The 143317-nt window shown below is 44.7% G+C and overlaps 5 protein-coding genes across 10 annotated transcripts in view; 1 reads left to right on the forward strand and 4 right to left on the reverse strand.

The window, feature by feature from the left end:
* Nucleotides 1-7016: 7016 nt before the first annotated feature.
* On the reverse strand, nucleotides 7017-56803 carry LRRC37A (leucine rich repeat containing 37A). The gene is made up of 13 exons (XM_027518487.1): nucleotides 51881-56803; nucleotides 49448-49519; nucleotides 42235-42306; nucleotides 37213-37284; nucleotides 36528-36608; nucleotides 27312-27383; nucleotides 23959-24033; nucleotides 17423-17541; nucleotides 13126-14933; nucleotides 12628-12732; nucleotides 7631-9083; nucleotides 7407-7549; nucleotides 7017-7296 (listed from the first exon to the last, which is right to left on the reverse strand). The coding sequence occupies exons 1-11, from the start codon at nucleotides 56722-56724 to the stop codon at nucleotides 9036-9038; spliced, it is 7368 nt and encodes a 2455-aa protein (XP_027374288.1). The 5' UTR covers nucleotides 56725-56803; the 3' UTR covers nucleotides 7017-7296; nucleotides 7407-7549; nucleotides 7631-9035.
* An 81-nt stretch (nucleotides 56804-56884) lies between these two features.
* LOC113877872 (RAD52 motif-containing protein 1-like) lies at nucleotides 56885-67875 on the reverse strand. Of its 2 annotated transcripts, XM_027518485.1 has the most exons (7): nucleotides 67749-67875; nucleotides 67185-67364; nucleotides 64376-64498; nucleotides 63834-64005; nucleotides 62866-62964; nucleotides 60021-60106; nucleotides 56885-57285 (listed from the first exon to the last, which is right to left on the reverse strand). In XM_027518485.1, exons 1-7 carry the CDS (start codon nucleotides 67842-67844, stop codon nucleotides 57184-57186), a joined length of 858 nt encoding a protein of 285 aa, XP_027374286.1. In that variant the 5' UTR covers nucleotides 67845-67875; the 3' UTR covers nucleotides 56885-57183. The 2 variants fall into 2 exon arrangements, with proteins under 2 accessions (XP_027374286.1, XP_027374287.1); XM_027518486.1 differs by lacking the exon at nucleotides 60021-60106.
* A 1383-nt stretch (nucleotides 67876-69258) lies between these two features.
* LYZL6 (lysozyme like 6) lies at nucleotides 69259-98899 on the reverse strand. 4 transcript variants are annotated; one of them, XM_027518454.1, is made up of 6 exons: nucleotides 98688-98899; nucleotides 97340-97496; nucleotides 73312-73545; nucleotides 72211-72369; nucleotides 71218-71296; nucleotides 69259-69621 (listed from the first exon to the last, which is right to left on the reverse strand). In XM_027518454.1, the coding sequence occupies exons 2-6, from the start codon at nucleotides 97419-97421 to the stop codon at nucleotides 69552-69554; spliced, it is 624 nt and encodes a 207-aa protein (XP_027374255.1). In that variant the 5' UTR covers nucleotides 97422-97496; nucleotides 98688-98899; the 3' UTR covers nucleotides 69259-69551. The 4 variants fall into 4 exon arrangements, with proteins under 4 accessions (XP_027374255.1, XP_027374254.1, XP_027374257.1 ...); XM_027518453.1 differs by having other exon boundaries at nucleotides 98631-98899; XM_027518456.1 differs by lacking the exon at nucleotides 97340-97496.
* Nucleotides 98900-98973: 74 nt separating this feature from the next.
* Nucleotides 98974-100124, forward strand: RPRML (reprimo like). Its single transcript, XM_027518457.1, has one exon. It carries the CDS (start codon nucleotides 99233-99235, stop codon nucleotides 99596-99598), a length of 366 nt encoding a protein of 121 aa, XP_027374258.1. The 5' UTR covers nucleotides 98974-99232; the 3' UTR covers nucleotides 99599-100124.
* A 24408-nt stretch (nucleotides 100125-124532) lies between these two features.
* The window catches only part of GOSR2 (golgi SNAP receptor complex member 2), a 20601-nt gene continuing 1816 nt past the window's right edge, over nucleotides 124533-143317 (reverse strand). Inside the window, exons 2-6 of one of the 2 annotated variants that reach the window (XM_027517341.1) lie at nucleotides 136925-136989; nucleotides 135180-135288; nucleotides 134064-134196; nucleotides 130964-131104; nucleotides 124533-127322 (exon numbers count right to left, since the gene is read on the reverse strand). In XM_027517341.1, coding sequence (XP_027373142.1) covers nucleotides 127161-127322; nucleotides 130964-131104; nucleotides 134064-134196; nucleotides 135180-135288; nucleotides 136925-136989 — 610 coding nt within the window. In that variant the 3' untranslated portion in view covers nucleotides 124533-127160. The remainder of the gene's footprint in view (nucleotides 127323-130963; nucleotides 131105-134063; nucleotides 134197-135179; nucleotides 135289-136924; nucleotides 136990-143317) is intronic. The other variant, XM_027517342.1, reaches the window with a different exon arrangement.

Below are 143317 nucleotides of genomic sequence, written 5' to 3' on the forward strand. Positions count from 1 at the left end.
ACAATTCTTTCTGTTATAGAACTAGGAATGACCTTATCAACAGGTCCTATGGCTGCTGTTTATTGCGGAATAAAATCATGATCATCCAAATTTATTTCTCAGGAAAAATAATGCTGCCAACCAGTGCTTGACAGTAGGCTGTTTTTCCTTTAACATCCCCTGGCTACTTCACGTTGTTGTCTATGAGTTCACAAGAGCAGAGAGATGGTGGCAGGAGCTAAATATTTACACCATGAAAAAAAATTAAATGTGAAATCACAACATCTATTAGCTTACTTTGTTTTATGCTGATTGCAAAGTACTATCCTGAGAATCACTGTCCTGGTATGGTGACTCTATGTGGAGATTTCTAATCCCCAGTTGATGTTGTTGTTTTTAATAATACAAGTACTTCATACAAATACATGACAAAAAATTCAAAAGGTACCAGAGGGAATATGGTGCTGCAGCCTCCTGGTTTCCTTCTCTGAAAGCAACTACCATTACCAGTTTCCTCTGTGTGCTGGACATACTCTGTCCCAGCATCATCCAATAGACCCATGATGATGAAAACAGCCTACCTGTGATGTCCAGTATGGTAGCCGTTAGCCACATGTGACATCGAAGCCACAGGGGCTCTGATGAACCATCTCATTGTTCTTAAAATTGTCCTTAAGTCCATGTGGATCCCTTTTGTATTATTTTGTATTATTGCGCTTTTGTATTATTTATTTGGCCATGTCTCGTGGCTTGCAAGATCTTAGCTCCCCACTCGGGGACTGAACTCTGGGCTCATGGTGGTGAAAGCACTGAGTCCTAACCACTAGACAGCCAGGGAATTCCCTAGGGTTGTGCTATTTTTATTTTTTTCAATCTGCGTCATAATTTAACCAAGGCTCAAGCATAACTAGAAATGTACTGTTTTATTTCTTTTTAAAGATTTTTTGATATGGACCATTTTCTTTCAAGTCTGTATTGAATTTGTTATGGTATTGCTTCTGTTTTATGTTTTGGCCCTGAGGCATGTGAGATCTTAGCTCCCCGACCAGGGATTGAACCTGCACCTCCTGCATTGGAAGGTGATTTCCTACATTACTTCCTGCACTGGACCACCAGGGAAATCCCCAGGATTGTGCTTTTAGACAGTCTTCCTCTTAGGATATTTCAGGCAATGAGAATCTACCCAGTTTCCAATGGCATCTAGAGAAAGACATTTCACTACCCTGTTTTGATGTTTACTCTGTACAAATGCTTTCTTCTGTGAGGTCTCTTCGGGCAGCAGTGGATACAGAATTCAGTCTCAGCCAGATCTGGGTACAAAACCCACCTCCAAATGGCATAGTCCCTTTGCAGCTTGTGGAACAAATACATAGCGTCATGTGCTGCCCTTCAGGAGCTCAGTCTGTGTTTCACAAGGAATCATATGGGGAGAATGAAGAAATGACCTAAAAGTCACTCAAGAATATCCCTGAGTCATTGCCGGGGGCAGGGCCTGCTCCTATACACTGGGGATGGGAAGAGGATGTGATTCTTGCCTTGTCAGGGTTCCTGACATAATAGAGAAAGTGTATGGGTCTGGACAGTGACTTTCACAACGCTCCATTTATAGGTGACACCTTCAAGAGTGGAAGGTGTGCATTCTGCAAAACCCTTCCTTCTGCTACAGAACCAGGACTACCCTTACCAACAGGTCCTATGGCAGCTGTTTATTGATGCAGAACAAAATTGCAATCATCTGCACACATCCCAAACCAAGACTCACCATATCCCGGGATGGATAGAATCATTAACCCTGATCCCTTATCCCTCACTACATCTATACTCATCTCACTGTGGGCGGAGTGGACTGTCCAGTCCTTGGGCTTGGTCATGTGACTTACTTTGGCCCATGGAATGGGCAAAAATGAGAGTGTGGCAGTTCTGTGCCAGGTTGGAGAAGGCCAGGTGATGCTTCCTCTCATATACGTCACTTGGGCTGCTGCTGCCTCTTCAGCCTGGGCCCCAGGATAAACACACTTGGAAAAAAGCTACCTCATCTGGTCTGCAGATCAGCAGTGAGGAGCAGAGTGGACCCAGCCAGCAGAGGGTTAAACCACAGCTGCACCAGCCAAACTGCAGACTCATGAGAATTGCTATCTTAACCCACTGAGGTTGGGACCAGTTTATTACATAGCATTATCATGGCAATAACTAACCAATACATGTGCACACTCCTTTATTAGATTACAAGTTAAGCCACTGCAGTAGACACCCTACACCATAGTGAGTTAAATAAGAAAGACATTTATTGATCTTTTGTGTAAGAATCTGGGTAAGCAGCCAGAGTTAGTTTGGCGGCTCATGTGCTGGAGAGCCAGGCTCCACCATTCTCGCTGTAGCCCTCTTCCACCTACAGCCTTCATTCACAGATCAGTTCCTGCAAGTCCAATCACGCCACAGCGCAGTGCCAAACCCTCTTTCCTACTTCACCCTCCAACACCTGAAGCCTCACCCTGAACCATGTTTCCACTTCTGCTCCAGGCCTCAGGGCCTGTCTTTTTCTTGGATGGGTGTGCTCCCACCATGTCTGCAAGCTGCTGCTCCACTGCCCTCCCCTAGGGGGTCTCAACAGCATCTCACTCTCACCAGAAGCCAGGCCTGGTGCTCCCCAGGAGTGAGAGGTCCTTACCTTCCTGGGGAGTGGGAGGGGTGAGCAGAGATGTCCATTCTGCCTCCCAGTCATCCTTGCAGCCGACGTCTCCTACCCTCAAATTCCTGCTGACCTCTGGCCCTGAAGAAGCCAGAGAACCTCTGCATCCCACACCTCCCTGGCCCCCTTGCTTCCATATCTCAGCACTTCAGTGAACACAAGAAGAAGGGGTCCCCCTGCTTCAGAGTGTGACAGAGGCTGCAGGGGTGGGCATGTGGGTTTGGACAGTGACAGACTTTCTCCTGGACTAAATTCTAGCCAGGCTCCTCTGAACCTCCCTCTAGATTCAACCTTGGCCCATAAAGACTTGAACAAACCCCAATGTAGTTTCTACCAGTTCAAGGCTGCAGCTCTAGGAAGACTCTGCTGCTGCTGCTGCTAAGTTGCTTCAGTTGTGTCCGACTCTGTGCGACCCCATAGACGGCAGCCCACTAGGCTCTCCCGCCCCTGGGATTCTCCAGACAAGAACACTGGAGTGGGTTGCCATTTCCTTCTCCAATGCGTGAAAGTGAAAAGTGAAAGCGAAGTTGCTCAGTTGTGTCAGACTCTTCGCGACCCCATGGACCACAGCCTACCAGGTTCCTCCATCCATGGGATTCTCCAGGCAAGAGTACTGGAGTGGGGTGCCATTGCCTCTAGCCCCCCTTAAAGTGCCTGCCTGGAAAAACTCCAGGCTGCCTAAAGAATTTGCTGTTTGTTCCAGCCAACACCTGAAGCTAGGGACTTTGTCTCCCGGCTGCTGGGACAGGGTCGGAGCCCACCTCTGATAAGTGTCAGTTAGCCAGCACATGTGGGTTTCACATACAAGACCAATCTTTCATCCTTAAAACATAAGCTCCTTATATTAAAAAAAAAAAAAAAAAAAGCTCTTGTCCTTTCAGTTCTTACTCATCTGCACCCACTGCACAAGCCCTTCAGCTGCATCAAAACCTCTGGTCTGGTGCCCCATTTTCTTCCGGTTCCTACTTGGTCTACATCCCCACGTTGATCTCTTGGCCTGACTACTTTTAGGCCACCATCAAAGTACTCTTTATAGAACTCAAGCTTGGTCGTGTCTCTCTTCTCTGCTTAAAACATTATAGTCTGTGCTCTGTTTGGTCAGGTCCACGTGCCTTTGCCAGGCCCTTCAGGACTGGTTCCCTGCTCACCTGCACAGCCTCATCTGCTGCCCTTTCCCCGCTGAGCTCCACGCTTGGGAACACCAGACGGCACATGCTTCAAGCCCACCGGCGATTTCATGCTTCTGACCTCTGTACTGTCCTCCGTCGAGAATGCCCTTCCTTCGTCTCGTCCTCCTAAGAAGCTTCTATGTGGCTTTCTTCCTCCTCCTCTCCTCCAAGCCGCCCTTCGCATTCACTCCTTCCCAGTCAACCAGGAACTGAACCACTTCTTGGTCCACTGCCACTGTCTCGCCAACACACTGTCTTCTGTGTGCGTCCTCAGGTGTCTGGGCCTCCTGTTGGGTTTAGGGTCCCTCATGGCAGTGACTTTGTCCCAATCAACTCTTTCCCCAGCACCAGGAGCAGTGTCTGGCTTATAGTCCAGGCCCAGCTTAAGTTCTCCCTTTTTCATGGACTCTCCCTAGCTTCCTAATCTTCCCTCCTCTGAGTCTTACAACTTTTCTGTATCATTTTTGCCCTAATCATACACTGTCTCATTTCATTATCTTTTAAAAGATGGCTAATTTCTCTGACAGATTTAATCAGAATCAGTGAGATTTTTCATTCATTTGGTAGCTATTGGCCTTGTGTCTCCCTCTCTCCTTCTGTCACTCAGCTCTCAATAAGGAGCTGGGCTCTGCGCTGGCTTGTCCATCATGTGATGGGGACAGGGGCAGCCCTAGGCAGACAAGCTTTGTGCCACCTGACCCTGGGCACTCTTCTCACTTTCAAGTTCTCTCCAGGGATGTGTCCCTGATCCAAGGAGAGACATCTCACTCGTAGGCTGGCCAGGTGATGTCTCTGGGCTCTGGCAAAAACACTGCCCAGTCTAGGTCAGAGGACGAGATGGTTGGATGGCATCATCGACTCAATGGACATGAGTTTGAGCAAGCTCTGGGAGAGCGTGAAGGACAGGGAAGCCTGGCGTGCTGCAGTCCATGGGGTCACAAAGAGTCAGACATGACTGAGTGTCTGAACAACAACAGCAACCTTTAGGTCAAGTTGGGCAAAACAGACTAACTTTTGGGAATTTTAATCAAGAAAACTGGTAGGGTAGCATGTGAGACCAATATAAAATTGTGCAAATTTGAGGTAGTATAATACAAAAAAATATGGTATCTAAACCTCACTTTATGTACCAATTTTTAAATAATGAAAATGTTCCCAGATAGGAACCCGGAGCTCCTGGGAATCCTGGTCCATGCTTTGGGAAGCCCAGCAGTGCAAGGATCGCTGCCCCTGGTCTTGTCAACTCCCTGACTTTGTGTCTACCTCTCTTACTGAAATCAACCTCCCTTTCATTACAGAGTTTTGAGCAGACATGGGGACTTTCTGCTCTTATGAACTAATAGTGAAACCAAAGCCCCTAGTATATGGTACCTGGCGCATAGCAGGTGCTCAATAAACAGCAGCCACCTCTTCCCCCTAATTATTATTATCATCACTGTTATTGACTCTTTGGTGGCAACCAAAGGTTCTGTACTTCTCTCACCCCTATTGGAATCTAGCAGTTCTGCGCTACAACCCTAACACACTCTGAATGTGTGGCCTGGGGCACTTGAGCAGGTAACCTATGTTCTTCTTTGTTGAATTTTCTTTGTTTTTGGCTGCATTGGGTTTTCGTTGCTGCACATGAGCCCTGTCTAGTTGAGGTGCATGGCTTCTCCTGTTGCAGAACACGGGCTCTAGCATGTGGGCTTCAGTAATTGAGTGGCGCACAGGCTTAGTTGCCCCACAGCATGTGGAATCTTTCCGAACCAGGGATTAAACCCGTGCCCCCTGCCCTGAGGGATGGATTCTTAACCACTGGACCCTCAGGGAAGTCCAGGTTACCTACATCCTTTAAACCCTGTCTCCTATCTGTCAAACAAGGATAACAAGATATGTTTCCATGGATTGTTGGGCTAGATAAGACTATAAAATGCCCAACCCAGGGCTGGGGACCACACAAGCAAATCGAACATGCTAGCTGCTGCTGCTTCCTATTATTAATATTACTGGGCATGCACTTTAAACAAAGCAAATACTCGCTGGCTGAAGTTACCGCCCGGAGAAAACATTTGCTTTTCATTCTTGGTGAGAAACTTTGGGAGATGACCTGGGCAGGCACTGAGAGAACAGATGTCTTCATGAAGCCCCAGGGAACTCATAAACTGGAAGAAACGGGTGGGCTGACCACTTTGCTTGAAACCCCACCCAGCTAGCAGAACCTGCTGGGCTGTCTCTCCGGCCCACTGCTCCTCTGGGGGACTGTGCGCTCTCATCCCACGCTTTGCACCGTTCTTCACCTCGTATTATTAAAGCTCCGGTGCTATCTGTGGTCATTCTGGTAGATTATCAAATCTTGTTCATTCGGAATTTCTTTTGCTTATTAATATATTTCTGTCTCCCTGACTTACTAAATGCGATTGATTAATGATTTTCTTTGCAGAAGGACTGGAAGAGCCTTTGCACCTTCCCCGGACAGCACTGTCATTACCTCATCACCTGGAGTCAAGGCAGCCCTGGGCACGTGCTGGGTGAGGCAGGAGTGGGTTGGGTTTGGTGCTGGAGGGAGCCGAGCAGCACAGGACTGACCCTCAAAGGGGTCAAGAGAGGCTGGGGCCTGAGGAGGACCATCTTGGGTGCTCTCACATGTTTTTCTTTATCCTGTCCCTCGGGCCCCTCCCTGCTAGCTATTCAAAGGCTCAGATTTTTGTTTTTTAAAGAAAAAATACAACCCAATGTGCATTTTCCACCAGCTTGAAGGGGTGGAGAACCCCCTACCAAGACAGGGAGCACATCTGTACATGAGTTCGAGAGCTTGGGAGAAAGTCAGGCCTTGGTCCTGTGGTGGACGGAGACCCAGTGATCCAAATATTCTGTCAGCCCCAGTGACTTACAAGAGGGGTCGGAAGGGGATGATCCTCCATGAGCAGGAGGTCAAGTGTGTTGTAAATACTTGTACTTGATGAACCAGGAGAGCGAGCACCAGAGAAATCATTATTTGATTTAATGATCTATGCCCCCTGAGGATGACCTGTTTTCCAGTTCCCAGGGGCTGGTTATACTGGGGAAACAAGGGATGGAAGGCCCCCTCCATCCCTGTATTTATCCTCTTCTGCCCGCGTTTCCTCTGGTGGAAGTTCTGGCTGCCCTGAGGGAGTCTAGTTTCAAAAAAAAGCTCTGCTCTTTTCTTGCAGGCCCTTGATAGTGATACATAAATACTCAACTATTGACATTTTAATTCCTTACCACATGGTTAGAATTGGTTATGGATTTATACATTTTAATATGAGAAAAATAAGTATTTTACAAGTGATGTTGAGAAGCCAGTATTAGAAAATAAAACCTGCAGGTGGCTTGTGGCAGGACAGGGCTCACTCTGTGGCGGTGTCGGCAGCTGCCTCGCTCTCCTCACCCGTCGGCTCTTCAGCAGCTGAATCTGTAGCCGGAGGAGCCTCCTCTGTCGGCGCTTCAGGGGCCCCCCTGGGATAAGAAGAAAGAGCGCCAAAGCGTTTAGTCTCGAAAGGGGCAATTAAACTTTTCATTATTTCCTCATCTGAGGTAAGAAGTAGAAATTGTCCCCTATCGTTTACCCTGCATTCTTATTGAAAATCTCATCCTCTTCTGAAGACTCCTTGTCATGTAGCTTCTGTGCCATGTTTTTCTTGCGTGTGGCGTTGAGAGGCCTGTACATGTCCTGAAGCCAAAGTGGCCGCCGCCTCCAGAAAAAGCCCTCCTGGGACACAGAGAGCGACATGTTAGTTCTGCTTCTCCCCTGCTTCCTCTGGCCACAGGGCTTTATCTCTCCCAAACCTACCTGACTCTCACTTGTCCCTGAGCTTCTCTTATGCAGCAGAAATCCAAAAAAGCCCCTTGGAGGAAAGCACACACAGTCAGTGTCACGTGCCGCTTTCCGTCTCTCACAGTGTGTTTGCTCTGGTCTCACCAGGGCTAAATGGGACTTCAGTCAGCAACCACAATGAGCAAAGTCACCACAGACCTGCGGTGTTGAGAATCACTCCATGCATGCTGGCCTTCCAGAAGCTCTCCGGGTCTGTCCAAAATGGCCCCCCACCCGCATCTCTGGGGAGACCTGTGCATGTGGCTTAGCATGGCCTACAGGCATGACTGCAACCCCACTCACATTTCTCGGCCCTCAGCCAACTGCCCTCGTGCAGTGAACACGCTGCACAACCGTGCCGGGCAGAGGCACGTTTCTTCCAGGAGCATTCCACACTAGCCCCCTGGGACTTAGTCTCACGTGCAGCATTTGCTGGGGTGGGGGTGGGGGAGGGGAGGAGGTGCTTCTGTTTTCTTAGCTGCTCTATCTGACAAACTGCATCTCAGCAGGTAAACCCCTAAGTCCAACTAGCAAAGTTATGTAGCACTCTGACTTGCATATGGCAGGTTGTCACTGAGGTGTGAGTGAGTTGTGAAATCAGTTTAAAGGTTATGACCAGCAGGAAAACACAAAAGTATTCTTTTTGAAAACAAAGAGAATTGAAAAAAACAAAACAAAACGGAGTACACAATGAGTTTGTATCAGAAACCACTTCTGTCCATAAGTATGTGTGTCCTGAGCTGTGACATAAAATGCAGCTCACAGCCCACGCGTAGTGTGATCATGAGGGGCCCTTGTTGGAAAGGCACCACCTTCTTTCTGATAATCACTATCAGCGTGACCACGGGGCCAGATGTTTTCTCTTTCTCCATTTTTTTTTTTTTTATTATAAAAGGAAAAGACAAACTACTGTCTAAAGTTTCTTCCAGTTAAAACTTTATGAGGTTTGGATAAAGGGAATACGGATTGGGGGCTGAAAACCAGGAGGATGAGAAGGGAAGCTTTCCTCCCCTTTACAGAAAGAACACATAATTTGTTCTACTTTTCATCAGCTTTGAGTAAGGCTAGCCCCCAAATCTCTAACTTCCCTACCCCAGAACCTCCAAGAACACCTCTGACCTCGCCTGATGCCTACCACCGGCAGGACAACCGAAACCTCTCTCCATCTACCCTCTTTCCTTCGAGAACAAGTGAAACCAGATGAATCCGTCCCAGTCCTGTGCTAGGCCAGATTTGGTTGGGGAGCTAGTTCTGCTGATAAATAAATTAGCGTAAAGCATTAGGGTAAATAAAGCTTCTTCCTGCCTTTGGTGAGGAGACTAAAACAGATGAGTTCTCAGCTCTCCTCTAGTTCTAAAATTCTACTTTAAAAGACCAATATTTACCTTCTGCTTCCTTCTTCCTCTGATGTTGTTCTATGAGAATAAATCTGTTTTAAAAGAAAACATGATCACTATCATGACAGCCACTTCCAAATCTTTATTCATTACTTTTTATTTTCAGTCTTATGTACCCAGTGAGTTGATAACATTTTTAAGGACAGGAATTCTATCCTGTTTAAGAATTCTTTGACTCTCCCACAGTACCTAACCTTGGGTGCTGCATGCAGCTGGTGATACATTTTATGGACCATTTTAGATCATGTTCAACAGATAATTCCTAACAAAAAACTTTCAGAAGTAGGGAAAGAAAATAGAAGTATTGACCAGAAACCTAAGCACTGTTTAAAAATCAAGAACAGGGGGAAGATGCCTATCATTACTGTTACTATTGATCACTGTGGAGAAGGGGGGTCCTAATCAGTACAGTAAGAAAACGGTAGAATTGGAAAGGAAGAGATAAACATATCTGCATATGAATGATGGACTTTAGAAGATCAAAGGAATCAACCGAAATTTTAAGTACTGTAAGTAATACGAGAATTCAGTAAGATGGCTTATGTATAAAATCAAGAAATCAACATATAAGCTTTAATAGCTTTCCTATATAGCACAAGTAACTAGCTAAAAAAATAGAAAAAAGATCCCATTTATAATATTAATAAGATGCATAAAGTAACTAGGAATAAATTCAACCAAAAATGCATAAGACTTATGTAATGAGAATATTAAAACCTTCCTGAAGGACATTGAGAAGCAATACATACATGGCATGGGATTCTATCTTCCGAGAATACTGTAAGGATGTCAATTCTCCTCAAATTAACCTACAAATTCAATGCAACCTTATTTATATCCAAGGAAATTTTTAAACAAAACCAGGTGAGCTGACATTTGGTAGAGAATATATGCAAGAACACTTATGAAATGTATGAAAAAGAAGATCAAAGAGCAGGGCCTTACCCCAACAGATATAAAATTACATGTTATAGAGTAACTGGAGTTAAGCAGTGTGATATTGAAAAGATAATAGGAAAAGATAACTGGATCAACAGAATAGAATCCAAGTAAAGATAGTATTTTAGACAGGGGAGAAAGAATGAATCATTTCGTACTGGGGAAAAAGTTAGATTCCCTACCTCAACCACACTAAAAATCAAATACAGCAAGTTCTAGGCAGATTATAAAAGTACTTGAAAATGATGATTAGAGATGATTTTTACATCATGAGGTGACAAAGGCTTGGTGAACAAAACCTGCTGCACACGAGCCTGGAGGCGAGGACGGCCCAGTGTGGTGGCAGGCTGTCAGTGCCTCTCCTACTCTTCTCAGCCTTCACCCCCTTCTCTCCTGGATTGTCTACCTTCTTCCTGGTGATTTATAAAACCCCTTGGAGTTCCCTAGTGGTCCAGTGGTTAGGACTCTGTGATTTTACTGTGGTGGTCTGGATTTGATCCCTGGTCAGGAACGAAGACCCTGCAAGCACAGCACGGCCAAACAGACAAAAACAACCCCCCACCACAAACCTCTTTATAATAAACAAACATTGGCTTTCATTGAATTTCAGCATTGTCTCTGGCTCTAAGGAGACAAGACAAAAGAGCAGAGTAGGGAGCACAGGCTTTGCAGTCGGGTGATACTGGCTCCTGCTTTTGGTTTGACCACTGGGGCCTCATGCTGATTTCCTTCCTTCCCCACGAAGAGAGAACTCACATCTTCCTCTTGCGGCAGTTTCACTTTATCAATAATATCACAGGACTGATCAAAAATAAGAATGCCAAATTCTTACTTGACAATGAGAAATACATCTGTTCTACAGACAGGACACCTTTGTCTACACAACCAGAGAATTAAACTTCTGTAGAGACAGGCCTCCAAGGCACACCAAAGCACAACCACACACTCAAAAGGCTACTTGGTGAGAACAGAATTAGAACCAAAGCAATCAGCTGAATCCCACATTAAATGGAAAGGCCTGCGGTAGCCAGATGCTCTCAACAGGTGCTGCCTGGTGATGGGCCTGACTCTTCAGTTACGCTGCCTCAGGTGCCATCTCTACTCTTGGACAAGGTGAGGCTAGGCACTGCCGGTCCCTCTTCACCTTTTCTGTACTTTCACTACTGACCATCCCTCCTGCAGACGGACACATTTCTCTTTAGCAGGTAACACATCATGTCAGGTTTTATTCAAGTCTGACAGACCAGGAAGCCATTGGTCCCTACACCGCTCTGCTCCCCTCCATGAGGCTCTTATGGAGCCACCTTCTAAAGAACTGTTTACCACTTTTGTAAGTTCTGAGGTGAGGGGACTGCTTTGCTGGGGCCTCTAAGAACTGGTGACAGGCCTCACGGGACTAGGGTCAGGAGGTCTGGATTATTCCGGGAAGTCTATTTGAAGAAAGATGAACTTGAGTTGGCTTTTGAGAGTCAGGACTCCCACAGGCAGAGTAAAATAAAGGAATTCGTCTGCGCAAAGCCACATGTAAAAGCAGCAATGGGTACGGTGTAATGAGCACGTGGTGAGGGGCTGCTTTGGCTGGAATAGAGGGCTGCCGGGACAGAAGAAAAGATAAAGTGGATTGACTTGGTAGAGTAGAATCAAGATGGTCAGCTCGTCAAAATTGCACTTTTGGACTTCCCTGCTGGTGCTGTGGATAGGAGTCCGCCTGCCAATGCAGGAGACGTGGGTTTGATCCCTGGACCAGGAAGACCCCACATGCCATGGAGCAACTAAGCCCGTTATGCTGCAACTACTCAGCTCCCACACGTAGAGCCCGTGCTCTGCAGCAAGAGAAGCCACCACAATGAGAAGCCTGTGCACAGCAAGGAAGAGTAGCCCTACCACTTGTCTTGACCAGAGAAAGCCCACACAAAGCAACAAAGACCCAGGGCCACAAAAATAAATCAATAATTAAGGTTATAAAAAAAAAAAATCTTCCTCTGAATGTTAGCAACTGCCTGTTGGGGAAAGTAATAAGCCATTATGTAACTGAAGGAAAGGTAAGGAGGCTAGCTCCAGGAAGATGCTACTCTAAACAGGACATACTTCAAGGTGGCCTAATGCAGGATTCTTACTTGTAGTGCTCTCATGGAACCTGTTTACACAATGCCTAACACACTGGAGAAGACAGCTGCCAAGGAGATCTAAGGGACTGATAAGATCGCACTTCTATCTATCAGCTGGATCCTTTTAGCCCTCCTAGGGTGACCGACAGCTACGTGAGGGTGGAAACGATGTATCTCTCATCACTGCAGCCACCAAGGAGAGAAATCAAGGTAGCGTGAGAGTGACTGTGAGTACATCAAATCCACATGGTGTTCTGAGTCAAAGAAATGTTACTATCGTGTCAACTCTGGCTTCTTATAAACTTAACTGGTCAGAATAGTCTAATGGCTTGTTATCTTGGATTCAGTTCCACAGATATCTCCTGGGAGTGGAGCTCCTATGAAAACCCTGGGAACACACCCTTCAGTAAAACAACAAAGTACATCTCAGTCTTGTGACTGAAGAGGAGTATCAAATACTAGCAGGCGGAAAGGTGGCTTTGAATTTTCGGGTTGGGGGTTCTGAATCTGAATTAATAATCATCCTTACCTCAATGAGACAGAACATTATAATCAAAAACATCACTACTACAGTCACAGATATTGCCAAGATGAGTTTGTTGTTATAGCCGTAACCTGGAACTTCTTTTGCGAGCTAAAAATAAATAATAACAAGTTTTTAAAAACAGGGAGCTGGAAAGGATGAAAGCTGAGTATTCTTAAACCTATTCTAAATAATAGCTAACTATTCTTAAACTACTAGAAGACTCCATCCTTTTCAGATGGATAGCTTTTATCAGAAAAAACCATATTTAAAGTTATTGATCTCATCGTTAGCATTTTCTTCTACAATGTATTTATCTTGTGTGTTATGTCCTCTTCTCATCTACCCCAGGAATAGTGCCACCTTCTCTGAATGAGCAGAGTGGGAGGTCATTGTCTTAGCCAGCTTGGCCGAGACAAGATACAGACCAGGAGCCCCAGGTTTTCCTGCTTGGGCACTTCAATGGCATGTCCTAAGGTCCCATGTTTCAGGCGTGATCCTCACCTCACTGGGCTCCTGTTCTTTCTGTTCACTCTGGGCTTCTGTGCTCTCATTGATGTAGTTGTCAGTTTTCCACTGGTCCGTATCCCATTCTGCCTTGGACACCTTTATTTCTTGCTGCTCACTGAGAAGCTTCATCAAGAGGCCTGTTCTGGAGATGAGTTTGGCGCACGCCAGCTGCACGTGGGTCTCAGAGCAGTCCATTTTCAGAGTCCGGATGACGTGAGCAATGAGCTTTCTCACGTCATTGTTGGGGATGAGGGACCGTAGCTGCTGGTTAAGCTGACTTTCAAACTGATCGCCTGGGGATGAGAGCACTGGGAAGCTGACGCTTGGGGGCTTAGAGGCGAACTCAATGCCCACGTTGTGGTACTCCCATTGTGTTTCATTGGTGTGCTTAACAGGTGGCATGAAGTCCGCAGCAACAGTAGAATGTGCACTGGAGACATTAATTTGAGCAGTGATTCCAGGTCTGGTTTCTTTTGGCCGAGTAATGTTTCCCGAAGAGATAACTGCTTCAGAAACATGTGGAGTATTGTTCACTGAACTAGAGTTTTCTTTAGGAGGGTTTGAAAGAGAATATAATTCTGAAAAACGGTTTTCCTGAGGATCCAGTAATCCTGAAGATGAAAATGCCTCTCGTGGAGGGGAATTGATGAGACTCCTCACTGCAGAGAACAGAGGCCTTCTGGCCAGCATCATTCTATTGAGTGAACCTTTCTTTCTCAGCTTTCGACTTACTTTGGCCTTTAGTGTTCTGTGGGGCATCCGAGAGCGAGTTTTATGGAAGATGTATTTCTTTCCGGAATGCGAGACTGGTTTGGAAGACTTCATGTTTCTCACTCTAGCATCAGCATCTTCTAAAACGAAAATGGTGTAGGACAAGTCTTTTGATTTGTTTTTAGCCTCAGGTTGGGGTTTTGGAGGGAGGGGGTCAGAAGGCCTGCCCCGAGAGTACTGTTTCAGGAAAGAAGAGACGGCTGCCTTGTGTTCCTTCATGAACGAAGGCTCTGTGTTGAAGGAGTTCCCCACTAACTTCCTGGGCCTCTGCACCATGTCCAGCTCATCCAGCTCCCTTGGGGATGGCCTCCTGAGCCTTCTTTCTTTGGCAGTGTTCTCCACAAGTGGCTGGGCATTCTGTTTCTTCTCGCTGCTCTCATCTCCTGCATCTTTGAAGTGCCTTTTCTGTAGGCCCCTTGGGTGCTTGAGGACCCTGTTCACTCTCAGCAGCCTTTGCCCTGGGCTGTCAATCTCAGCTGGGCTGTTTTCCTGTGGTTGGGCTTTTTCCAGTTTCTTCGGAAACATCTGGCGTTTAAATTTGGGACCCAAAAGGTTGGCATGGATAAGCATAGCCGTTTTTTCTTTCTTTTTAACTTCATCAATTTTTTCTTGAATTTCTGCATCTAACAAGTTTTCCAGAAAATAGAGTTTCCTCAATTTATTTTTATAAGTCGAATTGTTGTCTATAGGCTTAACAGAAGGTTTTTTTGTATTGTTTTTGAAATGGCCCACTGGCATATCTCCTTCATGGGCATTTGTAAAAAGAAGTTGAATGAAGGGCAATAATGTTGATTCAACATCTTCTAGATTTCCCTCTGAGAAATAAGGCAGTATGTAATTCAGTGCGCTGATCACATCACTTTCATCATTAAAGTCCAGCTGCTCATTCATAAAGGCTGACAGACTGACAGCACTTTTGTCTGAGGACGCCCTCTCGGGTTCAATAGTCAGCTCCGTGCTGGTGTTCTTCTTCCGGGCTTGTAACACCTTCATGAACGATCCTTCTGCATTCCCTATAGATGTATTTTCATCTGTCAAAAGAGAAGAAACTGCTTTTGATAACTGAAGACTGATGGGAGAGCTTTTTGTCAGTCCACAATCATGTATCCCAGACAAATAAATTAGGCATCAGCAAATGTTTGACTGCCACTTGGAAGAGAGAGAAAGAAACCCAAACATAAGTCAATGATTGACAACAATAAAAGGTGAAAAAAGATATCTTTTGAAAAAATGACCATCCACTCAGAAGATTCTGTGGCATGAAATATAGTAATTAGGATCACTCGCCTGGCTCCCAAGGGACTGGCAGGAAGACAAAGATTCCTCTACTCAGATCTACTGTGACTCCTCACAGTCACATACCCCACCCGGTCCTGCCTCAGATGCAGAGGAGTGTAAGGTCTCCTCCCTTCGCCTCTCCAGCGCACTTGCGTTCTTACCACTATCACAAATGATGAAGACCACAACTGCTGCCGACAGGTCATCATCCGAACGTGTCCTCCACCCACCCACTGAGTCCTTTGCTCAGTCCCTGCCTCCATATATTCAGCCTCCAGAAGAGAGGGCTCTATGTCCAAAACTCTTACGTCCCCTTGGCTCTTTGCTGACATTCAGGCAGGGATCAATGAGCTAACAGATTTGCCAGCCTATATGCCAGTGTGGAATGTTCAACAGATCAATAGAATAATACTTGAAGTACTATAATGCAGAAGGGAAAAGCAACTTCCGTCAGTTGCCTACTTTGCTTTCATTTCATTTCACTTCTAATATTTCCAGTGTTTTGGGAAACCATCCAAAGCTTCTGACTGTATATGTATCGTTGTGTAGCTAGGCTTCTCTTCCAAAAGGATTAAAAATTTTAATGGTGGTGGCAAGGGTCAAAGGAGGACATAAGGGTCATGAGAGAGGAGGGGCATGGGTGTGCAGAGAGCCTAAAATCGGAGACAGGAGATCTGGGTACTAGGCCATTGCACTGAATACCTCGGACCTTGCTTTTCCTCATCTGCAAAAGGAGATTAAAAATGCCTTTTCTGGCCCACTTCTCGGGGAGAAGGGAATAATATAATTGGTAAAAAAAATTGTTTTGAGGAGTTCCCTGGTGGTATAATGGTTGCTGCTAAGTTGCTTCAGTTGTGTCCGACTCTGTGCGACCCCATAGATGGCAGCCCACCAGGCTCCCGTCCCTGGGATTTTCCAGGCAAGAGTACTGGAGTGGGTTGCCATTGCCTTCTCCAGGTATAATGGTTAGGATTCGGTATTTTCACTGCCATGGCTCAGGTTCTATCCCTGGTCAGGGAACTTAGTGGCCAAAATAAAATTAAAAAAAAAAATCAAAAATTGTCTTTATATAAGTAACAAAGTGTTATTATTTATGATGTGTTCTAGGACACGACTGATCGACTTCACTTTCACTTTTCACTTTCATGCATTGGAGAAGGAAATGGCAACCCACTCCAGTGTTCATGCCTGGAGAATCCCAGGGACAGGGGGGCCTGGTGGGCTGCCATCTACGGGGCCGCACAGAGTCAGACCCGACTGAAGTGACTTAGCAGCAGCAGCAGCAGCAGACCATTGATAGACACCTGTATTCAAGCTATCTGGGTATCAAAGCACATTTTGGAGGTTATCAAGTTAGTGCCAACAAATCTAATATATAGAAAAATAGTCAGAAGCACCTGAGTGTTTTGTGGATAGAAAAGTTTGAGATTCAGAACAAGTTCAGAGCTGGACAGTCTAAGAATAAAATTGCTCTTCCCCAGTGGCGCTAGTGGTAAAGAACCTACTTGCCAATGCAAGAGATATAAGAGATGCAGGTTTGATCCCTGGGTTGGGAAGAACCCCTGAAGGAGGGTATGGTAACATACTTCAGTAGTCTTGCCTGGAGAATCTCATGGACAGAGGAGTCTGGTGGGCAACAGTCCATAGCATCTCAAAGAGTCAGACACGACTGAAGCAACTTAGCACACACACAGTGCACCCCCCTTTAGAAGAGCTAGCTGGCAGCTTCTGGTGGTGGAACCAGAAACTCTCAGGCTCCGCCATAAGACAGCATCACTTGTACTCTTTTATAATATTATAAAAATAGACAAAATATAAAAAATATGTTTACATCTATCCTATAAGACAAAGGATACTTGAGACCTAAGGTATATAGAATCAGTTTACAAACTGATGCACTGTATGAGTAAGTTCTCATTTGCAGACAGCACAGAATACATTATGTGGCCATTCGTGTTAATGCCCTTCCCCCTTTCATTCCTTTTTCTTGTTCTTTTATGTATGTATATCAGTTACCTTATTAAGTTAACAATGTAACTAAGCTATTATTAGCTTAATAATGTAACCAAGAATCTGATTTTTAGTAAAAGTAGTTCTTAGAAATTTAGGGATGTGGAACTCTGAATGAATAAAAATAATGCAATTACATTATTAATTTTAAAATTTATCATCACTGGTTAAAAATAAAAATTAAAGAATTAGAAGAAAATTTAAAAATTACCATCAGGAAATTCAGACTCACCACAAAATGTGACGTTTGTCAGGCAATCACTGTCACAATGCAGTTTGACTGTCTTGCAGACAACCTCGATAGTGTTTTTGAATTGGCAGAGGCAGCAGGCCATACGAATAGGTAAGATCCTATAAATGGAAATGCAGAGAATCAAATTTGTGGTAAAGGAATTACTTGAGTAGGCGGAAGAGGCAGGCCAAGGCCACCACAGGCCAGTGCATAAAGGAGTTAGTTCTTGGGGCATATGGACTGGAGAACTGGATACAGATCAGTTGGCCAGTTGCTGCTCTTGACTGTTGAAAATAAATATAGAGGCCAGAGGTGCCCAACAGAAGGATTAGGGTGGCAGTGGGGATGGTATGCCTAGAAAAAAGGGAATAGGGACTAGAATTGGGTGACATTGATCTGTAGTTTAATTCAGAAATATCTGCTTCCAACCCAAAAACTTCATTTTGGGTTGACAGTACACAGAAGTAGGCAGACTTCTAAGAAGAATCTGAATAAGTCCCCTTATTTAGTCTCTTTTTCAATTCCTATTTATGAGTAATAAATACATTAGAAATTACTTTAGGAATAAAAAAACACTGTGTGGTTAAAACAATAATAGAAATCTCATTGACCAAATCTGGACAATGTGAACATTCAAAAGAATGACATTATCATTATAATAAGTTATAATTAGAGTACATGAGTTTATAATGATATTCAAAAAGAAAAGTGAGGGAGCTCTGCTTTAGAGAATAATAACAGGTAATAAATGAGAAAGGAATGATAAAATTAGGAAAGTGTCATTTTACAACTATCAATGTAATAGTTGATTCAGACAAGGATTATCATTGATGCACAGCTGGGTAAAGAGTTGTCTGGAAGTAGGATCTTCACTGATCCTAAAGTTCAGCCCACATATTATTTATCAATTACCAAGGGGGAAAATAACTTTACAATGGAGACATATGTAAGATATCACCTTAATCAAGTGATCAGACTTAGCATTGGGCCACTTGAAGTGATGAAGTAGGAAGGATACATCACTTATATAGTATTCTTCTCCAAAATGTTTACTTTGAATCTAATGAGGAAACAGACAAATCCAGATTGTGGGGCAAATTACAAAACGATTGGCTAAGATTCTTTAGAAATGCCAACGTCATAAAAGAACAAAAAAGAACAAAAATAGCAAGGAAACATTCTACATTAAGGGAAACAAAGACATGACATGCAATGCCTAGTCTCCGATTGGACTCCATATCAAAACAAAACAGACTTAAAGAATATTATTGGCTTCAGGTCAAGATGAAGTAGCAAGGACCAATTTAACCTTTTACCTGAAACAATGAAAAAATCAAACAAAACATACGAAAAACAGTTTTCAAGAAACTGGACCTCAGGCAATCAAATTCAGTGATCCCCAAGAGATGGGAGATAAATGAAGTGACCCCTTTGATTGCCGTAGCTTACTTCTTTAAGAGAATTTCCAGGTCATGGTACAGGGAAGAGAAACCCTTCCCTGGGTAAGGAAGACTGGTAGACTCCCCAGATGAAGAAATAGAGCTGAGAATCTGGGAAAACCAAGGTGATCAGAGTTCACAAAGCAGAGTAATGGAGGGCAAAGAAGTACACAGACAAAGAACTCTGGAGATAGGCAGAGGGAGCTCTTAAGTATTCAACAAAGTATTGGTCACACAACATTTGTGTGAGGAATTAACTGATGCCAGGAAAAGAACCACATGAAAGGATTAATAATAAGAATAACTGCAAAATTCTGGAAAGCAATTATCCTTCAATAAAAAATAAATTTTAAAAAATGAATAAATTTTTTTAAAAGTAAAGAAAAAAAGATTAACTGGATATCACACAGGGTTGGGTGTTCCTACAAGTCAGAAGAGAAAACCTCATGGTACACAGAAAGGACTTGTCTCAGTAGTTGCAAATAATGAATTCTAGACTAAAGGTTACTTGAAGTGCTACCTAATGAATCTTAAAAGCTAGACCTAAAAGAATAGAATTGTTTTGAGTAACTTAACTTTACCCAAAACAAAGCCCAAGCATTTTATAAAAATATATAGCATACAATGAGCTAAAAATTCATAATGTCTAGAATCATATGAAAATTACCAGGCATGCAAGTAAGCAGGAAAATGTGACCTATATTGGAGAAAAAAGCAATCAATCAAAACTAACTCATTATCTATACAGATATAAGAATTAGTAGAAAAGGACATTTTAAAAATTATAACATGAAAAAGCTGGCTGACTGGCTGACTGCTGGCTGGCTTAAAACTTAACATTCAAAAAACTAAGATCATGGCATGTGGTCCCATTACTTCATGGCAAATAGAAGGGGAAAAAGCGGTAGCAGTGACAGATGTTCTTTTCTTGGGCTCCAAAATCACTGCAGACAGTGACTGCAGCCATGAAATTAAAAGATGCTTGCTTTTTGGAAGAAAAACTATGACAAACCTAGACAGCATATTAAAAAGCAGACATACCACTTTGCCAACAAAGGGCTATATAGTCAAAGCTATGATTTTTCCATTAGTCATGTATGGATGTGAGAGTTGGACCATAAAGAAGGCTAAGCATTGAAAAATTGATGCTTTTGAATTGTGGTGCTGGAGAAGACTCTTGAGAGACCCTTGAACAGCAAGGAGATCAAATCAGTCAATCCTAAAGGAAATCAACCCTGAATATTCATTGGAAGGACTGATGCTGAAGTCGAAGCTCTAATCCTTTGACCACCTAATGTAAACAGCCAACTCATTGGGAAAGAAGGATTGAAGGAAAAGAAGAGGGTGACAGAGGATGAGATGGTTAGATTGCACCACTGATTCAATGGGCATGAATTTGGGCAAACTCTGGGAGATAGTGAAGGGCAGGGAAGCCTGGTATTCTGCAGTCCATGGGGTCACAAAGAGTCAGATACAACTTAGCGACTGAACAACAACAACAACATACATGAAAACAGTTATAACAACTGTATTTCATTTGTTACAAAACCCAGACTAAAGACTGAAAATGTTAAGTAGAGGCATGGAAGATGTAAAACAGATCCAAACTGAACTTCTAGAGATTATAAAAACAATGTAGAAATGAAAAAGATACTGGGTGAGGTTGATGGCATATTAGACACTGCAGAAGAAAGGATCAGAAAACATTAAGACATGGTAATAGAAACAACCCAAAATGAAACACAAACAGTAAAAAAACAAAACAAAAAAAATGAAGAGCACATCAATGAACTGTGCAACAACTTCAAGTGACCTAATATATGTATACGTAGAGTCCATGAAGGAGAGGAGAGATACAAAAATTTGAAGAAATAATAGCCAAATTTTTCCCACATTGCTCAATACTATAAACCCACAAAGTTGAGATCAGTGAACTTTAAGCAAAAGAAACATGGACAAAACTACACCAAGGCACAAATAATCAAATTGCTCAAAACCAGCAATAAAGAGAAAATTTTTAAAGCCATTAGAAGAAAAAACTATACACTACATATAGAAAGTGAAGTCGCTCAGTTGTGTCCGACTCTGTGATCCCATGGACTGCAGTCTACCAGGCTTCTCTGTCCATGGGATTTTCCAGGCAAGAGTACTGGAGTGGGTTGCCATTTTCTTCTCCAGGGGATCTTCCTGACCCAGGGATCGAACCCAGGTCTCCTGCATTGCAGGCAGACGCCTTACCCTCTGAGCCACCAGGAAATATTACTCACTACATATAGAGGGACAAAGACAACAATGACGGCAGATTTCTTGTTGGAAACAATGTAAACAAATACTAAGTGGATTAACGTAATAACAATTCAAGGAGTGAATTGAATTCTATCAAGCGAGAATTCTATACCCAGATCTTTCAAAAATAAAGGCTATCTCAGACATACAAAAGCTGCAGAATTCATCACTAGTTGATTTTCACTGTAAGAAATGTTAAAAAGTATTTTTAAACAGAAGGAAAATGATACCAGATGGAATCATGGATCTACACAAAAGAATAAAAACACTGTAATTGTATTTACATAGGTAAATATATAAGATTTTTATTATTATTTAAATATCTTTAAAAGATAATCTATTGTTTAACCAAAAAATAATATAGTGTGCTGTTTATGACATAAGTAAAATATATGAAAACAATCCCACAAAGGTCAGGAGTGAAGAAATGGAAGTGCCCTATTGTAAGATTCCTATAGTATTAATGAAATTGTGTAATATCATTCGAAGATAGACTGTGATAAGTTAAAGATGCATACTGTAAACTATAAAGCAATCTTAAAATAACAAAACCTGAGTTATAATGAATTAGCCAACAAAGGAAATAAAATAATAAAATCTACTCAGTCTGAAAGTAGGAAGAAAAAGGAAAAAGAAAGTACGATGGGACAAATAGGAAGCAAATGGCAAGACAATAGATTTAAATGTAATTATATTAAATGTAAATGCTCTAATCACCCTAATTAAAAGAATCATCACACTAGACAAAAAAGCAAAAGCCAACTATATACAAGAACCATCTTCAATAGAAAATAAAAGGTTAAAAGGATAGAAAAAATTATCCTATGCTAACACTAATGAAAAGAAAACTGGAGTGAATGTATCACTTTAAGACAAAGTCAGTGTCAAAGCAGAGATTATTATCATGGATACAGAATGTTACTTCACCATGATAGAAAGGTCAATTGATGAAGAAGACATTACCTAAAAAGTTATCCATTTGGTAACAGCTTCAAAATATATGAATGAAAAATGAGAGTGGCAAGGAGAAACAAATTAAAAATCTGCGATTATAGTTAGGGATTTCAACATTCCTCTCTCAATAATTAACAGAACAAGTAGATAAAAAATCAGAAAGCACTAGAAGACGTGAACAACACTATCAACCTACTTGACCTAATTGACATTTATAGAACACACCATCCAAATAAAGGAAATCAGTCCTGAATATTCATTGGAAGGACTGATGCTGAAGCTGAAACTCTAGTACTTTGGCCACCTGATGCGAAGAACTGACCTATTGGAAAAGACCCTGATGCTGAGGAAGATTGAAGGCAGGAGGAGAAGGGGACCACAGAGGATGAGATGATTGGATGGCATCACTGACTCTTATGGACATGAGTTTGAGTAAACTCTGGGAGTTGGTGATGGACAGGGAAGCCTGGTGTGCTGCAGTCCATGGGGTTGCAAAGAGTTGGACATGACTGAGAACTGAACTGAGCTGAAGGTGTGTAATAAACTGTCACAATAAAGACCTACAGAAATCGTTTTTTTAAACTGCAAAAAATTAAAACCTGACCCCTTCCCTCATACCATACATGAAAATTAAATGGATCATAGACCTAAATGTAACTATACAACTTCTGGAAGAAAACACAGGAGAAAATCTTTGTGATTTTTGGATTAGGCAATGGGATCTCAGAAGAAGATTTCTTAGGTAAGACACAAAAAAGCACAAACCATACAAGAAAAATTGCTAGAGTTCTTCAAAATTTTTAAACTTCTGGTCTTCAGAGACACTTTAAGAGAATGAGAGTAAATCACAATCTGAGAGAAGATATTTACTAGACACATATCTAAGAGAAAGGACTTATTTTTCAGTGCTCTATAAAGTATTCTTAAAACTCAATATAAATATCCAATTAAAATGGATTTGAACAGACACTTCATTTTAAGAGATATCTGCACATGAATAGACACTCAACAGCATCAGCTATTAGAGAAATGCAAATTAAAGCACAATGAGATTTAACCACACACCTACTAGGAAGGCTTAAATTTTTTAAAACAACTATAAGGATCAGGTGAAGATGTGGAGCAATCCCAGCTCTCAGATGTTGCCAGTGGGAATGCAAAATGGAACAGCCACTTTAGAAAACAGTTCAGCAGTTTCTTAAAAAGTTAAATATGCACTTAACATATGATGTAGCAATCCCACCCTTAGGTATTTTATCCCAAAGAAATGAAAATATACATTTGCACAAAACATATGCTCACACATGCATGTGAATATTTTTAGAGGTTTTGTTCATAATAGCCAAAAAACAAAACAACTCAGCTGATGTTCATCAACTGATAAATGCATAAACAAACTATATACCCACACAACGAGAATACCACTCAGCATTATTGCTGAGGGATGAACTACCAATAGGTGCAACTGCATCAATAAATCTCCAAGGAGACTGGCTGAGTGAAAGGAGTCAAAAACAAAAAGGCCACATACCACATGACTGCATGTACAAGATACTACGGAAAAGGCAAAATTATAAAGACAAAAATCAGATTGGTGGTTGCCAGGGGCTGGTAGTGGGAGGAGGAGACTGACTACAAAGGGACATGAGGGGTCTTTGAGGGGGGTGCAGAAGTTTTCTATATCTCAAATGTAATGGTGGCTACAGAACTATAAGTCTGTCAAAACACATCAAACTATATTTTTAAACCGTGGATTTTATTAAATGAAAATGATACATCAATAAACTTTAAAAAATAATAAAATAAACCTAAAAATACACAATAGAGTGAAAATAAATACAATAAAAATCAACTTACAGTTTTTCCAATTCAAGGGTCATCATGAGAATGCTTTCAATTGTTGTAAGTGACACTTGTGTTGTTCCCATGTCTCTGAAAGAGAAGCCCAAACATGTAAGATATAAACGTATAATATAAACACAAATTCTAAACTTAAAATTTTTAACATGTGACTACTTCAATTCTGACTTCTTACATGCCCAAAGATGGAGAAGCTCTATACAGTCAACAAAAACAAGACCAGGAGCTGACTGTGGCTAAGATCATGAACTCCTTATTGCCAAATTCAGATTTAAATTGAAGAAAGTAGGGAAAACCACTAGATCATTCAGGTATGACCTAAATCAAATCCCTTATGATTATACAGTGGAAGTGAGAAATAGATTTAAGGGACTAGATCTGATAGATAGAGTGCCTGATGAACTATGGACTGAGGTTCGTGACATTGTATAGGAGACAGGGATCAAGACCATCCTCATGGAAAAGAAATGCAAAAAAGCAAAATGGCTGTCTGGGGAGGCCTTACAAATAGCTGTGAAAAGAAGAGAAGCAAAAAGCAAAGGAGAAAAGGAAAGATATAAGCATCTGAATGCAGAGTTCCAAAGAATAGCAAGGGGAGATAAGAAAGCCTTCCTCAGCCATCAGTGCAAAGAGATAGAGGAAAACAACAGAATGAGAAAGACTAGACATCTCTTTAATAAAATTAGAGATACCAAGGAAACATTTCATGCAAAGACAGGCTCGATAAAGGACAGAAATGGTACGGACCTAACAGAAGCAGAAGATATTAAGAAGAAGTGGCAAGAATACACAGAAGAACTGTACAAAAAAGATCTTCACGACCAAGATAATCACAATGGTGTGATCACTGACTTAGAGCTAGACATCCTGGAATGTGAAGTCAAGTGGGCCTTAGAAAGCATCACTACGAACAAAGCTAGCGGAGGGGATGGAATTCCAGTTAAGCTATTTCAAATCCTGAAAGATGATGCTGTGCAAGTACTATACTCAATATGCCAACAAATTTGGAAAACTCAGCAGTGGCCACAGGACTGGAAAAGGTCAGTTTTCATTCCAATCCCAAAGAAAGGCAATGCCAAAGAGTGCTCAAACTACCAAACAATTGCACTCATCTCACACGCTAGTAGAGTAATGCTCAAAATTCTCCAAGCCAGGCTTCAGCAATACGTGGACCATGAACTTCCAGATGTTCAAGCTGGTTTTAGAAAAGGCAGAGGAAGCAGAGACCAAATTGCCAACATCTGCTGGATCATCGAAAAAGCAAGAGAGTTCCAGAAAAATATCTATTTCTGCTTTATTGACTATGCCAAAGCTTTTGACTGTGTGGATCACAATAAACTGTGGAAAATTCTGAAAGAGACGGGCATACCAGACCACCTGACCTGCCTCTTGAGAAACCTATATGCAGGTCAGGAAACAACAGTTAGAACTGGACATGGAACAACAGACTGGTTCCAAATAGGAAAAGGAGTACATCAAGGCTGTATATTGTCACCCTATTTATTTAACTTATATGCAGAGTACATCATGAGAAACGCTAGACTGGAAGAAACACAAGCTGGAATCAAGATTGCCAGGAGAAATATCAATAACCTCAGATATGCAGATGACACCACCCTTATGGCAGAAAGTGAAGAGGAACTAAAAAGCCTCTTGATGAAAGTGAAAGTGCAGAGTGAAAAAGTTGGCTTAAAGCTCAACATTCAGAAAACGAAGATCATGGCATCTTGTCCCACCACTTCATGGGAAATAGATGGGGAAACAGTGGAAACAGTGTCAGACTTTATTTTTCTGGGCTCCAAAATCACTGCAGATGGTGATTGCAGCCATGAAATTAAAAGATGCTTACTCCTTGGAAGGAAAGCTATGACCAACCTAGATAGCATATTCAAAAGCAGAGACATTACTTTGTCAACAAAGGTCCAACTAGTCAAGGCTATGGTTTTTCCTGTGGTCATGTATGGATGTGAGAGTTGGACTGTGAAGAAGGCTGAGCACTGAAGAATTGATGCTTTTGAACTGTGGTGTTGGAGAAGACTCTTGAGAGTCCCTTGGACTGCAAGGAGATCCAGCCAGTCCATTCTGAAGGAGATCAGCCCTGGGATTTCTTTGGAAGGAATGATGCTGAAGCTGAAACTCCAGTACTTTGGCCACCTCATGCGAAGAGTTGACTCATTGGAAAAGACTCTGATGCTGGGAGGGATTGGGGGCAGAAGGAGAAGGGGACGACAGAGGATGAGATGGCTGGATGGCATCACTGACTCGATGGACGTGAGTCTGAGTGAACTCCAGGAGTTGGTGATGGATAGGGAGGCCTGGCGTGCTGGGATTCATGGGGTCGCAAAGAGTTGGACACGACTGAGCGACTGATCTGATCTGACTCCTTGGAAGAAAAGTTATGACTAACCTAGATAGCATATTGAAAAGCAGAGACATTACTTTGCCAACAAACGTCCATCTAGTCAAGGCTATGGCTTTTCTAGTGGTCATGTATGGATGTGAGAGTTGGACTGTGAAGAAAGCTGAGCGCCAAAGAATTGATGCTTTTGAACTGTGGTGTTGGAGAAGACTCTTGAGAGTCCCTTGGACTGCAAGGAGATCCAACCAGTCCATTCTGAAGGAGATCAGCCCTGGGATTTCTTTGGAAGGAATGATGCTAAAGCTGAAACTCCAGTACTTTGGCCACCTCATGTGAAGAGAGTTAACTCATTGGAAAAGACTCTGATGCTGAGAGGGATTGGGGGCAGGAGGAGAAGGGAACGACAGAGGATGAGATGGCTGGATGCCATCACTGACTCGATGGATGTGAGTCTGAGTGAACTCCGGGAGTTGGTGATGGGAGGCCTGGCGTGCTGCAATTCATGGGGTCGCAAAGAGTCGGACATGACTGAGTGACTGAACTGAACTGAACTGACTGATATGTCCTAGATAATTCTAGAGAACTCTTATTGGAGAAATTTAAATTTGCATCATCAAATTAATGACCCTGGTGCTGAACAGTAAAATCTTTATTACCCTGACTTCTCATTTTCAATTGCATCTACCTCTCTTGATAACTTTTTTTTTTTAAATAATGTACCCCTTATTCCTTTTTGCTTTCTGGGATAAATAATATTCCTACATGCATCTCCATGTTCCATATCTATGTGTGTTCTTCAACACTGCTCTCTTCCTCTGCTGGCTGTCTTACTCATACACATTCTTTAACTTTTTTCCTTGCCAATAACTCTTATATCAATAACCTAGTTAAAATTTAAAGTATGACTTTTTACCCAAAATACTCAACCTGTAACAAAAGTAAGAAAGAGCAGAAATCTTCTCAAGGGCCATGAAAATGCTGCAATACTCACAAATATTTTAATGCTGGCAATTTAAAAAGATACGAATCTTCCACCGCTGTCAAAGGATTACGATTAAGAATTCTGAAAAATGGAATGGAATTAAAATTGTCCACATTTTCAATGACGTCCAAGAAAGTTTACATTCATTTTTAGGGCATATGGAACTTGGTAAAAAAATAATCTTTTTTTGTCTTTACCTATAAATCACCCTCAGAATCTGTAAAGCACTATTCCGTTGGGAATTACCCAAGTCTCTAGATGGTAAGAAGGAGAAGAGAAAAAGAGGGAAAAAATAGAAAAATAGTGGATAGCAAAGAAAAAAATACACCAAAGAACCTTTCAGGTCAAAAACCCTAGAAGTGACTATGCTGGTAGGAAGCCCTTGCTCCATAAGAAATACTATTTCTAGGGTCCTCCATAATTCAAGGTGTTTTTCATTTCTAGAAAAGTTTTTTATATTTCATAGTTTAAACTACCCAATTAAAGACAAAAATAGGACAGTTCCTTGATTTTGGAGCCAAAGAAGAAGAGATAAATACAAGAGGAACTGGTGAAAGTCACATCCCATCACGTGGTCCCATGTGTATCCTAGGATCACAGCCTTTGCTACAATGTATGTAATCCCGTTTGTCAGTCTCATAGGTGGTCAACAATTTGAAAGCAGTGACAACACTATATTGTCATTGTTATCCCTGTGCCTGACAGAGTGCCTAATATTTACTAGTTAATAAATGTTTGTTGAATAAATAAATAACATTTGTGTATATATCAAAAAAATGAAAAAATTAATTTTTTTGGAACAAAGTTTTATTCCAAAATACTAGAATAGATTTTCTTCTTAGTTCTTTAAAACAAATAAGGAAAAGGAAAACCAAGAAGAAACAGGAAGGAAAGAAAATCTGTCTTTAGGGTAACTTCACCCAAGAATCACTAACATATTTTTGCAGAATATTATAAAGCTAACATATCATAGCTAACATACAAAGCTAACATATCAGAATATTATAAAGCTAACATATAACAAAGCTAATTATCACAACTAACATCTTTTGGGTTGCTAGGCATCTGTGATTGGCATTTAACATTTAATCCTCATAGTAATCTTACATGATCAACTTATTACCCCATTTTACAAATGAGGAAACTGAGGCCCAGAGAAGTTATATAACTTGTTCTAAGTCATCAACCTAGTAAGCAAAACTGGAATTTGTACTCAGTTCTGACTCTAAAGCCTGTGTTTAACCTGTGTGGGAAAAAAAAATGAGGCATTAAAAATATCTGTTATGCTAACCTTAATTGTGAGAACACTAAATATAGAAATACCTTTCCAAACTTCATCTATCCATCTGGGAAAGCCTCTATGAGAATTGTACTTTCTCTTTTTCTTTCTTTTCCCTAATCATCTCCCATGATCAAATATTTAATTAGCCTATGGTCACTGAGATTTTAAACAATGTTGTAGGCAAATCAGTAAAACTGATGGAGTAAGGACATCTGAAAATTCATCCCCCAATAAAAGTAATGACAACAAAACTGACCAAAAAATGGTCAGAATCAACTTTTCCTGAACTCTGGAAATTTAACCAACAGGCTTTCAGCAAACCAGGGAACCATTTATTCAAGGAAAATAAATTAATTTCTGTAACAATCATGAGATCTGTGTTGCCCCACTTTACAAATGAGGAAACTGTTCACTTGTTCCAGACCTTTGCTCTCCATGCCTTGAAAAATAGCCCACACTTCTGGTACCAGAGGAAGCAGAACGGACTGGGAGGGCCTTCAAAGCCTCACTTCCAAAGCACTATCATTATTTTATACGTTTGGTGGTTCCCTGGAAGACCTTACTTGAAAGGTTTGCCTTTGACCTGACTGGAAGCTACCTAATGTAAAAGGCCTCTTTTCAGGTGGTATTTTTGGAAAATATTTTCAGGTAAATATTTTAACAAGACAGTTGTATGAGGCCGTGGATAACTGTTTGAGGCAAAAAACAGCCTAACCAAAAAGCTTAAAAAGAAAAGCTGAGGGACTTCCCTGGTGGCTCACTGGTAAAGAATCCACCTACCAAAGCAGGAGACACGGGTTCGATCCCTGGTCCAGGAAGATCCCACATGCCCCTGTGCCACAACTATTTAGCCTGTGCTCTAGAACCTGGGAGCTGCAACTCCTGAGCCCATGCACCCTAGGGCCAGTGCTCTGCAACAAGAGAACCCACTGCAATGAGAAACCTGTGCCCCACAACGAGAGGGTAGCTCCTGACTGCAACTAGAGAAAAGCCTTCATAGCAAAGAAGACCCACGGCCAAAAATGAAGGAAGAAAGAAAAGCTGAGGAATGAGATGCCCACAGAGACTTTGAAATCTTCCAACACATTCCTGGGAAACTAGAAGACCACAAGACATATTCTTGGGAATCTAAAAACAACTATTAGCCTTGAATAAAGAGTTCAGCAAAGTTACAGAATGTAAGATAAATATACAAAAATTAGTTATATTTCTGCTGCTGCTGCTGCTGCTAAGTCACTTCAGTCGTGTCCGACTCTGTGTGACCCCATAGACGGAAGCCCACCAGGCTCCCCCGTCCCTGGGATTCTCCAGGCAAGAACACTGGAGTGGGTTGCCATTTCCTTCTCCAATACATGAAAGTGAAAAGTGAAAGCAGCAATGAGTACTACAAACATGAAATTAAGAAAACAATTCCATGAGTAACAGCATCAAAACAAATAAAATACTTGGGAAAAATTTTAACCAAATAAGTGCAAGATTCACACTGTAAAGTACGAAACATTGTTGAAAGAAATTAAAGAAGGTCTAAGTAAAATGGATAGGAAAGAAACATGATTAAAATTTCACCACTTCCCAAACTGACCTCATGTTTCAGGGCAATGTCTGTCAAAATCCCAGTTGACTTCTTTCCAGAAATTGCCAACCTAATTCTAAAATTTGCATGGCAATTCAAGGAAAAAGAAAAACTGAAACAATGTTGGTGGTATCAAAACCCAGCTTAAGGCTACTGCAATCACAGTGTGCGGCTGGCATAAGAATAGACATGTTAAATTAATGGAACAGAATTGACAGTACAGAAATAAAGCCTTATATTTATGGTCTATTGATTTTCAACAAGGGTGCCAAGCAACTCAATGTGGAAAGAGTAGTCTTTTCAAATGGTGCTGGGACAACTGTACCTCCACACACAAAATAATGAAGCTGGACTCTATACGTCACACCATATAAGAAAATTAACTCCAAATGGATCAAACATCCAAAAGTAAGAGCTAAAGCTCTAAAACTCTTGGAAGAGAACAAAGGAGTAAGTTTTTATGACCTTGCATTGTGTATGTGCTGTGTTCAGTTACTCAGTCAGGTCTGACTCTTTTTTGACCCCATGGACTGTAGCCCACCAGGCTCCTCTGTCCATGGAATTTTCCAGGCAAGAATAATAGAGTGGGTTGCCACTTCCTACTCCAGGGGATCTTCCTGATCCAGGGATCAAACCCACATCTCTTGTATCTCCTGCACCGGTAGGCAGATTCTTTACCACTAAGCTACCTGATACCCAAAGCATAAACAATCAGAGGAAAAATAGATGAACTGGACTTTATAAAAATTAAAAATGTTTGTGCTTCAGAAGACACTATCAAGAAAGTGAAAAAAGATAGCACTTCCCTGGAGGTTCAGTGGTTAAAAGTCCACACTTCCAATGCAGGAGACAGGTTCAATCCCTGGTCCAGGAGGCTTCCACATGCCCCTGTGGGCAACTAAGCCCCTGTGCCACAACTACTGAGCCCACACTCTAGAGCCACGACTGCTGAAGGCTGCATGTTCTAGGGCCCTCGAGCCACAACTAATGAGCCCTGTTCCACAACTACTGAAACCTTCGCGCCCTAGAGCTTATGCTCCACGAGAGAAGCCTCTGCAATGAGAAGCCTGTGCACTGCAACTAGAGACAGTCTGTGTGTAGCAACGAAGACCCAGCATAGCCAAAAATAAATAAATAAGAAATAAATAGAGCAGCGTGTACACGTCAGAAAAAGAAAAAATGTGAGTGTCATATGTTTGGTTAAGCACAGTTCCTCAAGCTTTTGAGGAGCTGAAAAACAAACTGTTGGCATTAAAACCTATCAGATCACTGGTGAGATCCTGTGACAGTGAATTCCTTCCCTTTTGCATCTTCTCCTGTGCACTTTTCCCTAGTCATCACGAATGCCTGTATATAAATAGAATGTTATAAAGCAATAGGTAGCCAAAACAGTTTGGCAAAGTTTGTTATCCTTCTCCAGAATTCTCTCAATTCTCCAACCCTTCACTTTTTCTTAATAGCTTGCCCATGGTCTTGGTTCCATGGGCTCACTGTTTTTTCTTAACCAAGCAGCCCTTCTCTGAGATTAACATCCTTGTGTTCATCCCTAGTGAAATAAAAGTGTGCGGCCACTCTAAGTTACCCTGTTTTTTTTCTCCTGCCTTTAATGCAGCCTTTTATTCACTAAGCTTGTGTCTGGGCAAAGGGGAGAATGAGTGAGAATGAGTCAACAACTCAATGTGGGGGCTCCTACCGCACCTGCTTTCCCACAAACCAAAGGACAAATGATTTTAGATTCACAATGGACACTGTACTACAGATCATTTCCATTTTGGCCTGATTCTCTCTTTTTACACATAAAAGGTATGCCAACTTCTAGTCCATGACCTTTTTGATTCATGAGCTTATCTTTATGGAACAAAACATGGGAACAGTTTTTTTTTTGGGCAACTTTTTTAAAAGTTTTATTTGAATAATTTCAAACTTATAAAATGTTATCAAAACAAACAGATCAAGGAATATGTGTATATTTTTACCCAGATTCCCCTAGGCAACAGTTTTTATTAGCCTCAAAGACCATCTCAAAGTTTAAGGAATGCTGTCCTAAATGGTTTTGAAAAATATATCTTACTTGAAGAATAAAGTTCAGATGTTTTTGCATCAGCCTTCTGCTGCAGAACACAAAATAGGGAACATTTCCTACCTATTATTTTTTTCTCCGAATTCTTCTATACAGGTCCAGACAGATGGGCTATGTTTCCTTTCTATTAACTGAGGAGACAGGAGAATTGAGGACTGCAGCTTGTCATCACTGTCCTGAGTGTACTGAAATCCTAACAGCTTTAGCTGAAAAAATGTCCAAAGCAGGCAGTGAAAACAGATTTCAAATAGGACAAACTCCACAACTATCTATGCTAGAATCCCAGGGCAGGCAGGGCAAACTGGTTCCTCGGAGGAAGGCAGTCAGAGAAATGAGCAGAGTCACCTGGACCCTGTTCCAATATATTTGAAGTACTTGGGGATGGGCTGACCCCCTTTCCCTTATTCATCTACATAGGTCCATGAGCCATGAGAACATGATACCCCACGTGAACCTCCTCAATACAAGACCTCCAGCTGCACCACATAAACCCTTTCTTCGGGTGGGCTGGGGGCAGCCTAAATAATTTGAAGTGGTGAATCTGTCTTTCCATCCAAGTTCTGAGAATAGCCTTGAAGAAAAGTCCCTGGCAGTGAGGAACAGAGAAAGAAACAAGGGAATCGGGCAGACCTGAGTTTGAATTCTGATTGTCACTTTCTGGTACAGTGACTTGAATAATGAACATCTCTGTCTTAGTACCATTTGCCTCCTAAGGCAGCTTGAGGATTAAGTGAAAGAGCATATGCAAAGCACCCAGCATAGACTGGGCACAGAGTAGGTGCTCAGAAGTGATGATGTCATGTTTGCACTGGCCAGAAACCCTGGGGATGCCCAGAGGTGGCCTGGCCAAGAGCTCTAGAAGTGTGGAATTATCACAGGGAAACCAGAGCTCTCTGCTCTAAAGGCGCTATTCAAGTTAGAAGCCAACTTCAAGATACAAGGTACAAAGAGCCAAATTGTCATCATTTAGTTCTTACTACAAGGAAATGAAGAGCTCCATAGAAAATTACTTGCAAAGCTCATAAGCAGTTTTGCCTCTTATTAACAGTGTGAATCTAGGCAAGTTATCCAATGTCTCTGAGTTTCAATTTCCTCATCCCCAAAATGGGGATAATAAGAGTTGTTGGGAGAATAAAAGTGTGAGGTAATATGTATTTAGTATTTACCATGTATCAAGCACTATGGTAAAAGCTTTAGGCACACTATCTTACTTGTATAGTAAGTATAGTGCCTGGAACATAATAAGTATCTAAGAGATGTAGGTATTAAAGAAATGTTATAAGGCAGAGGAAGAATTACAATGCTTTTGACAGACAGAAGAAATGTTGTAATATAGGTGGTAAGAATAAGATGCAGTTGGGAGAAGAAAAATAGAGTAGTTGCTAGGTGTGACAATCTCAAATTTTTGAACTATTACAAAAAAAAAAAAAAGCCACCCTAAATCATCCCAGAGGACAGACCCAAGTGAGTTCTTTTTCATTTTTAATGTTGATGCCTTTCTGAATCTGAGAAGCTGCCAGGATTCCAGTACATACCAAAAAGTGATGACAACACCCTCCAGTGTGCTAACTTTTGTGTGTACACAGCTATCTAAAGAAAACCAAGGCCAGCTGACTGGGAGGCTTGGTGACCACAGCTCAATTTGCCTTCATGGTATGACCACATCCCTCTCATCAATATTCTCAACAGTGGGGTAAATAATTCAATAGGGATAAGGCTTTGGTTTTCCTCTAATTCTCTCATAACGCTTATGTTCTTGGTACAATATTGATGTACCACAGACAAGCCAGCATGTGAACATGCTCTGTCTGGATAATTAGATAGCCTTTCTACATTGGACAGTCCTTCAGTTTCTAAAATCATGGAGCTTGTATTGTTAAAAACAATGAAGTGACTAAAAGAATTAAAAAAAAAAAAAAAGCCATCAGTCTGGACCTGTGTAGGTGAATGAAGGAGAAGCACTTTAAAGTCAGAAAAAAAAAGTATATTTAACATTTAGGATTATCAACCACTGCTGGTTTTCCATAATACATTTCATTCCTGATTTCATCTGAAAGAGATACGATTATTACTGCCATTCACAAAGTTGTACTTAATTAAAAAGCCCTTGGTTCAACTTTGAGGTGAATTTCAGATTCAGAATAGACTACCACACTGCTAACCTGGTTATCTGGTGTTTGTCAATAACATACAGGCTTCATTTAAGAAACCTACGGTTATAATTACCTGAAAGCCAGTGAAGAATCAAGTTTTTGTAGGGCCTGAACCGTATCTACTTTGGGAAATTTTAATAAAAGCACAAAAAGATAAGAATACAAAAATTTCTAGGACCACTCCCAAGACTTTGGAAGGGACTTATGCAAGTAAGGAGCCCTGCAGCTTAAGCTTCATTTAATTCATCATAAATCCACCTCAACTGGGGCCCTTTACCAAACTTACTTAATGCGAGGGAAAATATTTCAACTTATAAACACCCTGGTCATTATAGGTAATAAAATGACTTAACTCGAGGGGTAGCATCTTCCCTTGGCATCTTGCCTTTGGAAAGAGATGCAATAAAGTTTATATCTCACCATGGCAAATGTTGCCTGAACCAAATTAGCTTTGTCTAGTAGAAAGACTTGGCCTAAAACAAAGAGCCCTACCCCCAACTCACACTTACTATATTGTGACAATCTTTCAATGGTAAAACTTTGAATGAGTTTTAGGAGTATAGTATTAATTTATTTCCAACACCAGACAGCTCACATTCTTTCATTACCTTTTCCTGTCATTTATGATAAACACAGAAGTTCAAAAGGAACAGGTTGGTGTCTCTTCCCTTAAGAATCTTTTCTGACCCATCCCCCACTTTCTACTTTGTTGCCCCTGCCCACCTTGTTACCCAGCTGCATAGACGCTAGCATGGCTCTCATGTATTTTCCCATCAACATCCATCTTCCTCTTTCCAGTGTGAAAGCTTCTTGGGGACAAAGTCCTTGTCCTATTCTTCTTTGTGTCCCCAACACAGCACTTAGAGCAGTGTTGACACACAGTGGGCATGGCACTCTGTGAATGTTTTTGAATGAATTCATTAATTTTTGTCAACTGTGATTCCACAATTTATTTTCCTGTTGCCTGCATAACCACAGTGAAACTCTGATTCTTATTAGGGACTCTTGGCATTATAAAATGTTTAGAAAAGGTGGTGAGTTTAAGACAGTGTATTGATGCTACTGAAACCTCCTGGTGGAGGGACCTTAGGAGCCCGCTCTCTGGCTCTCTGGCCAAAGAAAAACTGACCCTGGGTGCTCTTTCCCCAAAGTAGGCATCAGGAAACTCATGAGGGGCAGATATGTGGGGGAGGCCACCCAAGACAGGAATCTGTAGCTCTGGACACATCGTCAATACCTTCATTAACTAGAAAGGAACTGTGTGAAACTGGATTTCTGAGCCACAAGACAGTAAGAGAGTCTTTACCAAAGCCAGGCATAGACAAAGCTCTTTACCTTGACTTGAAAATCCCCTTCTGGTCATGAAATGTACTATGATTTGCTTGTGTCACAGAGAAATCACAGAATTTTTGAGCAGAAGGGGTGTAAAACCCACACTTGTTATTGACAAGTATAAAGGAAAAGTCTGTAGAATTAGGCTACAGCAATGTATTTTCTTTATATTTTTCACACTACAGCTGAACAAAAACATCATCTTTTTCCATAACTGAAAGGTTCCTACTGGCCACAGATAATTCACTTCAGAGGCATACTTTTTGGAAAACAAGGATCTGGGTGATGGGGGAGAGCCCTGTGGTGGAGGTTCAGGAATTCCTTTTCCTTTGCCATTTAAAAGAAGCTAATGGTTGAGGAAGCATCCACACCTTTTGTTCCATGAAGAAATGTGTGCTAAACTGAGATCTTTGCAGCTTTGCATTGCATAGATTTTAAGCAGTTAGGAACTTTGCACACGAGCAGGAACCAAAGAAATTCAAAAATGGAACTGCATGGACCCTTCCCATATTGGAGCAGCATCAGTGGGATTCCATGACAGTGCTAATTTGAATGTTTTTGCTTGGTGCCTTTTATTGCCTGTGCAAAAGATCGGTACTATGGAAACCAGACCGTTTCATACATAGGAGTTAGACAAGTCTCTTGACCTCTTTGTACCTTAGTTTCCTCATTTGAGAGAAAAAAAAAAAAGGATCTCAGGACATACTTTTCAGGATTCATACTAGGCTTACACACAGGTAACCAATAACTGTATGATGTTTTTACACATAGTTTTATACATGTATTCATCTTCTATTTCACTTACAACTTGTGTAAAAACTGCATTCCATGCCAGGCCTGAAATGTTCCAAAGCTCAGTTCTGTGAGTAAATTGCAACCAAGATTTCTACAAAAAAAGACACAAGCAAAAGAAGAAGAAAAATATATATTCTTTCAAAACACTTATCCTTTGACAGTAAATCTAATTTATATATGATGAAAATAACATCAGTACTCCCTCCATACACCAAAGAAATCTCAATGTGGAAGATAATATGATTTACATTTTAATGATTATATATGTGGTGCATTTAGTAAATGCTCAATAAATGCTTGTGTTGGGTGATATTTATTTCTCTAGAAAAGCAGCACTATTGACATTTGAGACTGGATAATTCTATCTTGTGCTGGGGCTCTCCTGTACACTGTTGAATGTTTAGCTGCATCTCTGGCCTCTGTCCACTAGATGTCAGTAGCACATACAGTTCTAACAACCAAAAACGTCTCCAGACTGCCAAATGTCACTTCATGCAAAATCACCCTGGTTGGGAACCACTGTTCTATAACGATACACTCTGATCTGTGTAATAATTCTCACACTCATATTTGCCAGAGACAAAAAATACTTGTTATATAATATTAATAATATTTCAAAATGAGTAACAAATTAATTTGATAAAAATTAAGTTTTCTAAAATTCCAAATATAATGAAGTTATATTTGTAACTTACATAAACTGCAAAAAAGGAAGTGGTTCAAATGAACGTCTTTCAATAGACTGTATTTTATTGCAGGATAAATCTCTAGGAAAAGTAAAAGGAAAATATTGCCTCAATTAGCTATTAGATATCTATTTAATAGGAATAACTAGTAGAGGTTAGAATGATAGTAACAAATACATAGCTTTGGTCTAAACTCCAAACCTTAGGAATTGTTATTTGAACCTTCCAGCGTCCCTAACCCTGCCTTCACCTCTCTCAAGAAATATCTATAAATAAAATATATAACTATAGAACTTTTTTAAAGTTTATATCATAATCACCTGGAAGGCAGGTATCACTATGGACTGTTAGTCGCTCAGTCGTGTCCAACTCTTTGTGACCCCATGGACTGTAGCCTGCCAGGCCTCTCTGTCCATGGAATTCTCCAGGCAAGAATACTGGAGTGGATTGCCATTCCCTTCTCCAGAGGATCTTCCCAACCCAGGGATCTAACCTTGGTCTCCCGCCTTGCAGGCAGATTCTCTACCCTTTGAGCTACAACTATGCATCTTGATAGACTTTGGAGGTAATCTTTCCTGACAGGAGAATTGATTAGATTCCCACCTTTCGTAGTCTCTTCAAATTCTAGATTGTGAGCTCAAAGTTTTTATTCTCCAATTACAGTTTCTAACATTAAAAGGAATTTTCTTATATTTACACACCTCCCAATTTAGTTCTGTTTTTCTAGGCCAATTCAGTACTAGCAGAAATAAAAGATATATTTTCATACAACCTGAAAGGAAGTTACTCCCCTCACTGATATATAACTTTACCTAATTCAGTATTACACTTTCTATCATATTGATTTTTATTTGAAAATACCCACTCTTGACTATAGCTGACTATCCTGTTTCCATTGATATCACCTTGTGTCTCATTTCACCTGGATGGGTATAACTGTCTTCTGACTGGTGTTTCTATCTCTGCTCTCTCCATTCCTAAGCCAGCCTCTACATGATCATTAGTTTAACTCTTTAGAAAGTGAAAGTCGCTCAGTTGTGTCCGACTCTTTTCGAACCCATGGACTGTAGCCTGTCAGGCTCCTTGGGCCATGGCATTCTCTAGGCCAGAATACTGGAGTGGGTAGCCGTTCCCTTCTCCAGGGGCTCTTCCCAACCCAGGGATCGAACCAAGGTCTCCCACATTGCAGGCGGATTCTTTACCAGCTGAGCCAATTTCCAGAAGTAGTCCTTAAATGCCAGCACCATTTGTGAACTTACTGAAGCTACAAATACTCAGCCCAATTCTGGACTGATTGACTCATTAACTACAGAGGTGGGGCTTGTCTTTCAACGAGCCCTCCAAGTGACTAATTCTGCTGCAGGCTCAAGTCTGTCCTAGAGCACTGCTGTGGTAACACGGTCGCTTGGCATGATATTCTGGGCTTGGCCCCCGTGCCCTTGATAACCTGGCTCTCATCTCCTACTCTCCCCACTGGAACTCTATGGGTACTCAAAGTGTTTTTCCTGTGTTTTTTCTTTCTCCCAATTTTCTTTTGCAAGCTTACTCTTCCCAAGATGTCTATCTGATGATGATACCAATGGCCCTTCAAGGTTCCATTTGAACAGCACTGCTTTAGCAACATCTTCCCTGATCCAGTTAGAAGTCTTTTTTCCCTCTTCTATGCTCCAACACCAACTTACAGCTCTCATTACCCTTATTCATTTCTTTTTTTAAAAAAAAGAAAGCTATTTTTGCATCCCATTTTCTCTCAGCATAAAACTCCTTGAATGTATGGGTTAGATCCTGTTTATGCACATTGTCTATCATGTTTGCAGCCAACACATGGACATAAAGCAACTCAAATATTTATAAAATCAACAAGTAGGGAGTGAATAAGAAGAAAATGACTGTTTTAAAAGAAATGTAGCTTTATTCCTTCACGGTTCCCTCTTCTGTGCCTCTATTGCACTTTGTCATTATGGTTTAAGTTTCTATGTTTATTTTCTCTGTGAGATCATGAATTGCTAGAAGGAATCCTAGCTTAACCACCTTTGTGTTTCCAACACTAGGCTTCAGATCAGGTCAGATCAGATCAGTCGCTCAGTCATGTCCGACTCTTTGTGACCCCATGAATCGCAGCACGCCAGGCCTCCCTGTCCATCACCAACTCCCGGAGTTCACTCAAACTCACGTCCAGCGAGTCAGTGATGCTATCCAGCCATCTCATCCTCTGTCGTCCCCTTCTCCTCTTGCCCCCAATCTTGGCATATTGCTTTTTAGCTTTTTTATTGATTGGCATTTTTAAAAAAGAATGAGCATATGGATGCTAACATAAAATAATCAGCTTATAAAGTATTTCATAGAAGTAATGAAGGGCCTAATTCACTGAGTTTTTCTCAAGGTTCCGTTTGAACAGCATTGCTTCAATAGCATCTGATAAACTATGGATGGAGGTTCGTGACATTGTACAGGAGACAGGGATCAAGACCATCCCCATGGAAAAGAAATGCAAAAAAGCAAAATGGCTGTCTGGGGAGGCCTTACAAATAGCTGTGAAAAGAAGAGAAGCAAAAAGCAAAGGAGAAAAGGAAAGATAAAAGCATCTGAATGCAGAGTTCCAAAGAATAGCAAGGAGAGATAAGAAAGCCTTCCTCAGCGATCAATGCAAAGCAATAGAGGAAAACAACAGAATGAGAAAGACTAGAGATCTCTTCAAGAAAATTAGAGATACCAAGGGAACATTTCATGCAAAGATGGGCTCAATAAAGGACAGAAATGGTATGGACCTAACAGAAGCAGAAGATATTAAGAAGAAGTGGCAAGAATACACAGAAGAACTGTACAAAAAAGATCTTCATGACCAAGATAATCACAATGGTGTGATCACTGACCTAGAGCCAGACATCCTGGAATGTGAAGTCAAGTGGGCCTTAGAAAGCATCACTATGAACAAAGCTAGCGGAGGTGATGGAATTCCAGTTAAGCTATTTCAAATCCTGAAAGATGATGCTGTGAAAGTGCTGCACTCAATATGCCAGCAAATCTGGAAAACTCAGCAGTGGCCACAGGACTGGAAAAGGTCAGTTTTCATTCCAATCCCAAAGAAAGGCACTGCCAAGAATGCTCAAACTACCACACAATTGCACTCACCTCACATGCTAGTAAAGTAATGCTCAAAATTCTCCAAGCCAGCTTCAGCAATACGTGAACCACGAACTTCCAGATGTTCAAGCTGGTTTTAGAAAAGGCAGAGGAACCAGAGATCAAATTGCCAACATCTGCTGGATCATGGAAAAAGCAAGAGAGTTCCAGAAAAACATCTATTTCTGCTTTATTGACTATGCCAAAGCCTTTGACTGTGTGGATCACAATAAATTGTGGAAAATTTTGAAAGAGATGGGCATACCAGACCACCTGACCTGCCTCTTGAGAAACCTATATGCAGGTCAGGAAGCAACAGTTAGAACTGGACATGGAACAACAGACTGGTTCCAAATAGGAAAAGGAGTACGTCAAGGCTGTATATTGTCACCCTGCTTATTTAACTTATATGCAGAGTACATCATGAGGAACGCTGGGCTGGAAGAAGCACAAACTGGAATCAAGATTGCTGGGAGAAATATCAATAACCTCAGATATGCAGATGACACCACCTTTATGGCACAAAGTGAAGAGGAACTCAAAAGCCTCTTGATGAAATTGAAAGAGGAGAGTGAAAAAGTTGGCTTAAAGCTCAACATTCAGAAAATGAAGATCATGGCATCTGGTCCCATCACTTCATGGGAAATAGATGGGGAAACAGTGTCCAATTTTATTTTGGGGGGCTCCAAAATCACTGCAGATGGTGATTGCAGCCATGAAATTACAAGACGCTTACTCCTTGGAAGGAAAGTTTTGACCAGCTTAGATAGCATATTCAAAAGCAAAGACATTACTTTGCCAGCAAAGGTCCATTTAGTCAAGGCTATGTTTTTCCAGTGGTCATGTATGGATGTGAGAGTTGGACTCTAAAGAAAGCTGAGTGCCAAAGAATTGATGCTTTTGAACTGTGGTGTTGGAGAAGACTCTTGAGAGTCCCTTGGACTGCAAGGAGATCCAACCAGTCCATTCTAAAGGAGATCAGTCCTGGGTGTTCTTTGGAAGGAATGATGCTAAAGCTGAAACTCCAGTACTTTGGCCACCTGATGCGAAGAGTTGACTCACTGGAAAAGACTCTGATGCTGAGAGGGATTGGGGGCAGGAGGAGAAGGGGATGCCAGAGGATGAGATGGCTGGATGGCATCACCGACTCAATGGATGTGAGTCTGAGTGAACTCTGGGAATCGGTGATGGACAGGGAGGCCTGGTGTGCTGCGATTCATGGGGACTCTTTCGTGTCCGCAAAGAGTCGGACACGACTGAGCGACTGAACTGAACTGATCCAGTTTTAGCTTAGATTAAATTATCAAAATTATGAGTTAATGGCATTCACACTAATGTAAGTGCTCTATATTTTCTTTCCCGTGGGTGACAATTTGAAGTTAACTTTAATTTCTCTCATTTTCCTAAAACAAATTTTTCAAACCTTTTCCAAAAAGGCCAGGGAGTAAATATCTTAGGCTTTGCAGGCCACACAGTCTCTGTCACATATATTTCTTTATTTCTCTCTCTTTTTTTTTCATTTACAACCCTTTAAAAATCATTTTAAACTTATGGGCTGTATAAAAATGGACCATGGGTCAGATTTGAGTCATGAACAAAATATAAACAGATAGTATATGAACATTTATATATAATGTTATAGACATGGGAGTCTATAATTGCTCAGATCCCATTACCACTTTTCCTCTACAACTAAAGGGTATTTTCCTATCTATATCTTGTCTAAATAATTAAGTTAAAAATGATTAGGAGGTATTTAATGGTAGAGGTGGGCTTGGGCCCTACACAGACTTACAAAATTGTAGAATTGTATGGGTGGAAGAAATTGAAGAGATTATCTAATTTGAATCCCATAGTTATTTTATAGAGAAGATCTCATAAATAAATATGATTTACTAATTAACTTACAAATATTGGAGGGATAGCAAGCCTTCAAATGAGTCCTTGTGTAATTCAGTCAACGAATTTTCACTGAGAATTCTGAAAAATGAAAAGGTTCTCAATCAAAATGCAGAATAACTATAACCATTTACTACATAGTACTCCTGTAAGCGGAGGAAGCTAAGTAATGGTGCCATCTAAACACCCTAATTTTTATTTAATTTAGGGGTGGCAACTTCTGCTCTGTTTTCATTTAAACCTTTCTCCTCACATTCTTTGCTGTGTCCATCTCTCTCCATCACACACACACACACATACACACACACTCCATCCACTCTTCCCACCAAATCATACAGATCATTCAGTTAATGCCCACCCCCTAGATCACAGGATTTCTCTTAGAATCCAACTCTGGGCAGCACCAACATTGCAGAGGTATCCTTCCCTCTTCTCTTTTCCCAAACCTTATTGGGAAGTTCCACACAGAACTGTATCAGGGCTGCAAATGAAGCCATTTGATTTTTTCCCTCTAGTAAAACTTTTTTGAAAATTATTTGCCTATTTAAAAATACGCATAAAATATATACAGTTGTTCAGTTTAATAATTATGAAACAAATCCCTGTGTGATACCACTCATGTCAGAAAAGAATCCTGTCAGCATCTGAGGAGTCCCTGGGCAGACCTTTCCAATCACAGCTTTCTCTCTGACTTTAGTACAGAAGAAACTCTATAAAGATATCAGAGGTCAGTTTCTCTTGCCTGCAAGAATCCCCTTCCTTGCAATATTAACAGTGGTACATTCTTCAAGAGTCTTGGGGATCTGAGCACACGCTATGTTGCCTTGTGAATATTTTCACTGATTTCTGCATTTAAAACATTGTTTTTCACTCACAGTGTATCTTGGTCACATATTTATATTAATTCCACCTCATAGCTTGATTCCATCTCATAAATTAATTCTTTACTCATAGCTTATGAGAATTAAAGTATTACTACCTGGAAACTCTGTAACTCAGTTATAAGATGCTTCATATTATATAGAATACAGGCATATACATTTTCAAAGGCATATACAAAGGATCACTAAAACAAAAACACAGAAGACTTTATTCCCACAGAATTTCCACAAAGAACTCTCGGAGTCCTGAAAATGCTTCAAAGATCCTGACCTCAATTTGAAATTCACCATGTTAGAAAGAACAGCAGTGATGGACAGGTGAAGGGGGAATGGTCAACAGATGGTGCTAAGACTGACTCTTTCCTCACCTTGGTTACGTAGTGGTTTCATATTTCCATGGAAATGATTCGAAAAGAAAAAACAAATCAGTATGTCCAACGACGTTTATAGTAACCCTTTTCATAACTTCGAAAGTTGGAAAGAACTCTACCTCCCCACATCGTGTAAAAAAACTGTGTACACCATAGGTGATTTACAAAAGTCACAGGAAATAATGATATATGAAAAAGGTTGAGACAGAAGTGAAACTCGTATGTACTAGTTATAAGTCTGAACACTGACAAGGACTCAATCAGGACAGTGAAGAGATGGGGCTGATCATCAACTCTTCACTGCACTGTCTTCTTTGATTGGCTGATGCCCATAGCAGACTAGTTGGAGTTTGAATATTGTGGGAGGACAGAGAGTAACCAAGAATATGTATTTTAAATTAATGGGGTTTCTTTTTGTGGACTTGTTTGGATGGCAGGATATTAAAATTTTAAAAAATAACAGTAATAAATGCAACCTAGAAGTAAAGTTTAGACTGAGAGTGTCAGTCGCCAAAAAGTACCCCCAAAAAGAGCTTCAAATAAGCAACTAACTGAAATAAAGTCTACTGATCTGTAGAACTCCAAACATTCATTCTGAGGCAAGAAATTTAAAACTATGGGGAATCAAGCCAGATAGAAAACTTTCTCACGTCATGAAAATATCAAAACCAGGCATGAAGTAATGTTTAAGAAACATCCATGTTTTACTTCTGACCAGGGTTCTTATCTAAGGCAATCTTCTAAGTTTCACATTCATTCTTGATTCTATATTTATAGACAATTATCCTTCTCTCCATTCTGCAACTTCTGGAAAACTGAGAGGGCTCAGTGTTTCTTTGACTCAACTATACGTATAATGCAAATAGTAGGCCATTCTAGAAGTGATTTACTGGACTTTGCTTTCTTTCTCTCCAAAATATTCATCAAACTTAAAATTATATCTATTTATTTACTATACTTACTTATTTTTATATATTTGTAACCCCCCTAAGAACTGGAATACTTGGTCTTTTTTGTTTTGGGGCCTGTCTCCCAGCATGTAAAACAGTTCCTGGCACATAGAAGACACTCAAAAAAATATTTATTGAATGAATTCAAAAAGTGATGGGTTATCAACTATCTGATACTTTTATTTAAAACAAATCATCCATTTACCATCATTCATGAGGGTAAGCGCGGGCGGCTGCAGCCGAGAGGAGCTACCCCACGTCCGAGGTCAGGGGCAGAAGCCAGGAGGACCCCATGCCTGAAGGGCGGCGGCCAAAAGGAGCTACCCCACGTCCGAGGTCAGGGGCAGAAGCCAGGAGGGCCCCATGCCCGAAGGGCGGCGGCCAAGAGGAGTTACCCCACGTCCGAGGTCAGGGGCAGCGGCCGAGAGTGCCAGGCTGCGACGGCACAGGAATGGCCGAGAAGAGCTACCCTGCGTCCAAGGTCAGGGGCGGCAGCCGAGAGGAGCTACCCGACACCCGAGGCCAGGGGTGGTGGCCGGGAGGAGCAACCCCATGCCCGAGGCCAGGGGCGGCGGCCGAGAGGAGCTACCCCGCGTCTGAGGTCAGGGACGGTGGCCGGGAGGAGCTACCCCATGCTCCTACGCCCGAGGCCAGGGGTGGCGGCCAGGAGGAGCTACCCACACCCGAGGTCAGGGATGGCAGCAGGGAGGAGCAACCCCACGCCCAAGGCCAGGGGCGGTGGCTGGGAGGAGCTACACCGCGTCTGAGGTCAGGGACCGAAGTCGGGAAGAGCTACCCTGCGTCCGAGGTCAGCGGTGGCAGCCGAGAGGAGCTACCCCATGTCCGAGGTCAGGGGCGGTGGTCAGGAGGAGCAACCCCACGCCCGAGGGCAGGGGCAGAAGCCGGAAGGACCCCATGCCCAAAGGGCGGTGGCCAAGAGGAGTTACCCCACATCCGAGATCAGGGGCAGCGGCCAAGAGTGCCGGGCTGCGACGGCACAGGAATGGCTGAGAAGAGCTACCCTGAGTCCAAGGTCAGGGGTGGCGGCCGGGAGGAGCTACCCACACCTGAGGCCAGGGGCGGCGGCCGGGAGGAGCTGCCCCATGCCCGAGGCCAGGGGTGGCGGCAGGGAGGACCAACCCCACGTCCAAGGAGCAGTGGCTGCGCGGGGCGCAGGAGGGCCTAGAGGAGCTATCCCACGTTGCAGGTCAGGAAGAAAGGCGGTGAGGAGATACCCCTGGTGCAAGGGAAGGAGCAGCAGCTGCGCTTTGCTGGAGCAGCCGTGAAGAGATACCCCACGCCCAAGGTAAGAGAAACCCAAGTAAGATGGTAGATGTTGCAAGAGGGCATCAGAGGGCAGACACACTGAAACCATACTCACAGAAAACTAGTCAATCTAATCACACTAGGACCACAGCCTTTTCTAACTCAATGAAACTAAGCCATGCCCGTGGGGCAACCCAAGACAGGCGGGTCATGGTGGAGAGATCTGACAGAATGTGGTCCACTGGAGAAGGGAATGGCAAACCACTTCAGTATTCTTGCCTTGAGAACCCCACGAACAGTATGAAAAGACAAAATGATAGGATACTGAAAGAGGAACTCCCCAGGTCAGTAGGTGCCCAATATGCTACTGGAGATCAGTGGAGTAATAACTCCAGAAAGAATGAAGGGATGGAGCCAAAGCAAAAACAATACCCAGCTGTGGATGTGACTGGTGATAGAAGCAAGGTCCGATGCTGTAAAGAGCAATATTGCGTAGGAACCTGGAATGTCAGGTCAATGAATCAAGGCAAATTGGAAGTGGTCAAACAAGAGATGGCAAGAGTGAATGTCGACATTCCAGGAATCAGCGAGCTGAAATGGACTGGAATGGGTGAATTTAACTCAGATGACCATTATATCTACTACTGCAGGCAGGAATCCCTCAGAAGAAATGGAGTAGCCATCATGGTCAACAAAAGAGTCTGAAATGCAGTACTTGGATGCGATCTCAAAAATGACAGAATGATCTCTGTTCGTTTCCAAGGCAAATCATTCAATATCACAGTAATACAAGTCTATGCCCCAACCAGTAATGCTGAAGAAGCTGAACGGTTCTATGAAGACCTACAAGACCTTTTAGAACTAACACCCAAAAAAGATGTCCTTTTCATTATAGGGGACTGGAATGCAAAAGTAAGAAGTCAAGAAACACCTGGAGTAACAGGCAAATTTGGCCTTGGAATACGGAATGAAGCAGGGCAAAGACTAACAGAGTTTTGCCAAGAAAATGCACTGGTCATAACAAACACCCTCTTCCAACAACACAAGAGAAGACTCTACACATGGACATCACCAGATGGTCAACACTGAAATCAGAGTGATTATATTCTTTGCAGCCAAAGATGGAGAAGCTCTATATAGACAACAAAAACAAGACCAGGATCTGACTGTGGCTCAGATCATGAACTCATTGCCAAATTCAGACTTAAATTGAAGAAAGTAGGGAAAACCACTACACCATTCAGGTATGACCTAAATCAAATCCCTTATGATTATACAGTGCAAGTAAGAAATAGATTTAAGGGACTAGATCTGATAGATAGAGTGCCTGATGAACTATGAAATGAGGTTCGTGACACTATACAGGAGACAGGGATCAAGACCATCCTCATGGAAAAGAAATGCAAAAAAAGCAAAATGGCTGTCTGGGGAGGCCTTACAAATAGCTGTGAAAAGAAGAGAAGCAAAAAGCAAAGGAGAAAAGGAAAGATAAAAGCATCTGAATGCAGAGTTCCAAAGAATAGCAAGGAGAGATAAGAAAGCCTTCCTCAGCGATCAACGCAAAGAAATAGAGGAAAACAACAGAATGGGAAAGACTAGAGATCTCTTCAAGAAAATTAGAGATACCAAGGGAACATTTCATGCAAAGATGGGCTTGATAAAGGACAGAAATGGTAGGGACCTAACAGAAGCAGAAGATATTAAGAAGAGGTGGCAAGAATACACAGAAGAACTGTACAAAAAAGATCTTCACGACCAAGATAATCACAATGATGTGATCACTGACCTAGAGCCAGACATCCTGGAATGTGAAGTCAAGTGGGCCTTAGAAAGCATCACTACGAACAAAGCTAGCGGAGGTGATGGAATTCCAGTGGAGCTATTTCAAATCCTGAAAGATGATGCTGTGAAAGTGCTGCACTCAATATGCCAGCAAATTTGGAAAACTCAGCAGTGGCCACAGGACTGGAAAAGGTCAGTTTTCATTCCAATCCCAAAGAAAGGCAATGCCAAGAATGCTCAAACTACCACACAACTGCACTCATCTCACACACTAGTAAAGTAATGCTCAAAATTCTCCAAGCCAGCTTCAGCAATACGTGACCTGTGAACTTCCTGATGTTCAAGCTGGTTTTAGAAAAGGCAGACGAACCAGAGATCAAATTGCCAACATCTGCTGGATCATCGAAAAAGCAAGAGAGTTCCAGAAAAACATCTATTTCTGCTTTATTGACTATGCCAAAGCCTTTGACTGTGTGGATCACAATAAATTGTGGAAAATTTTGAAAGAGATGGGCATACCAGACCACGTGACCTGCCTCTTGAGAAACCTATATGCAGGTCAGGAAGCAACAATTAGAACCAGACATGGAACAACAGACTGGTTCCAAATAGGAAAAGGAGTACATCAAGGCTGTATATTGTCACCCTGCTTATTTAACTTATATGCAGAGTACATCATGAGAAACGCTGGGATGGATGAAGCACAAGCTGGAATCAAGACTGCTGGGAGAAATATCAATAACCTCAGATATGCAGATGACATCACTCTTATGGCAGAAAGTGAAGAGGAACTAAAGAGCCTCTTGATGAAAGTGAAAGAGGAGAGTGAAAAAGTTGGCTTAAAGCTCAACATTCAGATAACTAAGATCATGGCATCTGGTCCCATCACTTCATGGGAAATAGATGGGGAAACAGTGGAAACAGTGTCAGACTATTTTTTTGGGCTCCAAAATCACTGCAGATGGTGATTGCAGCCATGAAATTACAAGATGCTTACTCCTTGGAAGGAAAGTTATGACCAACCTAGACAGCATATTCAAAAGCAGAGACATTACTTTACCAACAAAGGTCTGTCTAGTCAAGACTATGGTTTTTCCAGTAGTCATGTATGGATGTGAGAGTTGGACTATAAAGAAAGCTGAGCACAGAAGAATTGATCCTTTTGAACTGTGGTGTTGGAGAAGACTCTTGAGCGTCCCTTGGACTGCAAGGAGATCCAACCAGTCCATCCTAAAGGAGATCAGTCCTGGGTGTTCATTGGAAGGACTGATGTCGAAGCTGAAACTCCAATATTTTGGCCACCTCATGAGAAGAGCTGACTCATTTGAAAAGACCCTGATGTTGGGAAAGATTGAGGGCAGAAGGAGAAGGGGATGACAGAGGATGAGATGGTTAGATGGCATCACCAACTCAATGGACATGATTTTGGGAGCTGGTGATGGACAGGGAGGCCTGCTGTGCTGCTGTTTATGGGGTCACAGAGTTGGACATGACTGAGAGACTGAACTGAACTGAAAAATTTATATCTACATAGGCTTTGCCCCAATAATCCCATTTCTAGATATCTATTCTACAGAAATACCTGACCAGATTCACAGAGGTGCCTGTATGAGGATATTCATTGCAGCAATGCATGCAACAAGAAAACTGGACATACAAACATCCTTCCATAGGGGCATTATTAAACTGTGATACATTTATACTATGCAATATTATTCAGGAGTTGAAATGAATGGGTTAACCCTCTATGTACTAGGAATGAAAGTAATCTAAGACATCATGAAATGAAAGAGTCAAGTTGCAGGATTTTTCATTTGTGTAAAAAAGATAAGAAAATCATACAACAAACCTATTTGGTTATCTGGAAATATATATGTATTCAAATGTATACGAAAGAGTCTGGAAGGATACATACTAAACTCTTATAAGACAGTTAGCAGTTTGTATTCACATTTGGAGAGAATATACTCACAGTTTCTCAGCCCAACGGTATGCCTTCCATATATTTTCATCAATGTAAGAAATATAGTTTCCTTGGAAATTTCTGTGGAGAAACAGAGGTTATATCCTTGAATAGGCAGGAAAAGAATGAAGAAAATATGTAAAAGAACCATGGCCACCTTATGGGGAATATTCAAATGCAGAAGAAAAACAGATTTTTAATTCCCACAGCTTCCCAATGTGTGTGCTTAGTCCATCTCTTTGTGACCTTCTGGACTATAAACCCGCCAGGCTCCTCTGTTCATGAGATTCTCCAGGCAAGAATACTGGAGTGAGTAGCCATTCCCTTTTCTGGGTGATCTTCCCAACCGAGGGATCAAACCTTAAATGCTTAAAACGGAACTCATCTTCCTCAAACTAGCTCTCCTTCCCAACTGCTATATTTCCACTTGTTATACCACCATCATTCTCCCCATCGTGCATGCATGCTAAGTCGCTTCAATTGTGTCCAACTCTTTGCAACTCCATGGACTGTAACCTGCCAGGCTCCTCTCTCCATGGAATTCTCCAGGCAAGAATATTGGAATGGGTTGCCATTTCCTTCTCCAGGGGATCTTCCCAACCCAGGGAATCAACCCATGTCTCTTACGTCTCCTGCTTTGGCAGGTGGGTTCTTTACCACTAGCACCACCTGGGAAGCCCCATCAACATATGCAATTTTTCTCTTTCCCACATACCCAAGTCCCCCAGTGCTAGTCAATGACTGCATCTAGTTGGTTTTGCCTTTGTCACGCTCTCATGATTTTCTTTCTACTCCTCTCACAACCACTCTAATTCAGCCCTTTCTCACTTTACCCCTAGATTTTGCTAGACCATTCTATTTGGCCTTAATAATTCTCTTGTTTTAATTATTTGTCTTTCTTGCTTGAAAACTTTCAGTGGCTCCGCATGTCTTACATCATTGCTTTCAAACCTCCATTAGGATAGCCAAGGTTTTTCATAATCATAGCTTTCATTGTTCTCTAACCCAATATTTTGGGCTTCCCTGGTGGCTCAGCGATAAGGAATTCACTTGCCAATGCAGATGTGTGTTTGATCCCTGGGTCAGGAAGATCCCTTGGAGAAGGAAACAGCAATCCATTCCAGAATTCTTGCCTGGGAAATCCCATTGGTGGCAGTGCCTGGTGGAGTACAGTCCATGGGGTCACAAAGAGTCAGATATGACTTAGCTACTAAACCACCACCACCGACCCACTTCTTTTTACAGCCAGACTAATCTATGAAATCCTGATCATCCTCGCAGGCATACATTTGCCTAGACCATGCTCTCTGTTTCTTCTCTAACAAATCACAGCCAGTGTTTTAGTCCCAGCTGAAGTTTTAACTTATCCATGCAGCTTTCCCTGACCTCCACACCCTAATGATTACAGGTTCTGGTGAACTACAGCAGATATCTGTATCTCTTTTAATGCTTAACTGCATATTATCTCCCTTTTAAAGCACATCCCCTTTCTTCTCACCTATCATTGTCATGTTCTGTAGACAATGTCATACTTTTGTGGTGCCCACAGTACTTAGCCTTGTGTTGGGCACAAAATGGGTGTTATACATAGAAAGTCAGGTGACAAAGATGAGTTCTAGATATAACTGAGGAACTGAATATAATAATAGCTAACACTAACATATATGCTAGGCACTGATGCTTTACATGTATTTTGCATGTATTTTGTTTTACAGGTATTGTGTGTGTTAAGTCGCTCAGTTGGGTCTGACTCTTTGAGACCCTATGGAACCTGCCAGGCTCCTCTGTCCATGGAATCCTCTAGGCAAGAATACTGGAAATGGCAATTTCCTTCTCCAGGGGATCTTCCTGACCCAGGGATCGAACCTGGGTCTCCCACATTGCAGGCAGATTCTTAACCATTTGAGGCACCAGGAAAGCCCATATATGTTAGGCACTGATATAAGAACTTTACATGTATTAACTCATCTAAATCTCACAACAATCCTATGAGATGACGACTATCATCATTCCCACTTTACAGATGCGGAAATTGAGTCACAAAGCTAACAAATTACAGATGTGGGTTCAAACCCAGGCAGTTCAGCTCTGGAATCTCTACTCTTAACCATTTGTTGTTTCACCACCAAGGAGGTGGGGAGAGGGACATGTTGCTGTAAAGAGGATGGAGCAAAGATGGGAGAAGAGTAGATGTGGAGGAATTAAATAATGGGGTAAAAAAATAGAGAAGGAAAAAGAATAGGGGTGATTATAAGTAAAAGACTGGAGAAGAGGGAACAATAGTAAGGAGGAGAATGAATATAAGGAATCGTTGACAAATGAAAGGTTAAAAATAGCAAGTCAGTCAATATGGGTTGGGGAGATGAGAAAGACCCAGGAAAACCTGCAAGAGGGGCTGCCATGTTAGGCAGGATGCAGAGAACAAATAAAGGCCATTCTTACAAGATGGTGAAGGTGCCATTGTAGGAGTTGGGCCCTGGCTCAGGCACTCTGTGGAGCTTCTGCTTTGCACTCAGACCAACACACGACAGCGTCTCGTCTTTGCAGGTACAGAGCTTACATACGTTGATGGTTGTGGGGGCATTCTGTACTGGTTGCTTCTTTCCTAGGATACGTTTTACACCAGGGGAACTTTTGGGTTCTGAAAATGGAGTCAAAGGAAAAAGCACCACCTGAGATATCATCTCAGATGGCCTCGGTTGCTGAGATATGCTAACTCCCAGGTCCACAGTTGGGACTGTGGCTTGAGTCAGGTTTGGTGGTGGAAGTGTCACCTCTGGGGGAGCCGTGGTCTGCTGCAGGGCGGTAGAATATTCAGACACCATAGCAGGTTCCGGGGTTATGGTAAGCTCCAGGTTTGCATGATGAGTTGTGACGCTGGGTGATGTTGGAGGCTGACTTTGATCCTTACTTGGGGTCTCCTGCAGGGTTGGAGGAGGTTCAGTCTCTGTATTATTCACTGCGGTAACGTTAACTTCCACATCCATAGGTTGAACCGTGACTTCAGTCAGGTTTGGATGGGCAGGTGTCCCCTCAGGCTGTTCTGAAGGAGATGCTGTGGTCTGTGGCAGGGAAGTAGAAGGTTCAGATGTAGCAGGTTCTGGAGTTACGGTAAGCTCCAGGTCCACGTGATAAGCGGTGACAGCCGGCGACGCCGCCTCGAGTGCTGGACCTGTCACCTCGGAATACAATGGAGGCTGAGCTACAACTTCCTTAATGGGTTTTGGAGGCTGAGCTTGGGTCTGCTGCACAGTTGGAGAAGGTTCGACCTCCACAGTGGATTCTGGAGTTAGTGTAAGTTCCAAGTCCAAAGATTGAAAGGTGACCTCACTCAAGGCTGGGCGCTGAGACTGGACTGGCTTTGGATGTGGCAGTGTTAACTCGGGGTATGGTGGAATAGCTGCAGTCTGCTGCAGGCCTGTGGAATATTCAGCCTCTGTCGTAGGTTCTGGAGTTGTGTTAGGCCTCTGGTCCGATGGTTGAACTGTGACACTGGGCGGCAGTTGGCTCTGAGCTGGCATTGGAACAGTCACCTCTTGCTGCACTGGATGCTGAGCTGGGGTCTCCTGTGTGGCTGGAGAAGATTCAGCCTCATTTGTGGATTCTGGAGTTATGGTAAGTTCCAGGTCCAAAGGTTGAACTGCGAACTCCGTCAACTGAGACTGAACTTGCTCTGGATTTGGAAGCGTCACCTCAGGGGGTTTGGGGCGAAGAGCTGTAGAGGATTCAGCTTCTACAGTAGGCTCTGGAGTTACAGTAGGCTCCGGGTTAAGAGGCTGAACTGTGATGCTGGGCAGTGTTGGATTCTGAGCTTGATACTGGCCTGGAGTTGAATCAGCCACAACCTCCTTAGGTGGCTTTACAGGCTGAGGTGGTAGCTCCTGCATGGTTGGAGAAGGTTCTTCCTCCTTGGTAGGCTCTGGCCTTATGGTCAGTTCAAGGTCCAAAGGTTGAACTGTGACCTCAGTCAAGGTTGGATGTTGAACTTGAACCTGCTCTGGATTAGGAATTGTCGCCTCCAGGGGTGTAGGTTCTGGAGTTATGGTAGGCTTCTGGGCCAAAGGTTTGACTGTGGCACTGGTTAAGTTTGAATGATGAGTCTGATCCTGTCCTGATGTTGAAACTGTCACCTCATAAAGCATTGGAGTTTGTGCTACAACTTCTGTAGGTGGCACTGGAGGCTGAGATGGGGTGCCCTGCAGGGCTGGAGAAGGTTCTGTCTCTTTAAGGGGTGGGGCTGGGAACTCCTCTTGGTTTGGAGAAGACCCTACATTCTGAGGGGGCCGTAGAAGCTGAGGAAGGGTCCCCTGAGGGGCTGGAAGTGGTTCCATCTTTGCAGGGGATTCTGATGTCTGAGTCTGAAGCACCTGCTGTGTGGGAGAAGACACCACCTCCTTGGGGGGCTTGAGAGATACAGTTGAGCTCCCCTGGGGAACCGGAGACTGAGCTGGGTGTCCCCCCTGGGCTAACGGAAGCTCTATCCCCCCAGGGGGATCTGGAGTATGAGCAGAGTTCTCCAGCTGCACTGGAGAATGTTCAAGCTCTTTAGTGGGGCCTGGAGTTAGGGCAACTGCCAGATCCACGGATTTTGCAGTGATATGAGGCAACACTAGACCCAGAGGTGAGTCTGTTACCTCATTCTCTACTAAAGATTGAGTAGCAGCATCGTCGGTGTCCTTTGGAGGCTGAGCTGGTTGCTCATGCTGGGCCACAAAAAGTTCATTTTCAGAGGCAGTCAGTGGCTGATTTGAAACCTCTTGCTGGACTGACAAAGGTTTTAACTGCCCAGGGGACACTGTAGACTGAGCTAAGGTTTCCTTTTGGGGTGGAGACGTTTTGACCTTATTAGTGAATGCTGGAGTGATGGTGAGTGCAAGATCCACAGGTTTGATAGTGGCGCTGGGCCACTGCAGAAGCTGACCTAGAGAAGAAACTGTTGTCACATGATGTTCTGGAGAGATAACTATAATTTCATTAGATAGCTCTGGACGCTGAGCTGTGGCCTCCTGCTGGGGTGGAGAAGGTACAATCTCATGAGCCTGAGGATCCTGAGCTGGGGTCTCCTGTTGTTCTGAAGGTGTAATTTGGGTAACAGCTTCTGGAGATGGGACTGGAGCTGGCACTTGAATTGGCAAAGGTTCAACTTCCTCAGGCAACTGTGAAAGCAGCGTGGGGGCCTCTGGCGGGGATGCAGAAAATTCTGCATTAGTAAGGGGCACTGAGGACTGAGCCAAAGGTATCTGCTGACTTGGAGAAAGTCCTGCCACTGGAGTGGGTTCTGTGGTTATGGTAAGCTCTAGATCTGCAGGTTTGACAGTGATATTGGATATGCCTGAATGTTGACCAGGTTGCTCCACCAGGGTTGCAGCAGATTCTGTCTCCACTGGAGACAGAGCTAGGGTCTCCTGCTGGGTGGGAAAAGATTCAGCCTCATTAGGGGACTCTGGAGACGGAGCAGCATCTTCCTCCTGGACTGGAGAAGATTCAGCTACTCCAAAAGAGTCTGACAGCTGAGTCAGGGTCTCCTGCTGGGTGAGAGAGGGTTCAACTTCCCCAGTAGGCTCAGAAGGCTGAGTTAGTTGCTCCTGTTCACTTGAAGAAGGCTCCACTTCTTCGGGGGCCTGGCCTGTGGTCTCCTGCTGGCTTGGAAAAGCTTCAACTTCCCCGGTAACCTCAGAAGGCTGAGCCGGTTGCTCCTGCTCACTTGAAAGTTCAACCTCCCCCAGGGTCTCTGGAGGCTTCTGCTGAGTTGCAGGAAATTTAGTTTGCTTAGTGAGCGTAGGAGTGATGGTAAGTCCCAAATCATGAGGTTGAAATGTAACACTGTGCAGGTTTGAATGAACCTGATGTTCAATGCCAGGTCGAACTATTACCTCATCGCTAATTGGAACTTGGAATTCATACTCAGTAGGGAACCCTGGAGCTTGAGTTGGGGTCTCTTGATGGAGTAGAGATGCAGCCGTCTCAGGATGCTTTGCAGGCTGAGATAGATCCTCCGGCTGCACTGGAGGAGTTTCAACCCCATATTGTTGCTCTGGAAACTCAGATGGGGCCTCCTGTTGGGCTGGAAGAGGTTCTAACCCCTCAAAGTGCTCTGGAGGCTGAGATAGGATCTCCTGCTGAACTGGAGAAGGTTCCACCTCTTTAGTGACCTCTGGAGTCAAGGTAAGCACCAGATCCAGAGGTTTAACAGTGACATTGTGCAAGTGTGACTGCTGAACTTTATGATGCTCTACTGGTCCAGCTACAGTCTCCTTAGGTGTCTCCAAAGGCTGGGCTAGTGCCTCCTGAGGGCTTGAGGTTTCCACTTCCTTGGGTGCCTCTGAAGACTGAGACAGAGCCTCCTGCTGAAGTAGAGGTAGTTCTACCTCTTCAGTGGGCTCCAGATGCTGAGCCTGGGCCTCCTCCTGGGATGAAAAAGATTCAGCCTCCTCAGGCATCTCTTCTTGGGATAAAGATTCCAACTGCTCAGTGGGCGATGGTCGGCGAGTGTGGTGCACCTGCTGAGATGAAGAAATTTCAGCCTCAGGGGGCTCTGGAGGTTGATCTGGGCTCCCCAGAAAATCCGTAGGTAGGCTCTCCTCAGGATAAAAGGCATCCATACTGGAATCTAAATAATCATCCTGCAGTTCTTCTAGACCCTGATTTTTTTTTCCAAGTTGTCTTGTAGTTCCAACAACAACTTTGGCAAGAGGTCGATGCTTAACAAGATCTTTCTTCAGGTTTGAAGGTGAAACAATAAACTTCGTTGGTTTTGAGCTCTTACTACCTAGAGGTGGAACAAGTATTTCAAATGATTGGTGATTTTCAGCCTGATCTATAGTTTTAGTCTTACTTTTGTGTTGAGGAGGCAGAACCAAGGCTTGATTCTGATCCCAATCTAGCACTGGAACTGCTACTGGGAGCTTTTGATGCTGGGTTAGCTTGTCATCCAGATCCTCGTGTAGAATAGCAAACTTATCTGGCTCTGCCAACAGCTCTCCGGCTGAATCCGAGTCTAGGTATGGAACCAGAGTCTCACTCAAATCCTCATGAGGCAGGGCCAACATGTGGTCTGGAGAGGAGGAAGTCAAGTAATTAAAGCCCCCCGGCTCTGCCAGGGGTGTGAGTGCATGGGGCAATTCGGGCAGGAGGTCAGAGGAGTGTGAAGACCAGGGCTCAGTCAGCCCTGGGGGGTCCGAGGTCAACTGGACAGGGCCCTGGGCCCACTCCAGAGGCTGAGCTGCCTGAACCAAAAGCCACAACGGTTGCCAGGTAAGGAGGAGCCAGCGGCGCAGCGGGGACATGACATGCGGAGGCTCCCGGGCGCAGCGACCCAGGCCAGTGGGGCGCCGGCGCCGCCCCTGAGCGGGAGCCGAACCGTTATGTGAGCCCGCAACGAGCGCGCACCGTTAGCAACCGCGCGCCCCTCCCCCGCCCCGCGTCCAGCCCTTTAGTTACGACACCTTTAGTTACGACACCTTTATTAGGTTCGAACCAATCTGCGCCATCTGAGTGCGCCTTTTTCCCAGAGTCACCAGGGCGCAAACCAAGCCGTCCTTCCTCTCGCACAGTGACCTCCGGTCGGGCCCTCTCCCCAGCCTACCCCAGCCCCTCCCTGGCTCTGCGCAACCAGGCAGGATTTGGGCTGCAGACGTAAATGGCCCTGGACGCTGACAGCCCAGGGGTTGGGGGAGGAGTGGAAGGGGATGCAGAGCTTCCCAAGGAAGCCCCAGAGGCCAAGCATTCTGGGAAATTCAGAAGTGCTAGTCCAGTTCTGGCACTGTGAACTCTTGCTCCTCAAAGCTGAAGTCTGAGAGGCATTCTTCCTCCCCTTGGCCACACGGCTTCCGGGAAAAGCAGCTGACCTGCAAAATGAGCAGGGCTAGTTAGGCTGGCGGGAGGGGAACACACCTTATAATTTTTAAGTTATTAAAAAATGTTGCTCTTTCCTCTAAACTTTCAGTACCCAAGTCTGGTCATTAATTCACCACTTTGCTGTTAAGGGTTACCACCAAATCAGTGATGACTTTGAAATTTCTGTAGGAGAGGCTTTGGGCAAGTGAGCAAGTCATTCTGGGAAAGAATGTCTAACCAAGTGAATGGCCCTTTACATTACCATGGGAAAACTTGCCCCATCCCACCTCGTTTCAACACAGCCATTAATCTACAAAAATTGCAGTGTCACTTTATAGAGTCCTGCTCTGTGTACACACCTGGACAAAACACTGAAGATGTTAAAAGTCAGCCTGTTTTAGTAATTTTCTTGAAATACTGTAACTAAGCACACAGTTTACTTTCTTCACAGTCCTTTTAAATAATGTAGTCCTTTTTGTTTGGCAAGACCTCTAACATTTAAACTCCAAAAGAAAAGCTTTACTGGGGTTCAGCCCCGATTGGATCCAGGGGTTCCCTCGGGAGGACGGCATCGGTGACTGAGAGAAATAAAGAAAGAGATAAGGAAAGAATTTTTCAGTTAAGAAAATAGAGGAGAGAAAAGAGGCTGATATTCCTTGGTTTATGCAGAAAGCCAATAAAGCCCCAGCATGGGACTTGCCCTGTTCACGTAGGCCGCAGGCGCCCTCTCGAATAGCTGAAGGTGCCCCACCTTAGGCACCTTCTCGAGTGGGTCTTAGAAGCCCAGGCAGGAAAGTGAACGCAGAGGGCCCCTGCACTCCAGGGAATCAGCCTGAAAAGGAAAGAGAAAGAACCACACGGGGAGACCAAGCTTTGGTGAGCAAGGCCCACACTTTATTTTCCAAAGTAGTTTTTATACCTTAAGTTGTGCATAGAGGATAATGTGGGGGAGGGGGGCGGGTAGAGTCATGCAAGGTCAGCAGTCCTTGATCCTTATCGAAGCCAGGCTTTCTTTCTGCAAACTTATCATATGCAAAAGCTTTTAGGTGCTTTACATCATCTTCTGGTCAGGAGACCTGTTAACATTTTATGACCCTTTCTTCAGAAAACTTATTTTTCTCTAAAGGTGATTATTCTAAGTCAGGCGCCACCCTCTGAAAGCATTAGATAAAGTTGCATTCCTATAGGGCAAAAGTGTGGTGGGCTATAACAAGAAAAGAATTAACTCAAGGGTCCAAGGTTACAAACATTAAAGCTACTACTTATATTTCTATATACCAACTATATTAATCAGTACACTCCCAGGGACACAGTAGGTAAGGGATATGGAAACTTGGCAGCAAGCATTAGCTCAACAAAGAAATCCTCTACTAGTTCTATTCTAACGATTTTAACTCTCTGAGAAGCTCTGCATTGTTAGAATATCTTAAGCTTCCTGTGCCTCTCGTGGCTGGGAGGCTGTGAACAATCACAAGCATAGCTGCAAGAGTCCAAACAAACGTGTCAGGCAAGCTAGAAAGTCATCAGAGGGGTTTGAATTGAAACACTCCTATAATGCCCAGGAGACTTATTAACTAGAATTTTAAGTTGATTTTCTTATAGAGAAAGGTGGTTGGGGATAGCCCCCTGTTAATGTCAGAAGAGTTGGTGAAAGTCGTGAAATAGTAAAACAGACAAATTTTGGTTTTGGGGTAGATGCTCGGGCAGGTCCAGTGGGGCCCCTTGAGCCCTGACTTGCCTTTGTATATCAGGCCTCTCGGCATGACCTTTGTCATGGGTGGGAACTCCCGTGCTGGCTCCTGGCAGAGCTTCATCTTATTCCCACTGTCCAACCTAATGCTTTTTAAATGGAACTGATTCAAAGATTGGCCTCATTTGGGAACGGATTTGTTTTTATAATCAGGTTTCCAAAATCTTTAGCATCAATACCGAATCCTTTCCTCTCTCATTTCATAGGAAGTTAGCCTTCTAAAAGCCCAAACTTGGGTATGTTTGAAGTTTCCTTGACTTATTTGATTTAAATTGAATTAAAATAATTATTTTGTAAAGAAAAAACTTTCAAAATTTTTGTTTTTCAGGATATAACCACCTTTTCTTTCTCTACTTTCTTCTCTTCAAAACACACTTTGCAACATTGGGGTGGGTTAAATAATCAGAAATCTAGCCCCAAATTAAGTTCTCAATGACATGAAACACATTTTTTGCTCTTTTTTTTAAAATCCTATATGCAGTACATTAATGTTTTCTTTTAGAAATTACTTTGACAACTTAATCCCTGATTTGAGGCATTCATATAACTGGTTTACAGAAAGGTCCTTCAGCAAAATATTTCACACAAAATACATATGAAATCTGGGTAGAACACCTTATTTGAAAGGCATTAATACAGTTTTCACACACTGTAGCATAATCACAACAAATTAAAGCCATAATTACTTTGTTCCCAAATGCCCACAATTCTGTTTGAGGGGAGTTCTAAGAGGCCTGTGTCTTCTCCTGTGTCCACAACTGTACAAGTACCTCATGGTCCTCAACCCTGCTCTCCAAATTTAAATAAGGGGTCAGAGAGAAGGCTCAGACATCAGGAAAATTCCTAGAAACTTCCTGCCTCAAAAGCAGTTTCAGAGTTTATCATTTCCCTAAGGATGATGGAGCTGAGCAGACATAGACATGCCAAGAATCTTCTGGCTGTTTTGAATTATGGCTACCCTGGCTTTGAATCCCTTCAGTCTTTCTCTCCACATACTTGAATTAAATCCTGTAGTTCCTCTTCAGTTCTAGCATCTGTGACCTCTTCACAGGATCTATACGCCACAGCTATTTTACCACTTTCTGAAATAGAGTTAACAAATATCAATTCAGAAATTTTGTTCCAAAACTTCCTGTGCACAATGGTAGCATCCAATAATTAGACATTCTTTTTATTTCTAAAAGCAGAAAACAAGAGCATTTTCCTAGCAGTTCCCTCATTCGACACATATCATTACTATTTGTGAAAAAATATGTAAGAGAAGTATCAATTTTGGTTCAAAAACCTTTATGATCTTAGAAGTAAGAACTAAGGAATGATGTAGTAAAAGCTGTGGAAACAAAACAGTTCAATCACAATATGATTCAATAGGAAGGCATTAAGGAGGGGTCAAAGTGAGTTCAAACCGGGGATAGATACCACTGGACTATACAGGAAATGTCATATTAGAAGCGAGGCAAGTGTCTACTACTTGGGACCAAAATTCTACCAGATACAATGAACAAAGCTTTGGAGAGAATTTTACTGGCCTATGTACCTTTTGGACTACACAGCTTCCCTCAAGGCAAACTACAGCCACCAGGCTTTTCAGTTTAAGGAATTCTGAGTGCATATAAGGAACACCATTTGCATATTCAGTTCAGTTCAGTTCAGTCGCTCAGTCATGTCCGACTCTTTGCAACCCCATGAACCGCAGCACACCAGGCCTCCCTGTCCATCACCAACTCCCAGAGTTCACTCAAACTCACGTCCATTGAGTCGGTGATGCCATCCAGCCATCTCATCCTCTGTTGTCCCCTTCTCCTCCTGCCCCCAATCCCTCCCAGCATCAGAGTCTTTTCCAATGAGTCAACTCTTCACATCAGGTGGCCAAAGTACTGGAGTTTCAGCTTTAGCATCATTCCTTCCCAAGAACACCCAGGACTGATCTCCTTTAGAATGGACTGGTTGGATCTCCTTGCAGTCCAAGGGACTCACAAGAGTCTTCTCCAACACCACAGTTCAAAAGCATCAATTCTTTGGCGCTCAGCTTTCTTCACAGTCCAACTCTCACATCCATACATGACCACTGGAAAAACCATAGCCTTGACTAGATGGACCTTTGTTGGCAAAGTAATGTCTTTGCTTTTGAATATGCTATCTAGGCTGGTCATAGTTTTCCTTCCAAGGAGTAAGCGTCTTTTACTTTCATGGTTGCAATCACCATCTGCAGTGATTTCGGAGCCCCCCAAAATAAAGTCTGACACTGTTTCCACTGTTTCCCCATCTATTTCCCATGAAGTGATGGGACCAGATGCCATGATCTTAGTTTTCTGAATGTTGAGCTTTAAGCCAACTTTTTCACTCTCCTCTTTTACTTTCATCAAGAAGCTTTTGAGTTCCTCTTCACTTTCTGCCATAAGGGTGGTGTCATCTGCATATCTGAGGTTATTGATATTTCTCCCGGCAATCTTGATTCCAGCTTGAGCTTCTTCCAGCCCAGCATTTCTCATGATGTACTCTGCATATAAGTTAACTAAGCAGGGTGACAATATATAGCCTTGATGTACTCCTTTTCCTATTTGGAACCAGTCTGTTGTTCCATGTCCAGTTCTAACTCTAACCCCTGAGCAAACAACCTAGACAGTTAGTTTGGTTCTCAAAGGTTGTTACTGGAATTGACAGATGGAGATTCTGCCTGGTGACCAGGGAAGTCAAACTTCACTGGAACAACTGCCCAGGCCGGAAGGCTGACACCAGTCCAAGGCCAACTCTGACAAGCAAATAAGGTCTCTGACAAGCAAATAAGGTCTCTGACAACTTAGCTAGCATTTCTCAGTCCCTAAGCCTGCAGGGCTGTGAAACAGGGGAGCAATTCTGTTCCAGGGATATACCAACCATGAACTTTCCTTTGGGCACAGCCTGTGACATTCTCACCCTATATAACTCAATAGGGTACATAATCAATCTATTCAATAGCATGATCACACTCAAGGCTCACAAAAAATGTATATATAAGAATCGTATTCACCCAATATATCAGAAATGAAAACTGAAACTGATTCCAAAAACATAATTTAATCAACTCTTCAATAAAATGACGATAATAATAATAGCCAAAATATTTTGTGTTTACTATGTTCCAGGCATGGTTCTAAGACTTTACATTCATCATCTTACAATATCCCCCACAAGGTAAGCTGAAATACTAACCCTACTTATAGATAAAGAAATTGCAGCTTAGAGATATTTAATACCTTCAAATCTCTCTGGCTAGAAAACCTAAAATTGCAACAACAACAAAAATCTAAGAGACAAAGTCAGGACTCAAACACAGGTGTCCAAGGCTTATAGTCACTATACTATTCTGTATGATACGTCAGCAATCGAGAAACAAGAACCGGATCAAACACTTTCTATATGAACTGAGGCAAGTCAGTCTACATCTAAACAGTGGGGACAATAATATTTGTGTCATTTTTCTCATAAACGCCACAAAGAACAAATTTGAGACTGTTGTTGTGAAAGCATTTGGTAAATGAAAGAATATGTAGTGTTTTATTTATTTTTAAACATTCTTTTTTTTACTTTTTATTTACCTATTTACTTGGCTGTGCCAGGTCTTAGCTGTGACATGCAGAATCTTTAGTTGTGGCATGTGGGAGCCACATGCTACTTCACTGATGAGAGATCAAACCCAGGCCCCCTGTATTGGGAGCACAGGGTCTTAGCCACTAGACCACCAGGGAAATCCCTATGTTGTGTTTTAGATAACCATTATTTTCATCCAAATAACTTTTCAAATAAGTTTAATTGCTCATTGAAACTGAAGTACTTTAAGGAGAATCAAAAAAAGTCTTACCTAAAACCACAATCTGCAGTTTCTGGAATGCATCCGTCATAGCCTTCTGAATAGCAAGCTTCTGGGTTTTCTTCCTTTTCATAAGGAGTGATAATGGCCCTAAATCCAACCAAAACAAATGAATTTAAAATGCTTATCTGGATAACTGATTTCTAGGTTATATGTTTAAAAATTTAAAAATGCACCTGTGATTCTTAGATCATTATCTTAGTGATTAAGGGTGAACACAACACTAGGGTATGGTTGAATGACTACGATGCAGTTATATTCTGGCAGGGCAGGTTTTCCCTGCTCACATCTATTCTTGAAGTTCCTGAAATACTGGATGGGAGATGCAAACCAAGAACATGACACAAATCTCTCATTTCTCACAGATTCCACATGGACAAGCTACAGCCATGCTCCTGCAGACTCCTGCGTTGAGAGGGCTGGATTCACACAGTGAGACAGATGCTCTGGCCTCTCCCCAGGCATCACTCTTAGGTGGATGGTGGGGCCTCCTCCACTCCCTTTGCTAACAGCCCTACTTCTGACTGAAGCCCAAGTGCTATGGGAATCCATACCAATGGGAATCCCCTTTCCAGGGATCTACATTTGACTTTCTCCACTCAAGCCCTTCCATAGGAGGCAAAGGACTGAACCTTTACACAAGAGTTTATTTAAATCTTTAGACAATGATTTTGTTGGGATAACTGAAGGCCACAAGAGATCTGTATTTGAAGGACTATTTTAGCAGAAAACAATTAACCAAAAATGGGAAAAAAAAAAAAAAAAAAAACCACCTTAATTTTCCCTCCTCCCTGGCAGGCAGTCAGTTCTAAAACTCTAAAGTTTAAGGTCCTGTCAGGTATTGCCTAAGTTAAAATCCTATGTGGCAAAGGAGAGAAACTCTGCCCAGGACTTCAGCTGCTTGGCAAAGGTGATGATGTATCTGAAAAGGCGTGTTTCAGAAAGAAAGGAAAACAGACCTTCTTCCAAGTTATCCAAAGGTTCCTCAGCCATGCCAACTCCTGGACTTCTGCACTCATAGGATGGCAACACCACCTCTAAAGCACAGAAGAACTTCAGGCTTTGCCTCTGAAGAGGTGCCACCATATCTTCATTTTCCGTTTCTTCTTCAGGGTCAGAAAGATCCTGAAGCTGTTAGGATTTTGAATTAAAGATTATACTTCAAAATATTCTGTTTTGAAAACTAAAAAACTCCCATCAATCCCAGTTAATAGTTGAGGTGTCATATAGCTTCAAAATCAAGTGAGATTTGCAAATGAATTACTAGGTACAGAGAACTATTTTTTATTATACATCACACAAATACTGGAGAAAATTATGGACACTGCCATTTAAGTCACTGAGATGATCACGAATTCTAGGTGGCATGTCCATGCTCAGATACTTCCACATGGAAGTCTTTTCCATCTCCTCCCTGTAGCCCAGTTCTAGTTTTCTTTCTAAAGTCAAGGAGTTCAATGTTGAAAGGGGCCTGGTTGGTCAAAGAAAATCTAGAGCTTACCTTGATGATCCTTTTTGACCATCCATTGAAACCAAAGTAGTAATTTGCCAATTCTTGGCATCTGGAGCTGTTTAGGGCAAGGGCGTTGTGTTGAACTGCCTTATGTTGGGTGCCAAGACGAATCTAAAGACATAAGAACCCTAAAAATATCACAATCTGACATAGACTTATTTTGAATATACCTGTTTGTCAATACCAGTTTCACATTCTTGTGTTGTTTAGTTGCTGAGTTGTGTCTGACTCTTGTGACCCCATAGACTGTAGCCTTCCAGGTTCCTCTGTCCATAGGATTTCCCAGGCAAGAATACTGGAGTGGGTTGCCATTTCCTCCTCTGGGGGATCTTCCCACCCAGGGAGTTAACCCTCATCTCCTGAATTGCAGCCAGATTCTTTATCACTGAGCCACCTGGGAAACCCCAACCAATTTCAGAGTGGTTGTAAAGATTATATATGACATTTTAAGCAATGAGTTCACAGTGAGCCCTAAATAAGTGTTCTTTATTATTTTTAATAAGTCAGTATTTTTCTGCATCATTTCCAGAACCCCTGATTCATCGGAAGGTTTCCCTGACCTCTGGTGGTGAAAGTGATGATGAAAGCAACCAAGGAAGCCCAGCAGAAGCCTATTATAGGGCTGTGGGTAAGCAAAGGAAGAAAACTTTTAGTCATCTTATCCCCATCTTATCCTGCTTGAGAATATGACCTGAAGGGGAGATAAGGTAGACCTGCCACTGAAGTAGGACCTTAATCTGTAGCACCCCCTCCCCAAGTTACTAACCCCTGTTAGAAGAGGGAATACACATACCTCTATAAATTTTATAAGTAACCAAAAGATTTAGAGATTCATCTACATTAACAAGCTTCTTTGAGAGTATAAATATTTCCAGCATTAACTCTCCAAATAACTTACACAGTATCACATTACTGTGGATTTTTTACATCACTAGCGCTTTGTTAAATGTCTATTTCCATTTTAAACAGGGTGTAGTATATAAATATATTAATAAAAATTCAAATAAAGTCAAAGCATTATTAATTCTTTATTGCTCTGTTTGTGGATCTTCCTCTATCACTAGTTTATGAACTTCTTAAGTGCTGGAAGGAACCATATCTTGTTACCAGGAACAAGCATAATTCTTGGCATATAATAGAGGGCTGAGGGTCTGTTGACTCAGTGAACGAATGAAAGAATGAGTAAATAAGAAAATGAAATTACTTTTTCCAACTGAAGCTGCCTGCTGGGAAGGAGAAATGAAGACTAATTGTTAAATGTTGAATGTCTTGTGGGAGGCTAGGCCCTGTATGGTGAGTCATAATTCAGCTGTCCTGGACAATAAGGAAGCCTCAGAAGAGCTCTGAGCGTAGTAGAGACAGTCTACATCTGGGATAACTTTGCCACAGTTCTCACTGGCAAACAACATATAATTAAACTAGGAAACAACTGGGAGGGGGGTAAAAACTCAAGGTTCTGCATTACATAAAGAAATCTAATATGAATGCCCTTTCCTCTCAACTGTATAGTGACTTATAGAATATTTTCTTCATTTCTCTATCAGTGATGGGTTTTATGGTCTGCAAATCTCAAAACCTAAGCTTACGGAATGGTCTTAATGGTCAATATAAGAAAAAGAGCTCATTACTCACAACTGATACCAAGTAATCGTTTCATAATCTTTCCAGTAATATCTAAGTGGGTACATGAAATGGTCGCAGCCAGTAGCAGGCAGATCATAGTCTCCAAATTAAAGAATGTCTGACAGGAAATCACTTCAATCATAGTGAGGAGAGCCCAGATTGAAGAGGGTATGAAACAGGGTACAAAAGTGGGAAGTACTGTACCTAGAGTCACGTCTGAGGAGAGTTTTCAGATTCAATCAAGGTTAAACCAGTGAGGAAAGAAATATGGGTAAGAATAGGCAGCAAGGTCAGTGGGAAGTAGCCAGATCAAAAAACCAACCACAGGGTCTTCCCTGGTGATCCAGTGGTTAAGACTCCACTGTGCAAAGCAGGGGACGTGGGTTCAATCCTTGGTCAGGGAATTAAGATCCCACACGCCCCGGCGCCACAACTAAGACTTGACCCAGCCAAACAAATAAATAAATATTTTTAAAAAGAAGAAGCAGCCAACCAGAGGAGACATACAGTTATAAAGTGAAAGGCTTGGGAAATCTAAGCCTTACTCACTTATTCAGAGGAATTGAAAAAATCCTTGGAAAAGGAATGGTGGCTGAGTGGAGGGATATAATGAAATTTTCATTCTGGGGCTCTGGGGAAGTAAAACTGGCTGGCATGTTACTATGGAGCCATATTATTAGAATAATCATGCACTAAAGAATATTTTAACCATTTTCTGGAAACTGAAGGGAGTTCTGAATAGGCAGTTTGAGAATGATGATGATGATGATAAAGCATCCTTTATGTTACAACTGACTAAAGACTTTGTCAAGCTCACATATTTAAAATTCATATAAAACTATAAAGAACTCTTGTGAAGATTTAAATTAAGGGGCAGCATGAAATGACATGGGGTTTAACATCAGTAAGTTTGGGTTTGACCTCTAGTTTCCATATTTATTGTCATGAACCTTAAGTAAGTCAGTTAACCATCCTGAGTTCGAGTTTCTTTAAAAAAGAAGAGAAAAGAAATGGGGCTGAGGGGAAGAAATGGGGAGCTGTGGGGGGCGGTAAGTGGAGCAATGCATCTCAAAGCATTCTGTAAATGCTTTGAGTGCTTTACAAACGTTGGCCTATTCGTTTTAAATTCAGCACTTCATCCCAGCGGAGCGAGGAATTCCACATTTGGACCCACCTTCACTGGAGATTTCTGGAAAAGCTGCTTCTGGTTGCATGCCTTTTGGGCTCTGTGAGCATCCCTCGCTGAATAAAACTTGATGACGGCATAAAATCCAGGACCGGCCACGGCTGCGTTTGGGAAGACTCGGACCGAATACAGAAGGCCGAACTGGGAGAAGACTGTGAACAGAGAATGCTGTAGGGTGGTCCCACGCTAAGTAAGAGCAGGAAATTTCAAGCCCAGGAAACAAAATTGCCCATTCCCTTATATTCCCCCCAGCCCTTCGCCACAGGCGACGGTGGTGAGCCTCCAACTCCAAACACTTCTCATTTCACAAACAAGTTTCCCTCTGAACTGCTAAGCTTCGAGAAGCATTAGGAGGCAGTGTGAGGCCTGCTGGGAGCTCTCTCTCAAAAATCTGTAAGGACGAGTTGACTGCTCCGGTCGGCTCTAGAGCTAAGATTCCTCTCAGCAAAGACCACAGGCGGGCTAGGTGCTGAAGCAGCGCCCCCGGGGCTCCCAATTACTAGGACGCGAGGCGACTTTCTCCATCCCTCCCTCCACCCCGGCCTGGCTCACTTGCAAGGCCTCGGCCGTGGGTCCAGAGCTCAGTTCCCACACAAGCAAGGTTTTGTCACTCCCTGTGGGAACCGCAAAAGGTACCAACTCCGCCATCCTACGGTCACCGCGCGTGCGCGGCTCTAGAGCAAGCCGCACTGCGCCTGCGCACGGCGCGCCCGCGCTTTTTTAAAAGGAGCGCGTGAGGGGGCGGGGCCAGCTATGGGGGAGTGAGACGAGGGCGGTGCTCGGACCTCTCCTTCGCCCGCCCTCTCCTGGCGGGTCTCCGCCTCTAGTTCCCCTTCCGCAGCTCCGTCGCCGGGGAGACGTTGGAGTTTAGTGAGTCTACACCAGTGTATTTTGTGGATTGAGTCCAAAGCGTTAGTTTACTGGATCGAATGGTGCGGACTTTATAGCAGCTGGCTTCATCTTCAGACTCCCAGGGAAGACTAGAGTACTAAGTGAAAGTGAAGTCGCTCAGTCGTATCCGACTCTTTGCGACCCCATGGACAGTAGCCTACGAGGCTCCGCCGTCCATGGGATTTTCCAGGCAAGAATACTGGAGTGGGCTGCCATTTCCTTCTCCAGGTGATCTTCCCAACCCAGAGATCTAACCGGGGTCTCCTGCATTGCAGACAGACGCTTTACCGTCTGAGCCACCAGGGAAGCCCAGAGTAGCAATGGCACCCCACTCCAGTACTCTTGCCTGGAAAATCCCATGGACGGAGGAGCCTGGTGGGCTGCGGTCCATGGGGTCGCTAAGAGTCGAACACGAGTGAGCGGCTTCATTTTCACTTTTCACTTTCATACATTGGAGAAGGAAATGGCAACCCACTCCAGTGTTCTTGCCTGGAGAATCCCAGGGACGGGGGAGCCTGGTGGGCTGCCGTCTGTGGGGTCGCACAGAGTCGGACACGACTGAAGCGACTTAGCAGCAGCAGCAGTAAATACCCACTGAATTTTAAAATTTTAGATGTCCCGACTCTGTGGGAAATGACCACCAAAGATGCAACACTTGGACTTAAGAGTGTTTGTTTCCATGAGTTTTAAAATATGCAAATCAAGGTATAACTTACTAAAGCCATCAACAGTCTAGTTTGAAATCCTTAAAAAGCTGGTTTCTAGCCCGTTTTCCTAAAGTACCCCCAAATCACCTGCCATATTTCTGTACGCCTACCACGACTTTCTCCACTTCAATATATCAGAACTTTAGCCTCACTCATTACCTACTTCTGAGCTCTTTTACTTCAAAAATAGTTGACCTTAGAGGAATAACTTGCATCTTGATATTGTTTCAAACCAATAACTACAGATTTTATTATCTATTTCATTATTCTTGCATTCATTGTATGTGTCCATTTATTCATTGTATCCATTGTTCACAGATGTCTCTGCTTCTCCAGCTGGATTATGAACACCACATGAACAACAGTTACCATTTATCATCCTTCTTCTTGTACCTAGCACACACTCATAATCTATTAGGTACTCAAATATAGGTGGAATTAATCATGAATAAATTAACACATTCTTTGCACAAGGAATGGTTTAATAATTCCAAAAAAAAAAAAAAAATAGAGAAGCTTCTTTCATCGTGGTCTTCTTGGTTTGCAAATGACAGTCAGGAACCAGGGACCTGGGCCTGGATGGGAACAAGGAGGAAGCCCTAGAAAACCATTTATTCCTGGGGCTCTGGTCAGTTTTATTTGTAAATGGGAAGGGAAGAAAATAACATGAAGTGGAGGCAAGAGGAAGAAGAATTGAAGAATTCCCGAGTGAGGAGAGGAGTTCTGGAATGACTCCACTACAGGCCTGCTCCCTGCCTCATGCCAGGTGACAGCCTGTCATCCAGTAGGAGAGGGGCCGGCCAGCACAGTGCAACCTCCATTTTACCCTATGAAGAGAAAGAAGAGTGGTTCTTGCTCTCTACTTAGCAGCTGCTTCTTAACACCTGACCCAGCGTTACGTGAGTTTTCCATACAGAGCAACGCCCAGAAACCCCTTCATTCCCAGCTCTCTACTGGGTCCTCCTGTGGCCCCTCTGATTCTTCCTTTAATTTCTGTCATCCATAGTGTTTGCTCTTTCCCCCTACTTAGTATACTTCCACATTTTCAAATCCTCACCTCCTTCTGAAGGGGGAGAGCACTTTTTTGCAGGGCTGAGAGTTACTAAAAAAAAAAAAAAAATCCCAGGTGTAACTATTGACTTTCCCTTCAGAAAGGGTCAGCCCTAACAGTCATCAATGCCCCCTCCTCTCTCTCTCTCTTCTTTTGATAAAGTTGCTATGTGCATTCATTAAAAAAAAATATTTATTTGGCTCTGCCGGGTCTTAGTAGTGACATGTGGGATATAGTTCCCTGACAAGGGATTGAACCTGGGCCCCCTGCTTTGGGAGTGTGGAGTCTTAGCCACTGGACCACGAGGGAAGCCCCAGTGCCCCTTATTTTGCATGGTGTTTTTGGAGCATTCAGGCTTCCCTGGTGGCTCAGATGATGAGGAATCCGCCTGCAATGCAGGAGACCCAGGTTCAATCCCTGGGTAGGGAGGATCCCCTGGAGAAGCGAATGGCAAACCACTCTAGTATTCTTGCTTGGAGAATTCCATGGACAGAGCAGCCTGGCGGGCTACAGTGTGTGGGGTTGCAAAGACTTGGACATGACTAACACTTCACTTCACTTTGGAGCATGCAAGGCACTTAACTCCTGTTTTCAGTTTCCGGTAGAGGCAGCCATTTACATTGTTTATATATGTAGTTTGAGGCTTAGAAATGTTAAATAATCAACTCAACATCCACCATAGGTAAGCTGGATCTGCAACACTCATCCAGCTGATGAACAACTCTCTTTTTTATAGAAATGTTGCTGCCAGTTATGGAGAGAGGGTCCCATGGTAGCCATGTTTATGTTGCTTAATTGCTTCCATCCCGACAGCTGAATGGAGGCGGGTCACCAGGTCCAAGTTGAACCTAACAGACCCTCTGTCTGGATTAGGACTGAGCCTCACGGGTCTGTATGGTCATTTAGGACATTAGCCCATAGATTCAGGGCAGACATAGTCTGTCTGGTGGACTGTGGATTAGAGAAAGCTGGTCTGCAGAGGGAGTAGTGAGGCCAAGGCACCAAGAAAAGCAGAAACCTGCCAGGGAAAGTCCCCAGCCCTGCTTCCATCCCTTTCCTGAGGCCTAACTGCCCCCCTCGTGTGGGCCCAGCAAGACACCTTGTCCTCTCAGCATAAATCCACCCCTCCCCACACACACACCCTACTCCCGGCTAGCTAAAGTCATTCTGTTACTGCAACCAAAAGAGTTTTGCTGAATATAGCATCAGAGAAAGAGCTAGATAGATCCCAGCTGCTACTAAGACAGAGTTCCTGCCGCAGCCCCCATTTTTCTAGACTGTAGAGAAAGTCCTGACCTACTGTCCCTTTCTCTGTCACCACATCTTTCTTAAGGCTCTGCCCACTAACTTCGTCCCAAAGTGACCTCCTCACCAGTTCTTCATGCCCCCAGCTCCGGACACAATCTTTTTTGCACAGTTGATAATTGCGAGAAGATTGGGGCTCAGCAGTTCTGAAAGAAAGGGAGAAAGAGAATACCCATGAAAGTGCCAGGGACAGTCCCAAAGACTGGCTCTCCCTGCAAGGCACCTCCCACCCAGAGGCTGAGAACTTCCAGTCGAGGCATGGCCTCCCTCTCAGAGGCCCATCTGGACATCCATACAATGGCTGGTGGAGGTTGGGGGTGGCGGGGGAGTAGGGGCAGGAGGGTCAGGAGGACAGATATTTGAGTGTTACTGCCATACTCTCTAGTGGATGGTGGTTCACCCCAAGTGTGGAGGTTTCTAGGGAAAGAAAAAGGCAAAACAGGCTGCAGAGACCAAAGTGAACTCCTGCCTAGGGAGCGAGGCTCTTCAGGTGAAGAGCCGAGGGCCATTCATCAGAGTTCAAAGGAGGAGATGAGGTCTCCTCCTCATCACAGAGTCATGGACCTGTGGAATCTTCTGGACTAGCCCTGAGGTGGGGACTTTGCACTTGACCTTCGGTCAGACCATTAGGCAAAGACAGCACTATTTGCTGGCAAGAGCTGAGCCTTCAGGGCCATTAGTGTGGCATCTGGCACTGGTTCTATGAGCCTCAGTTTGCTCATCTGTAAAGTGGGGATCATATTAGTCTCTATCACATAGCAAGTTGGGTAAATGAGCCATGTGTGCAAAGTACTGAGTATGTAATACACTCAATAAATGTTGGCTGCTGTACTGCTCTGCTCTACTGACTGTGCAGAGCCTTTCTGCATCCTGAAAGCACCCTGCAGAACCTCTTGTGGGCATCCAGGAACACAGTCTAACCCCCTGCTCAGTAAGGAATTCCCTGATTCCTTGAGCCATCCCTCTGGGGGCGTTCCCAGGCTGTGCATGGGAAGGGAAGTCCCGTGAGTAGAGGCTGGTCATCTCTCTCACCTCTCCCACCCTGGGGCCCTTGCCAGACCTTGACAGTCCACTTGGCAATTGTTTTCCGTGTGACTCTGGTAATCGTTGCACCAGTAGTGGCTGTTGATCTGGAAGATGCCATAGTCAAAGCTGCCATCTGTGTTTTCATTTACCTTTGTTATGTTGAAATCACTCTCTACGAAAGCCAGGCACAGCCCTTAGAACAGGGAGAAGAGGGTTTTCAGAGGGGGTGGCCAAGCTGAGGGAGAAGGAAGATGGAGGAGAAAGGGATGAGGAATCGGAAGAAAGGAGCAAGGACTGAGAGGCTAGATGGGGCTGGCAGGCCAGAAACATCCATCAGCTTCTCCTCTCATTTTTCAGTCCGTTCAGCCAGCCACCCATCAGTACAACCACTCATGCATCCATCTGTCCATCCATCCTTTCTGCACTTAATGATCACCTGCTGTGTGCCAGAAACTGTGCAAAGCTCAGAGAGGGACATTTAGCTGGGTCAAATGCAGATACTGCCTTCAAGGAGCCTATAGAGTAAGAATGAAACTATGGACCTAAAAAACCCACAAGGCAAAATAAAAGGAGAGAGTGTTGTAAGGCAGATATGCACAAATTCTGGGCCAAAAGGAGCTATCTCTATTGAGGAGCGGGATAGAGCCTTTGCACAGGCTGTTCGCTCTGCCTGGAATGCTCTTCCTCCAGATGTTTGGGGGACTGGATCCTTTTTTCTATTCAGCACTTCTCAAAGTCACCTCCTCAGAGAGGCCTTCCTTGACTTCCCCTTCTACAACAGTGTCACCCATCACCCCCCCTGACTTATTCTTCTGCATAGCATTATCACCACCAGGAAGCACTTCATGTATCTGTGTGTATGTTTCTTGCTGCCTCTTCCCCTAGGATGTGAATACTGTAAGAAAAGGAGCTATGTTGAAGTCTGCACCCCCAGCACCTAAAATCATTCCTGGGACATAGTAAGTGCTCAGTTAATAATGGTTGAACAAATATGGAATGTTGGGAAAGACTTCTTGAAAAGGGCTGCTTTGTTCACTTGACTTTGAAAAAACAAATAAGAGAAGAAAGAAAGACGGCCACTGAGGGCACGACCATGGGAGGAGGAAGGAGGAGGGAGTGAGAAAATGTCACTCACAGTCAGTCAGGGAGTAGCCCTCAAACCCATCCAAGTCCTCCTGGTGCAGCACCTTGGCCAAGTCACAGCGGCCAATGAGGCTGGCTTGATTCACAGCAACGAGGCAGCTGGCCAACGAGATGAGCAGTGGGCTTGTCATCCTTGGAGGGGAGGAGGCACGGTGGAGGGTGAGAGGTGGAGGGCCTGTGGGTCCTGGAGTCTCCCAGACTGCCTGCTGGTCTTCTCCTGGGGAATCTGGAGAGGGCAGCCAAATGTCCTCACTCACTCACTGCTCCCCTCCTGGCTATTTCTCTTTCCTTTCATGTATTATTCTATAAACACTTTTTTTTTTTTTTTGGTCTCCTGTTTGGTTTTTTATTCCCAATTTAAAATTAACAGAGCTGGGGCATGTCAAATAGACATGTGAGCTGGCCTAAAGGGGTACCCACTAGCCAAATCTGGAATAACATTTTTGAGGTAACAACTTTACTGAGATATAATTGACAATATATAATTCATACACTATACACTTAATTCAGTCAAAGTGTGTAATTCAATCATTTTCAGATCGCAGAAAATCATTTTCAGAATGCAGTTCTGTGTGACTATCACCACAGTCAACTTTATACTGTTTTCATCGACCCAAAAAGAAACCTCATATCCATTAGTTGTGACTCCCTGTTCCACTTCCCTCCAGACTCTGGCAACCACTAACCTACTTTCTGGGCTTCCCAGGTGGAGCTAGTGGTAAAGAACCTGCCTGCCAATGCAGGAGACATAAAAGATGCAAGTTCGATCCCTGGGTGGGGAAGATCCCCTGGAGGAGGGCATGGCAACGCACTCCAGTACTCTTTGCCTGGAGAATCCCATGGACAGAGGAGCCTGATGGGCTACAGTCCAGAGGGTCTCAAAGAGTGGGACACAACTGAAGTGACTTAGCATGCATGCATGCAATCTTTTTATTTCTATAGATTTGCCTGTTCTGAGCATTTCATATATATGAAGTCATACGATATCTGGTCTTTTGCATTTGACATCTTTCACTTAACATAATGTTTTCAAGGTTCATCCATATCATAGCATGTACCAGTATTTATTCCTTTTTCATGGCTGAATACCCTGGAGAAGGAAATGGAGGCCCACTCCAGTATTCTTGCCTGGAGAATCCTGTGGATGGAGGAGCCTGGCAGGGCTACCGTCAGTCCATGGGGTCACAAGAGTTGGGCATGACTGAGTGACTAAACCATGGCTGAATAATATTACATTGTATGGATATATCACAATTTGTTTATGTATTCATCAGTTTGTGGACATTTGAGTTGTTTCTATTTTTCAGTTGTTAGGAATAATGCTCCTGTGAACATTCATGTACAAGTTTTTGTGGACAAATATCTACATTCCTATGGATATATACCAAACAGTGGGTCACATGGTGACTTAAAGTGTAAACTTTTGAGGAATTGCTAAACCTCCAAAGTGGCTGTACCAATTTACATTCCAATTAACCATGTATGAAGATTCCAGCTTCTCCACATCCTCACCAATACAGTTATTAACTGTCTTTTTGAGCAAAGCTATCCTAATGGGTGTGAAGTGGTATCACATTGTGGTTTTGATTTGCATTTGCTTGATGGCTAATAATGTTGATTGTCTTTTCACATGCTCATTGGCCATTTGTATGACTTTGGCAAAATGTCTTTTCATATCCTTTGCCTACTTTTTCAGTTGGGTTTTTTGTCTTTTCATTATTGAGTGGTAAGTGTTCTTTATATATTCTGAACCTTATCAGATATGTAATTTGCAAATATTTCCTCACATTCTATGGGTCACTTTTCACTCTCTTGACAGTGTTTCTTGGAAACACAAAAGTCTTAAATTTTGATGAAGACTGATTTATGTATTTTTTTCTTTTGTTGCATGTGCTTTGGTATCATATCTGTGAAACCAATGAATAACGGATTCCATGATAATCTAGAACAATTTGGCCATCAAAATAAATGATAATTATTATCTGTGATAACTTTCACTCTATCAAATGATGATAACCCATTGAGTGAGATAGGAATCCATGAGTTCATAACAGTAATAGATAGACAAATAGGTTCATAATGGGGATCAAGGGGCGGGGGCTCTTTCTGACAAGAAAATGCTGACTGATAAATGCGGAGGTAGGCATAAAGTTGAAAAATCACCATCCTGAAACCATCATAGATTGATCTGAGCAAGAAAGAATCAACAGTGGGTGCTAAATCAGAGGGAGTGGGAAGCTTAGTGAAGAACTGAGTAGGTTCATGGTCCTAACGTGTCTCCCCACAGATTGCATCTTAGTTGCATGAGAAAAACAGTCGAAAAACAGTGGAGAAACCAGACAGCATTTTGACTTCAGTCACATTGAGTGAAGTAAGTCAGAGAAGGAGAAGTATCTTATGATACCCGTTATATGCAGAATCTAAAAAGAAATGATAAAAATGAACTTATTTACAAAACAGATACAGATTCACAGACTTAAAGAAAGAACTTATGGTTACCAGGGGGGAAGGATGGGGGTGGGATGCGGAAAGGGATAATTAGGGAAGATGAGATGAACATATACATACATACACACTGCTATATTTAAAATGGATAACCATCAAAGACCTACTGTATAGCACAGGGAACTCTGCTCAATGTAATCTGGACAAGAGGGGAATCTGGGGGAGAATGGATACATGTCCCTTTGCTGGAAATGGAGAGGAGGAAGGGAAAACGTCTTGCCCTGTGATCATACTGCTGCTGTCTTATTTAGACCCTAAGTCGTGTTCAACTCTTTGCAACCCTATGGACTTAGCCCATCAGGCTCCTTCATCCATGGGGTTTCCCAGGCAAGAATACTGGAGTGGCTTGTCCTTTTCTCCTCCAGGGGCTCTTCCTGACTCAGGAATAGAACCCATGTCTCCTGCATTGGCAGGCGGATTCTTGACCACTACACCACCTAGGAAGCCTCGTGTATGTGTGTGGGTTTCCTTAACTAGGTGTATGTTCCTGAAGGTTCCTCCATCCACTGGCTTCATGAGTCTGGCAGTTTCTTGGACAAGATGGCTACCTTGACAGTCTGTCTCCTCACGAATGTTTTATTCTGTCTCCTGATACTCACTCCTTAGCAGCCTGAGCTTGGGACCATTCTTTTGCTTCTCTCTCCCACCCTACAGTTGCCAGATTTAGTAAATAAAATCACAGCATGTCCCATTATGTTAGAATTTCAAACAAATAATGGCTATTTTTTTGGTATAAGTGTGTCTCATACAACCTTACTTGGCCCTGACTCAGTAGGATCCTTCAGAGACAGATATCACTGAGCTTTGGAAAGCAGGGAGCTCCATCTCTGCCCCTGAAAGCCCCTCTTGGGGTTCTCCAGGGAAGACAGTGGTTCGGGCAGGTACACCCCAACCCCCCCTCCCGAAGCTTACCTCTCTCCTATCCCTCGCTGACCCCAGGTCCCAGCCTGCCCAGGGCTTTCCGTGAGAATCTATAGAACAAAGCCTTTTGAGTGGGAGCCTCCTCTTCCTCATGGACTATCCTTTAGCCCCGCCCAGCTTACTGCTCTCCATGTTCCAAAGAAGATGGGAGCCCTCAGTCACCCCCGCCTTCTGGAACCCCAGTTCTGTGATGTCATCACTCTCCTGGAAATACTCTGGTCTTAACCTTGCAAACTGGCTCAGTCTTGAGGCCAATCTTGAGGCAGAAGCGGCAGATCGGCCTGGAGGGATTGGTGACAACTGTGATGAGGACCACTGGTGGGACAGGGTAGAGAGGGCGCGAGAGGGTGCACCACCCCCCTTCCCTTCTGGGCACAGTAACACCTTTGAGGGAACTCCTTCCCCCATGGGTTTTAGGCGGTCTGCCGGTCTCAGGGCCCTGCCCTCCAGGTGAGAGGGTTTGTTCACGCCCCAAACCGTGTATCTTGAACTGAAACTAAGTGGCGAGGCTCAGCTTCTCACAGGAAGCCTTCAGGTGTGGGGCCTGAGACTGCTTGGAATCTCATGGATACAGCCCATCTGAGAGAATAAGCGTCCTTGAACAGGGAGCAGAGTCCAGACAGGACTCTTGTCCCAGCATCCACCACTTCTGCAGCCTAAACTCACTTTTGCCCTCACTGCAACCCTGTGATTCAATAAATGTCCTTTCTTGTATAAACACATTTGAGTTGAGTTTCTGTCACCCATACAACCAAAAGAGACCTGCTTAGTACAGGTAGGATGGAGTTAACCATCCATGGAATGGTGACCTGACAACCTGTCACCTCCCCATGAAGGACACACATCTGAGTGTCATTTGTCACCAAGGAAGTCTGGGAGACATTTCCACCAACTATAGCAAAAAGGAAGGGCTTCCCAGGTGGAGCTAGTGGTTTAAAAAAAACACAAAAAACTCTTGCCTGCTAATGCAGGAAACATAAAAGACAAAGATCTTGGGTTGGGAAGATTCCCCCGGAGGAGGGCGTGGCAATCCACTCCAGTATTCTTGCCTGGATAATCCCATGGACAGAGGAGCCTGGCAGGCTACAGTCCATGGGGTTGCAAAAAGTCAGGCATGACTGAAGCAACTTAGCAGCAGAAGCATAGCAAAAAGGAGGCAAGAGAAAGTTTTGTTACTGATGCTCACTTCACCCTTGAGACAGAGTGATAGAGTCTACCAGAAAGGAAGTAGGAGGAGTTTTCTAAGTGGGCAGTGATGCCCTGTACCCTCTGTCTCTGGACTTGTCTCCCTACCGGGGCAGCAGCGCATTGCATCTTGGGATGTAAAGACAGCAGAAGCTCTCTTGTTGTTGAGTCACTCAGCTGTGTCTGACTCTTTTCGACCCCATGGACTGCAGCACGCCAGGCTTCCCCATCCTTCACCATCTCCTGGAGCTTGCTCAAACTCATGTCCATTGAGTCAGTGATGCCATCCAACCATCTCATCCTCTGTCATCCCCTTCTCCTCCTGCCTTCAATCTTTCCCAGCATCAGGGTCTTTTCTAATGAGTTGGCTCTTTGCATCAGGTGGCCAAAGTATTGGAGCTTCAGCATCAGTCCTTCCAATGCATATTCGGGACTGACTGTCTTTAGGATTGACTGGTTTGATCTCCTTCAGTCCAAGGGACTCTCAGGAATCATCTCCAGCACCACATCTTGAAAGCATCAATTCTGAAGCTCTGGTGGAGGTTGAACCCTGGGAGGAGGGCATTCTCTGGGTATCACTTTATGCAGTACCATTTGTGGCCAAAACGGATGACCCAGATAACTTCAGATGATCCAAGTAACCTCACCTGTGCAGAATTAGAGCCCTGGGTGACAGGAAAGGCTTCCATAGTCCAGGACCACATGCTGGAAATTGGACCTGCAGGCGAGGGTCTCCTTGCAGCATGAAGTCTTAGAGGAAATGATGGCAGCACTCAGAAGGGGACCATAGGGACTCTCCAGGCCCACTCACTCCCAACTGTGGTACACATGAGTCCTGGATGGATTCCTACCCATTCAAGGAACTGGCACATCCAACCTGGGACCCTTGAATAAAGTCTGGAAGTTGTAGCCTGGGGTAAGAAGACACGGTCTCCACATATCACTTGTCTAAATAAACATGTTCAAGTTATAAATCAAGCAACTTCAGTTTCACTTTTCACTTTTATGCATTGGAGGAGGAAATGGCAACCCACTCCAGTGTTCTTGCCTGGAGAATCCCAGGGACAGAGGAGCCTGGTGGGCTGCCATCTATGGGGTCGCACAGAGTCGGAGTCGGACATGACTGAAGCGACTTAGCAGCAGTAGCAGCAGCAACAAGCTGTTAAGTAAAATATTTTCTATCCTCATATTCTGACAAACATTCCTTTAAAAGAATAAAATTTTAAAATGTGTATAAAGCTATGTGTGTGTGTGTGCTCAGTTGGGTCTGAGTCTGCGGATCCAGGGACTGTAGCCTGCCAGGCTCCTCTGTCCATGGAATTTTCCAGGCAAGAATACTGGAGTGGATTGCTATTTCCTACTCCAGAGGATCTTCCTGACCCAGGGCTCGAACCATGTCTCTTGCATCTCATGCATTAGAAGGTGAATTCTTTACCGCTAATGTTGCCTGGGAAGCCCATATGAAGCTACAGCCCATTATATTAATATATGACTGAAGTTAGCAAAATGCCCAAGGTCAATGAATTTAACTTTTATTCCACATGTCTGGAAGCTCTGTTAATGGACTAATAATGTTGGGATGAATAATAAGTGTATACATAATTCATAAAGGATTAAAACTTTCATGAAATTTATTTTCTTATCTTCCTTTCAGCACAAACACTAGTTATATTTCTATGATCAACTTTTAAATATATTTAAGAATTAAAAACATAATTATATTCAAAGTACATAATTTAAAATATATTTTCATCAAAAATATAAATTTAGGTAAAAAATGTACTAATTTTTTCTGTTTTCCAAAATGTTAGTTTCTTTAAAATATTAAAAAGTAGCTAATAATTTGAAAGTCAAGGGTTTTCCTGGTGGCTCTGTGGTAGAGAATCCACCTGCCAATGCAGGAGACACGGGTTCGATCCCTGGTCTGGGAAGATCCCACATGCTATGGAGCAACTAAGCCTGTGCACCACAACTACCGACCTGTGCTCTGCAGCCTGGGAGCTGCAACTAACGAGCCTGTGCGCCACAACTAGTGAACCCCCACACCCTAGAGCCTGTGGTCCCCAACAAGAGAAGCCACCACAATGAGGATTCTGTGCATTGCAACACAGAATCCTCATTGTGGTGGGGGTGGTGAGAGTAGCCCCCACTTGCCGAGACTACAGAAAAGCCCGAGGAATAACAAAGACGCAGCACAGCCAAAAATAAATACATAAATAAAAGTATTTTCTTAAAAGTCAAAATGCAAATTAGAATGAATGTATATTAAATTTTTATATCAAAATTACAGAGATCCATTTTATTTTACTCTTTCAAAGTTTAACTACACTTTACTAAGTAACTTTGAATTTTAATATTTAAATTTTATTTAAATTATAAATGTAATTTAAAACTTAAAGTAACTTTTCAAATTAAAATGTTAAAATTCATAAGTCTGGCATTTAATGTCCATCTTGTTGCCAATGTAAAGAATTAGTATTATATTATGTCTAAAGTCTAGACATATATGAAAACGTAAGAGTAATGTGTAATGTGAGTTTTGCAATATTACAAACATTTCCTCAGCTTTTTACAGCTGAGGTAAATATTGTACTAATTCATGGATACTTCCAGAACCAAGAATAGGAACACAAGAATAAGAAACTGTACACTCAGCACTACTAGCAAATGATATCTCATTGTGTTCAAATCTATTGCCTTCAGGCTACCTGAGAGGAAAGCTCTGAAGAGTTAATTTACTAGTCTTTTCTCTTACCTAAATACTTTTCCGCTCAAAGCCTCTCTGAACTTCATAATAGTGCCTAGCAAGAGCCATTAAGCTTTCACCAAAACATAAAACTATACTGTAACATTCAATAACATTTTAAAAATGGTCCATATAAAAATATCTTTAAAAAAAAAAAAAAAAAGGCTGTTGTCACACACTTGGAAGTCCTCCACATCCTGAGCAGAAAGGCATGCGGAAAACGATGAGACCAAAGAGGATGATGTGGATGACAAAGATCAGAGACTTAACCTGGGACAAAGGCAAGCGAGCTGAAAAAGGTGAGTTTGCAGATCTGACGTGAAAAGGCAGTCACAATGAGACATATTCAAACCATATGTTCATAAGACTGAATTTTAAAAATTATTTACTTATTTTTGCGCTAGGTCTTCACTGCGTGTGTGGGCTTTCTCTAGTCGCAGCGAGTTGGGGCTACTCTCTGGTTGCAGTGTGTGGGTTCCTCATGGAGGTGGCTTCTCCTGCTGTGGAGCACAGGCTTTAGATGCACGGGCTTCAGCAGTTGCTCTGTGGCATGTGGGATCTTCCCAGACTAGGGATCAAACCTGTGTACCCTGCATTGGCAGACGGATTCTTATCCACTGGACCACCAGGGAAGTCCAAGACTGAGTTTTTTATTCTATATTTAGGCTGTACTTCTTCCCTAGTGGCTCAGATGGTAAAGCCTCTGCCTACAATGCAGGAGACCTGGGTTCGATCCCTGGGTCGGGAAGATCCTCTGGAGAAGGCAATGGCAACCCACACCAGTACTCTTGCCTGGAAAATCCCAAGGACGGAGGAACCTGGTAAGCTATAGTCCGTGGGGTCACAAAGAGTCAGACACGACTTCACTTTCACTTTACCCCAAAGAAAGTATACCTTCTCAAATAACTTCAGGAATAGTTACAAAACTGATTATAAACTAGGCTAAAACTATTACCTCAAATTGTCCCAAAAGGAGGAATTATATCAGCTCCATACTCTGGCTACAATTTAAAAACCTCAATTTCTTATAACTTTAAAAGAAAAACATACACAGACACACATACACTTTTTCTCCCCTGAATAATTATTGGGTCACTGGCAAATTATTAGTAAAATCTGGAGTAACAGCTTTCTAAAATGAAAATGACATTAATATATCGTGTTTGAAATTTATTTAGAAGTAAATTCATAGTCTTAACTGCTTTCATTCAAGTAAAAAAATTTGAGTGTTTGACTCAAGAAGTTAGAAAAATTAGAAGAAAAACTTTCCCAAGGAAAACAGAAGGAAGCAAAGCATAAGAATAAAAGCATAATATATTTAATGAGGGGTTCCCTGGTGGCTCAGATGGTAAAGAATTTGCCTGCAATGCAGTAGACCTGGGTTTGGTCCCTGGGTGGGGAAGATTCCCCTGGAGAAGGAAATGGCTACTCACTCCAGTATTCTTGCCTGAAGAATTCCATGGACAGAGGCGCCTGGAGAGCTACAGTTCATGGGGTCACAAAGAATCGGACACGACTGAGTGACTAACACTTTCACACTTTCATGCTGAATCGGATTCAGGGGAAATGTTGGGTGACAAGTTAAAAATGGAGTTAAGAAACAGCAACGAGAGAACCGGCATATTATGTGTCCCACTTTGGACTTGGGATTCTTCTTTGTGGTACTAGTGCAGTGTAAGCTAAATTCTTCAAAGTTTCTGGAGTAAATTCCTTGCAAGGACAGGTCACTCTGAAGCTACAGGTCACCACAAAACTCAGTAGGTTGATTATCCAAGAAGGTAGAATAACTTAGGGTTCTAAAGCTTTGTTACTTGAAAACCATTGCCAAACATTTTCTCTCATAAAATCATATTCTGTCTCAAGAAGGCCTCCAGTGGGACAAAGAGGTACCGTTGCCAGCTGCTGGCCTTGAGAGCATGGGTCACGGAAGGAGACTTCTGTTTCTGCTCAGGAAAGTGCAAAGGAAGCTTCTAGATTGCACTGTGAAACACAAGATGAATCAAATACAAACATGCCTTAAAAAAATCAAGTACGGACCTCAGTGAGCTCATAAGCCGGAGTAATGAACGTTTCTTTACTTACTTGGCTGCACCGGGTCTTAGTTGTGGTATGATGGATCCTTGACCTTCTTTTCAGCATGTGGGTTCTTTCAGTTGTGGCATGCAAACTTAGTTGCAACTTGCGGAATCTAGTTCCCTGACCAGGGACTGAACCTGGGCCACCTACATTGGGAGTGCGGCATCTTAGCCACTGGACCACCAGGGAGGTCCCTGAGTAATTAATAGACTGCAGAAAATTCCGCAGTGGTCCACACTGAACACACCACTCACATAATTCAAAAAGTAACATGCCACCCTAATGATCAGTCCTCTGAGAAATGAATCCCCTGAACTAAGATCTGCCTGTTTCCACCTCCTCTGCTCAATCTCAGCGCCCATGTGTGATCCACACAGCATGTACTCTCCTGCATGGAGTGGCCTTTGGAGCCAAACCAGCCAAAGTTCCTGGCAAAGAACTGGGTTCGTGTAATTTCATGTGTAGGTAAAGCCTGTGACCACATCGCTGTATGTTTTACGGTTCTCATGCATGAGCATCTACTTGGGACTTATCTATTATTTTGTTACTTTCCTTCTGTTTCTTTTCTATATGATAGTTAGGGCATAATGCTGCTTTTTAAATTTACCATCACTCTGAATGGATAAACACGTCAATGAAAAGAGAAGAACCATTGGTTAATTCGTTGAATGGATAAATGTCAAAATAATTATGCTGAGTAAAAGAAGCCAGACCAAAAAAAAAGTATATACTGATTTCATTTATAGAAAACTCTTAAAAATGTGGACTAATCTATATGTTTTTTTTAATTATAGAAAGCATGGGGGGAAATCCCTGGTGGTTCAGTGTTTAGGGCTCCATGCTTCCACTGCAGGGAGCAAGGGTTTGATCTCTGGTCAGGGAACTAGGATCCCACGTGCCTTGTGGCATGGTCAAAAAGATAAATAAATAAAATATTTTAAAAATTATAGAAAGCACAAAGCAATCATTAGTTGCTTGGGGACAGGGGGTAGAAAGGGGGACAAGGAAATTTTGGGGGAGTGATGGAGATGTTCACCATCTTGATTGTGATGATGGGCATGGATATTCACAAAAATCAAAAATTATCAAATTGCACCCTACAAATATGTCATTTATTAGATAGCGTCACCGTTGGACACGACTGAGTGACTAAGCACAGCACAGCACATCACTGACTCAACGGACATGAATCTGAGCAAACTCTGGGAGAGGGTGAAGGACAGGAAAGCCTGGCATGCTGCAGTCCATGGGGTCACAAAGAATCAGACGTGACTTAGCGACTGAACAACAACCTCAATAAAGTGCTTAAAATCTTTAAAAACTATTATCATTACACAAAATATATTTTATGACGAAGGAGTTATGGGTCTGTCATGGTTGAAACCCCCAGCATCAGGAAAATTCAGAAACGGCCGGGGGGTTGGAATTTTTCCCACACTCCGCTTCTCAGGCCAACTCTCTGTGCAAGTTATCCTGTGGCCACTAGGGGCCAGCAACGGCCCCTGTACAGGAAGTGGGGCTGCAGGGGTACCAAGTTAATTGATTGATTCATTAATCAATCCATGGGGTCCTAAAGAGTCTGACATGACTGAGAGACTGAACAGCAACAAAAAATTATTTATTAGCTGTACTTTTTCTTTTGCATTAGCTGCATATTCTCAATACATCTCAGGAACTGGCTGTTGTCTGCCCCCTGGGGAAGGTACAGCAGGCATTGGTCCTGCTGTAGACGTCCAGAGAGCAGCCAGCCTGACAGGTACAGGGCAGGAGCCACAGGTAAGGGGATGAGAGGGAAGAGGGAAGTGGCAGGGCTCACTCTAGGAAAGCAATTGGAGCAGCAGGCTGTACGCTACTCTGGCCAACACAATCCTGCAGGCAGCATGGATAGGGAGCACCAGCAGGTTGCAGGGTTCAACCACTCAGGTGGGACTGGGGCATAACTCCAGTGCCCAGGGGGAGAAAGGCAGGACCCTCATCCTCATATTGGGTGGGTGACCAAGGCTAGAACTCAGGCCAAGGATCAAACTCAGAAGCCCTGGGACTTACCTGGTGGTTCAGTGGCTAAGACTCTGTGCTCCCAATGCAGGGGGGCGTGGGTTCTGTCCTTGGTCGAGGAATTAAAACCCACATGCCGCAACTAAGACCTGGCACAGCCAAGTAAATCAATAACAAGTATATATATTTGTTTAATCAGAAGCACTGAGTGTTAGCTAGGCTTAAATTGGGGTTGAGAGGAATGGAAAACCCCAAATATCACTGGCTCAAACAGAGTAGAAGCTCACTTCTCTCTCATGTTAAGACATCCCCAGGGAGTCAGTCTACTACCAACAGGGTGCCCCATCGTGCCAACGAGATGAAAGAGAGAGAGGATCTAGTTTCCCCTGTCTTGTTCTCCAATCTTCAGTCATGGCTTTGCTCCTTGGCCCAAAATGGCAGCTAGGACTCAGCCTTTCCTTGCCATATTCCAGGCAACAAGAAAGGAGAAGTACAGTCTTCTTTTTTAGGGCATTTCCTAGAATTATGCAGACTACTTCACTTACATTCTATCGGCCAGAACCAGACCTAGCTGCAAATGACAACGGGAAATACAGTCTTAGTTTCACACATTCACGGATGGGCCCAACTAAAAATCAGAGAGTCTATAAGTGAAAATCAGAGAACATGTTTCAGGGACTCAAATTACGATATAAGGCAGAAGTGAGCAGGGGGCTCACCCTTAGACCCAGGTGCTGGGGTGTAGCTGTTTCCATCTCTGCTGCCCTAGGTCCCAGGGCTTGGGTGGAATGGGGTCACATGAATTCAGTTGTGGGGAGGGAGGAGGTGTTGAACCCAGCCACAGGGCCTGACTGTCCCTCAGTACCTGCCACTGCAGCAACAGTGGGCCTTTTACAGCTAAGTGCAGCATCAGCCGTGGAAGAATCGTCTGCTCGTTGTCAAGGACCTGCACAGACTCAAAGGCCAACGACCGCTTGATGCTGTGAAAGGAATTCTCAAGATGAGTCCAAAGGTCACAGACTGCTTTCTCCCAGGAGGCGGCCATGTGGTTGAGGACAACTGCCTTTTTTATTTCTTTACTTAAAAAATAATTTTAAAAAATTTACTATGGAATAACATGGACAAAGAAAAGTCCACAAATCATAAGTGATCTTCACACACACACACAACAAACACACCTAAGCACCCAGCTTCCAGATCAAGAAGTAGAACCTTACCACAACCACGGAAGACCTGAAGGGTCCCTTCCAGTGACTCCCCATTCGCCCTCCTCCCACCTCCACCCTTCCCACCCCACACCCTTCAGTGTCCATCCCTATCATTAGCATTTAAAAATCTCTCTGGGCAATTCCATAGTTAATGTTGAGAATCACTGCTTTTGTAAAAACAGTTCTCTAACTTGGTTGTTCATTAGAATCCACTGGGATAGAAAAGGGAACAGAAACAGCTGCTAGAAGGCAGTGTGGTGCAGTGGGGAAACCCGGGGACCAGACAGACCTGCCAGTTATCAGCTGTGTGACCTTGACTGAGTCTCTCCACCTCTCTTACCTGTGAAATGGGGATAGCATCATCCCATGCCCAACAGAGCTGAGGCTGAGAGACAGAGGAGGTAAGCCTGGGCGGATGTAGGGTCCAAATATGGCAGCTACCATTGTCATTTTTATTAAAGGTGAGCAGCCCCAGGAAAATTGAAAGCCCTTCTTTCTGTATGCAGATGGGACCCCATCTGGGGATGGTGGAGACAGGCTATGCTGATAAGAGGGTCAACAGGTTGGTAAGAAGCCCGTGTCTTTCTAGGGAGTCCAGGAAAATTCCACAGGCAGCAGAGATCCCAAGCTAAAGCCAGTGAGAGGTGGCCCCCGGTTAGCAAAACTGCAACATCAACAGCACCAGGGACCAGCAACTGTAGACGAACTTGGGCTAAACTAACCCTTCTCCTTCAGCAAGATGAACAAGGAGCTGACTGGCTGCAGGCTGACTCTGAGAGCTGCTTATGGAGAAAAATGCAATGTTGTTGAGCACCTGCTTTGTGCCAGACGTTGCACATTCATGTCTTTAATCTCATGAGGTGGACAAAATCATCCCATTAATCTTTTTTTTTTTTTTAGATTTGTTTATAGCTGCACTGGGTCTTCATTACTGAGTGAGGGCTTTCTCGAGTCACGGTGAGTGGGGACTACTCTTTGTTGCAGTGCTTCTCATTGCTGTGGTTTCTTTTGTTGCAGAGCATGGGCACTAAGGTGCCCGGTGCACAGGCGTGGCATGTGGAATTCTCCAGGACCAGGGATGGGACTCATGTCTCCTGCATGGGCAGGCGGATTCTTAACCACTGGACCATCAGGGAAGCCTGCATCCCATTGATCTTGAGGGCCCTGAGGCTTAGAGGCAGCAGCGACTACCTAGCTCACAGAACCCAGCTGTCACAAGAGGCTGGGACATTCCTCTCCACTGGGCTGCATCACCCCTATGGGTGTGGTGTGTACACAAATGACCCGTGAATACCTTGATTAGATGCTCATTTCTCTTTTTTTCCTGAAATGAAAAGTGTATGACCTTTTAAGCTGATGACTTTATCTTTTTTTGGGTACTTATTACAAGATATAATATTCACTTTAGAACATATAGGAAATATAAATAAAAGAAAAATATTAAAGTATCTTACACAGAGATGAGCACATCTATGTTTCACACCTATCGTTCATCTGTGTGAGTCTGTGTGTGTGTGTGTGTGTGAGTATATAGGTAGAAATTGACCAAAAAGGAGTCATGAGGTATACTCTGTTAGATAATTTGCTTCTCTTCACTTAACAATACAGTTGACCTTGAACAGCACAGGTTTCAACTGCATGGGTCCATTTATTGCATATTTTTTTCAAAACAAGGCAGGTTCCATATCTGTGGATATGGAGGACTGGTTATGGGACTTTAGCATCTGGGGATTTTTGTATCTGAAGCAGGTTCTGTAGCCAATTCCCTGTGGAAATAGAGGGACGACTGCAAAGAGTGGTCGTATCTGTATGTCATCGAATATTTTTCTCCAACAGTGGCTCTTGTTAGAAGCCCCAAGGAAAGCTTAACAAATATTCATGTCTGGGTTCCACTCTTCAGGCGGATTTAATTGACCCTGGATGGGGTTGGTCCATGGGACTTTTAAGACCCCCCGGGGATTCCAATGTGCGGTCAAACTGGAGCGCTCCTTGCCACAGCTTCGCTTTCCCATGGTGGCCTTGCGTTTACTTTACTGAAGGGATATACTGTAATTTGACCAACTCCCTTCCTTAGACACTCAATTTGGTTCCATTTTTTTCAATATTAGAAACCAGGAGTTAGCAAACCTTTTCTGTAAAGGACCGAATAATATGTTTTAGCCTTTATAGGCTATAAGGTGTCTGTTTAACCCTGCCTTTATAGCCTGAAAGCAGCCACAGACAATGCATAAAAGGAGCGTGGCTGTGTTCCAATAAAACTTTATTTACAAAAACAAGCAGTGGCCAATTTAGCCTCTGAGCCATAGTTTGCTGGCTCCTGCTATAAGCAATGCTGTAGTGAGTATCTTTGAAGCTATACCTTCTAGCATAAAATGACTATTTTCTTGGGATGGTGATACCGTTTACTTTTAGAAGTAAGACCCCTTCCAAATAAAACTTGAACTAGAATTCATATAAACAACAGGTAAGAGGGGCATCTTGTTAGTTACATATATTTTATAAATTCAAATGTACATTTTCTTTTTAAAAAGTCAGGGGTTGTAGATCATAGTTATTTTTGGTTTTGCTTCTGATCAGCCTCAGCACCTGTGGCATTCAAGTCAAAGTTTTGTAGAACCAACCAAATGCCTCTATGAAACCCTAGTGCTCCACAAGGAATACAGTTTGAAAACCATTGCAATGTGATAAATTCTTGGAAATATAGCTGGTGGAAGGCCTGAACCATTTCAAAGCAGCTTATGGAGACTTCCCTGGCGGTTCAGTGGTTAAGACTGTCTTCCAATGCTGGGGGTACAGGTTCCATCCCTGGTCAGGGAGCTGAGATTCCACATACCTTGCAGTCAAAAAACCAAAACAGAAAACAGAATAAATATTGTAACAAATTCAATACTTTAAAAATGGTCCACATTAAAAAAAAAAAACTTAAAAAAAAAAATAAAAGCAGCTTGTGTATGTCATTTCAGCTGTCAAATGACCCTGAAGAAAAAGGGAAAAAAAGACATGTTTCTAATATTCAAACAGGTGTGAACAGCTTCCTGTTGTCCAATTGGCTTTGCAGGGTGAATGTTTTAGATACTGGTTCCTAGTGTGGTGTGAATCACTTCCTTCCCTTGTCTCATCCCTTTCAATGATTTGTAGAAGGTTCTCCAAGGTTCTCCCATTGCACATGCTCATTATGGCTTTCAGAAAATCAATAAAATGATCATCTTATTCTCTTTTTTCTTCTAGTCTTACTGAGATATAATTGACATACAGCACTGCATAAGTTTAAGGTTTACAGCATAGAGATTTGACTTACATACATCATGAAATGATTATCACAGTAAGTTTAGTGAACATCCATCATCTCACATAGATACAAAAAAAAAAAAGAAAAAAAAACTTTCCTTGTGATGAGAACTCTTAGAATTTATCCTCTTAACAACTTTCATATATAACATACAGCAGTGTTAATTATATTTATAATGCTGTACACTACATCTTTAGTACTTCATTATCTTTTTTTAATATTTGTTTTTTAATATTTTTTAATATTGTGTGTATGTGGGTTTTTTTTTTAATATTTGCCAGGTCTTAGCTGTGGCATGTAGGATCTATTTTCTGACCAGAGATCATACTCAGGCCCCCAACATTGGAAATGTGGATTCTTAACCACTGGACCACCAGGCAAGTTCCCTCCCTGCCCACTCTTCAGCCTTCTCTCTCAACACTCCGCAGCGCCGCAGCCTCACCCCTGGGTCCCTGCGACCACAGCCCTGGACTCCCTCAGGTTTCAGAGCCACAGCAGATGCTGCTTCCCCTGCAGATTGCTCTTCCTGCCCCTTCTGTCTGAATTTTCCTATGTACCTTTTCTGACTCAGCTCTCCTGCCACTGTTCCCCTAGCACATCATACAGAACTGTAAGTGGCCAAGATCACTGTGCCTGGACAGTGGGAAGGAGTGGCTGACTCATGTGGGATTCTGTGGGGTTCTTCCACTTGACCCCAAAGCAGCCCTGGTCCTCCCCTTCTCCTCTCCACAGTCTGCGATATTCCCCACAGCATCTGAGCTAAACAGGGAACCACCGACTCCCTAGAGCCTTGTCATTAGGAGCTGGCATTTTGCTGCATTCCCCCTGTTGTGACGACTGGCATTGAAGCTGGTGCCAAATGGGCAACCCAGAAGGATCTTTCTCTTCCTTTTTTCCTTCCTCCAGGCTTGTTCTTTAGGCTTGAGAAGCCAGATGCTTTGGGGTTTAATTACACACTGCAGTTAGAAGCACAGAATGTCAGAGCTGGAAAGGAAGAACCTTATTATAAATAATCGCTGCCAGCATTTATTGAACACTTACTCTGTGCCAGGCCCTGTGCCAGGCCTGTTTCCAGGCATTACCTCGCTTACCCTTCCCAACAATTCCAGGAGGCAGAAACCATCATCACCCCTATTCTGCAGGGAAGGAAACAAAAGGTTTTCAGGAGATTACAGGGCATTTCCCAAACTGTGCTGTGTGGTACACAGTGGCAAAAAAAAAAAAAAAAAAAAAGTTTATTCAGGTTTTTCCACAAGATGGTATGGAAAAGTCCAAATGAACTATTTGGCCAACCAATATTAGTTGCTGGTGAGGAAAAAAGCATCCCACTGTTACACAGCACAACCTGTATCACCCTGGGAAAGTCACAATACACATCAGTATTCTAAAGGCTCTAAGAAGTCCTGTAGTAAAGAAACCTGTTGGGGTCAGTGTCACTTCTGTGGGTACCTCACTGGGACTGCTGATCAGAAGACACAGTTTGGGGAATGCAGATCTTACCTTTGCTTTTCATCTTACAAATGGGGTAAGAAAGGCCTAAGATGATGGCATCTGGTCCCATCACTTCATGGCAAATAGGTAGGGAAACAATGGAAACAGTGACAGACTTTATTTTTGGGGGCTCCAAAATCACTGCAGATGGTGACTGCAGCCATGAAATTAAAAGACACTTGCTCCTTGGAAGAAAAGCTATGACCAACCTAGATAGCATATTAAAAAGCAGAGACATTACTTTGCCGACAAAGTCCATCTAGTCAAGGCTATGGTTTTTCCAGTGGTCATGGATGGATGTGAGAGTTGGACCATAAAGAAGGATGAGTGCCAAAGAAGTGATTTTGAACTGTGGTGTTGGAGAAGACTTGAGAATCCCGTGGACAGCAAGGAGATCAAACCAGTCCAAACTGTGCTGAGTGGTACACAGTAGTAAAAAGAAAAAGTTTGTTCAGTTTTTTGTTAGTATTGATTGCCAGGTGGACCTATCTGAACTAAAATGTTTAAATCCAAAGGTATTTTACATTGTCAACCTTTCCAAAAAGGTTAATAAAGTGCTCCTTGCATTTTATCAATTCTATCAAAACTATCAATCAAACTATCAAAACTGTCAGTCCTAAAGGAAATCAATCGTGAATGTTCATTGGAAGGACTGATGCTGAAGCTGAAACTCCAATACTTTGGCCACCTAATGCGAAGAACTGACTCAATAGAAAAGGCCTGATGCCGGGAAAGATTAAAAGCAGGAGGAGAAGGGGACGACAGAGGATGAGATGGTTGGATGGCATCACCGACTGAATGGACATGAGTTTGAGCAAGTTCTGGAAGTTGGTGAAGAACAGGGAAGCCTGGCGTGCTGCAGTCCATGGAGTCACAAAGAGTCAGACATGACTGAGTGACTGAATGACATCAACAAGAAAGGCCCGGGTAATGCTTGAGGTACAGACCAGGCACAGATTTTGGGCCCCATGCTCTCTGCACATCCACCCCACCCCTTCCAGAAAAGATAGAGTGGAGAAACGCAAACCATGACCCATCTGGCCCCCACTTCCTGTTTTTATAAATAAAGTTTTATTGAAAATGATCAGATTCAGCTCCCTTGATTTACAGATGAGCCAATCAAAGCCCAGAGAGGATAACTGATTTGTCAAAGGTCACACAGACAATTAGGGGCAGAAATAGATTCTAGATCTAAAACCAGAAATAGATCTCCAAAAACCAGGTATTCTCTGAAACACAAATCAGACAGGTGGCAGGAGGTGACATGTGAAGTTCCTGATACCTGTGACATCTGCTTACAAGTTCTCCACTGTACAATACTTAAAAAAATACTTCCCGCTTTCTGCTATGGCACGAACACCCCCCAAGGCATTTCTCTCACTGTTTTGGGAAAAGCCACCTTTGCATGAACAGTCAGGCTCCTCTGTCCTCCACTCTGTGTGCATGAACAGAGTAGGGGCCAACTCGAAATCTCTGGAGGGGCAAAGGCTGAACAGGGCAGTCCATGTTTATTTAAATTCTGTACCAGATGCAGGAAATCATTATTAACTTCCCCTCTGCGAATGTGAAACGTGAGATCATTTGGACAGGACCTGGGCATAAAGCAACCTTTGCCCGCTCCAGGAAGAGTTTGCCAAATGAATAACTAGCATAAACAGGAGCCCCAGGGCAGCTGTTTGAAACCACTTCAGAAAATAAATTCCTTTCAAGGGTTCTTGGGCCTCCCTGAAACAAGCTATGGTACAAGGGTCACCTATTGATATTTTGTGTGTGTGTAGTCATGTATGGATGTGAGAGAGAAGGCTGAGCCCCAAAGAATTGATTTCAAACTATGGTGCTGGAGAAGACTCTTGAGAGTCCCTTGGACAGCAAGGAGATCAAACCAGTCAGTATAAAGGAAATCAACCCCAAATACTCATTGGAAGGACTGATGCTGAAGCTGAAGTTCCAATACTTTGGTTACCAGATGCAAAGAGCCAACTCACTAGAAAAGACCCTGATGCTAGGAAAGATGGAAGGCAGGAGGAGAAGGAGATGACAGAAGATGAGATGGTGGGATGGCATCACCGACTCAATGGACATAGTTTGAGCAAACTCCAGGAGGTACCGAAGGACTGGGAAGCCTGGTGTGCTGCAGTCCACAGGATTGCAAAGCGTCAAACACGACTGAGCAACAACTGAACAACATGTTCATGTGTACAGTTGAATATGCAAATAAAATCATTCTGACCTCTTCATTAAAATGCAGGGAGCACTTTAGTAACCTTTTTGGAAAGGTTGACAATGTAAAATACCTTTGGATTTAAACATTTTAGTTCAGTTAGGTCCACCTGGCAAGTGATACTAACTGGGGAGATGTGATTAATCTCTGAATCTAAGGGAGGAGGTATCTCACCGATCCTGGATGGCCAAGGCAGGCCTGAGAGTTAAAGGTTCATCTAGAAACAGCTGCGGGGACAACAGTGGCCTCTGGGTGGAGGTTCTTCCTGGGGCAGCCAGACTGCCCAGATGGCCTTTCCAGATCTGGGAGAGGCAGGCTTGTCACTGAGGTGGAGGGTAAAAATAGTGCTGTGTGGGAGGCAGCTGGGCCCAGAGGCACTGGCTTCCTGGTTCTAGGGCGGGAGACAGCCTGCAGACAGGCACCTTCTTGGGCTCCTGAGGCCCCTCCCGAATCCTGGGGCCTGGATGGCGGGGGGTGGGGGGGGAGCTTTTCTCTAATATCAAAGCACTCTCCTATATTCACCATTCGTCCCCCCGCCCTCCCTGCCCGGATGAGCAAACAAATTGCTGGAACTGAAATGAGCTTGGGCTGGGTTATAAGGTAGCTAAGGGCTGAAATTCTGGCTGTGTCAGTTACCAGCTCTGTGACCTCAGGCAAGAATTTTCTCCTTTCTGAGCTTCCATTTTCTCATCTATCCAAAGAGGCTCACGGTTTCTCTCGGTAAGGCTTGCTGTGAAGATTAAATAACAATTTCTACTATCTTGCAGCCTCATTCTTCTGCCTCTCTCCCTTCCACCAGTTGCTCACCTCCCTGCACATGCTTTTTTTTTTCTTTTTGACCTCACCTTGTGGCATGTCGGATCCTAGTTCCCCGACCAGGGATGGAATCCACACCCCCGTGCATTGGAAGCATGGAGTCCTGACCACTAGAATGCAAGGGAAGTCCCTCCAGCACCTTCTTCAAGAGTGGCTCTGAGGCCACTGCATGTCATGAGGACACTCAAGCACTAGGGAAGGTCTACACAGCCGGGAACTGAGCCTTCGAGACAACAGCTGTGTTGAGGAATCACATTAGAAGTCAATCCTCTACCCCCCACCATGGAGCTTTTATGTGACTGTGACCCCAGCCAACCCCTTGACTACAACTTCATGAGAGACCCCAACCCAGAACCACTCAGCGAAGCAGCTTCTGGTTTCCTGGCCTTCAGAAATTATTGCAAGATAATAAATATTTGCTAAATTTGAGCGTGATTTGTGATGCAGAGATAAATAAGTAACATACTTACCTTTCAGGGTTATTGTATGAATTAAGAGTTAACGTAGGACTGCCCTAGTGAGTGGCTCAGTGCTAAAGAATTCGCCTGCCAATGCAGGATCCCTGATCTGGGGAGATCCCACATGCCACGGAGCAGCAAGGCCTGAGCCCCACAACTACTGAAGCCCATGCACCTAGAGCCTGTGCTCTGTAACAAGAGAAGCCACCGCAATGAGAAGCCCATGTCCCACAGCTGCAGGGTAGGCCCCGCTCACTGCAACAAGAGGAAAAAGAGCCCGCGCAGCAGTGAAGACCCAGCACAGCCAAAAATTAATTAATTAATAATAAAAAGAATTGAGGGCGCCAAAGACCTTAAAAAAAAAAGTTAATGCAAGGAGTTCCCTGGTGGTCCAGTGGTTAGAACTCTGAGCTTTCACTGCAAGGGTACAGGTTCAGTCCCTGCTTAGGGAACTAACATCCCCCAAGCTACATGGTATGGCTTAAAAAGATTTAAAAAAAGCCAATCAAATGGCAACCAGACTTTCTGGGACCAGTGCCTCCAGAAAGGGCAGAAGGGAGAAGCAGAAGGAGGGAGTACCTGGCTGGGTCCAGGCTAGGTAGGTCCCCACTCCTGAACTCTGGGGACGAGTCTGACACACTGAATATACAGACAATGGCCAGACTGTATATAAAAACAGTGCTCTGACTCACTACCTATACCAACAGCCCGGGAAGCCAAACCACAACCTTTGTAGCAACCAGCCCCAAACGGCCAGACATTGATCAATAACAAGCTTCTCTAATTTTGCCCCCACTTTCAACATAGTACAAATTGGAGAAAGTTAAATATGCTCCCCTAACCAATCACACGGGACGCCCCCCATCTAGTCTGCCCACCTACATCTTTTCCAAGGCAGCAGTCTCCAATCAGGGCATATATGAAGGCTACCATTCCCGCCGCCGCCCGCCCCCCGCCCCGACTATAAAGCTTACCCACTCCTCTGCCTGCCTTTGTGTGTCTGTCAAACTCAAGTAAGTATGGCTGACTCCCTCACTGTAGCAAACTCTGGAAAAATAGACTTTGCTCATTCTCCTTTGGGTGATCTTTGCTTATTTCCACAAGACCAAGTTCCCTCTCTCCCTTCCTTCTCCCAGGTCATAGACAACGTCTTTCTCTCCCACTAGGTGTCCAGAGAAAGCTGCTCAGGGATGACAGGGGACAGTTACAATTGAGTGTAGCTTTGGATGAGGTATATACACACAATGGAATATTACTCAGCCATAGAAAAGAATGAAATAATTCCATTTGCAGCAACATGGATTGATCTAGAGATTATGATATGATATCTATGACATCCCTTATATGTGGAATCTAAAAAGAAATGATACAAATTAACTTATAGACAAAAAAGAAACAGACTCACAGACTTTGTGAAGGAGCTTATGACTGCAGAGTGGGAGAAAGATGGGGGGGAAAGGATAGTAGGGAGTTTGGTATGGACACGTACATGCTGCTAATTTAAAATGGATAACCAACAAGGACCTACTGTATAGCACATGGAACTCTTCTCAATGTTATGTGACAGCCTGGATGGGAGGGGAGTTTAAGGGAAAATGGATACGTGTAAACGTATGGCTGTGTTCCTTTGCTGTTCACCTGAAACTATCACATTATTAGGCAGCTATACCCCAATACAAAATAAAAAGTTAAAAAAAATACTACATGGTATAATATACACGTGGAATCTAAAAGAGATGATACAAAGCAATATGTCTACAAAACAGAAACAGACTCACAGATGTAGAGACCAGACTTGGGGGTAGAGGAGAGAAGGAATGGGAGTTTGGGATTAGCAGCCACAAACTTATATAGAGGATGGATAAGCAAAGAGGTCCGACTGCATAGCACAGGGAACTACGGTCAACATTCTGTGACAACCCATAACGTAAATGAATATGAAAAAGAATATATTATATATATATGTATAACTGAGTCACTTTGCTGTACAGAAGAAATTAACACAACATTGTACATCAACTAATTTCAATAAAATTTAAAAAAAGAAAAGTGTAGCTTTGGAACAGGATAGATCTAGGCTCAAATTGTGACTCTGATGCTTAACTAGCTGTTTGGGCTTAAGTAAGTCAACCACTCTGAGCCTCTATTTCCTCACGTCAAAGATACGTTCACTTAAGAATTCAGTGAGGGACTCCCTGGAGGTCCAGTGGTTAAGGCTCTGCACTTCTACCGCATGGGGCATGGGTTTGATCCCTGGTTGGGGAACTAAGATCCCACATGCATGCTGAATGGTGTGGTCCAAAAATAAAAAACATTCACTGAGGTAATATATTTGATGCACTGAGCATACAATAGGTGCTTAATAAAGGAAAGGGCAGACTTCATAGATGGCACAAGTGGTAAAGAATCTGCCTGCCAATACAGGAGACAGACACAGGTTCGATCCCTGGGTCGGGAAGATCCCCTGGAGGAGGAAATGGCAACCCACTCCAGTATTTCTCACCTGGAAGATTCCATGGACAGAGGAGCCTGATAGGCTACAGTCCATGGGGTTGCAAAGAGTCGGACACACAGAAAAGGCCAGCCGTCAGCCTCCTCACAGCCTCTTCCTGAAGTAGGCAGGGCCCCGTACCCCACCTTTACTTACCCTCCCCCACCTTTCTGCGCTTCTGGCAGCTTGACTGACTTCAGCTGGATGGAGTCAGTCATGGGCTAAGTCCAGGGTACATCAAAGGTCAGAGGTGTGTCTCAGAAGAAGGATGGACAAAGGGCATAAAAGTATTTCTCTAAAGAAATCCAACTGGTCAAAAGCAGAAGAGAAAGTGTCCAAGCCAGATACCGTTCTCATTCTGTTCTGTCCTGGCCCTGAGGGGTAGTCAGGGCAGGGAGACTCCTGCCCAGAAAACTCTGAGTGCCCTTGTGCCAGGCTGTGTTCCTAGGACTGAGGAGGTGATCGGGTCTTTCTCTAATTTCTCCTCTGTGTGTGTGTATGTGTGTCTATGCATGTGTCAGTTTCATCTTTAAAATGAAAAATTCAATAGCTTCGCAGGACACAGACACACAAACTAGTGTTCTGCTAATAATGAGGGGGTGACTTTGAGATGCTCACCTACTGGAGACAGCGTGAATCCCCTCCCTCCAACTTGCCAGGCTCTTTCTTTCCATCCACATTTCTCTCCTTCTCCTGCCATCCCTGGAATCCAAGCCTCCAGCCAGCCATCTTTTGCCTAGACTGTTGCAACAAGTCCTAAACGCTTTCCGATTTTCTTTTGATTCAACAACAAAAGAATACAAGGGTGAGAAATTATCCCCTATCCCCTGAATTCACACAATGATTTTTAAAATATTGACAATGACCAGGCCTGGGAGCAATGCACTCTTTCTCCCAGTGGAAGGCTGGAGTGGAAACTGGTGCATTTCTGGAGGGCAATTTAGTCAGATGTAATTTACTGATTCTGCAGGTCCATTTTTCAAAATATGATAGAAATAAAAAATTACAGGTCCTGTACAAAGATTTCTTACCAAGTTCTTTATGGTAATATTGTTTCTGATGAAAGAGAAAGAAGAAAGAGGGAGAAAAAAAGGGAAAGAAGCAACAGAAAGTAATCAAATATCCAAAAATAGAGAAAGAAGCAATAGAAACTAATCAAATATCCAAAAATTGTAACAGTATAACAGTCTATACTTTGAAACCCAATTCCTTCTCTGAAAATGATATCGCAGACCAGTAATTCTCAAAGTAAGTCCAGGAAGAGCAGAAAGAGCATTTGTTTGAAATGCCCAGAATTACCAATTGGGAAACTCTGGGCTGGGCCCAGGAATCTGGGTTTTAATAAGCTCCTGTTGTAGATGAATATTTATCACTACGAAAGAATAACCTGTTAAATGACAAAGGATTACAAAACAGCATGTACAAAACAGTATGTATGAACAGTGCCTCCTTATTCTGAATACATATATAGAAACACATAGAAAAGGCCAGGAAGATTTTGAAGCAAGGCGGTAACATGGACACTCCCTGGATAGTAGGATTATGAGTTTTTAGATTTTCTCCGTTTTCCGAATGTGTACTTTCTAACTAGTTTACAGTAATGTGGCTTTGTAAAAAGGAATAAAGAAAAAAACGCAATAACCTATTTTTAAGTAAAGAAAAACCACATGGGGAGGGGTGGGGACGAGGTGGGAAGGAGGCCGAGAGTACTCCTCATATTCATGGTGGGGGCGAGGCTGGGACGACCTGAGTCGGGGCAGTGGGGTTTGGCGGCCACCCACGGCCACGGCCCAGTGATGAGGGGAGGGGGGGATACGGCACAGCGGAAAGGAAAGGCCGCCCTGCGGGGAGAGGATGGGGGGTGGGGTGGGTGTTCTCTGCAACTCCTCTGACATCTGGGAAGGCTTACCATGACCTCAGTAAAGAGCAGAGAAGAGATTTAGGGCAGACTCAGGAAGAACTTAACTGCAGAGAGCATCAAATCCCAGAAGGGGCTCCTTGGGGCGATTTTTCCCGGCTGGAACAGACCAAGGATGCCTTGAGGGTGTCCAGCTTCGCCGACTGAGGGCGGGGCTGCCCTGATCTCCCGACCCCTTCCAACCTTGGGACACAGGCGGAGATGCGATCGCTGCGGGATCTCCCACCTCCCCACGGATGCGGCCGGGCCTGGGGGAGCTGGGGGGGAAGGAAGGAAGGAGAGGGGGCGGGGCCGTTGCTAGGGGAGGGGCGGCTGGGCGGGCGCCGAGCGCAGTCGGTGCCTAGAGGCTCGCTGGGCTCTGCGGCTCCAGCTCGCGCGAAGCCTGTTGCTCGCCTCTCCGGGCCGCCGCTTCCCGCCAGGTGCCCCGGGGCCGGCGGCCGGAGGGGGTGAGGCGCGCCGGCAGCCCTCCGCCCTCTCCCTCTCCCCGCGCACAAGTGGACCCGGGCTTCTCCTAGAGCTCCGACGCCAGAGAGCCTTCCAGTGCGCCCCGGACCGCGCGCCGAGACCCCCCCGTCCCCGGGCGCCGAGCGGCGATGAACTCGACCTTCCTGAACCACAGCGGCCTGGAGACAGCGGGTGGCTTGGGCGGCGGCGGCGGCGAGGCTGCGCTGGGGAACCGCAGCCACGGGCTGGGCACGTGGCTGGGCTGCTGCCCTGGGGGTGCGCCGCTGTCCGCCAGCGACGGGGTCCCCGCGGGGCTGGCACCGGACGAGCGCAGCCTGTGGGTGTCGCGCGTGGCGCAGATCGCCGTGCTCTGCGTGCTGTCGCTCACCGTGGTCTTCGGCGTCTTCTTCCTGGGCTGCAACCTGCTCATCAAGTCCGAAAGCATGATTAACTTTCTGATGCAGGAGCGCCGGCCTTCCAAGGACGTGGGCGCTGCCATCCTGGGGCTGTACTGAGCGCCGCCTCTGCCCGCCCTCGTCAACGCGGCTGGAAGAAGACCGAGGAGAGCCCAGGACCCTAGATCCTCCTTCTCGAGCTCTGCCGCCGCCTCCGGGAGGGCAGCTCGAGGGGCTCCCCCACCCCCTACCCGCAAAGCGCCACGGGGCGCCCGCCCCCAGGACACTGCAGGACTCCAGGCGGCGGCACGGGAAGGGACTTCCACACCAGACTGCGTGCGGTCCTGCCTTGGTGGGCAGGATGGGGGTTCTTAAACTGTTTTTTTTTTTTTTTTTTTGGAAAGTTCTGGACAGGGTGGTGGGAGAGGCTGTGGGAAGCAGCTTGGGGTGAGGTCACCTGCATGGGAATTTTGTGTGTATGTAGGTGGGGTGGAGTGGGGGCCAGTTCCGAGCAGCATGGCGAGGTGGGGGAGAGTGCAGTTGTGGATGAATCTGAGTCACTGAGCTTGTTGGGCTTGTTGGCCTGATTTCGCATTTGAGAAGAGATCTTATAATAAAGCTACAGCCGTCGGGGGCTTCCTCTGTGGGGTGTTGTGTGTATGCTGAGGCGTTTGTTGGCGGCGGGGGCGGTGTGTAACCTAGGAGCCAGCACTTTAAGCAGGTCACAGGACGCCTGGCTGCCGGATTGGGCAGCTATGGGGGATGGTCGGGGTCTCCTGAGACTCCACTTCAAAGCCGGGAAGGGGGGGAAAGTGCCCGTTTTCTACTGCTGCCAACCCGGGCAGGCAGGTCCTGCAAGGACGGCTGGACAGCTGGTGAGGTAAATTAAATCATTGGGAAATTTGAATCTATTCTGTGAGATGGAAAAAATAAATAAATCAACGACTTGAATTCAAAAGGGAGAAAATAGCAAAAACAGTACATCAGGAGAGTGGACAAATGAAATGTAATTGGTGTGTGGGGAGAGGTCTGGATGGAGGTAAAATTTTCATGATAGGGCCAAAAGCCCCAGCTCAGGGCTTGTTTGACTCACCCTTGTAGAGGGTAGGTGAGCAGATTCTGAAGATTTGCCTTTGCATTGTGGGGAGGGAGGGTGTGGGGGAAGGGGGATGTGAGCTTGGGAGAGGGTGTTGTGGTTTGAAGGACCCAGGATGTTTATTTATTAAATTTTTTTTTGGCTGCAGCCCTTGGCATGGGGTGGGACCACAATCCCCCCGGCCAGGGATTGAACCCACACCCCCTGCACTGGAAGGTGGAGTCTTAACCACTGGACCACCAGTGAAGTCCACACCCAGGACGTTTAAAAGGGAGCAAATGGCCTCCAATGCAGCTGGGTTCGGGGAATTTGGAACCTGCCATTATGAGATTTCCCCTGCTGCCTAGAACCCTGGCATCTCTTACAGGTGCAGAATTTCCATAAAGCCACGTTAAGCAGTTAGAATCTTGGCACTCACCAGCCAAGGGGGAATGAGTGGCTCTGCTGACTGCAAGTGTCTGGTCTGGGGAAGAACCGAGCCTAGGGTCAGGGGGGACAGAAGGAGAGAAAGCTGGGCTTTGTAGCCCATGTATCCCCCTGAACCCTAGTGCCAGCCTGACTCAGGCACCCTGGCGCTTGGAAGATTTGAGGGGAGGGCTCTAGTTGATTTCTCTCTCTCTTCTCCTTTTCACCATGTGTGGAAGTAAAGATGAGTGAGATGGAAGGGGACTGAAGCCTTACTTGGCTTTGGGAAGAAATGTATCGGGCACGACTGAAGCAACTTAGCACACACACACACACACACACACACACACACACACAGGGCACACTGCCTCATGTCTTCAACACTAGTTCCATATGAGGTTGGGGGAGGGCAGGGCATGTCAACAAAAGCGTAGATGCTCACTGATTATGAAGGACCCAGTATCTTCCTGGTTCCTGAGCCCTCCTGTGTAACCACAGTCATCAACATCAGGATATGTCACCTTCCCACCCACCCCCACCCCACCACCCCAATCTCAGACCTGGGAGAGTTCAAGTTCATCCAATTAGGCCAGTCCAGTAGAGGCTAGGGGCCAGAAACTATTTATAAAGGATAGTTTATAAATAGTTTTGATCCATACTTTTGGATGGATCAAATTCAGATGGCTCCATTTGATCTACAATGTTCTGTTGATGGCTTTGGGTGATTTGCAGGCCTGATCTGGGGAGCGCAGCCTGGAGTGATGGGGGCAACCTGAGTATGTAGCTTTCTGTAGCACAGGTGCCTGAAGCCCAGGGTGACGAGATGGCCTGGAGAATGTGGTTCAGAGAGCTGCAGGCATTCACGGAAAACCCAAATGACCGGAAAACGATAGTTTCAGGAGGGACACTGAAACTTAGTTTTCTGGATGACCAAGTTGGAGCGAACAACTACAAGAACTTCCCTCTAATGAAATGGATCTACGACTGGGGCAAGAGGAGGGGATTTAAGATTTAAGTTTCCTGAATTTGCTGAAGAAGGAAAGCCTTAATGGGGAAGCTTTGCAGGATTTTCTCACTGTAAAGAAGAAAAAGGACAATGAAGACATGCCTTCCAACATGCCCGTTTGTGCCCTCCATGACCGGCATGCCCCCGTGCACAAGTAGGGACACACAAAGCCAGGCTCAAGCCCCAAAGAGGAAAACCGCAAGTGTGAGTGGGAAGGAGTGGAGGGTAAGATCTCATTTTTTGTCCATCTCAGTTCTCCCAAAGCCCTGATGTCCTGCAGTGTGTTTACCAGAGTTGTCTTATATAAACCTCGGGGGCGGGCACACTTAGTTACGTAAGAGGAAGCATCATGCTCTGGGGGGAAAAGCAGGACTAGATCAGAATCCTGAGGCTGGGGTATGGGGTGCTAGATCGAGAAGGGGTCTAGTTCTCCAATGCCGTCCCCCCACTCCCCATTGCTGGGCAGAGAAAGATCTTCCAACAAAGGCTGCCCAAGTTTGAGAGGCCAGGTCTCTGGGGATCCTGGGTTCAGAAAAGAAGTCCTGGACTATTCTTTGAAATCCTAGTCACCCTGCTTCCTAGCCCTGTGACTCAGGGGAAGTAACTCAACCTCTCTGTGCCTTCGTTTTCCTTAGTTTCCATTTGTAAAGTGGAAGCCAGGGACTTCCCTGGTGGTTCAGTGGTTAAGAGTCTGCCTGCCAATGCAGAGGGACACAAGTTCCATCCTTGGTCTGGGAAGATTCCATATGCCTCAGGGTAGTTTGGTCCATGTGCTCCAACTACTGAAGCCCACACACCCTAGAGCCTGTGCTTCGCAACAAGAGAAGCCACCGCAATGAGAAGCCCGCACACTGCAACTGGAGAGTAGCCTCTACTCAGGGCGACTAGAGAAAGCCCATGGGCAGCAATGAAGACCCAGCGCAGCCAAAAATAAATAATAAATAAATAAACATAAAATGGAAGCCATAAAGCCCATAGCTCCCATGAGATGATGAGTTTAGCTAGCCAACACTGTGCCTAGCATGGAATAAACAGCAAATAAAGATAATTACTGTGACTGTCGTGATTTTTGTTTAGGGTATGAATGCTTCCCCAGCAAGATATATTTGGTTCTCTGAAAAGGGATCCTGGACAGAAATCCAGTAACTTATATCTGCAATGTAATTTGTTGTTTTCAAAGCACTCTCATAAGCAGGATAAAAACAATGTATCACATGTCTAGCCTGCAGAGCGAGCACTGAGCGCCCACCCCGCAGGGGACGATTTCATCACTGCTCCCATTTTGCATGCTCTTGTTTGCTGTCCACAATAGCGTGGTGAGTAAGAGCAGACACTCTCTCGTGTGCCAGTTTAAGGAGCGGAAACTAAGGTTCTGTTTAAGGGCCTTCCCCCGTTCATCCTTTGTACCCGTGTCTACTGGGAATCCGGGGCCAGGTACTGTGTGGGCACCAGGGTAAGCAAGGGGGTGGCAGAGCTGGAGTCTAGCCTGGCCTGCAGCCCCGGAAGCCCCAGATTTTTGCCGCGCTCCTCAGGGCAGCTAGCCCTCGGGTACTAAGCTAAGGGTCTTGGGGATGAGGTCAAACCATTCACTTTCCTCCTTCCTTTGAGTCAGGGCTGGAATATTTGGGGTCAGTTATGCCCTCACTAGTAAGAGAGGTCCCCTGGAGTGGGAAACAGTAGGAAGGGCTTACATCACAGCATCCACTTATCTTCCCACTTGTTTGTCTGAATCGCCTTCACACAGAGCCAGGCTGGGCTGGCTTCCAGGAGTTGCCCTGCCTGATCTCTCCCGAGACACCCACTCGGCAGCAGACCAAGAGCAATCTGGAGTGTTAGGGAGGTTTAGAAGGGAGAGGGAAACGTGAGAAGTGGTGGACACAGACAAAAATGGCCACAGCCAGCATTCCAGTGTTGGGGGAAAAGGGTGTGTGTGTGTAGTTTATATTGGGTGGGCCAAAAATTTCATTTGGGTTTTCCATAAGATTGTATGAAAAACCCAAACGAACTTTTTGGTCAACTCAATGCAAAGGAATTTAGTAGGCTCTCTGAGTAGCATCCCTTGAACGCAGCTCACAGTCCTCTCTTGTCAATCAAGATCTGACCGGGTATATGGGATGTCCAGAACCCCGAACCCCAGCTCAGGCCATGCCAAACCAGGCAAGTGTCCAGGACTCTGAGAGGGCAGCTGAAAAGTGAGGGGGTTTTCCTGAGGCAGTACCTGCTTACCCCTGCAGCTCCATGGAGTGACAGAACTCCATCACTACACTACCCTTGAGGATCACAGCTGTCTTCTCTGTGTGTGCTTTTTCTGTGGCAGCAAGCAAGATGCTTTATTTTGTTTAGGGACAGCACAAAACTGGGTTGAACTGAAGACACAGCCTCTGCTTTCAAAGAGTGTCATGGCTCATACGGATCAAACACATATAATCAAATAAACAAAACTCAAGGCGGGGGAGCGCTCACTTCAGTTAGACTCAAATAAAATTTCACAGTAACGATTCCCCGTTTAGGTGCTAATATTGCTATTTAGTGAAGATCTTCCACATGCCAGGAATAGTGAGGAGTACTTCTCACATTTGATCTCATAATCCTTTCTGATTTTTTCATAACCCAGATCTAATCATTCCTGCAAGGCAGAGATTGCTGTCATCTCTGCTTAAGAAAACAAGGCTCAAATTGTTTAGGTCATTCCTCTGAAACCACAGTTAAGAATCCATAGAACCAGGGACTTTCCTGGTGGTCCAGTGGCTAAGACTCTGGGCTCCCAATGCACAGGCCCTGAGTTCAGTCTCTTGTCAGGGAGCTAGATCCCACATGCCACACAACTCAGAGTTTGCATGCTACAACTAAGACCCAGCACATCTAAATAAATAAATTAAAAAAAAAAAAGAATTTATAGAACCAGAGTCCAAATCAAATCTGGTGGTGGTGGTTTAGTTGCTAAGTCATGTCCAACTCTTGCGACCCCACAGATTGTAGTCCACCAGACTCCTCTGTCCATGGGATTTCAAAATCCCAAGCAATAATACTGAAATGGGTTGCCAATTCCTTCTCCAGGGGATCTTCCTGACCCAGGGATCAAATCCAGATCTCCTGCATGGCAGGTGGATTCTTTACTGACTGAGCCACCAGGGAAGCCTTAAATTCAAGTCTATCTGAGATCAAAAGATATTTGACAGGTTAAAGGATACTTTGGGAGTTTGGGATAGACATGTACCCACTGCTATATTTAAAATGGAAACCAACAAGGACCTACTGTGTGGCACATGGAACTCTGCTCAGTGTTATGTGGCAGCCTGGATGGGAGGGGAGTTTGGGGGCAAATGGATACTTGTATATGTATGGCTGAGTCCCTTCACTGTTTCTCTGAAGTTACCACAACATTGTTAACTAGCTATACCCCAATACAAAATAAAAAAATTTAAAATAAAGATATTTGGAAGGTGAAAAGCTGGCTTATTTCAAAATTTTGATTAAAATTCTGAAATTAAACCATGCCTTGATTTTTCTGTTTCATCGTTCAGGATATGGGGATTTTCGTGAGCATTTCTTACTTTTCTTTGTTGCAGAATGTGATGGTGACTCCTTAGTCAAGAAATAGTATTGTTACTGATGATGAAAATAATGAGGAAGTAATGAATGACTCACGACCATCATTAAACAGACTTTAAGTTGACAAGGAAAGCTACCCAAAACATTAAAAGTAGAAAGAGAAAGAGGGTTAGGTCTTAGTGGTTTCCTAGATACTCACTCTAGCCAGCTCGATGTCATCATAAACATCAGGATAGTAAAGAAAATCCATAGCATTGCTGGGAAACAGAAGGGGTGTCCTCATGGACTAGAAACCACAAAGATCTCCTGGGAGATAGGTGGTAGATTAGGTCATATTGAAAGGGGTGCCCACAACCCACAGATCACGCAAGTTAATTAAGGTCTGCCACCAAAGAGGGGAACAGCTCTAGGGGTGCCCCAAACTGGGCTGCACAGACAAGAGAAATAGGAGGACACTCTTGGGGTACTGCAGAGGTTGCAGTCAGAAGAATCAGCCCCCTCTCTCCTTGTCCCAGCACTTCTTGCAATCAGAGGGAAGTCTGAGGCTTTGTCATTCACAGGACACTAGGGACAATACAGAAAAGGAGACTTTTTTTTTATGGCCATGGTGAGCTTAAGATACACTGATCTGTAAAGTTTAGAAGAGATTTGCAATGACAGTCAGAGGGCATATCTGCCCCAAAGACTGCTCTGGGTCCTTGATGCCGTGGCCCATCTATGCTGAAACCTGCCTTGTTATACTCCTGACTGCATACTCAGAATATGAGATGCTTCTAAAAATGTGGTTTTACATTAATTTTTCTGCAATGTATGTATCGGCAGTCACATGTGTACTTTCCCAGAAGAGTGATCTGTAAAGTGATCCAATGAATTGCCATGGAAATGAAACCTGGAATGAGGTTGCCATGGTAACGAAACTGTTTCTAAAAGGCCACATCACCTTGGGGAAGTAGTGAGCTCCCATCAAAGACTTGAAGTTTAGAGGCCAAATCACAAACCTTACCATCAGGGCCGGGTGCTCTTTCAGTTTCTTTTTGCCTCTCCTTTTTTCTTTTCTTTTCTTACCATCCCCAAAGACAATGGACTTAAATTTTGAAGACTTGGGTTCAAGCTCTGGCTGTATCATTAGTAAGTCATGAGAATCAGGTATCTGAGGGCCCTGAAGAGGTACGAGGAAGTGGGCTGCTGGCCCTCCTTTCTATTGACCTGTCATGTGACCTTGAACAAGTTATTCTATCTGTTCCTGGGTTTTCTCCCATACAAAGTGAGTGGCTGGACTCTAAGATCATTCCAATTCTTTTCTCTCTCTCCCATGACACTCTGCCTTGAGGGGCAACTGGTCTCTCAAGTAAATTACTCAATAGGTCAGAGGAGCTGTCTGTGGTGCTGAACACCTGTCTGTGGAGCTCCTGGGTCATGTCTTGTTGTCAATAGATCCTGGTTATTCTCAGCACTTCTAGGGTCTGGTGGACTCAGGAGGCCTCTATCAGGAGTTGGGAGACCTGCTTGCAGCTGGAGAGAGACTCCAGAGAGTCTTGAAATTCAGAGAGCACTGGAAGAGGAATCTGGAGAGGGTCCTAGCCTAATTCTGATATTTGCTGTCAGTGGGTTTTTTATGAAGTCACGCCTTCTCTGTGGACCTTTGTTTTCTCATCAGTGAAGCTAAGTTGGGGACTAAGATGATCCCTAACACCTGATGGGCCCAGAAGCTTGCCTGGGCTACGGGGGAGAGGACAGCCCATAAAGATTCAACCCTTCCCCATCTGTCCCAAGGCTCGGGCTTCTCTAGTGGGGCTGAGGATGAGGAACAAAGCACACTCCCTTGTTAGGAACGTATGTTCTTTCATCTGGAAGAAAAGACAGGCAGTGAGCAGATGTAGCATTTACATTTTCTCAAGTGACAACTGAACACTGAGGATGATTGGTGCTTGTTATGTGTTAAAACTATAATAAAATCTCCAACTTATATCCTCTGCCTACTTATCTGATCATCTTTCCAGAGTCTGCTTCACTCTACAGTAGCACAGGACAAAAAAGACAAAGAAAGGAAAGCTCAGAGCGAGCTCACCCTCTAAGGGACACAGACACCACAATTTGATCTGAAACACCTTGTGTTTTTCACTCTTCAACGCCCTCACTTGTCAACATAAAGGGATGGTTGGGAGTGTGGAGTCTGTAATCAAGAAGGGCCCTTGATACAAGCCCTGCTTATGCTCCTTATTAGCTATAAGACACGCTTTCCAAGCTTCTGTTTCTTCATTGGTAAAATGGGGGTTAATGCCACAAACCTCTAAGTGTTGTTGAAGGGATCAAATAACATCATTTATGAAAATGATTAGCAAGCACAGTGTCAGCACACATTGAAAGTTATTGTCTTGATTATTTATAGCAGCATAAAAAACTACCCCCAAAACTTTATGGTGTAAAATGACCCATTTTGGGACTTCCCTGATGGTCTAGTGGTTAGGAATACATCTTGCAATGCAGTGGACAGGGGTTCTACCCCTGGTCAGGGAACTAAAATCCCACATACCATGTGGCAACTGAACCCACGTGCTCTGGAGCCCAGGTGCCACAACTAGAGTCTGTGTGCCACAACAAAAGAACCCACATGCCACAACTGAGATCCAGTGCAGCTGAATAGAGAAATACTAAACATAAAATAACTGTATTATCTCTCATGGTTCTGTGGGTTGACTGGGCATCCATGGGTCAGCTGGGAAGTTCCTTAACTGCATGTGACATCAGCAGGAGCTGCAGCCATCTAGGGGTCATCTGGCTAGAGTGTCCAAGTCTGGTGCCTTGGTGGGGACAGATGGAAGTCAGGGCTCAGCTGGGATGGCTGAGATGGGATGGGACTCCTCTTCTTTCTTAATAGTCTTATGGCATCTTCTTTTCCATGTGGTTTCTCCACACGGTCTCTACAGCAGGATGGCTGTACTTACTATTGACACATAGCAGCTTTCTTCCCAAGAATGTAGAAGCAGAAGATTTCAAGCCCTCATAAGCCTTAGGCTCAGAATTGGCATATTTTATGCCACATCCTACTTATCACTGTTGAGTTCCAGGGCCAGTCCAGATCCATTATGGGAGAAGAGACTACATAAGGGCATCAAATCCGGGAGGCACGGCTCATTGGTGGATGTTTTTGGAAACCAACTACTACATTGATCAATAAATGATTTTTATTATTGAAATTCCAAGTATGCCACTACCTTATCTCGTTCTCAGACATATCACCTCTTACTGGGTTTGCAGAGTCATTGAACAAGTATTTGTTAACTATATAATCTAGAGTCACGTGGTTACCGCCCTAACTAGTTCCCTAGGATACGTGTCACATTCTGTTTCTCACATATCACACCCCACAGGCCTAGGACAGGGCTCTGCATACAGCAGGTATTAAATAAAGGCTTCACACTTTGTTGGATATTAATATTTTATCAACTTTATTTTGGTTAATATTTTCTTTGTGTATCTTTTTTTTCAATCCTTTCTTTGTGGGTTTCTCTGGCAGTATAAATTAGGTTCATAAAATACAGCTGGATTAAAACACACATGATCTTTTTACTGGTGTGTTTTCTCCTGTTTCATTTCTTGTGATAACCAATCTATTTGGATTTATTTCTATCATCTTATTTAGTGTTATGTTTTTATTACTCTTTTTATTTGCTTCCTTTCCCCCCCTCTCTTTCATGCCTTCTACTGGGTTGGAAGTTATGCATTTTATTCCTGATCTGATCTGATAGCAGTTACCTTCAAGTTTTAATAGCATCTTTGATGAAAGAGTCTGAAATTAATCAATATCTCTGTCTTCATCCTGGGCAAAACAAAGACTTCAAATGTTTGAACTCTGATTACCTCACCCATCTACCAAGTTTTCTTCTCTAATATTTTATTTCCACCCTGTTTTTTTAACTCTCCCCAAAGTAGTCATAAATATGTCTTGGTTTTTTTGCCACACTATATAGCTTGTAGGATTGTACCAGGGACTGAATCAGTGTCCTTGGCAGTGAAAGCAGAGAGTCCTAACCACTGGACTGCCGAGGAATCCCCACAAATATGCCTTTTTATTTTTAAAACTACATAAAGTTTATGGTTTTTTGGTGTATAGTACTATGAGTTTTGACAAATGATTCGAGTTGTGTGGTCACCAACACAACCAAGATACAGAACAGTTGTGCCAAACACACATCCTTTCATGCTGCCTCCCCCGCTCAGCACCTGACAATCACTGATTTATTCCCTGGCCCTAGGGATTTTCTTTCCCAGAATGTCAAATCAGTGGAATCCCATGATTGTGTGGCCTTTTCAGTCTGGCTACGTACATCTAGCTTAATGCATCCACATTGCTCTGTGCATCAGTAGCTCATTCATTTTTATTGTTGAGTAGTATTCTGCTACATGAATTTATCACAGACCTTTTCAATTAAATTTTGATTTTTATCTGTCTTCATTTGAAGTACATTTGGGGTGTACCAGTATTTGGTGATTATGAATAAATTCAACATAAACAATCATGTACAGTTTTAGGATGTATGGATGAGTGAAGCTTCCTTTTCCCTTCTCAGTACCTAGGAGTGTTGGGTCATAAATATTTTCAACTCTACAAGAAGCTGCCCAACTGTTCCTAACACTGGCTGTCACATTTTGCATCCCCATGAGGAACGTGTGAGTGTTCTGGCTGCTCTTCACTCTCACAGCACTTGGCAATGTCAGCGTTTTATTTGTTGCTTGTTTTTGTATTTTGTTTCTTTGTATGTGTGTTGTTCCTAGTATGTAGGTTGAGATATCTCATTGTGAGTTAAATTAGTATTTTCTAAGGAATGATGGTGTTGAAAATCTTGTCATGGGGTCGTTTACCATCTGAATATCTTCTTTAGAGAAGTGTGTCTTGCTCATTTTTAAAAGTTGGGTTGTTGGTTTTCATTAATTTTTGAGAGTTCATGGCAGATGTGTGATTTGTGAATACTTTCTCCCAGCCTAGGCCTTGTCTTTTCATTAACAGAGTCTCTCACAGAGTTCCACACCTCTCCCATCCATTGCCCACTCTCATCACTACTGTGTCCCCAGTACCTAGCTAGCGCCTGCATAGTAGGAACACCACAAATATCTGTTGAGTGGATGATGCAATGAGTGAATGGAGGAGCTGAGCCTTCTGGTTACTGAGGAGGTGACTCACTCTGGTCTGGGTTTACATCACTGAGGTCTATTGCATTTTCTAAAAATAGAATTTCCTTAAAATTAATTCTTATTGAAGTATAGAAGACTCTTGAGAATCCCTTGGACAGCAAGGAGATCCAACCAGTCTATCTTAAAGGAGATCAGTCCTGGGTGTTCATTGGAAGAACTGATGCTGAAGCTGAAGCTCCAATACTTTGGCCACCTGATGTGAAGAGCTGACTCACTGGAAAAGACCCTGATGCTGGGAAAGATTGAGGGCAGGTGGAGAAGGGAACAACAGAGGATGAGATGGTTGGATGGCATCACTGACTCAATGGACATGAGTCTGAGCAAACTCCAGGAGATAGTGAAGGACAGGGAAGCCTGATGTGCTGCAGTTCATGGGGTCACAAAGAGTCAGACATAATTGAGTGACTGAACAATAGTTGCTTTACAATGTTAAGGTAGTTTCTGCTGTATAGCAAAGTGAATCCGCTACACATATATATGTATCCCCTCTTTTTTTGATTTCCCTCCTATTGCCTTCTTGCTCTGGCTCTCTGTTCTACAAGTGGCTTCCTGACCTTTATTTTGGTTTCCCTGGTCTCCTGACTCCAAGAAAGGGAGCTACTAAAGCATAAGTCGGAGAAGGCAATGGCACCCCACTCCAGTACTCTTGCCTGGAAAATCCCATGGCTGGAGGAACCTGGTAGGCTGCAGTCCATGGGGCTGGATATGACTGAGCAACTTAACTTTCACTTTTCACTTTCGTGCACTGGAGAAGGAAATGGCAACCCACTCCAGTGTCCTTGCCTGGAGAATCCCAGGGACGGCGGAGCCTGGTGGGCTGCCATCTATGAGGTCGCACAGGGTCAGACACGACTGAAGCGACTTAGCAGCAGCAGCAGCGGAGCATGAGCAATCCAGTGACTGAAAAGGCAGCCTCCATCCCTTCCATCCTGAGTTTAGGAAGTGGCATTCTGGTTGCTCTTCATTGACTTTGGTCAGTCCTGAGAGACTGGCCACTTTTGAGTGTCCTGGTCAAATTTCTGGTCCCTACTGAAGCCTGGACCTTGGTGATCACTCTGAATTCCACCCTGTAAAGTCCTGCCTGAGGGCCCAGCCAAAACTTCTCGGATGGTCTCGCTTTTGCATCTCTCTCTTCCCTGCTCAGTCCAGAAGGCGGTGTGTGTGTGTGTGTGTGTGTGTGTGTGTGTGTGCGCGCGCGCGCGCGTGTGTGTGTGTGCGTGCGCGCGCGCGCATCCCAGAGTGGAAAGACTGACTTCTGGGGACCTCCAGGGATGAAAGAACTTTCCATAGGTAGGGAGATAAAAAAGGAAAAGGAAAATATTGCAGGTGGAAAATGGGATGGCAAAGGAGAGAGCCATCCAACCCAAACGAGGGCTCAGGAAATACTCTGGCTTAATCCCTTCTCACCATAATTCAGTGTAACAGAACTGCTATCCATAGGGGCTGGTAGACAAGTCCAAATGCAGCAGAGCCTTCTTGGCTCTAGAGATAGAGCCAATTTGTCTCTTTTCTTTGTTCCCAAAAGAAAGATGAAGAACCTCTCCTTTCTCCAGGGTTTTTAGTGCAGCCTGATCTACAGGATCTGAAAAATAGTTAATGGCTCTTGAGCACTACCAGACAAAGAGAAACAACCTTAGAAGTAGGGGTGGGTGTGGGGGGCTGCTAGTGGATTTAGTTTTTTTTCCAAAAAGAAACCAGAATACTTTTCCTTTTAATCCAAACCTCTTCTTAAAAATTTAAAGATTAGATAGAGGTCACGCACTTTGCTGCCTGCCCTTAGTCCATCTGTCCACCTGTCTGCTGGTAGGAAGCAGATGATGCTTCTGTTGCTAAGATACCCTCTGCTCTCATCTTCCCATCAGCTCCTGATGCTGCTCTCTGACCACACTTAGGTGCCCCCTTGCATTTCTGATACTGACTCCCTTGTCCTAGGACACTCTACTGTGGAGGAGAGTCTCGGTCAGAGTTTATTAAGCTTTTCTGCATGGATACATGGAGACCTTGTCTCTGCACTGGACTTGACTTTGGTAAAGCATTTCCCATCTCACTTGACTCTCTCAGTCTTGTACTGGTTCTTCAAGGTAGATTGTACGTTCACTTCTGGGGAAACAAGAGGGAGGTGGGGTGAGCTAGATCCCAATCATGTGTGGAATCTTCATGGATTGGACTCAGTCTTCAGGCAGGCTCAAACTCCCCAGAGCCCCTCACTTCCCAGGAAGTTGGGTCCGCCCCTTGTCCCCATCCCACGACCTCCGGGAGGCAGGGAGAACTCTGGTCCACCCGAAGCGGGTAGTGGGGTGGGGGTGATGCACTGATGGCCCAGCCCTCACCCCTGAGCTGACATATCCCCTGCAGGACACTGATGGTGTTCTGCAGCCAGGCCTCATCTTTAAGGCTCCTTTCAGCTCGCCCTTCCAAGTGTTCTTGGCTGAGTCAAGCTCTGAAATGCCTTGGTTTCTGCCGTCAGCATTTCCTTCAGTTCAAGAATAAAGGAAGCCATCCTCTGAGTCCCCACGCCTGTCTCCCACCCCCAGAGTCTTCTTTGCTAGTTCCTGCTGTTGCGACTGTCAGGAGTGGATTTTTGGGTAATTGTTGCCATGGAGACCCTGTCTTGAGTTATTGGGCAAACGCATCCCATCTTTATCCTTATTTGGTATGTGATAGGAATGCGGATAAAACAGTGATGCTGAAGGTCCTTCACCTTTCTCCTTTGCCATGCAAGTTGGTTTACCTGGGCCCACACTTCTTGGTAGCCTGTACCCCATCCCTGCCTTCTTCAAGGTCCCTGGCCAGTTGCTGCCAATGGAAAGTAAGTCCTGGACAGCTGAGAACAAGGAGATCTGCTCTCCATGGGTTGAATGTGATGGTCCAGATCTGGTGAGCTCTGGCAGCAACTGATCTCCAAAGTAGTGGCCCAGATCCCTGGAGCCATCATCCCCTTGGGGAATTAAGCCTGAGCTCCTAGCACCTTCATCCAAGAGATGAAGCCTGTCTAAAAAGTTGAGGAATCACTCACCTTGACCCCTGCTCCAACCCACTTCCATAATCCCTGCCACGCACACCTATCCCGCTGCAGCACCCAGGCTTAGCGCCTCGCCTCCGTTTCCCCAAGTGCTCAGCCTCCCACATGCAGATGACTGATCACCAGCACTATTTTTATCATGTCTCTTTCCTATTCAAGATCTAGTCTCGTCTCCTCATCGCTTTTTCTACCCAATACAGGCTTGACTTGCATTGAAGGGCTTTCATCAATTCCCTCCTCTCCCACCAAACTAACCAGCCCTTCATGTCCTCTCTGCCTCACCCCTCCTTACCTTGGCTCCCTGCTCTCTGTAGTTCCAAGTCAGTTCTCCAAGGGTAGCCTCTTCCACCCCCTGCCACCCCCTCACACACACTGCCTTTTCTCAGGTTCTGTCCTCCCCCAGTGACTTTCTCTGACTCTCACTGGGAATCCATCACCTTCTTCAAGACCCTACCTTAGCATCCTTTCTCCACCATGGTTCACTGCACAGCTGCTGCTAAAAAGGCTTGAGTGTTGGGATGGGGGCAGGGGGTGCCAAGACAGAAGGGCGTGTTGAAGAGAGCAGGAGGGTGGTATCGTGTCCCCCCCAGCACTGTCAGCTACACAGGCTACTCCAGGGCTGCAGTCCAACAGGAGCCACGAGATGGAAAACATATGGCCGCCCCCTCGGTGTCTACGCAGATTTGACAAGCTTCCCAATGAAGGCTTCATTGTTACCCAACAGTCAAGGAACAAGGGAAGCAAGAACGCCTGTAAGGCAGAATTCTGGCCTCGTGTGGGGAGACTTCTGTTTACGTTGCTACACAGGAGGGAACAGGATCTGAGTTAGAATAGAGCAGGAGCTGGTGAACAGCAGATTCTGCTCTGGGACTGATCTTGTGGGCTGTTCTTACAGTTTTCCCTTGAAGGTTAAGGTGGATCCTCCTGTGAATGAGGAGGGTCACTCTTACTTGTCTTCCTCCCACTCTCCATTTATAATATGATTCAGACTGGGTTTTTCTTGCCTTGCTGATGAGGTTCATGAGGCATGGAGAGATGATTCTAAATTGTGCAGTGCCTCATCTGCTGTGAGAAGCAGCATCTGGGTTCCCAGACTAGCAGGGGAGTCCTGCCCCCAGAAGATTCCTAGTCTGATGGTAGAGACAGAGTCCCTGTCCTGAAAAGCTCTGAGTCAGTTGGCAAGGGGTGGGGCGGCAGGAGGGATCACACACACACACACACACACACACACACACACACACACACACACACACAGCTACGCTCAAATGATATATCTAACCAAGAACAGCTGGACGAAAATGTTAGCAAAAGCAAGGAATCGCAAAGGTAGGCAGGATGACGAAGTTAAGATCTGGTCTGGAAGGCTTCCTGGAGGAGGTGAGTGCTGAAGGAATGGTTTGATGAAGAGGAGAAGGGACTCCAAGAGAAGAAGGCAAGCATGCATGGCCTGAGACATCTCCAGAGGAAAGATGGGTGTGTGTCTTCTAATGAGTTTGGTTCAGAAATCAAGTCCTTCCAAGCTCTACTTTGATGCTTGATGAGATAAAAAATTGGGGTGGGGAGGCTCAAGGTCTACTTGAGTTCATGTATATTGTGTGCTAGCTTGGCATGGAGCATCTTATAATGTAAATATTAATAGCTTGGGAGGTGAGAACAGAGACAGACAAAGGCATGGCTTTGGTCTTGTAGAGGATTTCTTTCTGAGCCTTCAGTGAGACAGAAACCCAGTGTAAACCTGCTTAAGTAGGAAAGGGATTTCCTGGTTCCTGAAATTGGGAAGTTTTGAGGGCTCAATTCAGGGGCTTAACTGACACTGTCCTCTCCCTCCCCTCTCCATGTCTCTCTCTTTCAACCTCTCTCCCTCTCAGCTTTGCTTTCCTCTTGGAGGGCTTCATTCTCAGGCAGCCTCTCTACATGGCTGGAATTCAAGCTCCAGGTTAAGAAGTCTTGCTCCCACGGAGCCAGTGATCAGTTAGAATTAGTGCTCAAGGGGCCATGCCAGTCTGAGTCTGTTCCTTCTCAAAGTCTTTCCCATAAGTCCCTTCCAGCAACTTCTTCCCACCTCCTACTGACTAGAACAGGGATTTACTAGAACAGTCATGATTTACCCCTAGCAACAAGAAAACCTGGAGACTACAGTATTTTCTACTGGGCTTCCACTAAAAGTAGGGTTTTGTGAGTGAGAATCAAGGGGAGAGAGGACATTGGTCTGCGAGCCAGCACTGTCTCCAGGAATACCAAGGAAGACTCCAATTGGCTCTGTGTGGTCACGTGGTCATTCTTGAACCAACCACTAGGGCCAATGGATAGAGTTCTCCAATTGGCTGGGCCTACTCCACGTGCTTGCCTGCTGCTGGAGAAGGCAGCCCTGGCTGCATCCTGTGGAAGAGACTTTTCCATATGAAGGGAAGATATGCCACCAGCTGAAGGGGATACTTGCTTGTAGTCTGAAGAGGGGATGCTGGGCAAATCCACAACATATGCCCGTGACAGGAATTCTCCAGTATAGAAAGAAAATATTCCCAAAAATAGCTTTAGAAAGAAAAAATAGCTTCAGGAATCTCCTTTCCCTGACATAATATATGCAAAGTTATATTGCAGGAACCAAATATAGCCATGCTGAGAAAAATGGTTTAGAAAGACATCCTGGTGCAAGTGAACTTGGAGTTCGGGTGTGAAGGAGCTGATGGCTAGAGAGGAGGAGAAGGGAGGTTCAAAACCCAGAAGGATAAGTGCTACACAGAGGCCAGGAACAGAGCTGCCTAGGAGGGAAGGCAGGGTGGACAGCCCACCCTGCGGCCGTGGAGGCTGGAGTTCCTCCTTGCCTGTACCTGGGCCCCAGAAAACTGAAGGCTCCCCTTTCCTCCTGAGTCAGTGCCTGGCTTTCACACAGCCCTAATGAGCATTGTCTTGGCCTGGGAGGGTGGGCAAAGGGGAATGGGGAAGACCCTCAATGCTAAGTTCCAGGGGAGAGGAGGAAGGTGGCTCTGATAAGGGAGCAAGTGTCTAACACAGGTAAGTGACTGTGGTGGATTTCCCTGGTGAACCACTGGTGGTTCAGCACTTAAGAATCTGCCTGTCAACGAAGGCAACATGAGTTGACCCCTGGGCCAGGAAGATGCCACATGCCACAGAGCAAGTCCACGTGCCTGTGCTCTACAGCCCAGGAGCCACAACTATCAAAGTCCGCATGCCCTAGAGCCCAGGCTCTGCAACAAGAGAAGCCACCGCAATGAGAAGCCTGCACACCACAGCTTGAGAAAAACCTGTGCAGCAATGAAGACCAGCACAGCCAAAAACAAATAATTTTTTTTTAAAAAGTGATTATGGGACTTCCCAGGTGGGCCAGTGGCTGACTTTGCCTTTCAAGGCAGCAGGTGTGGGTTCAATCCCTCGTCAGGGAGCTAAGATTCTACAGGCCATAGATGGCTAAAAAACTAAAACATAAAACACAAGCAATATTGTAACAAATTCAATAAAGACTTTAAAAATGGTCCACATCAAAAGTCTAAAATAAGAGAAGTGATTATATAGTCATATTCAAGGGCTATGCCAGTTACCAGACACATCCCAGGAGGCTTTGCTGGCAGCTCGACAATTCACCGTTAAACCTGGGATCTGGGGCCGGCTGGTGCGGCAGCAGGGCGAGGAGCCCAGGCACAGACAGCTGGGGTGGGAATCTTTAAGGATGAAAATGATGGGTAAGGAACTTGCTGTTTCCATGGAAACTGACTCTGGGAGGATGAGACATCGTCTAATGGGTAACCCGAGGGGAGAACGCCACCCCCACCAGGCTTTCACCGTGGGTGGCAAGCAGGCACCTCTGGAAGCCACCGTTTCAGCTGTTGTTTGTGGGCTCTGTCCACCTCTGTCTGCATCCTCTTAGGGACATCACCATCTGGCAATGCGTGTGCCAGTTCATATCACTCTCCAAGGGACCTGGGGAGATATCCCCAATCAGAGAAGACCCGGCATGGCTTCTGCCACCCTGAGGTAGCCGCGCCTGGCAAGAGTATGGCAGAGCACCGGGTCATGGGACCTAGGTGGGGTAAAGGCCACAGACAAGGGTTAGGACAAGCTGGCAAGGTGAGAATGCCCATGGCAGGGACGAAATGGCATGAGCACTGGACTGGGAGCAGGACACCTCCACTCTGATTTCAGATCTCTTATATTACCAGCTGGCTGAGTGACCCCCTGGCACGTCACTCTCTCCCAGAAGGTCCCTAAGACCCCATTCAGCTCCACTTTTGCTCTGTTCTTGGATTTGGAACCTGACAGTTTGGATCTCATCAGCCCCTCATCTCAGCACCACCCACCACGGCACAGGGTGTCCTCCCCGAGGCCAGCCCAGGCTCTTCTGAGGCTGTCGCACAGGTTCTCAGACAGGCAAGACGCGGCGGCCCCCGTGCCACAGGCCTTTGCTGCTTGGGGCCACCTTGCCCCTGAGCCTGGGGTGTCTGAGCACGCAGACAGATGTTCCCATAGCTCCTGGTTGCCCCCGCATGCTCCCAGAGACGGGTTTCATAAGCTGCCTGTTGCAATTACGCTTCCATTTCCAATAGGTGCTATCTTAATTGCTCATTTCCCTGAGATGAGTGTGAAGGAAACAGCAATTTGTGGTGCGGGACCTTGGCTCTGGCCCTGAACGTACACACAAGGATTCAACTTTCTCTTCCCTACCCCTCCTTCTCCTTTCTTTCCCCTCCTCTCCATCACCTCCCTCCTGGCCCTTCCACTCCTCTGCCATCCCCATCCCCACCTCTTAATCCATGAGGGGCGGCAGAGTGTGATGGGGGTCTCGCGGGCAGGGAAGAGACCTGGGCAGGGAAGGGCAGGGAAGAATCTTGCTGGCAGCAAGGGAAACAAAAGGGAAGTGGTTTGGGCACTGCTACCAGCTCCTGCAGGCTCTCTCAGAAACACTGACAAATACTGGAAGGCTGGCAATTAAGGAAAAAGACCCCAAGTTCCTACAGGAAGACAGTGACTTCTGGCTTGTCTTTAGCCCACGCCTCCTCCAGAGGCCCCATCTTACGGCTCTGGGATATGGTTTCCTCTTCGACACGTATTGTTCATTCCAATTTCAATCAATATTCATTAAGTGTGTACTGTGTGCTGAGAGGCAGGGTACGAAGGAGGGCAGAGTCATGAGCCTGTTCTCTGGCACCATGTCTGGCCCCAGCAAGCCCTCAACCCCAAGCCTTAGCCCCAGTCACAGACACTCGTGCTCGTTTCACGATATAACCCTTTCACATTACTCCTCCTGCGGAGACTTTCCTCCCAGGCTGTATCTGGTCAAGTCATTCAGCTGAGATTCAGCTCAAAGGCCTCTTCCTGTGTCTCAGGTGAGTAGACACTACCCGGTAGCCACGGTAATAGAATTTGTGTATTTTACTGTTGTGAGTTAGACGTGCACATTATTGCAGAGTTTGGCAGACTATGGGAGTAGTTAGGTGGCTCAGTGGTAAAGAATTCGCCTGCTGAGCAGGAGACGCAGGTTCGATCCCTGGGTTGGGAAGATCCCCTGGAGAAGTAAATGGCAACCCACTCCAGTATTCTTGCCTGGAGAATCCCGTCATGGAGCCTGGCGGGCCACAGTCCACGAGGTTGCCAAGAGTCAGGCATGACTGAGCGACTAAGCAACGACGAAGCAGCATGGCAGACTGTACCACCCAAAGATGGCCACACGCATAGCTTGAGCCCCTCCTGCCTGTTCTTCTTAACACTGTGACCAACACCTCTCCCCCTCCGAGGCAGTGGGGGCTTGTGCCTGCCACTGCCCAAGAAGCATGGTAGAACTGACTGCGTGGGACTTCCGAGGCTTGGCCATAAACAAGTACTGCTCCCACCAGCTCTTTCCCTTGGGCTGCTCACTCTTGGAACCCAGCCACCATGCTGTGAGGAAGCCCTGGCCGTATGCAGAGGCCCCGAGAAGGCGTTCTTGCAGACAGCCTCAGCCAAGGAGTTCAGCGGATACCAAGCACCAGACCGGCGAGTGAATCTTAGGATGATTCCCTCCCCCAGCCCTGGAACCTCCCAGCTGAAGCCTCAGACATCACGGAGCATCCCAACCACGCCCTGTCCTAGTCTTTAGAAACGGTGAGATAACTACTACTGAGCGGTTAAGTCCCTATGATTTTTTGTTCATTGTTTTTTTCAAACTTTAAGCTTTTTATTTTGTATTGGAGTATAGCCGATTAACAATGCTGTTAGTTTCATGTGAACAGCAAAGGGACTCAGTCATACATACACATGTATCCATTCTCCCCCTAACCCCTCTCCCATCCAGGCTGACACACAACACTGAGGAGAGTTCCACGTGCTGTACAAAAGTTCCTTGGTGGTCATCCATTTTGAATACAGCAGTGTTGTTTGTTCGCTTTTAAATCTTTATGCATTTATTTGGCTGTGCCAGGTCTTAGTTGCGGCATGCAGGATCTTTAGAACTAGATATGGGATCTAGTTCTCTGACCAGGGATCAAACCTGGGGCTCCCTTTATTGGGAGCAGAGTCTTAGCCACTGGACCACCAGGAGTCTCTAAGCCCCTGTGTTTTGTGGTGACACATTATTCGAAACTAATGCAGGTGGGACCTTGTGAATTACATTTGTACTCCAAGGCCCGCCTCCATGACGGGGTACATAGCGGGTGCCAATGAGTGCTTACTGAACGAATGAATCCATGAACTTCAGCAGGTGACAATTCCAGTCTGACCTTTCAACCATCACTCCCACCTCTCCTATATCGTCTCCCCAGAGTTCTGCTGTTCTTGGGGAACCTACGCAGTCCCAAGCCTGCCCTGGATGACATCAGAGCCCTGAATCGATAAACCCTGCAGCCCACTGCAGCTCCAGCAGTGAGCTGCTGGTGCTTGCAGCCCAGAGCACCCTCACTGATCCACGTGATTGATCGATCTTCTTGTCCTCACCACAGTTCTAAGAAGTAGGTCGTTATCATCATCCCCATTTGACACACAAGGACACTGAGGCTGAGAGAAAGAGAGCATAAGCAAGTGATGGGTGTGGTGTGCTTAGTCGCTCAGTTGTGTCTGACTCTGTGCAACCCCATGGGTTGAAGACCATCAGGCTTATCTGTCCATGGGATTCTCCAGTCAAGAATACTGGAGTGGAATGTTAAAAGGGTACAATACTAGGGTTGAACTTTTTTTCCCCCTTAAGTGAATATCCCAGGCCTTCTACATCTTTAGTTAACGGCTATTGCCTCCAAATAGATGATCTCAGAAAATTTATTTCAAGGTGTTTTCTTGTTCAAGAAGGTGGCCATGGTTTCCCATTCCAGAATTCTGCTCTGGGGGCTGCCTGCCAAGGGTCTCCCAGGGCCTCTGTGCTGAGCTCCCTGAAAGAGGCCGCTCCCTGCCACAGCAGTGAAGGAGGGGAAGAAATGGTTTCCTAGACATGACTGTGTGCCCACCCAGGCATACTGCAACAAGAACTCAGGCAACATGAAGGAGAGTTCAGGATTTTCTCTTTAGAAGTTCACAACCACATGGAGAGAGGTCTGAGGGTCAACAATGATTACTCTCTGTTCCTATGGAGGTCCCAGCTCCCCAGCCCACTGCCCCATCCTTGCACAGGCCCTGGTGTGAGAAACTCTTAGCAGAGCAGAGAAGTGACCAAGTCAAGTTTTTACCAGATAAAAGTCTGGTATCTGGGACTTCCCTGGTGGTCCAGTGGCTAAGACTCTGTGCTCCCAGTGCAGGGGGCTGGGTTTGATTCCTGGTCAGGAAATTGGATCCCACATGCCACAATTAAAGATCAAAGACCCCGTGTGCTGCAACTAAGACCTGGTGCGGCCAAAGACGTTTTTAAGTTTATCTAACATTACTACAGATTTTGGCTGATCATGATAACGGCTAATTTTGGAAAGGGATGGAGGACTCAAAATCCCAAACTGAAAGCCTGAGTAAAGTGCTGAGGATCATGAATGAATGAATATCTATTTCCCAATTCTCTGACACAAACTGGGTGTCCAACATTTCAGTTCAGTCCTGACACTAACTTCCAGATTTAATGTCAGACCCCACAGGTTAAGGGTTCTGTCTCACAGGCCTGCTCCCCACCTCAGATGCCAGTTGCAATGGAGTGCCCAAGATACTGGCACTTCTATCCAGCTTGGCTGGAATGAGTCACAAAACTTAGGAAAATTCTATACATAGTGTCCCCACGGCCCCCTCCCCCCATCCACAGTTCCACCTCCCATGGTTTCAATTAACTGTTCAACCTCAGTCTAAAAACATTAAATGGAAAATTCCAGAAATAAACAACTCATAAGTTTAAACTGCATGCAAAAAAAAACACAAACAAACCTGCCAGCAGGTGCCAGGAGGGGAGTGGAGCCAGAGGATCTGCCCAAGCTGTCTTAAGTGAAAGAATATGGGGCCATGATTTGGGTTGGAAGGGGGAAGGGGGGCGGCAGCGCCTTCCTTAGGCACAGCCCACACGGAGCAACTGCCCACCAGGACTCAGCTCCACTGCAGGCTTCCTGAGACTCTGAGCAGCAACCACTTCTCAGATGGGCCTGGAGCTGACGCACGAGAGCTGTGAGCCCAACAGGCAGCCCTCCCACCAGCTCTCCCTCACTGCCTTTGACAGTCACAGGCTGATGGACATTGCTGTTTAGTCACTGACAAGAGCTCTGAGATCCCACGGAACATAGCCTGCCAGGCTCCTCTGTCCATGGGATTTTCCAGGCAAGAACACTGGAGTCGGTTGCCATGTCCTCCTCCAGGGGATCTTCCCAACCCAGGGATTGAACCCAAGTCTCTTGCATTGGCAGCCCTTCAAATTCCCCATATCCAGGCTACAACCCAAGCCAGTCAAATAGTAATGGATTGGGGTAAGACCCACACACAGGTGTCTTTAAAAGGTCTGGAGAGGATTCTGACATGAAGCCAAGGTTGGGAGCCCACTGCCAGTGGGCTGTGGCGATGAGGCAAGGAGGTGCATACGACGAAGGTTCTATGGTGGGGGGATTACCGATGGCACCCAGGGGGGCCAGGGACTGCAGAATCCTCTGCCATCCCCCTTCCCTCGGCTCCAATGTGCTGCATGATGTGAACAGACAGAGAGAGAGGGCAAGGGACTGATGCACCGGGGGGCATTTGCCGTGTCTGTTTGCAACACACCCGTGTGCTGTGAGACTTACAGTGAGAGCAGCCCTAGAAATTAGAATGAACTGAGATTTCAGAAGGCATTGCTGGCCATACCCTGAGAGCAACAAGGGACAAGCCGCTGCTCAGCAGAATTTCTATAAGGAAACAAACTAAATCTGAAGATGATTCCTCCTCTTCCAAATGCACCAGGCCTAAGGCAGAGTGGAGTGCTGGGCAGACCAGCCCGAAAGGCTTATGTCTCCCCCTCGTGGAAAGATTGAGTACAGCTCCATTCACCACTTAAGGAAAGTTAAAGTGAAGTTGCTCAGTCGTGTTGGACTCTTAGCGACCCCAAGGACTGCAGCCTACCAGGCTCCGGCGAACACGGGATTTTCCAGATGAGAGTACTGGAGTGGGCTGCCATTGCCTTCTCCTTCCAGGAGGTCCTCCTCAAATTCTCCACCCCCACCCTCTAAGTTAGGAAAATATTTCAGAGCAGAGAACCTGCCATGTAAGGTGCACCAAATGTGCTACAGCTCTTCACCCAGGCTGCCCCAGTCTCCTGCATCATGTCCCGAGCATGGGAGGCAGGCAGGCAGGTGCCAAGGTTACGTGCTTGGGCTGTGAGGTCAGAGGGGCCGGTTCCTCCAGGACTCCTTGTGGGGCTTTGTGAAAGTCACTGAAGCTCAGCCTCTTGATGTGCACAAATGGAAGGACTCCCAACCTAACTGGAAAGGTTTGCGAAGATTACACGGGTGACCCAGAAACTAACCATGTCCAACTTACAATAAGGGCCACAGGGAAGCCAGCAGTCGTCAAGGTCTAGGCCCTCCTCTGAGCAAATATGACATCCTACCCCTCCACAGACTGAAACAGGCCATGCTTCTCTCTTTGCTGTGCCTCCTGGGCCTCCTCAGAGCCCTCCTGTGGGGTTTCACGACTTGCATGTGAGTGTCCTTTTCTTGGCACTGACATTTGCTGACTTGTTCCTAGTTTTCACTTCTTTATTCACTTAGTTATTTTCTCTGCTGCTGCTAAGTCGCTTCAGTCATATCCGACTCTGTGCGACCCCATAGATGGCAGCCCACCAGGCTCTCCGTCCCTGGGACTCTCCAAGCAAGAACACTGGAGTGGGTTGCCGTTTCCTTCTCCAATGCATGAAAGTGAAAAGTGAAAGTGAAGTCGCTCAGTCGTGTCCGACTCCTATCGACCCCCATGGACTGCAGCCTACCAGGCCCCTCCGTCCATGGGATTTTCCAGGCAAGAGTACTCTAAGAGTACTGGAGTGGGTTGCCATTGGTTATATTTTCTAACTCTCCTCAAATCTTTCCTGGAATAAGACAGAAACAAATCAAGACTTTATTTTGGACCTGGCAAGTTTGCTCTCCACTCATATATGCTGCATTAGTTCGGCAAGTTTTCAAATGCTCTAGTCTTTAAGAGAAAAGCTTCTAAGACACACATCAGAATAACTTTAGAGATATAAAAATATTCTAATTCAGAAGGTCCAAAGTAGGCCAGAGTAATCTGTAATTTTTTTTAAAGTTCCCCCGCTGCTGCTAAGGCAACCAACCCCAACTCTGGTCTCGGAACAGTGTTTCAGAATCTCTGGCTGGAGAGAAAAAGGGGGCCATTAGTTATAAAGATGAATGTCAAACTCCCTTACAAAATGTCATTTTCTAAATAAAATAAATGGCAACTTTATTCAATTGATGTGTTTCAAAAACAAGGAGCGTAAAGCCAAATTTGCAAGTCAAACCCATTTAAACTCATCAGGGTGAAGGTCTTAAGAGAAAACCCAGCATTGAAGCCTTCTATAAAATCAAGACTCTCCTACTTACTTGGTCTTGGGAGTTTGGCTTTTCTTAAGATGATCACACCCGGAGTAAACATCCGCGGAATGAAAGTTATTTCCAAGTTTCTGGACAACCCACCTCTCTTAAACCACAACAGGAACACCAAAATTCTTTACAAGATCCCAGAGGCTGCTGCTGGAGCTTATGTTAAGAATTCACCCCATCTCCACTAGAGGGCGCTCCTTCCCTGCTCTGGGACCCTTCCCTGTACTCTGGACTGTGGAGACAGAGCACCCAGTTAGGCACAAGTGTGTTTCTCCCAGATCACCGAAGCCAAGCACAGGAGGACACGAGGGCTCAGCGCCCCAGGACCTTGCGACATACAGTGGCTGCTGTTCCTTACCCCGCCAGTGGTGAAGACCCACAAACTGTCTCCTCCACTTGTATTACAAAGCAGGAAGAATGGCACTGAAGGTGCAGACCTTACTTCTGGTTCACTGAGGCAACAATCACTTGTGAAGGCCAAGTGTGGAAATACACGGGTGTACACTGCAAACATGTCACGTCAGCCACCGGAGGGCAGAGGGTGGGGGGCGATTCTGCCTCCCCTGAGTTCAAGTCCAGATGGCTCAGCTGCTCCTTGCACGTCTTCCAAAGCGCACTGTCTGGTGGGATCCTCGAGTGCCCAGGCTCGCAGCCAAGTCTGTGCAGTTTAAAGACCCATTTTGTGGACTGGTAAGAACCCTGTGCCGGGTCCCTGGGATGACAGGGGTGCTGACATGGGGGACATTTCAAACTGGGCCTCCCCACGTCACAGGTAGGTCGGAAGATGCACCCACCCCTCTGTCTGTCCACCAGGCCAGTCTTCACGCTGGTAGGGCCCTCAGCCTTTTATGAAGGGACTCTGATCAGAGTTCCCTTTCCTCGGAAACCCAGGGCCCCTGTTTAGCCCAGACGAGCAGGAGCAATGGAGATCCAACCAAAAGTCTGAAATCAGTACCCAGAAAACTCACTTAAAAATCTGTGACAATTAAGAAACCTTTCCCCAAAAGGGATCTATGCCACAGATGTACCTGAAAAGACAATACTGCTACAGAGACAGGTGGAGGGTAAAAAAGGGAGGTGGACGAGAACACTCAGAAAGAAGGAAAGAGGAGGGAAAGGTGACAGAAGATAGTCCAAATGACAAGCAACAAAGACAGGAAGTAGCTAGGGCAAGATGTTCAAAGGTGGGGTTAATACCGACCAGGTTCACAGTTCCTCTGGGAAATTCTAAGTGATATTTGTCTTGCCCTACTAGGCCTATGGCTGGGAGGGCCTGTGATAGATGAAAAAATATGCTAACCAGGTCTTCCTGGTATTTTCACTGATGACTCTCTTTGAACAGACTGGCTTTATAATAAATCTCACAACATGTTGGGTATTGGTACAGCCTTAATCCAGGGTTGGTCAGAGAAGCAAAAGGTGCTGGTCCCTTAAAAGAGAGTCTTACAAGGACATACACACCAGGAGCATCCCTGGGGTGGCATCTGCCCTCACTGGCTGGACAGAATGGGGCTTGACTGGCAGCTACTAATATATTTCAACAAAGGGAAAACAGTCTATTATTAATTAAAGACGCTAAAACTCGAGATGAGACTGTAATAGACCAATCACTAATCTCTGTTCACAGCTACTTTCTAAGGGGCAAAGGCCCAGGCTCCAGTCTTAGAAGTCAACTGTTCTATTAACTGCTGAAACAAATCGGTGCCTAGGGTTTTCAGTTTCAAGACAGACCAGGGAGTAACACTGGCCTTACTTTATAAAGGAGAAACACCCAGCGACTGTGCTGTGGAAAATCCTACTTGCTGTCAGCAACAGTGCCCGTGCCTCTGCTTCCTCCAGGGGGCGGCTTCCGGGGAAGGATGACAAGGATAGGCAGTCAGCCATCTGCAGATCATCTGGGGGTGGGGGGTGGGGTGGGCACAGTGGCTAGTAGCAAGAGCATATGAATCTACCTACTACAGTGAGTGTAGAGGAAGAAGGCCCCTTTCCCCCTCTGTCTGCTTCTGTTCCGACTACCTACTAGGAGTCAGAAAGGGTGGAGGACGACAGAGCATGGAGTCTTGTCTGCAAGCTTGAGTAGCTTCCCAGGCGCGTATCAGCTACAAGGACAAAATTGCCAAGGCCACTCTCTTCCTCCCCTTTTCCTCCTCCTCCCTCACCCTGGCTTCACTTCCTTCCCCCAGTGAGAGCGAGCGAGCGTGAGCAAGCCAACTGGTACTTCCTTCATTTCCTAAGCACTGCACGTCTTGGTAGCATGAGCTTTCCCTCCAAGATGTCACAAGAAACAGAGGTCTGAAACTCCCACCAGGCCACAGGTCACAATTATTTCCGAGGGCTCTTCACAGTTAAGATGGGCACACACATTTCAGAGGGCAGCCCCTGGGCCCCCTCTCTTTCACGCACACACACTCACACACTCACGCCCTGGGACTGGCATTCAGCCGCGGGGCCTGGCTGGCTCAGGTCAGGTACTGCACCACGAGGAACATGACCACACAGGTGAGCAGCATCCCACCAATCATGAAGTACTTGTCCTGGAAGGCCCGCTTCTCGATGAGCCGCATCACTGTGTTGGACAGGCCGAGCATGTTGGCGATGTCAAGGATCTTCTTCTGGGTCCCCTGGGGCAGACAAGAGGAGAACGAAAAACCATGATCACCTCCTTGTGCCAGGGGTGGGTGAATGTCATCATGAGCTGCGATGGACAAACAGTCTCTCGGTCACGCCCAAAGTATACAAGCAGCAGCAACCAGACATACATCAGGCTCCTTCAATCAAGGTCGCAGAGCAAAGCAAGGGGGACAGGAAAGTCTTTTCCACAAGTGTGCTGGAACAAATGGTTGGATAATGGGCATCTTGTGCACAGAGCATATATACACACATATATATAAACGTGGGCTTCCCTTGTAGCTCAGTCAGTAAAGAATCGCCTGCAGTGCAGAAGACCCGGGTTCAATCCCTGGGTGGGGAAGATCCCCAGGAGAAGGAAATGGCAACCCACCCCAGTATCCTTGCCTGGAAAATCCCATGGACTGAGGAGCCTGATGGGCTGCAGTCCATGGGGCTGCAAAGAGTCGGGCATGAATGACAGACCAACACTTCACTTCACATGTGTATGTCCATATGTATAATGCATAAGAATGTGTGTTAAAAAATGACCACTGCTTCATATTATACACAAAAATTTCAACATACAAACTAAAACTATAAGCTTCTAGAAGAAAACAGGAGAATATCCCCAAACCAGAAATAATCCAGATGCATATCAACAAGAGGATGGATTAACAATGTATGTTCTGTGCATGATGAGATACTGATGCACAATACAAAGGACCCGAGGACACCGTGTAATGACATCAAAGAGCCTGGAACACTCTTGAGAGGAAGGAGGCACACACAAGAGTAATGTGAACATCTGCATTAAGGTCAGCAACAGCCAAAACTAATTTATGATGAAATAAGAAGAGTGGTTGCCTGCGGGCGGGGCGTGGCGGGGGGTGGGCAGGAGCAAACTAACCTGGAAAGGGTACAAGAGCTTTTTCAGGGGTGATGAAAACAGTCTATGTCTTGACAGCAGGGAGAGTTACAAAGGTGTATGCAGGCATTTGTCAAAACCCCATGACCTGTACAAGTTAAGATCTGTACACGTCACTGTATGCCCATCATACCTCCACAAAGAAGTTCTAAATTAGAATATTTTATATTAAAAAAAAAAGGGCTTTCCTGGTGGCTCAGATGGTAAAGAATTGGCCTGCAATACGGGAGACCAGGGTTCAATCCTGGGGCTGGGAAGATGCTCTGGAGAAGGGAATGGCAACCCACTCTAGTATTCTTGTCCATGGACAGAGAAGCCTGGTGAACCACAGTCCATGGGGTTGCGAAGAGTCGGACGACTGAGCGACTAACACTTTCACTTTGCATATTAAAAATAAAAGGCAACATCAAAGAAACTTTTTCTCTGCTCCCTGGCTCTAAAATGCTTGCTATCAGTCTGTGCACGCTGTACAGTAGACACCTCAGGAACTCTGCTGAGCAGAGCCTATGTCCAGGTTCAGGAGAGGGTCTGAAGCAGGCAAGGCGGAACCAGAGAAACACAGCTGCCAGACACCAGGACCACGACCTAAAACCCCACAAATACATGTCACCTCCCACCACCCAAAACAAAAGGGTACTTTATTCCTAAACCAACAGTCCATACCACCCAGGCCGCCCTTTCTCCCTGCTTTCTAATTTTCATTTTTAAGCATATTCAATTTTATATGAAGTAATAGATGAATGCTGGGTGAACCTCAACTTACTTACACGTCACCCACTGTATTTTTATGGAGGCATCTAACCTAAGGTCCCGTATGAACACAGTAATGGGCAACTGAGAGAAGAGTCTCTCAGGTCAAACTTCGTCTCTGCCAGAGGAGATCAGAGACATGTTTTCGCCACAACAGTGATGATCAGCATTAGATTCTCAATCAAGACTCTGCTTAGCTATGAAAGAAGAGATTATTCCATCACTATGAAATTCAAATATCAACCTCAAAAATCACTGGAAAGTTAACATACATCTCAAAAACACTACTCATTTTCTACCACAAATTTCCCCAAATCAAGGCCCGGCTCCTTCATGCTTCCTATGTTCTTTTCAAATGGTTGAGGCAGCAGCTTGCCTGACAGAAGTGGGCAGGCAGAAGGAATCAGTACAGCAGATGTGCAGAGGAAACATCAGAAACCTCGCACTCCAACCCCTGACTGCCCACCCACCAGGCTTCCCAGCGCTTTATCTCTGGGGACAGTGTTAGGGCAAAAGTTGTTTGGGCTCTTCGGTGACACCAGACTTCAGTAGAAAGCTGACATTTGCTTTAACAATAAGCCCTGAGCCCTACCAGGTTGACGTTGAGTGTTGAGGCTGAGTCTCATCCTAAAAAGAGTTTGACTGTTTTTCTGAGATATGGCTAGGAAGCCAGCAGCTTTCTAAAGAAGGGAGGATTAACCCTCATGTATTAGCTTAGATTGGGGTTCCCTGATGGTGCAGTGGGTAAAGAATCCGCCTGCAATACAGCAGACAGAGGAGATGTGGGTTTGATCCCTGGGTCGGGAAGATCCCCTAGAGGAGGAAATGAGGAAACGACAACCCACTCCGGTATTCTTGCCTGAAAAAAAACTGTGGACAGAGGAAACTGGTGGGCTACAGTTCAAGGGGTCACAAAGTCAGACACGACTGAGCAACCAAACACACACACACACACACCAGTTTAGATAACTGCAGGCGGCTGTCCTGAAAGGGGGCGCCCGTGGAGCTGTCAGAGACCACATTTCCAGACTGTCTGAAGCGCCGTGGCCATCAGCAAGGTACGTGTCACTCGAGGCCTGCCTGACCTCCTCCCAGGTAAAGGTGGCAGGCGATGCTCAGAAACATACTGAAGTCCTGCAGAGCTGACAGGCTCGACATGGTCCAACAAAAACTAAGATAAAGCTCACGCTTCCGAGTGACTGCTCCTCCCAGCTCAGGAGCTGGGAGGGCTCTGTGCACAAGGGACACACCCTGATAGCAGGCACAGTTCACACCCATGGCCCACCAGGGTGATACAGGAAACGGGCTGAGGCTGCAACATCACGCCTGACATCAGAGGCTGAGTAATGTTTCTGTAAACCACTCCCTAGAGGTCTGAGTCTCAGCCAATGGGGCAGGGTTTCTAGGAATACCTGTTACTAAAGAGAGAATGAAGCAGAGTCACTGGGGGTCACTAGCCTGTGCTCCAGGAGCCACTGTCAATCAACCCGGGCAGCACCAAGACCCTCCCCTGGGGGGCTTCAGCTGCTGCACAACAAAGGTCTCGGCTCTAAGACTGCCCACCACAGGGGCCGCACGGAAAACACCCAAGAGTGAATGAGACGCCAAGTAAAGCCGTGTCTTCCTTCTTCCGAGAGTGAATTCTATCACAGAATTTCTCGGCCCATTACTGCTTCCTCTCACAGTGGCAGTCACTTTCTGTTCAGTTCAGGAAATGGAAAACCACCTGGACACTGAGAGATGCCACATTATGGCTCACTGTAAGCACAGTAAACACCTACCGGCAGGGGAATTCGGCTACTTCTGGACTCATAATAACCCACTTCCAGCAGAAAGGATCCCAACTCAAAGGCTCTGTCTCACCACCACAGCATCACAGTTCAGGGCTACGTGACCAAAAGGTAAATGCAGGTCCCACACTGCTGGCTAAAGTCAAAACACAAGGCCTTCTCCCTGTCCCCCCACAAGGGCCCCCACCTTCAAGGTCACTCTCTGGGCCCTCAGTCCCTCCAGAATACTGTGCCCGCCTCCAATGAGGTCATCCATGCCGTGGTGAATTTTCTGGAGGGAGGAGTTAAACTGCAGTGATTCATCCATTGGTATGGTGGTGTCAGAGTCCTGTGAAAGAAACGCAGGCACTTGATTAACTTTGCTGCTGCTCAGCTCCTGGTGTCCCCACCTCAACTGACCACTCTGCCTCTTGGTCAAGGTCGAGCTGGAAGAACTGCTAGAGGAAATGCTTCAAGAATCAAAGGAACCTGACGGAGACTGAAAAGCAAAGTGGAGACCTGGGGCAGCCTCTGTTCACTCAGAGGAAGTACAATTCTCAGACTTCTCAGTCTCCAAATGGGTTCTACCACACAAGTCTGTTCATCCCTGCCTCCTCTGCATCATTCCCCCAACTCAGGAAAAATTTTTTATTTTACTTTTTGATGTAGACCATTTGTAAAGTCTTTTACTGAATTTGTTACAATATTGCTTCTGTTTCATGCTTTAGTTTTTTGGCCACGGGGCATGCAAGATCTTAGCTCCCAATGAGGGATCGAACTCACTCCTGCTGCTGCTGCTGCTGCTGCTGCTAAATCGCTTCAGTCGTGTCCAACTCTGTGCGACCCCATAGACGGTAGCCCACCAGGCTCCCCCATCCCTGGGATTCTCCAGGCAAGAACACTGGAGTGGGTTGCCATTTCCTTCTCCAATGCATGAAAGTGAAAAGCGAAAGTGAAGTCGCTCAGTCGTGCCCAACTCTTAGCGACCCCATGGACTTCAGCCCACCAGGCTCCTCCATCCATGGGAGTTTCCAGGCTAGAGTACTGGAGTGGGGTGCCATTGCCTTCTCCGAAGGCAAAGTCTTAACCACTGGACCCCCAGGGAAGTCCTGGAAATACTATTCTCCCTAGGCTTCTCCTAAAGGCTGTCTCTAACTCCTTACTAATCTACCTTCTTCCAAATGTTCCTTTACCTGGCTTCCCCTTGGTGCAGTGGGGAAGATTTGCTTTTGTCCTTTGGCTATTTCATCTACAGCTTATTCCTCCCTCCGATCAGACAGACTGACTACGGAGAGCAGAAACTGGTTTCTATTAAAGGCCCAACAGTGATCACAATGGGACTATCCACCTGAGCAGGGAAGCAAAGTCTGTAAAAAACTGAAGGGAGGAAAGAACTAATACTGATCAATGCTTTCCACTTTGCAAACTCTTCATTCTAAGCTCGCTTAGGCCCCACTCTAAGCTTATGCTGTGGTTATGGTATTATCCTTGTTTTAGATGAAGAAACAGAAGCCCAGAGAGGTGGAATGACTTGTGTGAGACCCCGCCAGTGAGACGTCCAGAGGGGCACAAATCCCCGTGCTGGGTAACTGTCCTGTAGGGAGAAACATCAAAACCAGTGCCAGCGCTCCACTTTCACCCTGCAAGCGGGAAGGACACAGGCACGTGGCTCGCCCAGTCACTGCCCTGTCCCCTTTCCAGTTCCCTGACCGTTACAAACCCTTCTGCCAAGCAGTACCACTTTTACCACTTTCTGTCATCATGAAGAAGTTAAACCACCTTTTCATCGCTGCTCAAGTTCACAATCTTTTTTCAGGTATATATTTTCAATCCCCCCGCTGCTAACATGGGAGTCTCTCAGGGGTGGGAGTCAAGGTTTTTAATTTAAACACATTTTACTTTCAGCACCTTAAATAGCATCCTGCACAAGCTGATGCTTGGTAGGTGAAGACTCCAGTGTTTGGGTACAGCTGATGGGCTGTTATTTCTCAGAAAAATGTACTATAGCTCATGATCATAAAAAGAGCAGGAAGAAGTTCATTCAGCCAGATAATTTTTATTAAGGGCCCACTGTACGCACAGCATCACACTAGGCTGGTAAGACGTAAAGTACTTCGGAGCTATCATCCCTGGCCTAAAAAAGCCCTGTAACCAATACCACAGCTATCAAAAGCCCACGCAACACCTTAAATGTGTCATATAGCTCCCTGCTCTTTTGAAAAGAAGCTCTGCTTACCGACCAGCACATGTTTGTTGACCTTTTGAATTGTTAATCATTACTACTTGACTGCTTGCATCAGAGAAACCAAACTATGTAGGCATATTCTGAAGCACCTGGGGAAATTTACTGCACATGTGGACACAGCAAAGAAGGTTCAACATCTGCAAAGTGGGAACGGATTTGAATTCTGATGATGGGCTTAGAAAGCGTAATCCCACTTTAGAAAATGAACCTCTGTAAGAAAACAAAAAACCAACCAAAAAGCCCCTGAGACCCACCTTATTTGGTGGAATACATTATGCAGGACACAGGAAAAGCCAGTAATGTTCTACAGCCACGTGTGAGAAATGATCCCATTGAGACCAAAGGACAGGGACATGGGTATCCTAGGAAATCAAACATGCAAACCAACAGGCAACTTTCAAACAGGCTCAAGTCAAGCAGTCCCTCTAAAACGAAATACCTGTTAACAAATCCCTCCTAACTGGCGCTCAGACTAGGGGCAAAAGCATTTTAACGCATTAAACACTGGAACTACACACATATACACACACACACTAGCAAGAGGCAAAAACATTTTAACACATCCAACACTGGAACTGCACGCATGCACACATGCACACACATGCAAAAACATTTTAACACATCCAACACTGGAACTGTGTGCATGCATGCGCATGCACACACACACACACACAGAGACAATTGCCTGAAGGCAGCTTTGAAAGCTGCCCTCGTTACAAATAGTCTAAGTTCTAATTATCCTTCTTGATCTGATCAGGAAAATGTTTCCACCATGGGAAAGTCCACTTCTCTGCATCGACCAGTCAAACCAGGTAATTTTCACCTCTGCCTGTCCCCTCATTTTAACTACTTCCTCAGAGGGTTTCTGTGACAGAAAAAGAGATGCAAGCAGTGTTTAGGTCTAGTCTCTGTGGCAACGCAGAGTCAGCATCACTTCCAGTTGCTCGCCTCCCATCCCATCGGTCTGCTTCAGGACCCCCAGAGGGCTACTGTCAAGAGTCCTGAGCTCCAGCTCCAACCAACCCCCCAGTTTCTGCTGATCCCGCCCAGGCGCCGGGCTTACATTTGTGGTGAAGGTGCGAGACAGAAGCTCCTCTCGCTGTCTCTCCTGCTGCTCCCGTGCATACCGCCGGTGCTGAAAGTTTCGAAGAGCAGTCTGCAAGTGCTGGACGTCGTACTTTAACTGGTCGACACGGCTGGAATTGACAGAGATATTAAATTCCAGGAGCCCAGAGGAGCACAACTGGAGGTGGCTGGACTTTGTCTTCAGGGAAGAAGACAATTCCTTACTTCTCCCTGTACCCATCCATGCTATCCACCCCCCCAACCCCAAATAATCTGATTTGATAAATGATGTTGAAACTAAAAAAGGAGGCTGTAGTTAGAGCAGAATGGTAGCAAATGAGATTCCAGCAGATTTCCCTAACTATCTGCTGGTCTCTGATTCTGGATGCATGACAGGGAACAGGTGACAGGAAGCAGGTTCGATGACCTCTTCCTGACCTTCTAGAGATTATTACTGCTCTCCTGGAAGAAGCCCAAGGCATCTGTGGAGTACAGCATCAATGAAGTTTCATAAACATTTTGGAAACAGAGGCTGGGGTAGAGGTGGTGAAAGTGGTTTCGCTTTAATTTCATGGGGGTGTATCAAACATTAGATCAGTATTTTATTACAAATACACTGACTGGAGTGATTAAGAGCAAGATAATTCAACCCAAGAATGAAGTGGGAATCAAAAAACAGAGTGAAACTCCCTGGTGGCATTAGGTTTCAAGTGGCCATGGGTCTGGTCAGAAAAACAGTGCTGGGGGCAAAATTTCAAAATGGTACCAACAAGGAGAGGAGACGCCAGGCCTCTGAGCTGCTAACCTCACCAGCTTTTTATTCTTTAACTGACGTAGAGGTGATGTACAATATTATATAAGTTATAGGTATACAATAGGGTGATTCACAAGTTTTAAAGGTTATAATCCATTTACAGTTACTATAAAATATTGGCTATACTCCCTGTGGTGTACAACACAGGCTTTTCACTCTGAGGGAGAATCATGCGAGTAGAATTGTGGTCTTTATGGGACTTTATCTTTGCATAGTCTCAGTTTTTCAACGTGTAAGTGGATTTTCAGAATATTTGATGACCCCTCCGGAAGCAAGGCCTGGCAGGGCCAGAGCACTCACAGTTTGGCATTCTGTCTTTTGTGGGGGGGCTCCTTGCTGGACAAAATCTCCAGACGCTCTAGTTGGCTGAATATCTGGTCTATGCTTGCTTGGATTTCATTTTCTACTACTGCACAGAAGAGAAAAAAGAATAATTACTAGAAAAGAGATAGTGAACTTAAATTAGAATGATAAATCAAACATGTTTTTTTCTATATCCAATAAACTCAAAAATATATATTGCAAAAGAAAAATGCACTAATGAGAACAGAAAAAAATTCAAATTATACTAAGTGACTTTCTAAATGTTTATATATACGTATATATATATATATATATATACACACACGTATATATAGGTGTTAATGCCATAACAATGCTATTTAAAATTAAAAAAACCCCTAAAGATAAATCTATAGAAATAAATTTCCTGCCTTTGAAAATAAAATGAACATTCAAAGATTGCCCAAATAAATATTTTCAGCAAAATGCAGTATTTTCTGATATAGAATGAGGCCTCTTTTCCTTTGAGATTATTCTCAGATATGGGTTATAAATAACTAGTAAAAAGACTGCCAAATGAACCCTTTACAGAAAATAATGAGGTTAAAAAAAAAGCACACAGGGAAAGATTAGTATGTGAAAAACAGAGAAGCATTCCCTTAAGAATAGGTAGGCCGATGCTGGAGTCACCAGAATAGACAAAATACCAACAGGGAAGGCCCACAAAAGAATCCACAGAGGTAATAATATGATAAATACAGTCATTTTCCTTAGCTCCTTTGCTAAACAGTCAAAATGACCTCTTTTCCATTTCTAATCATGTATCAATGAGATTGCTGGAAAGCCAAAGTCGACGGTCAGAAGCTAAACTGTGCACAGAAAAAGGCATCCAGACTGCCTTTTGTCCAATAAGGAAGTGACAGTAGAGACAGAGTGTCACCTTCTCAGAGGAGCCCAGCGCTAACAAACAGCTCAGAACAAGGCAGGGCACAGGACCGAGAGAAGAGGTGCCTGGGAGCGGCAGAAAACAGACTTGAGAAAACAGGAAGAATGGGCCCAGCGCCAGCCAAGGAGTGAGAGGAGGAGACAGCGTCAGTGGTGGTGGGGGACCAGCAGTGTCTGCGTGACAGACCCAGAAAAAGCACCTTTTCTTTTCCTTTTGGCCATGCCACGTCAGCATGTGGGATCTTAGTTCCCTGACCAGGGATCGAACCGGTACACCCCTGCATTGGAAACATGGCGTCTTAACCAAGGGACCACCAGGGAAGTTTCAGGACCTTTTCTTATAATAGAAAAGAAACTAAAACACAAATAGCAGCACTCTTCTCAAAAGAAATCATGGTGTGGGAACTGAACTAATTAATATTGCCCTTCGTTTCTGAATAATCCTCCTAGAAAGCTGCAGCATTCTCAGCTCAAGAAGAAACGCCCAGTTTCAGTTAAACATCTCTGAATCTTTATGGACCACATTCCTCTACGGACAGGGTAATTAGATTAAGACAGATGGAGGCAAGCACTCCCATTCCCATCGGCCCTGTCAGGTTGAGTGGAGGGGTAATGGGGGATAAGACTTGTGGGATTCCAGAGGGCACGGTCAGGGAAACCAGTGACTTTGCCATAGGGTTTTTCTGTCCACCCTCACAACAGAACTCATTCCACGCTGACTCCTTCAGCCCCTGAGGCAGAAACACAGTCAGGAAACCCAGCCCATTAGCAGCGTGTCATCAGAGACAGGACTCTGGTCTCCGTAGTTAATTACTCACAGTGCAGAGCCTGCTTGTCTGCCGTCTCCAGGCGTCCCATGTGAGACTGGATTTCATGGACATGCCTATCAAAGGGAGAGGGAGGAAATGAGTGAGACATGCGTAATCAACAGAGCTTCGGTCAGGAAAGACAATTTTTCTAATGCCGGCATAGAACTGATCTAAATGGACAATGTCGCTGAACTGTGAAATTTGTATGTGGCACTTCAGGTCACATGTTTTGGCACGGTTTCTAGTATTTTAACGTTAAATAACAATGCAGACAAGCGGCATTTAGTGAGCGCTCACTGCATCTGAGACGTTCTGCAAGGTCAAAACCCTATGAGGAAAGAACTATTATCACCCTCGTTTTGTAAATAAGACAACCGAAGCCCAGAAAGGTTATGTAACTTGTTCAAGGTCACACACCAAGTGATAAACCTCGATGTGAACCCGGCCAATCCCACTCTCTGTTCTTTGACCCAATGTGCTGAGTGCTGCTCTGTACTAGAGAGAGTCAAAGGGCAAGAGAGATAGAATTCTTGTCCTTGAGAAACAGTATAATTAGGAACAACAGGCCAGATAGACGCGAAAAGTCCCAAAAAGAATTAAGACAACACTAACACGCACAAGCGTAAACAAAAAGCAAGCTCTGAGCAGCAGGGCAAAGGCAAAGAAAACGGAAGGCTGAGCTGGGGGCAGCTCCGTGGGCAGAGGGAGTTCAAAATGTGAGTTGGTAAAGGAAGATGTGGAGAAAACGACGTGCACAAATGCCTGCAAGGCCTGTCACGTGGGTGACCAGCAGGCTGGCCTGCCTGAGAGTTGGGGTCAGAGAGGAGAAGGGCAGGAGGCAGATTAGTGGGAGGGAGCCATCAGAGGAAGGCCCAGAGAGACAGGGATCTCCTGTTTGGTAAACCTCTTTCCTTGGCAACAGGAGGCCATTTGGAAACTCAGCACTGTACCCGGGCCCTCTGGCCGGTCCTGACACCAGGCCCAGGGCGCTTCCCGATGGCTTCCCAGGGCTTGGCCAAAGTCACCGTCTGAGCCTTCCAAGCAGTCCTCTGTGATAAATCCTGGGGATGTTTTATCCTACCCCAACAACCACCTCCTGGGGTTTCTGGTCTCTTCACAGAGAGTCAAGGAGGCAGCCTGTGAGCTCTTCTATCATCTCCAAGCCCTGAAGAAACGTCAGCAACCAGCCTCTACCGTGAGCACCACAAACTGTGACCCCAAATTTACCAACGCAAGCCAGGAGCCTAAATTTGGTTTGAACTTGCCTCGAGTCTTTTCCAGGGCTTCCCTGTGGTCTGGAAACAAGACCCGTGGCTCCAGAAGCAAGGCAGACCCTCAGAGGTTCCTGGGCAAGACCCAAGGTCCTGACAGGCAACCAGAAATCACTCCTAGAGTCTGAGGGATGAGATCGCTACTTCAGGAAGGTAAGTCCAGATGCTTTAGAATGGAGACACATGGAGATATGGAGGCAGATGTAGGACAGCAACTTGAAGAAACTGATATTTGGATCAGGGAAATGATGCAAACAGCTAGAGAGCACTGATCGGCAGTGCTGATGGAAAAGAGAACGAGGACTTTCCCGAAGGCCTGGATATGGGCAGTGAGGCAAATTTCTAACGGAAGCGCAAAAGGAACGGACTACAATCAACGCTGATGGCTCAGTTCGTTATCCTTGTGAAAAAAGGTACCTTGTATAACACACAAAGATAAACTCAAGGCGTGCATATTATGACTTCAGGTTAAATAAGGGTTTCTTACACAAGACAAAAACCAAAACTACCCCCAAACCCCACAAATCATAAAAGAAAAGACTGATAGATCTGAGCACATTAAAAAACAAAAACAAAACCTTTTTACACCAAAGGCACACCTGGGGGAAAAAAAGGGAAAGACTGGAAGCCACCTGTAGCAGATAACAAAGGAATATGTTTGAATGTATAAGGAACTACTACAAATAGGAAAAATAAAACAAAACAGTTTTTAAAATGGGCAAAGGGCAACTGAGAGAAAAGGAAATCCAAATGGACAAAAATATATGAAGAAACACTCTTCTAGTAATCAGGAAAATGCATATTGAAAGTAATAACATCACATTTCTCCCATGTGATTGACAAATATTTTAAACTTTAAGGATGAGGGACCCCTGGCAGGTATAACAATGGTACCCAAGGGGTTCTGGGGAAGATTTCCAGGTTCTATCACAGGACTGCCTTTGGCTCTATGTTCTGTTCTGGTATTTTTTTAAAAAATCAACTTATGACTATGTAATCTGCACAAAATTCTGCGCTCCAGTGACTGGTTAAGATATTGAACCACAAAGCAAATATGAACGTTTTTCATTTAGACTGTGGTGTTGGAGAAGACTCTTGAGACTTCCTTGGACTGCAAGGAGATCCAACCAGTCCATTCTAAAGGAGACCAGTCCTGGGTGTTCACTGGAAGGACTGATGTTGAAGCTGAAACTCCAGTACTTTGGCCACCTGACACGAAAAGCTGACTCATCTGAAAAGACTTTGATATTGGGAAAGATTGAGGGCAGGAGGGGAAGGGGATGATAGAGGATGAGATGGTTGGATCTCCAACTCAATGAACATGAACTTGGGTAATCTCCGGGTGTTGGTGATGGACAGGGAGGCCTAATGTGCTGCAATTCATGGGGTCGCAAAGAGTCGGACACGACTGAGCGACTGAACTGAACTGAATACAATAAAATTTGTCGAGGATAAAAAGCGTTTTAAGATTTTTTTTAAAAAGCCAAGTCCACAACACAGAATGGCATTCAGGTTTGGGTCACTTGCTAAAGAAACCCTACCAAGCCAAGATTTCCCCCAATGGGAGATGAGCAAGATGACTGGGAAAGTTTAGAAGTCAAGTTGCAAAGAGGAACAGCCAAAAGAACTAGCGATAATGATCCTTTGAGAAAAGAGAGGAAAAACCAATGGGGCAGCTGGGGCTCTTCAAGCATCTAGAGACGACAGGAAGAGGAGTGGCTTGTTCTCTGTTGCTCCTGAAGGGAGTGCGTGCATGCGTGCTCAGTTGCCTTAGTCGTGTCTAACTCTCTGTGATCCAATGGACTATAGCCTGCCATGCTTCCCTGTCCGTGAGATTTCCCAGGCAAGAATACTGGAGTGGGTTACCATGCCCTCCTCCAGGGGATCTCCTGGACCCAGGGATTGAACCCACGTCTCCTGCACTGCAGGCAGATTCTTTACCACTGAGCCACCGGGGAAGCCCCCACTTAAGGGAGCCCCAGAACCAAAGGGTACAAATTTCAAGATGACAGATATCAGCTGAACATAGGGGCAAAAAACAAGAACAAACTCTCAAAGAAGAGGGAAAAAAAGGGCTCTGGCATGTTTACACACAGAATACATGAACTGTCTTGGGCTTTATAAAGGATCTTCCTGACCAAAGTGAATTGAAATGGAAGATCTTGCCAGTCACTTTCAATTTTTAAATTCCACGACAGCAGCAGGAGAGATGATGTCAATACCCACGAAACCCTATAACCGCTCATCAGCTGGTTTTTACTATTTTCTAAGTGAAAATGGATATTAAATTGCAGCGAAACATGACTTTTCCCAACCAATCTCTTTTTGCTTTACATGAACTAGAAAAGATAAGAGCCAATAAAGTGATACCAATCTGCACATGCCAGGCCTGAGGAAATAAATGAAAACAACAGAGCAAGGACGAATGGCATTGCGAGAACTACTATATGCAAAGTGGCAACTGTTTTACATGGATCTGGGAATTCAGACAACACATTTGAAGCCAATAAGGAACAGCTGATATGCAGATCTGACATGGGAATGTGGACACTAGAAATCCGAAGTCCTCGCCCTGACTCGTGTGGGGTTCATGGTGGGAGTGGGTGAAAACATAACCAAGCAGAGACCCAGTAGCAAATAAACAAGTGTCAATGTTGCTGAGTTTTTTTTTTTTTTTTTTTAAATGTCTGTAGAAGATCTAGAAGAATTTTTTTTCAATAAAGCTTATTTGTTTATTTGGCTGCGTCAAGTCTTGGTTGCATGGGCTCACAGACCTTCCAGTTATGCAGTGTGGGCTTAGTTGCTCCATAGCACGTGGCATCTTAGTTCCCCAACCAGAGATCAAATCCACTTCCCCAGCATTGCAAGGCAGACTCTAAACCACTGGACCACCAGGGAGGTCCCTGGAAGAATTTTAAAACAGAACTGCTCTTTGTAAGTCCATGGAGGGACTTTCCTGGTAGTCCAGTGGCTAAGATGCCGGGCTCCCCAGTGTAGGAGGCCGGAGTTCGATCCCTGGCCAGGGAACTAGATCCCACACGCTGCAACTAAGAGTTCATATGACGAAGCTAAGAGTTTACACGCAGCAACGAAGATCGAAGAGCCCACGTGCCACAACTGAGACCCGGCACCACCAAATTAAAAAAAAAAAAATTTTAAGTCCATGGAACTACCGGATCCCCATCATATACACCCACTTTGCACACATACTGCTTCTGCCTAACCTGAGCAGGAAACAGGGTTTCGGAGTTAAAAGATGTGAGTTGAGTTAAAGTTCCACTATGCAGCAGCTGAGGGGCATTGAACAAGTTCATTTAATTCCTTGGTGCCTTAGTGTCCTCAACTCCAAAATGGGGCACTGATCATCGTAATTATTTAAGGGGTCATAGATCCAAAGGCAATATGAAACTGCTGTGGTAACCCACACAGCACCATAGCAAAGTCTGTTGTTTTTACTTTGCTTGCTTTACTTAAAAGTAGCGGAACCATCTGGGCACTTTCACCTCACCCACTTTGCCTTCCCTATATTTAGCCTCTCATCAGAAGGCAAAATCAAAAAAAAAAAAAAGGGAAAACTGGTCTTGAGATAAGGTAACAGTCTTTAAACCCAGCTGTTCATCAAAATCACCTGGAGAGCTTGTTAAAAATAGAGCTTCTTGTGCTCCAAACCTATTGAATCAGAATCTCTAGTGATAATAAGGTCCAGGGCACTGAATGATCCTGGACAAATATGGGCAGCTTTACAAGCACTGGGATCTCAAAAATAGAAGCCTGGCTATTAGCTCCTCTATAAAGTTCACCATAACACAGTATTATTTCAGTGTAAAATGTTTACCCTGCTTTTCATCTGTTTTTTCCCCCAATGTTCAGGCATTTTCAAGATATGCAACTTTAAAATGCTGATGTAATTCCAATGTACTTTCAGGGACACAGCAAGAGATAACCACAAACTGGGTTCAAAGTTCCAGTAAAATTAATATGCTCAGTTACTGTTGTATCAGTTCAGCTGCAATCATTAATTTCTGCAACTCCAAAAGTAAACTGCAGATATGCACAGGATTGTTTCCTTTTTAAGACACTTAATCACCAGTGTTATGGAACTGAAAGGAGACTTACAGTTTAATCAGCCTCAAACTTTTATTTTATAGGTGAGGAAAACAAGGTGATGAGGTCTAGAGCCAGAATCCTCAGTCCTGTTTCCCCTTGAGGGGAAAGGAGGCAGCTCAGAACATACTGCACCACTAATAATCGTCATGATGATGATGACGAACATACTGCAGCACAAAACAATTTACTGTCGGCACTGGAACAGTGCCTAACACTTAGCGGGTGCTCAAGCAATATTCACTGAATAAACGAATGACTACATAGTAGAAGGCCTAGCAGTGGCTCGTCAAATCTTGTCCCTTGTCTGTTTTTGTAAATAAAGTTTTACTGGAATACAACCACATCCATTTGTTTACAATGTCTAAAGGCTGCTTGTGCACTAATAATAGCAGAGCTGAATAGCTGCCAGAGACCAAAGGGCCTGTATGACCTAAAATATTTACTATCTGGCTCTTGACAGGAAAAGTTGGTGAGCTCTGCTATACAGTCTAAGGGTCTACAGAGCTTGAGGGTAGGTGGTTGGAGGCCTGCATAGGTAAGGAGTTCATCTATGCTCCACAAATCTTGCTTGGGACACCGTTTAGAATTCCTCCTCTAAGTTGACCTATAATTGAGCTTCCGAGTTTACTCTGTGATCAGCTGCCTGCTGCACCAGTAACAGGTAGCATGAGACACTGTGAACAAAATTATTCTTAAAAATAAACTGGGTTGCAAGCTCCTTAGGACTATCCTTTAACCAAATGAGCTCACCAGATGAGACTGTACACAATATCAATTTCAAAGCACTACTCAGTCCACTGAGCCTAATTATTGTAAAAGATCTGCCCTTTCTTAGTAACATGGGCATAATTTTCTGCTTCATTTCTTCTCCAATTGACTCACAGATCCAGTTTTTAAAGCCCCTTGTCTGTTTTTGTCCCTTGGCTGTCCTTCCTATAATTTTTACATGAGAATAGGGCTCATATAATAGTTTAAGACCAATTCTGTCATTTCAATACTATTACCAAGTAGGCTCTACATTTTC

The sequence above is a fragment of the Bos indicus x Bos taurus genome, chromosome 19, assembly GCF_003369695.1.
Source record: "Bos indicus x Bos taurus breed Angus x Brahman F1 hybrid chromosome 19, Bos_hybrid_MaternalHap_v2.0, whole genome shotgun sequence".
In the NCBI taxonomy this organism is placed as follows: Eukaryota; Metazoa; Chordata; class Mammalia; order Artiodactyla; family Bovidae; genus Bos; species Bos indicus x Bos taurus.

What these genes read in the sequence shown, in the direction of transcription:
- LOC113877872 (XM_027518485.1), bottom strand. Translation starts at nt 67,844, where the DNA reads ATGGCGGAGTTGGTACCTTTTGCGGTTCCCACAGGGAGTGACAAAACC. An exon ending in TTTGGATAACTTGGAAGAAG is followed by an intron (nt 62,965 to 63,833) that starts GTCTGTTTTCCT and finishes GGTTGGATTTAG; the next exon opens with GGCCATTATCACTCCTTATG. An exon ending in ACTGCAGATTGTGGTTTTAG is followed by an intron (nt 60,107 to 62,865) that starts GTAAGACTTTTT and finishes ACTCTATTTCAG; the next exon opens with AAAGTGGTAAAATAGCTGTG.
- RPRML (XM_027518457.1), top strand. Translation starts at nt 99,233, where the DNA reads ATGAACTCGACCTTCCTGAACCACAGCGGCCTGGAGACAGCGGGTGGC.
- LRRC37A (XM_027518487.1), bottom strand. Translation starts at nt 56,724, where the DNA reads ATGTCCCCGCTGCGCCGCTGGCTCCTCCTTACCTGGCAACCGTTGTGG. An exon ending in ATGCAGTTTTTACACAAGTT is followed by an intron (nt 27,384 to 36,527) that starts GTAAGTGAAATA and finishes TCCATTTTTCAG; the next exon opens with AATTCTTAATCGTAATCCTT. An exon ending in ACCCTTGAATTGGAAAAACT is followed by an intron (nt 17,542 to 23,958) that starts GTAAGTTGATTT and finishes TTCCATTTATAG; the next exon opens with GATCTTACCTATTCGTATGG.
- LYZL6 (XM_027518454.1), bottom strand. Translation starts at nt 97,421, where the DNA reads ATGGCAGGAGAAGGAGAGAAATGTGGATGGAAAGAAAGAGCCTGGCAA. An exon ending in ATTCACGCTGTCTCCAGTAG is followed by an intron (nt 73,546 to 97,339) that starts GTGAGCATCTCA and finishes TGCCCTCTCCAG; the next exon opens with ATTCCCCAGGAGAAGACCAG. An exon ending in TTGCCAAGTGGACTGTCAAG is followed by an intron (nt 71,297 to 72,210) that starts GTCTGGCAAGGG and finishes CCTTTCTTTCAG; the next exon opens with AACTGCTGAGCCCCAATCTT.